Genomic DNA, 120,000 nt, shown 5'->3' with positions numbered 1-120,000 from the left:
CATTCTATTGCAAGCAAAAAAAATAACCCAGCAAGCATTTTTTGTTTTAAAAGATGTCTAATAGATGTCTAATAGACATCACGACATCTCGACTAAGACATGGCTAAACTTGGGATGTCAGTGAACATCTAATAGACATCTAAGAATAGGCCAAAACTAGACTAGTCATCAAATAAACAGAAATGTATGGCTACAGACATAAAGTCTGTCTATATAGTCTATATAATCTGTCTATTTGAGTCTAGTCTAGTTTTGGGCTATTCTTCTTCTTGATTTTCATTGACAGCACAAGTTTAGCCTTGTTTCAGCCAAGCTGTGTACGTTTAGATGTCTATTAGACGACTATGAAACACAAAATTGTTTGCTGGGAACTATGATTATTTTCAGTGTTTGTCTTTTCATGCAGCACCAACAGCGTCATCGTCCAGAAGTGGCTTTTTAAGATCTGGATCCTCCTGTAAAACCACAAACAAACATAAACACACAGAAACAATCAAGATCACAGTGGATTTAATGGTGTTTGATTCAATACCTCAGCATCCTCAGTATTCTTGCACAAAGTTTTCCCAGTCAGAACACAGAGACTGATGGTCACGCAGAGCTGAAGCACCGACAGCACGATCATCATGATATCCAGACCTCCGCAGATCATCTACAGATGGGAAAAAAACAAGTTATCAGCATTTTAAAAGGAAAAAAACGTACTGACAATATAAGGAAGCACTAACATAAAAAGAAAAGGAACAAATAAACACGTATACAGTGCATCAGGAAAGTATTGATAGCGCTTCACTTTTTCCACATTTTTCATGTTACAGCCTTATTCCAAAATGGATTGAATTTATTGATTTCCTCAAAGTTCTACACACAATACTCCATAATGACAATGTGAAAAAAGATTTTTTGAAATTGTTGCAAATTTATTAAAATTAAAAACCTGAAAAATCACATGTACAGAAGTATTCACAGCCTTTGCTCAATACTTTGTTGATGCATCTTTGGCAGCAATTACAGCCTCAAGTCTTTTTGAATATGATGCCACAAGCTTGGCACACCTGTCTTTGGGAATTTTTGCCCATTCCTCTTTGCAGTACCTCTCAAGCTCTATCAGGTTGGATGGGAAGTGACAGTGCACAGCCATTTTCAGATCTCTCCAGAGATGTTCAATAGGATTTAAGTCTGGGTTCTGGCTGGGCCACTTAAGGGCATTCACAGAGTTGTTGTGAAGCCCCTCTATTGATATTTTGGCGGTGTGCTTTGGGTCATTGTACTGCTGGAAGATGAACCGGCAAGGTCAAGAGCACTCTGAAGCAGGTTTTCATTCAGGATGTCTCTGTACATTACTTCATTCATCTTTCCCTCTATCCTGACTAGTCTTCCAGTTCCTGCTGCTGAAAAACAACCCCACAGCATGATGCTGCCACCACCATGCTTCACTGTAGGGATGGTATTAGCCTAGTGTTGAGCGGTGCCTGGTTTTCTCCAAACGCAACACCTGGCATTCACTCCAAACATTTAAATTTTAGTGTCATCAGACCAGAGAATTTAGTTTCTTATGGTGTGAGAGTCCTTCAGATGCCTTTTGGAACATTCCAGGTGGGGAGTGGCTTCTGTCTGGCCACTCTACCATACAGGCCTAATTGGTGGATTGCTGCACAGATGGTTGTCCTTCTGTAAGGTTCTCCTCTCTACACAGAAGAAGGCTGGAGCTCAGACAGAGTGACCATCGGGTTATTGATCACCACCCTGACTCAGGCCCTTCTCCCCCGATCACTCAGCTTAGATGGCCGGCCACCTCTAGGAAAAGTCCTGGTGGTTCCAAACATCTTCCACTTACAAATGATGGAGGCCACTGTGCTCATTGGAAATTTCAGAGCAGCAGAAATGTATCTGGAACCATCCCCAGCCTTGTGCCTCAAGACAATCCTGTCTCTGAGGTCTACAGACAATTCCTTTGTCTTCATGCTTGGTTTGTGCTTTGACATGCACTGTTAACCCTGCGACCTTCTATAGACAGGTGTATGCCTTTTCAAATCATGTCCAATCAACTGAATTTACCACAGGTGAACTCCAATTAAGCTGCTGAAACATCTCAAGAATGATCAGTGGAAACAGAATGTACCTGAGTTCAATTTACAGCTTCACAGCAAAGCCTGTGAATAAAACTCATGGTATATAGATTGGGGTTTTAACTTATACATTCTTGTATTCAATACAGAACTCCTATTAGTAAAACAAATCGGTTTGAGCTTTCATTTATCCCCTCAGCTGTAAAGCTCTCAAGTTAGGGTGGATTTGTATTGTACAATGTTCAATAAAGAAACACTTGTATGTTGTTATTTTTGGAGATGAATTTTATACAGAAATGTAATCCTTACGCTGAGGAGATTGTTGTAGTACTGACACATCTCCAGTTTCATACTCTCTTCAGGGGTAGGCGTTCTGTAACGGTCGTAGCTTGAATAGTAATAATTACTATCATAGCTCTCACATGTCCAGTGTCGCCAATGTCCAAATGAAAGGTCAAGTGAATACAGCACAATAGCTGTGATGCCCAGTGCAGCGCTGACAACGTTCATTAACATTCCTATCATCAGCTGTAAAACACAAACAGAAATATACATTTATAATTATGTAAATCTAAATATAGTCAATTACGCTGTAAAACAGAATCAACTCTTCAGCTTATACATTGATTAGCCTGACTTAAAGGGCACCTATTATGGCTATTTTACAAGATCTAAAATAAGTCTCTGATTTCCTTAGAGTGTGTATGTGAAGTTTCAGCTCAAAATACCCCACACATATTTATCTGACAGAAGCTTCTCTGTTCGCCTAGGGGAGTTTATGTACTCGTCAGCACCTCTCTCATGTGGATTAGATTAGATTAGATTAGATTCAACTTTATTGTCATTACACATGTACAAGTACAAGGCAACGAAATGCAGTTTAGGTCTAACCAGCAGTGCAATAGCAGCAAGTGCAGGATACAGGTATAAGTTATAAAGTGCAGTTATAGAAAAACTATGGTGATATTTACAGATGGATGTACTATCAACATTATATACAGGTTGTATTAGCTATGAACAGATTTACAATAAATGAATATATGTACAGGATGCTATTAATAATCAGGAGTGGCAGATAGATAACATAATTACAAATGTCCATGTGCAGTGGGTATGTCCAGTTCAAGTAAATGAATCAGTGCAATGAATATGTGCAAACTTTAAATGTGCAAATGTTAAATAGTGCAGTGATTGTGAGGAGTATACGTTAGAGGAGTGTGGGGGGTGTATTGGGGGGGCAAAAGAGTCAGTGAGGGGCAGAGTTCAAAAGGGAGACAGCTCTGGGGAAAAAGCTGTTTCTCAGTCTGCTGGTTTTTGTCCGAATGGAGGAGTACCTCAAGGTTCCATTCTTAGACCTATTCTGTTTTCCTTATATCTGCTTTCGTTAGGATCTGTTTGTAGAAAGCATGGGATTCCATTTTATTTTTATGCAGATGATGCACAGCTTTATTTGCCCTTAAAATGGAAAACGGCTGGGTCCATAAAACAATTGTTGGCAGTGGTGTAAAGTAACAAATTACAAATACTTAAATTACTGTAATTAAGTTTTCTCAGGAATTGTAATTTACTGAGTAGTTTTATGTGTACTTTTACTTCCCCTTGAGTACATTTTCAGTACTTTTACTCCACTATTTTCCTTCAACCTGCAGTCGCAACTTTATTTTATTCTTGTTGTCTGTTGGGATTGGCTAAATGGAAAAATCAGTCCTGTAATTTCCGTTCAATCAAATCGCACATCGAAAGTAACAACCTCAAGACATGGGCATTTTATGAATACAGCAAAGTGTTTGGAAGCATTAAAATCGTCCAACAAGATGTCCAAATTCTTTACACGCATTGACCCAGAGACTGTTTAGACACTGAAGAGAAGATGATGTTAGCTGTTTGATGACTATAACACATGGCTAAAGGGCCTTAAACAATAAATTAAAGCACTACAGAATGTTACGTTTACACATGCCTGCACAAATTGCATGTGAACACATCAGCCATTCACAGCATAATACTCACTACTCACTACTCGAGTACTTTTACTCATACTTTGAGTAATATTTACAACAGATACTTTTACTCTACCTGTACTACATTTTTAGGCAAGTAATAGTACTTTTACTTGAGTATGATTTTTCAGTACACTGATTGTTCGACTGTCTTAAAGACATTAAATCTTGGTTGGCACTAAATATTTTAATGTGCAATGAAGAAAAGACAGACGTGGTAGTATTTGGATCCGGGGGAACTCAGGATTGTCTGGATCTTGGTGTGTTAAATATAAATGTAAAAAACCTGGGTGTTATTATGGATAGTGACTTCAAACTGGATAAACAGATTAATTCAGTAATTAAAGCTATTTTTTTTCCAGTTGAGGCAATTATCCAAATTAAAGAATTTTTGTCTTTTAACGACGTTGAAAGGGTTATACATATTTTTATCTCAACTCGGCTAGATTATTGTAATGCCCTCTATGTGGGTATCAGCATTGCCAGACGTACGATAATTATCATATTTGTCTGATAATTTCGACCTCTGTACGATGTACGATCAATAATGAAAAAAATCCTATAATGTACGATAATGTAAGAATTTTATAGCATTTAAAATTTATTTCATTGTAATCTTATGGGGCTTCTATACTTACTGATCTAGCTGCATCTTTTGTCTACTGTCTGTGAGGAGAATCTCATCTTATGTCACATCTTATCAGCCATTCAACGTGAAGAATCTCTCTCTCTCATGAGTTAAGCCTGGTTTATACTTCTGCGTCAAGTGATCGGCGTGACCTACGGCATAAGCCTTGTGCATAGCCCTGCATTTATACTTCTGCGCGCTGTTTTTGTTGCTCTGCAATACACTTGCACTACACTTGCAACGCTAGCTGGCAGTAGGTGTCCATGTTTCTCTGTGTTGAGTTACTTCGCTGGTGTTTTGTTTTTTCTGAACGCTTCCTTAATGTACAAGTGGCTCAAACTTGTTCGTTTTGAGGCTGGAACCGGCGGACGTGCAACAACTTTAATCATAAGGTAAACACAAAACAACAGTCTCCATCCAGAGCTCCTTCACAGGACTTTACACTTTTAAACATCCGCTGCATCACGCTCGCCTCCTCCCACACTCGTCAGTGCTACAAAGCCGACCAATCACAGAGCTTGCGCTACGCATACGCATAAAATTTTTTGAGAGGTGCGCGTCAGCGAGGGCGAGGGGCTATGCGTCCACGTGTAGGCTGCGCCGTAGCATACCCGTGCACTTGACGCAGAAGTATAAATCAGCCTTTAACATTCCTGCCGCTCACGGCCGTGCTTAGGTCAGTAGTTTTCAGGTTGAATCGTCAAGTCGATCGTTTAAGCAATGAAGTTTTAAAAAGTAGTGCTGAAAAGGGAGGTGAGAAGGACAGGGGAGTTTGTCCTTGATGTTCTCATTTTTCCCCATTCAAATGCATCATGTGAACGAGTTTTTTCCAAAGTTATTCTCATTAAAACAAAGCCACAAAATCGGCTCATTACAGATCCTCTGAATGGGCTCATGCACACCTCAAAGTGTGTTAAAAATTTGGGAGGGTGCGCTGCTTTCAAGCCAAGCAGCACTATGTTACAGTCCAATTTGAACCGCAAAATGAATCCCTCAACACCTGGCAACACGCAGGTATCCAATGACAGTGACTTGGAGGTGGACTTTGAACCTTCTAAAGTACACCTAGGTTATTATTATTTTTTACGTATTGTGGTAATTTGCACGTTGAGTCAGAACGCAATTTGTGTAGAAAATAGCTGTATACTCCCCGTTTGATTTGTGTAGAGGAGCTTCTCTTCATTTTCCTCCAAATACGATCATTTTGAGGTTCTGATATGATACTTTGACATTTGCAATCTGGCAACATGATGCTCAGTGTTGCCAGATTGGGCGGTTTTGCCTCCCCCCTTCCAATGTGTGATGACTGGGTGGGTTTTTTTTTTTTTTTTGGCATGTCGGTGGGTTTTGGACAGTTTTGGGGCAAGAATCAGTCAGCTACATCTGGCAACACTGATGAAGTTAATTGTGGTTATTTGCTGAAGAAGAAACACAAACAGGAGCACATTACACCCATACTGGCTTCTCTTCATCGGCTTCCTGTACAGTTTAGGATACATTTTAAGATTCTAGTTTTGGTGTTTAAATGCCTAAATAGACTAACACCAAGATACTTGTCTTTATTAATTCGATCATACACTCCATCAAGGGCACTTAGATGTGCTGATCAGCTACTTTTAGGCTGTTCCACGCACAAGGTTAAAAACCAGGGGGGACTGTGCCTTAGCAGTCGTGGCCCCTAAACTCTGAAATAATTTGCCACTTCATCGGCTGGCCGCAAGCCTGATAGTGTGATAGTATGCTGATTTACTAACTGCTTTGATATGACTATTAAAACTCAGATCTGACTCCAGAGTCACACCAAGATTCTTGACCTTATTTTTTGTTGTTTGACCCTTAGAGCCACGCATTCACCTTGAGAACCTCATCTCTGTTCCCAAACGCAATCACTTCAGTTTTCTCTTTGTTTAACTGAAGAAAGTTTTGGCACATCCAATTGTTAATTTCATCAATGCATTGGCAGAGGTTGTCAATGGGGCTGTAGTCATTAGGCAGTAAGGCTAGGTAGATCTGAGTGTCATCAGCAAAGCTGTGGTAGGAGATTTGATTTTTTCTCATTATTTGGCTCAGAGGGAGCATATAAAGGTTGAACAGGAGAGGTGCCAGAATCGAGCCTTGTGGGACTCCACATGTCATGGGTGTCCACCTGGACCTATGGTCACCTAAACTGACATAGTAACCTCTTCCTTCAAGGTAAGATCTGATACCATATGATACCATATGAGTTTTAATACCATATGAGAGTCATATGTCTGTTGTTTTTGTCCTTTGGTTTCGATGGTGTATGTGTGTACAGCACTTGTTTTTAAAAATGTGCTTCATAAATAAACATTGACTTGACTTGACTTGATAAATAATGTTGTACAACTCTTTGAAACTGCCACTTTTAGGCTTTGATCCAGATTATGCTGTTTTTGGTGACTGTCGCTATAAATTCAAATGAGATTGTGCTCTTTTCAAAAGAGGGAGGAGCTACAAATGCCTATCTGTCAGCATAGTGGCAGATTAAAAAAACAAGACTAATGAGGGAGAGATCGCTACTAATGGCCGGTGCTTTCACTCTCTGATGACACGTACAAAGGGGGAATGTTAATCAATGTGTTTCTGCAGATTTTTTTTATTAAGTGTGATTATAAAAAAAATCATTAATACATTTTTGCCATTAGAGGATGGTTTTATTCACAGATTGTGGCTGTGTTTAAACCCCTTATAAAAACTGATTTTTGCATAACAGGTCCCCTTTAAATCATCCTTAATACTTGAATCTTAATCAGATTGAAACCTGACCATGTTTATTTTACAGTTCAGAGACAGAAAGACTTGCAAAACTGGAAATGTCAGATTCATTTACCAGAAACTTACCAGACAAGAGGAAGGAAACTTCGCTGCCAGAACACACACAATGCCAACTACAATGACCTAAACAGCAAATACACAAAAACATTTCACATGCTCTTTATTAAATGCAATCTTGTGTTCACTGATTAAACTGAACAATATGGGACCAGAGTCTTACCACACTACCAATCCAAAAGGGTCCGAAGGCTATGAGGTACATGTTAAAATAATATCCAAGGCACATGAACAAAATCCCCATTGCAATATTGATGACGCCAATGATCATCTGCACAATCTATGAAACAAGACAACATGTTAGGTAATAGTTTGACACTGTAAGTCAATCAAATTTTGGCACATTTTTAAAAATGTGGTAAATAAGTATTGTAGCAAGAAAAACCACAGTGTGCGCACATCCTGGAGATTATTGATGGCTCGTGCTCAAACCAAACACAATAGAAAAAGTGAAAAAATAAATAAATATCGGCACAACTTTATCTCTCAAAAACAGATTTAATATCACAACGTTTCAACCTACATGGTCTTCATCAGGTCACACAAGAAAACGCAACAGAACTTAAGATATAGTAAATATAACTATATATAACCAGGCCCGTAGCCAGGGAGAGTTAGGTAGTTCGAAAGGTCCAGTATTAGTTCCATACAGTTTTGACTGCTATGCCATTATAAATTGTGAAAATAACTCATCGAAGAAGGCTTTAAAGATGAGGAGAATCTGAAGTAAAGACATCTTTCACTACTGACCTATTGTATTGTTGTCAAATAGAGGATGTTTTATTTATATTCCTTTATTCTTTATATATATATATATATATATATATATATATATATATATATATTATTATTATTATTATTATTATTATTATTATTATTATTATTACATTTTAGGAGTTTTCACCTTTATTTGATAGGACAGTGGAGTTGAGACAGGAATACATGGGGAGCAGAGAGAAGGGGAAAAGATTGGCAAAGGACCTCAAATCGAACTTGGGTCGCCACGAGCACCTCAGTGCTATATGTCAGCACACTTCACCACTAGGCTATTGGCGCCGACATATTCCTTTATTCTAAATCTTTAGGAAATGTTTTTGGTACATCAAAAATTGTGGTTATTATGACCACTCGACAAGCAGACTAATGCAGAAATAAATAAAATGTCTTAAAATGTCACTAAAATGTATTTAAACTATAAATATTTAACTTTAAATAGATAACGAGTCGAATGACTGCAAAAAGGCCCACTTTTTGAGACAAAAGAACCACCCCTTGCACCTGGCTGGCTATGGGCATGATAACTATATCCCCTGATAACCCCATGTGTTTCCTGTGTGACCTGATGAAGAGCATGTAGATTGAAATGTTGTCATATTAAATCTGTTGTTTGAGAGTAAAATTGGCAGTGTGCTGATTTTTATCTTTTTCTATTGTTAATGAGTATTTTCACAATATTTCTAAAACATATATAGGATGTATAAATATATATGTATATGCAGCAGGAAAAACACATCACAATTTTTCCCTGGTAAATAAATTTGTAAAGGAGCTGCTGATATGAAATTGAAGTAAATTGTGTTTTAAAATACGCCTATGAAAATAGTTAAGAGACTTGCACATTCTTATTTCTCTGGATTTAAAATGTAAAGTCATGTGTTTGATTTAAAAAATATCTTGTTTTATTCTGAAATAAAATTGTGAAGTTAAATATTTTAGTGCCAAATTTGTCATTCAGAACATTTGCTTTGCATAAAATAACAAAAAGTGTACCATGTTTACATTATATTTTAGACAGCACAAGATTTTTAACTTCTGAGAAACAACTGAAGAATAATATGGCCTAATGTTAAATTAATTGATTAATTAATTCATTCATTCATTCATTTTCCTTTCGGCTTAGTCCTTTTTTTCATCAGAGATCACCACAGCAGAATGAACTGCCAAATTATCCAGCATATGTTTTACGCAGCGAATGTCCTTCCAGCTGCAACCCAGTACTGGAAAACATCCATACACACTCATTCACACTCATAGACTGCAGCCAATTTCGTTTATACAATTCACCATTAGCACATGTCTTTGGATTGTGGGGGAACCGGAGCACCCGGAGGAAACCCACGCTAACACGGGGAGAACATGCAAACTCACACCAACTGGTCCAGCTGGGGCTCGAACCAGCGACCTTCTTGCTGTGAGGTGACAGCGCTAACCACTGAGCCACCGTGAAGCCTATTTTATATTAAATATTGCAAATATTAATATTACAATTTTTTATATTTACTCAAACCCATAATTAATAATTCATTAATCTCTTAATTAAAATGTATGAAATAACCTAAATACAACCAAACATTTTTGAGCATCTCAGATGTTTTGCATGTTTCAGATTCTAATAAATCCATCTAAAGTAGCCTTAAAAGCATAAAACTTGATGATAAAAAAATGTGTTTTGCAATTAATGTATTAATAAGAGTCTGACTGACCCCAAGACCAATGTGGACGCTCTCCAGCTTTCCGATCATCATCCGAGACACAGAACACAGTGGAGTGTAGCACAGATAACCCAGAATCTGGCACAGAATGGGCCATTTACTCTTCGGGTTTGAGGTGACGGTGATGACCGCCAAACCCTCACTCTGAGATACGGTCAGAGGCATGTTGTAGACAGATGTGAAAAACTTCCCACAGGTAACAACGGCCAAAACTCCTGTTTGTTTACTGTAAGAAACAATTATAAGGAAAACAAATGATCACTTTTGCAGCAGGACCATCTCTGTATCTTTAATATATCACAATAAGTACAGTAACACTTTAAAAATATATTTTTTAAACTATTATTTAGCATGTAATATTCTACATGTAATATTCTACACAGTCGTACTGACTGACTGAATTGATTATTAAAACAAAATTTACTTAAAGGCATATTCACCCCAAAATTGACTCTCAAGTGGTTCCAGAATATTTTTGGACACACTAAAAACAAAATGATTCATTGGATTTACATTTTTATTTAAGGTAAGTGGTTGCAAACAATTTATATGGGCTGAATTTAAAGAAATTAAGTTAAACATTACTACATTTAATATGTTTGTTTAAACTTGTTTATAAGCCCATATAAATTGTTTGCAACCACTTACCTTAAATAGTGCAAAAGCCAATATTCTTTTTAAATTATTTTATTAAGGATATTTAAATAGTACAAACAACAAAGACAATCAGACAAATAAACAAACAAACCCCAAGCGCTGCCAATTAAATAAAAATATACAAATGTATCTGTTTAACAAAAAAAATAAATAAATAAAATCAAAAATCAATACAAAAGAAGTCAAAACTCTCTTTAATATATATTTTTTTCAGATTTTTGAGGAAACCGATTGCAACAAACTATTTAATTTCAAAAACTAATCCAAGTGAGTACTGTGAACTTACTCCATTTGAGTAAACAAAGCAATTTGAGCACAGTAAAACCCAGTAAATGAAGAGAACTCAAACCAACTGAGTACTGTAAAACTCAATAAGTTTAGGCAACTCAAACCGTTTGAGGAAACCGATTGCAACACACCATTTGAGTTAAAAAAAATAATCTATATGAGTACTGGGACCTTACTCCATTTAAGTTGAAGTAATGAGGTATTTAATTAACTCATTACCCTTAACACTGAGTTTTCAAATGAGCAGAATTAACTTTCATTAAATTTTGAGTTAACTACACTCATTTCATTTGATAAAGTTGACTATTGGGTTTTACAGTGTAGAAAGGATTGGAGAGGTTCCCAAAGTTTCCCCAATTTTTCCAAAGGAAGAAAGACTGGCAACTGAGAAATCCACATGGAAATAGTTGGAATTTAAGAAGTAGACCATTTTAGTAAAATACATTTCTTAGCTAGAAATGTAAGTGTTGTAAACAGAGGTTTGAGGTCTGGGTCAAAAAGGTTTTCAGGAATGTCATTCAACAAAAAAAGTGAGGGGGAGAAAATAAAATGTTTTCCTATTATCTCCTGGATTGCAGAATGAACCCCTCTCCAAAATGGTCGGATGTGAACGCAGGACCAAAATAAATGAGAAAAAAAAGTGCCCTTAGAAGTTTTGCACTTAAAACAGAGGTTGGAAGAAGCTGGGAACATTTTATGTAGACGAACAGGTGTAAAATAAAACATAAAATTTTGTTAACGTATGGAAATTGAGGTATATGTTGGAAAAATACTATCACAGATCTTGGACCAATCTTCAAAATTAAACAGACCTCCTAGACCCCTTTCTTGGTTTCAAAGAATCAGAAACGGAGGAATCAGAGTAAACTAATAAGGAATAGAATTTAGAAATAAGCCCTTTAAAAGAACTGACTGACAACATGGTTTCTTCCAGTTCCGATAATTTAAAATGAAATTTGTTTTGCTTTAATCGGGACTCTATAAAATTCAGAATTTAAAGATATCTTAAAAAGTCTCTGGAGGGAACATCAAACTCTGTTAAAAGCAGATATGCTGAAGAACGTTGGAAACTAGCCGTACACATCCATAGCAGGAAAACAATAATATTGCAATATATACAACAAAAGTCAATGACTATCGGTTTCCAACATTCCTCAAAATATCCTCTTATGTGTCCAACAGAAAGAAATTATAACATTTATTGTCATTTTTGGGTGAACTGTCCCTTTTTGTAACCTTCATAAAAGTTTTATATGAGTTTGTGCAATAGCACTAATGCATTATTCATTGCTTTCTATGAAGAAATTGATGATGCTGAAGTTTAACAACAGTTTCTTCATCACCTTTAACAGTCTTGTCCAATTTTTGTCTAGTTTTTAAGTATTGGAGAGCTTTAAAAAAAAAACATTGGTAACCTAAACTCACCTTTTCTGGCACGTCTGTATGGCACGTCTCAGTCGGTCCACAGTGAATATGAAATCAATCTGCTTCTGTTTTATCTCTTCATTCCTTTTTTCTTTGATGGAGGTGTGGTTTTGTTTTTTTCCCAGCAACAACTTCCTTGTGACTATAAACTGGTATAACAGGACTCAAAAATCCACTTCAGATGCCGTTTTGTATGTATTGTATGTGCGGTTTTGCATAAATACAAAGCGAACAGTAACAGATATCACCACTGAACAACGTTAAAGTCATATTCAAATTCATATCATGTATACTTGATAAATAAGCTAACATACCTGTTGATGATGACTTCAAACCTGTTTGAGTTTCTTTTTTGATGTTAAACACAAAAGAAGATCAGGTAACAAGGTGGTTTAGTGGTTAGCACTGTTGCCTCACAGAAAGAAGGTCACAGATTTGGGCTGGGTCAGTTGGCATTTCTGTGTGGAGTTTGCATGTTCTCCCCATGTTCGTGTGGGTTTCCTCCGGGTGCTCCAGTTTCCCTCACAGTCCAAAGACATGTACGATAGGTGAACTGAATAAACTAAATTGGCTGTAGTGTATGTGTGTGGATGAGAGTGTATGGATGTTTCCCAGTACTGGGTTGCAGCTGCATCCGCAGTATAAAACATATGCTGGATAAGTTCATTCCGATTTGGCGACCTCTAATTAAGGACTAAGCTGAAGGAAAATGAATGAATGAACAGAAGAAGATATTTTAACCACTGACTTCTATAGAATTCGTTTTTTAGTAACCGGTTTCCAACATTCTTCAAAATATCTTCTTTCGTGTTCAACATGGTATTGTTATCAACTTGGACTTTAAATTGGTATTGGGTGAACTTTCCCTTTAAAGTTCAGTTTTAACAATGACAATCTAAATGCAAGGCACACCAGGGAAAAAATAGCTTTTTTGGTTGGAACCAAACCGAGAGAACCAAATACAAGTGTGAACCCCAGAAGACCACATAACTTTGAATCAAGGTTACTGGAAGAAAGTTTATTCATAACTTTGAGAGAACATTTCCAGGACATTAGCTAAACCCTTACAAAAAATAATTGCAGTAACCACCCACATAGCAAAATATCTTTGGCCCAGCTCTGGCCCGCACAATCAGTTTTTGCTTGGCCAACATGCTGGAGTGAATTATGGTACATGACTGGACCAAGTCTGGCTTCCAGACAAGAGCCAAACATGGACCATATCTGGGACAAGTCTCAGCCAAGTTAATATCGAATAACTGAGCCTGAACTGGGCCACATATGTTAGTGTGTTACGACTGCAATGAAATTGATAAAGCCATGAATCAATGCACTTTAGCTGTGCTATGGGCGTGCTTTTTCTCAAAGCGACCTGATTGGTAAATAAAATATAAATTGGTAAATAATAAAATTTCTTTTTCTTTATTTGAAAATAATAAAAATTTATTTTAAATGTAGGTCAAGATAGGCCAAACTTACATGGCCCACATATCAGTTATTAACATCTGGGCCAAATACTACAATTTACATCTGGCCCAAGTATTGTGTGCTGCCTTATAAACGGTGCCACCTCTGCCAAACCAGGGCTTTGTTTGGCCCTCATGCTGTAGGCCAGTGCCAGATAAATGCCTGCTGTGCCAGATTCATATCAAATCTGGGCCAGAATTCTTTGCTACCTGTACATCATTAAACTAAACCGTAAAACCAGTAAAACCACAGTAATCACAAAATACAGAGAGTAAACACAAAATACACCACAAAGTACAGTTTTAATATGGCACATGACCGTGGTTAGCACTGTCACCTCACAGCAAGAAGGTCGCTGGTTCGAGTCCCGGCTGGGCCAGTTGGCATTTCTGTGTGAAGTTTACATGTTCTCCTCATGTTGGCGTGGGTTTCCTCTGGTTTCCCCCCCAATCCAAAGGCATGTGCTATAGGTGAATTTAATAAACTAAATTGGCCGTAGTGTATGAATGTGTATGGGTGTTTCCCAGTACTGGGTTGCGGCTGGAAGGGCATCCTCTGCCTAAAATGATAAGCTGGATAAGTTGGCGATTCATTCCACTGTGGTGACCCCTGATGAATAAAGAGACTAATTTGAAAAGAAAATGAAAAGAACATATCTTGAAAAGAAAATGCCAGCATACTCAACATTTATGCAATACTGTGGAATTCGTCATTGCTAGTAATATTTTAAAAACAATTTCCTTAATGAATAAACATGTGATTTTGTGTTACTATGTTAAACAGGGGCGTAGAGGACATTTTAAAAGTGAGGGGGGCAGCTGAAAGAGATCCAAAGGTTTGCCTTCATATAATTATTAATCACCTGTTTCTAAATGGTCTGTCTCTAAAAGTGAGGGGGATCATTTTGTAAATTTCATTCACAAATGCAAGTTTACAAAAAGCAAACCTTTATGGTGCTTAAAAAGAGATTATAATGAATATAAATGTGATTTCTAAGTCTAAAAATAGAAATAAAAACAGTTAAAAAATGATTAATTTATGTTCCTCCTATAACATTTTTACATAAAATGTTTGTATACATGTATAGTTTTTGTGTTATAATACATTTGCATTAACTGATGTATGTACACTCACTGGCCACTTTATTAGGTACACCTTACTAGTTCCAGGTTGGACTCCCTCTCATTCCACCACATCCCAAAGGTGCTCTATTGGATTGAGATCTGGTAACTGTGGAGGCAATTTGAGTACAATGAACTCATTGTCATGTTCAAGAAACCAGTCTGAGATGATTCACGCTTTATGACATGGTGTGTTATCCTGCCGGAAGTAGCCATCAGAAGATTCAATTCAATTTAATTCATCTTTATGTCTATAGCGCTTTTACAATGTAGATTGTGTCAAAGCAGCTTAAGTTCTAGTAAACTGAAACAGTGTCAGTTCAGTTTTCAGAGTTGAAGTTTAGTTTAGTTCAGTTCAGTGTAGTTTAATTTTTACTGCTGAGAGTTCAAATACTGAAGAGCAAATCCATTGATGTGCAGCTCCACAAGCTCTGAACCATGCAAGCCAGTGACGACAGCAGAGAGGAACATACTTCACCAATTGGTGAAAGTGAAGGGAAAAAAACCTTGAGAGAAGCCAGGCTCAGTTGGGCTCGACCATTTCTCCTCTGAAGAAACGTCTTGTGCAGAGCTGCAGTCTAAGCGGCGGAGGCTGGAGAAAGCTGGACGTCCATCGTGTAAAAGCTGCAGGTGGGAGTGGTCACCGGCTGGTGAACAAACTGACCCTTCAGGATCAATCCGAAGACCCGTATGTTACTGGGGTCTTACAGGGATCAGTCTCATGCTCTCCACTCCTCCATAATCACCACAGCAGCTGCTCAGCATACGGCCTGGTTCAGGATTATGGAAACCTCTGGAATAATAAAAAAAAAGACTAACATAAGCGCAGATGCCGGCTCTGGTTGCCCTAAATAATGCAGACTAACAATCCTTTAGAGGATTTGGATTTCAACAGCATTTGTGTATGCTAATGCAAAGAGATGTGTCTTCCCACATAGCAACATATCGCTGGCCCAGCTCTGGCCCACACAATCAGCTTTTGCTTGGCCCACATGCCGCAGTGAATTACGGTACATGACTGGACCAAGTCTGGCTTCCAGACAAGGGCCAAACATGGACCAAATCTGGGCCAAGACTTAGCCAAGTTAATAACCCATAACTGAGCCTGAACTGGGGCAGATATGTTGGTGTGTCACGACTGCAATAAAATTGATAAACCCATGAATCATTGCACTTTAGGCGTGCTATGGGTGTGCTTTTTCTCGAAGCGGCCTGATTGGTAGAATTTTTAATTTTTATTTGAAAATAATAAAAATGTATTTTAAATGTGGGTCAAGATAGGCCAGACTCACACGGCCCATATATCAATTATTAACATCTGGGCCAAATACTACATTTTACATCTGGCCCAAGTATTGTGTGCCGCCTTAAAGACGGTGCCACCTCTGCCAAACCAGGCCCATGTTTGGTCCACATGCTGTATGCCAGTGCCGGATGAATGCCTGCTGTGCCAGATTTATGCCAAATCTGGGCCAGAATTCTTTGCTACCTGGGTTTAATCTAGTTTTAAACTGACAGAGTGTGTCTGCTTCCGGAACTGCAAAGACGGGTACACTGTGGTCATAAAGGGATGGACATGGTCAGCAACAATACTCAAGTAGGCTGTGACGTTGACACGATGCTCAATTGGTACTAATGGGCACAAAGTGTGCCAAGAAAATATCCCCCACACCATTACACCACCACCAGCAGCCTGAATCATTGATACAAGGCAGGATGGATCCATGCTTTCATGTCGCATCAGAAATCGAGACTCATCAGATTAGGCAACGTTTTTCCAATTTTCTATTGTCCAAATTTAGTTGAGCCTGTGCGGATTGTAGCTTCAGTTTCCTGTTCTTAGTCCTCTGACCTAATAAAGTGGCCGGTAAGTGTTTACACGCTTTTCCTTTCTTCAATATTTTATTGTTATTTTATTTGCCTATTATTTACTCAATTTTTTTATTCTCTTGTTTAATTATTGTTGTTAAATGCGTGCATTTAAAATACTTTTCCTGAATCCTGTATAATGAAACTGCATGTTTGTTCTTGTTAACAAAGTGGAATTCGCTGACACGCCACACCAATAGAGGCCGCTGTGGAACAATCGGCGTTTGCAGCACTTTTCTCCGCTGCTTGTTGGTGCGATGATGTAATGAAGTAAAAGAAGAGTAAAGATGGCGGAGAATAGCGGCACGGATCCTGCCGTGGAGACGAACACTGAAGAAAATGCCGCCGCTAGCGCGACTATCATTAAGGTTACCGTCAAAACACCGAAGGATAAAGAAGAAATAGCCATCGCCGAGGACGCATCTGTCGCACAAGTGAGATTATTCGCGGTTTCTTGTAGTTTGTGTCACCCGGGCGTTCATTACACCAGCGGCTAACAGCTTTAGCCGACGAGCTAGCGGTTGACGACGCACTGTCCCAGCCGAAACCAATCGCGTTGGACATCGAAAACAAATTTACGCTCATGTTATTAGTTAGATGTGGTTATTTTGATTGTATCATGTGTAGTTTTGTGTTTTTAAAAATCAGTGTAAAGTGTGGTTCTCTAACTCGTCGTTGTCGTTAAACAAACGGCCTGCTCATGTATAGAAGCTTCTAGTCTGTCATCTTTGGTCGCGCTCTTTCTGTTTTGATTTCTATTGTTGACTTTAGGATCGTTTGAGCGATTTAAGTAACATGTTAACTGACCTTTTAATCAAAAGGTTGTGTTAATAGTGTTTATGTGCGTTCATTTGACCAGCCGTGGTTATATGTTGAGCTCTACGATATCAGGTTTAATAAAAGGAACTACGTTGTTACACAAAAGTAGAATGTACTGATCTGATTTCATTATAATTCGCATGTTTTTGTGCTCTTAACAGTTTAAAGAGGAAATCTCCAAAAGATTTAAGGCGAAGCAAGACCAGTTGGTTTTGATTTTTGCTGGTAAGATCCTGAAAGATGGAGACACGCTCGGTCAGCATGGCATTAAAGACGGACTTACGGTTCACCTGGTCATCAAAACAGCACAAAAGTAAGAAGGCCTGCGTTTGGGCTCAAAACAGAACTGACCTTTTCATATGCTGAGTCATGTGGTGATGCTAAGCTTTTTGAATGCTTCACTTATATAGGGTGTTTTGTGTTTGTAGGCCTTCAGGTGCTGGTAGTTCGCAGACCTCTGCCTCTTCTGGCCCTGGACCATCACAGGGCAGCCCCTCTGGAACCGATACCCCTAGCCCGGCTAGTAACCTGGGCACACCCCAGGGCAGCGGGCCCTCCCCAACCCCATCACAACCAGCCAATATACTAGGTGAATTTAGTTTTTAAAACATCTTTGAGGGTTATTCCAGAATAAAACTAAACTAACTATTTACTATTTTGTTAATTTAAAAGTAAAATTTAACGTGAAGACATTGCAGTATACACAAATGAATAAAGACAAAAGCACAGAAGCTCTTAAACCTAAAGTTTAAACGAGAATTTAGAAAAAAGTTAATGTAATATGTTATAATAATATAACCTTTTATAACTGGGTAATTTGTTAAGCCTGTTTGCTGTATATTTCGGGGAAATGTAAATTTAAATAATACATAAAGCAATATATAGCAATTCCATGCAAATGTCAACCTTGCCATGAAAAAAGTGTTCACCAAAATAGCAAAACCCTTTCTAAGTTTTCTGGAGTAGGCTTGTATATTACAGTACTGGAAAAAGTAGTCAAAAATGGCTCTTTCAATGTTTTCAAACCATTATATTTGATTTACCAGAGTCACACAAGTGGCAATTTCACATTTGTCACATCCATAACGAAGCTTTTTCCTCAAATGCAAAAAATGTTTTTGTTCTATAGCAGGGGTGCCCAAAATTTTCCTTATGAAAGGCCAAAAACAAACTTCATTACGGGCTATCATCTGAAGGTAAATCTCTCAAGCTGGATTACAAAATTTACAACATTTAATTGAAACAATTAATAATTTTTTTTTTAAATAAATAAAACTAACAAATGAAAGGGTATGTTAAATTAGAAATGACAATGTGTATTAAACCCATTTACCCCACCCCTCCCCAAAATTCTCCATCTCTTCTAAGATTGAATGGCGGGCCTAATCAAAGGTTACAAATGGGCCTAGTTTGGGCATCTCTTCTATAGACAACACTTTACCTTTTGATTAGCATTATTTCTTTTGCGCTGTGCAGTTAAATTCAGAAAGTAGACTGTAAACTCAATTTTTTTTTTGGTCACATCTATAACGCATGTATGTTTTCCTCATTTAAAATATAAATACATGATATACATGTGTATTTTATCCATTTTAAAACTATTATGCTGCGACTAGGCACGGTACAATAACAGTTTAAGGTATTCTGCGGTATGGAAAAGTCAATGTTTTAAAACCGACTAAATGTTCCTACGTTATATGTAAGATTTAAACTTTACTTTTTTTTTTTTTTTTTTTTTTTTTTAGGACAACAGAATCTCCAGCAGAAAATATATTAAAAAAAGTGTTTTAAATTGTAAAGAAATCTGTGTTTTAGAAACTAATGAATGCAGTATAAGTTAATTGTTTCATTTGAGTTATTTAGTCTGACATGATTACTGTTGAAATATTTCGGAAATGTTTCTCAAAATAAAATATATTCTGTTCAAAGGGGAAAAAAGTTTTAGTTTTACCCAGACATTTAAAAAATATATATATTTTAGAGGAGTAATCGCAATACCGTCAAACTGTGATAGCGGCCCATGCCTAACTTTGACCATTGTTAAAAAACTTTGTCTATAAATCAATATTTATAACAACATCTTTGTATATCTTTTAATATTTGTTCCGCTATTAACTTTTGATGTGTGACCATTATATAACGCATTCTTTGTAATCCTTCAAACGTGTTTTTATATACAGTAGTCAACATTTGAAGTGGATCATCAGCTTTCATCAAAATTGTCCTAAAACTATTGAACAACACTCATTTTTGTCCTAGGACACTTTAAAAAATTAAAATAGATATAGCAGCTAACTAAAATGTACTAAATGCTATAATACAATGATTAGTAATGCTGGTTGTGTAACCTGAACAAAAAGAATTGCACAATTTGACTCACTGACTGATCTGTGTTATACGCGGATGCCGTTTCTAAGACTTTCTAGATCAACTTTTTTTGTTTGTTTATTCTTGTGGGTTTTCAGCTGGATTTGGTGACCTCTCGGGTCTGGCTAATCTTGGTATGGGATCTGCCAACTTCATGGAGCTCCAGCAACAGATGCAGCGGCAGCTCATGTCCAACCCCGAGATGCTGTCTCAGATCATGGAGAATCCACTTGTGCAGAGCATGATGTCTAACCCTGACCTGATGCGGCAGATGATCATGGCCAATCCACAGATGCAGCAGCTGATGGAGCGCAACCCCGAGATTTCACACATGCTTAATAACCCCGAGCTCATGAGACAGGTGTGTTACTGGGGTCACGCATTACATCATGGAAAAGCACAAGTTTCATTTCAACTTAACTGAGTAATATTCCTTTAACTTTTTCAGACAATGGAGTTGGCACGGAACCCAGCTATGATGCAAGAGATGATGCGTAACCAGGACAGGGCGCTTAGCAACCTAGAGAGTATTCCCGGAGGATATAATGCTCTCCGGAGGATGTACACAGACATTCAAGAGCCCATGTTTAGTGCTGCACGTGAACAGGTCAGATATTCATTCAATATGTAGCAAAAGCCTTTTGTTTAAAGTGTTGCAATGCTGAATTGGACTAATGATGCTAGTCTTAAAGGGTCAGTTCACCCAAAAATTAAATACTCTCACTTGTTCAAAACCTTTTCGAGTTTTTCTTCAGAAGATATTTTGAAAAAAGATGCTTGGTGTGACCTATTGACTACCATAGTATTTCTATGGAAGTCTGTGTGTAGCAGCAACCAGCATTTTACAGAATATCTTCTTTTGTGTGCAACATGAAATTGATATCCTACTCATAAACCTATATACACAGATGGGTTGAAAAAGGACTGTCATGTTTCTGCAGCAGTAGTAATGGATCAATTACAGTACGGCCTTCATATTCCAGATCAAAGCTCAATTTTACAGCTGAAGCAAAGGCTCTATTTTTAGCTCTGGAACACATTGAAAATGCTAAAGAGCACACTTTTTTTATTATTTTATCTGACTTAAAATCTTGTCTACAAACATTGAATTCTTTTAAACTAGAGCATCCCATTGTTATTGACTTTTTTTTTTTTTTTATCAAAGTGAATGAACTACAGAGAAAATGTTATAATATAGTTTTCTGCTGGATCCCGGGGCTCCATGCTTCGTACGTGGATTACTTAATTAGCTGGATCTAGTTATTGACGATTTGACATGATCCAGGATCGTTTCGCTCTTCAAAACTCATCCGAGAGTTGTTGTCATAGCAACAGGTCTGGTAGCTTAAACCTGCTTGGGAGCAGGTTTATTTCATATAAACAGAATTAGATCAGCTCGTTTCAAACAAAGGTAACACTGAAAGTGTGTACCAAATGCTGATATATTCTTACAGTAGTAACCTATAGATTATATACACTTGGGGGAAAAAAGTTAAATAGTTAAGTTTATATGTACACATTAATAATATAAAATAATTAATATTTATGTTTATATACATGTAAGTTTAAAAAAAAAAATATAAATAAAACGTATTAAATAAAAGTACAAAAACGGGGTGGTTCTCTCCAAGAATCAAAGAGGACATTTATTAATATGGATTTTTTTTTTAGATACAAATGCATACTATTTAAAGGTACCGATCCAGCTTTAGTACAATTTCTGAAATATTATAGGCATAAACAATATTCAACTTTTTTTTTTCTTTTTTTATAAAGGAATAAAAATGTATGCAGTCATGCACGTTTTGACTGCTAATAAGCTGGGGATTTGATGCTTTGCAAAAGTTGCAGGTGCCTTTACCGATTTAAAAATGCTTTTTTGATGAAAAATTAATTAAAATTCCTTACGCTGATTAGTAAATAGGCCTAGGCTACTTTAATAAGGAAAATCCGCTCTAAAATGTAAAGCTAAATAAATTACCAAATACTCTTGACTCATGAAAGTTATTGTGTGTCATATTTAACAAACCGTTTACGAATTTTATGTAATTTTGCTCACATGTATAATTGAATATTAATTGGATGATTGCTGTTCATGATTTGCATTGCTGATCTTGATTTCGAGGGTCGATAGATCTGTCCATTACAACATGCGCAGCGATTCGCGAACTTGTTTGAAAAAACAAATTAGCCAGAGATCAGTTATCAAGATTAAAAGATCCAAGATCTGCCATATCATCTTAGATCATTTAAGCGAGGTACGAAGAACGGACCACAGGACATGCTGGACTATTTGGAAATGAACAAGCTGCCAAAAACAGCCCAAACAGGAAAGATGGAGTGCAAAATCTCACCTTCAGATTTTAAAGCCACTAATAAAAAGCTACATTCTTAACAAATGGCAAACAGAATGACATCAGTGCTCAGAAAATTCTAAACTTTTTCAAATTCAGCCAGAAATCTTTTTTTTTTACACATCAAGACATGATTGCATTGTTTACAGAAGATGCTGTATCAAACACACAAGACTCACACATGAACATTTACTCAGTAGAAGAAGCCTCAAGATGTCAATATTGCAACAGAAACCAAACTGTTAAATATATACTTGAGGAATGCCCTATATTTAGTGTTATCAGACAACATTTTTTTATCTGGAGAGACTTTAAATGAAATATCTTAAATGCTAAAATGGCAATAAACTCAATTTTTTTTCTCATTTGTGTTCAACAGAAAAAATAGACTTCATAGTTTAGGTCATTTTCATTTATGTGTAAACTATCCCTTTAACTTATTTTTGAATTGCAACATTAATGATGGTATTGCATCATTGTCTTTTTGATAGTTTGGAAATAACCCCTTCTCAGCATTGGGTGGAAATGGTGAAAACCCCGGAACGCAGCCCTCCAGGACAGAAAACCGAGAGCCTCTGCCAAACCCCTGGGGGCCTCCTGATGGCACCACTTCCACCACCTCCTCTGGGACGGCCACCACCACCAGCTCCACCACAAGCTCAACCACACCCAGCGTGTCCAATCCTCTGGGAATTAGCTCCTCTAACCTTGGAAACGGTAGCGGCTTTTTATGTCAACATTTGCATTTAATTTTAAAACAAGGTGCATGAGTTGGATTGAGGCTATGTTGGAGAGAAGTTTAAGGTTTAACAACTGTATTAATCCCCCCAGGGACAATTAAATTAGAGCAGTAGCATCATAATACAACAAACACACAAAGAGACTAATCACTCAGAAACAATATAAAAAAATACAATCCAGCATGCTTCATAATAACTTCAGAAATAATACAAATAAAATAACATAGGAAGGACCCTTTTATTAAAAATGTAAAACTTGCTAAAATGGAAGGTTATAAAGCCTTATTGCCTCAGGAACAAAGCTGAATTTATATCTGTTAGAAGAGCATTTAATGCTTCTAAACCTTCTTCCAGAGGGCAACAGAACAAAAAAAGGCGTCAGAGGATGGGAATCATCTCCTATCACACTTTCAATTTTCCTTATCATTATCAAGTTGACTCATTGATCAAGTCTTGACTAAGTTTTGAAAGCGATTTTTGTCTTTTGACGGAAAGTGAGGAGAACCAGCATAAAAAGGAAAAGCTTAATATACTCTTAATATAGGTAGTATAAAAAGTTTATCTTTTTTTATGCAGAAAGAGTTCAGTTTCCTAAGATTTTACAAGCAAATATTATAAATGCACAGATTTTAGTTACTTTGTTTATAATAATATGATGTTAAATGGTAAATTACACATTTTAGAGTTTCAAATGGATTGATTTTCATGTTTATTTTTGTGGTTAGGTATGTTTAACAGTCCTGGCATGCAAAGCCTAATGCAACAGATCTCGGAGAACCCTCAGCTTATGCAGAACATGATTTCTGCTCCTTATATGCGCACCATGATGCAGTCCCTGGCCCAGAATCCTGATGTTGCCTCACAGGTAGCCAAACAATCATTTAAAATGTCCTAAGTGTTTTCAGGTTTCTTTACTATTATGTTCTAAAAGGTCACTTTTTTTCCAGGTATTGATGAACAACCCTCTCTTTGCGGGAAATCCACAGCTGCAAGAGCAAATGAGACAGCAGCTACCTGTATTTCTACAGCAGGTGTGTCCAGCAGGAATTTTAGTGACTTCAAATAGATTTTACTTTCACCTGCTAACTTCTTCTCTCTTACCTGCAGATGCAGAACCCAGAAGCCCTTTCTGTCATGACAAATCCTCGAGCCATGAGAGCCCTAATGCAGATCCAAGAGGGACTGCAAACCCTTCAAACTGAAGCCCCTGGACTCATGCCCAGGTGCAGTTTCTCATTTTATCCTATAGAAATGTAAACTACAGATGTTCAATACTTTTTTAAAGCTTGTTGTACATAAAAACAAAAGATGTATCAAAAGGGGTAAAATTATTTAATTTTTAACCTTATAATTAAACCTTAATTTTAGTCTTATAATTTTCCTTCCAATTTTAAAATAAAGTAATTAGTTATTTATTTTTATTTATATATAGTTTTTCAGAATATGAAAATAGGTCAAGATAACACATTTTTTAGCTTTAAATCTACGTTATTCCACCAAATATTAATTTCTCAACTTTTCAGATGTTTGTATTTAGTTTGTCTGTAATGGTGTTTGCCGTGTTCATGTTCAATTTCATATTCATGTAAAAAAAAAAAAGGTTTTTAATGGCTGTAAAGTTTAGAGGAAATGCCACCCAGTAGTACAGTAGTCAACGTTTAAAGTGGATCTAAAGTCTTTTTCAAAAAAATTTCAAGGCAACAATGGGTGTTCAATAGTTTTAGGATGGCGTTGATGAAAGGTTTTGTTCTGCTGCAAATCAGACTGTATTTCCAAACGGGATATTATAAGCTACAAAAGTAATGCTCTAAATCAGGGCTGTCAAACTCGGAGAGCCGCAACCCTGCAGAGTTTAGTTCCAACTCTGCTTCAACACGCTTACCAGGAGGTTTCTACCAAGCCTGAAGGGCTAAGTTTGACCAGGTGTGTATAATTGAGGTTAAGGCTAAACCGTGCAGAGCTGTGGCCTTCCAGCATCTCGGTGTGACACCTGTGTACTAAATGAATCAGTATTTTAAGTATGTATATTGAAATTGATTGTTGGAAATATTTTGATGCTTTAAGCGTAATACTTTTATCTAGACATTAAATCTAGATCTCATTGCCCTAGTGTTAATCAAGAAATTAAAAGGAACTAGTGTCTTCTTTGAGAGTTATTTCCCTCCTTCCTTTGTTATCCAGTAAATTCTCCTAAGAGCATAAATGCTTGCCTGTGGACTCTTTCATTTCTATGATTTTTCAAAGGAAGAAAAGAAAATTGGGTTACATTGCTAAGAATAGAGGAATTTGCCATCAGTACTTGACTATTGCATTTGAAACTTTTTAAACAATATTGTTAACTAACCTCTAGACATGGGCTGATATAAGATTCTGATGATATGATAAAATTGGATAAAAATATCACAGTATTGAGATTAGTGCTCTAAAATATGTTCTTTTAAAATGTCAGGATTAAAAACAAACCTTTTTCCCTCAAAGAACACAATATAGTTTGTTTTAAGAATTTAATTTAAAGTATTTTGGAACAGTAAACATGACAGGCTAAATAATTAAAATAAATCATTGACTGCTGCTGTCTTCATTAGTTTCAAAAACACAAATTTCTTTACAAATTGAAAGGGCATGTTTGGACATCTTTTTTTTCTGTGGATAGTAAAGTAAGCCACTGCATTGTGGAGGTTTAAAGTAGGTGTTTTTGGGGTGTATTTTTTTTATGTTTGTTGAATCGGGAGCTGTCCTGTAGCTCTTTATGTGGATGGTCCTTAAAAAAAAAAAAGTAAAATAAATTTTGTAATAGTGCTAAAAAAAACAATTTGCATATACTGTTGGAACGGTATAACAGAGAATTTTAGTGGTCTCACAATCTGTGAAAGGATTCAGATAGACTTGTTTTATTTATGTAAACAATCAGTGACCAGATCCACTAATTAGACAGCATGACAATATCCTCAGTTAAATCATACTGTATCTTTCTAGTCTGGGGCCTGGAGGAATGCCTGGTGGGATTCCCGTTGGTATGCCTGGTGCCCCACTGCCCACAGGAGTGACTGTGACACCTGAGAATCCTCCGCCCTCCGGCCAGGGCTCCACCCCAACCCCGACTGCTGGAGCCAGTCCCGCCCAGCAGCAGCTCATGCAGCAGATGCTACAGATGTTTGCTGGAGGGAGTGCATCGGTAATAATGTTTTTATCTTTTTGCTAATAGCAGTCGTCAACCGCATCAACCTTATTTTTATAAAGCTATCCTTTTTTATTTTAATTTTAGTTTTGATTTTAAATGGTTATGTTTGAGGTGCAGGTTATTTTAGTTTAATGAAGCGTATTCTAGTTGTGGAAAATGAATCTCACAAATACTTGAGTCATTTTTGTCTGATTGCTTGCTAAAGCTTATACAGCATGTTCATAGAGCGTTTTGATTCACATTTGAATGGGTTTGAATTCTACATTTCTGACTACCTGCTAGTTTTGGTTTGCTCTAAATAAATGTTAGGTTTGTCGAGTTATTTCCAGTGAATAGCAAAACTCTACAACTGTCTTTTTTAAATTACGTGATCAACCGTATCTATTGTAAGGTTGTTAACGATACTGGAATTCAGTACCAATCGATCCTGAAATCTTAATGTCCATTTCCCGATAACATTTGAGCGCTGTTGAGCAAGTTCTTAGACAGCGCTGATTAGCCGTTGTGTTCAGGTGCTCAACAGAAATGACTGTGATTTGCTTTGAAGGTCATTAGTTCACTGAACTCACCGCTGTTTACTGAGTGTAAACCAAGCGGCAACCTCCCGCTCTCCCTTGGGAAGCCAATACGGAAGTAACTGAAACTGCAATTTATCAAAATTGCGCTAGTCCTGGCTCAATAATAGAGCAAATTGCAATTGAGCCCACTGTTAGAATGGCCAACTTTACAGCAGAAAAAAGGTGTTTACAGCCTGGTACAAAGAATGATTTTTGTTCATATAGCTATTATCACCCTCTATGACAACTGTGAGGGGGGTGAATATTTTTATAACTCATCTATTTCCTTTATATTAGGTTATATTAAGTTTGCATAATTAAGGGCGTGGCCACTTGAGTGACAGCTAGGTCTCGCTGGTCGCCGTCACTTCACCTCAGCTGAATCCGGCAGATTAGCCGCTGATCTCGGCATTTTCATCGTATTTTTGTTTTGTTTTATGTGGCTTTACACAGTCAGCTGCCTTTTGGACTTATTTCTTACAATTATCAGATGATATGGGATGCTGTGTGCATTTAATTGTTCTCACAAACCATTCACGTGGCTTCGTTTCCCATGTGAGTAAAGTTATATACTTATACACCATCTCTATAAATGTGTGTGTTTTATTTAAGATCATTTATAATGTTCTTTAGACCCGTAAAGCACTCCAGAATGTGACAGATTGATTAGCTGTAGGCTCTAGAACAGTCATCTGAAGCGTTATCATAGTGTTATGCTGGATTTCATCAATAGTTTTGCATTTACTAACACACACTATATCTGAAGTGTTTGGAAGTAATTCGCGTTTTCCTCCTGTAGAATAATGTCATAAGAACAATGCTCAGTGGCTCAATGTATTACAGCAGTGTTTTTAAAAGTCTAAACACTTTATTGATATAGTGTACAGCCAAGCACATGTGGTCAGAATACAAATGAGTCGCAGGTAATGAAGTATCAAGCGTTTCTCCCAAAGTAAAGTCTGTCTGCCAGGTCTAAGCAAAGTGCCAGCAGGTGTCTGTAGCTCCGCTCACTCTCCGCCTCTTTGCCCTTGTTTGGTATCCCACCGTGGGTGCGATGACTCATGAACAAAATGGCAATGGTTGGCTGCGCCTACTTGTAGCTTCTTTTGCAGTGTTCAGAAACCTATGGGTGACGTCACGGATACTACGTCCATATATTGTACAGTCTATGGTGTAAACACAGACACATGGACACTGAAGCGCTTTAAAGCCGAGATTCATTTTTATTATTTTTAAAGTTCCAGTATCGATTGGTACCAAATTCCAGTATTGTGACAACCCTAATCAATTGTGTAGATAGACCATACCTGTCAACATTAGGATGTGAAAATAGAGAAATACCCCCCTCCCAAATCCCCAAAATACTAAATCTGTTCATCTGAAGCCATTTCATTGTAAATAAACAGTTAAACGGTCAGTAATCGGTTTTATTATTAGTAGTAGTATTTACAGAAGAAAAAAATAAATATTATACATTGGCAGCAAATATATTAGCAAACATTTGAGCTTAATAAAATGAATAGCTATTATAAAGAAATAGAATCAGGTTATCAAATCTCAATCTTTTCTTCACTATATGACTTGCACATTCTGATAAAAGAGCAACAAGTGAATCTCATTTATTAGGATTTTTCATTTGATTACATTAAGTAACAGAGGTGTCTCTAAAAATGCACACATCTAATGCGATAATGAAAGCATTCGACTGCTTTCCTAACATTTTATGCTCATTTAGGACAAAATTAGCGTGGAAAAAAAACCTCACCAAGTTCGACATCTTTAGATGTTGTTATTATTATTACTTTCTATGTTATTAATTTCTATTATTAATCTGTATGTCTGCATCTCACTATAGTTGTTAAATGTGATATTTAAGTAATCTTGTCAATCTAACGACTTCGAAAGACTTCAATCTTTCGCTTTCACTCTTGTACTTAGTCATTTTAGTGAAAACCTCAGACACTGTTGGTTGTGCACCTTTACCAACCAAGTTTGTGGACGCCATTATAACAAAACATCACTCTGTCTATTCATGCCAGAGTCCTGCGGAGAGTGATTGACAGGTGGTAATTTGTGTGTAACTTATTTTTATTTATTTATGATTGGTTATGGGTAAAACAGACCATGTGGGTCAGCTAGTTAAAACGGTAGGCTACAAATAATGAATTCATTATGAATTTATTTATTATTCATAAATAATTCATGCCGCCTACAACGACAATGCCATCGTTCATCGCGATGTTTAACATTAGACATTGCCCAACCCTTGTATCAAGGCCTTTACTGTATATACTTGTCTATACGCTATCTATACTTCTTCTTCGTGCATATGGTCTGGCGCAGCCTTTACGCAGCTGTATAGCCTTCGCCGTGGCTGACGATGATGCGCACCTCGCACCAACGCGTTGTGCAGGCTCCGTGATTGATCGGCTGCGTAGCTGTGACGAGTGTGGGCAGTGCTGAGAGCCGCGAGCCCGTTGAAGCTAGTGTTTACTAGTGTTGAGTTCCGTGAAGCAGCTCCAGATTGAAACTTTTGGATTGTGTTTACCTTATGATTAAATTTGTTGCATATCCGCCAGTTCCTGCCTGTGAATGAGCGAGTTTGAGCTACTTTTACATTAAGGTTGCATTTAGGATAAAACTAAAGAAGAAACTCTGCACAGAGGAACTTAAAAGCCTACTGCCAGCTAAAGTTTCGGAAATGTTATTGCAGTGCAACAAACAGTGAGCAGAAGTATAAATGCACGGTTATGCGCAAGGCAAGTCTGGAATTTATTAACATAATGGTTTTAAAAAGGTCTTAAATTTGACTGTGAAATCTGCCGAAACCCCGTGTATGTCAAATGCAATGTATTTTCTGTAAAATACAGCATATTTGATCATTTCTGTTTGTCTTTACAGACTCAGACTCCAGAAGTGCGTTTCCAGCAACAGCTGGAGCAGCTGAGTGCCATGGGCTTCATCAACAGGGAAGCCAACCTTCAGGCCCTCATCGCCACCGGGGGCGACATCAACGCCGCTATCGAAAGACTGCTCGGCTCCCAGCCTTCCTAATTCCATCAGCTGAGAGCGTGTGAAGGGAGACAACAAGCAAACATAGTCCTCATCACATAAAATCTGACAAGCCCTACATAGACAGAATTCCAATTACTCCAATCTTGTTTTGTTTTTTTCTTCTTTTTTTGTCGCTTCGATCATTTGATCTCTAAATCAAAGTAAAGAAGGTTTCAAATTTGTTTCCTGGATCACAAAAAAAAAAACGAATCGCAGTGGAATGACGTCACACTAACCCCTCATCACTAGTAAGATGGGACAGAGCTTACATGTGCTGAACCAAGTTTAAGTTACCATTCCTTACAATTAGAACACACCGGCAGTACTCGGTGGTGATTAGGGGAATAAAAACATCCATACGCTTGAATTCCGAGGCCAGAGGGATTCTTGTCTTCTGTGAGAATGCTTGGTTTTTCTTCATTTCTCTCTGTTTCTCCTAATTCATGCCTGATCAAACCAGTATTTATTGCAGAAATGTAGAGCTTACCCCCTTTACTCCCTTTCCGCCCTCCTCAGTTGACGATTTTTTGTTTTTGTTTTCCTCCCTCAGCGTTCCTTGACATTTTGATGTGTTAATCGAAATCTAATAGACATGGCCGTGTTGGAGCACTATAACACCTTGACTCTGATCGCTTTACACTTCAGCTATTTTAGAGAGGAATGAGTTTTTCAGACATGCGATTTGGAGAAAAAAAAAAGATATCTGGTCATCTCTTTAGTGGTTTGCCTTTGAGGAGTGTACATGAATTGAGCGTAAAGGCTTGTCACCGCGGGGAAGGTTGTAACGAAGCATCAATAAAATATTTCTCAGCTTAACAAACAGTGGCGAACGCAGACACCGTTGTTTGTTTTGATCATATCTTCATGCTTTGACATAGAAGTTTTCTAGTGCCTGGATGCATCATCCACAAGTTGCTCTGGCATACACAAAAACAAATGGGTTTGAGCATGAAAGTGATGCTATAGCTTCTCTTAGCGCTAACCAACAACCATCTAATGGATCTAACAAAGTTTTGATGTGAATTAAAACGTTCAGCCTTCTTAATTTTGCATTCTGCACATCCATAATACGCTCTTTACTTGAATTAGATTATGGAAACTGAGATTCGCTGGGGTTTGTAGTTTATTTTAAACAAACATCTGATTTTTGTCTTAAATCCTATGTGTTGCTGTTTGTATGTCGGTGTTCATAACACCACGCGGGTTTACTTTTATCATAGTTCAAGAAGTACTGCATGATCATATCTTCCTCTTAATTTACCAGAGGGTTACCTATATTGTTAATTTAGTGTGGAGGTCACACAAGTGATTTGTTCTCTTTGATGCATTGTATAGGCCTTTAATTTTGCCAAGCTTTAACCATTAAAAGCTTTAAACATTAACATTGCTTTAGATAGATAATTTGAATGAGCTTAATGTATCTTGGGATTGTACATAAAGCGGTCGTAAATCAGGATTCCTGCACTAAAAACATGGTAAATCTTACAGTGAATTCATGTCTTGTATACAGTTGTGTTGTTAAATTAATTTTAAGACATTACTTTTAAAAAATGTAGCATTATTGGTCATAATATGAACAAAAGAGTTTAAACCAAACCTGTCAAAGGCTACGTTAATTAAGAGCATTCGTTATGACAATTTGTTTCCTTTTTAATATTAATTGATTTTCTTTGAAATCTAAATGTAATGAAAGCGCATCAGCACAAAGGAAAAATCAGGCGCTCAAGACGTAATTATTCAAATGATGACATATTAAAAGTTGTAAATGTATGACAGAGGATTGTGGTAGTGAAGCGTTAATTAAATCCTTACTTTCCACTGACCGAAATAAATCACAGTTGAGGAATGGACGAGCTCATATCAAAATATAATTCGTATGTTTTTCTTGGAAATATCTTTTTAAAACTAATTTATATACATGTATACACGTATAGTTTGTCTCTTAGTTTTAATATATATTTTTGTTGTTCAGTTGTTTACTAGAAAAAATAGAAGAACGAATAACATTTGAGGTGAAGTGCTTTAAAACAAGTCAACTATATTCTTCAGCGCCAAAACACTAACTTGTCAAATAAAATAATAAGCTAGCCTAAATAAAATTAAAATAGTTTAAAACACCTTGAATGGTATTGGTTTCATGCGAGGAGGTTGCGCAGCTGACGGATCTGTATTGTCCGATGAAAGATAACACCTGGAGGTTCGCGGGCTCAGGTGCTGATGAGACTGTGATTTCCACCCTTTACAGGGGATCAATATTTGTCTCATTGGTTTTAGGCCTTTTGACAAATGTCTCAATTAATTTGAGCCGTTTTAAAGAGTGTTCACTCATTTTGAACCTTGTTTTAAACAATAGCTGAATTGTAAGTTTTATTGTGCGGAAAAACCGCCACTAAAACTAAAGCTAATAGATTTCTTTACCCATCTCCCACCATGCAAGTACATACACATTTTAAGCACACAGCTTTATTTATTCTCATTCTTTCTTGCTTTGTCAATATATCGTAGTGTACACTGTTTAATAATCAATTTAAATTATGTAACAAGTTGCATTAATTCGCGCCCTCTCATGGTAGGTACGCACAGTGCAGTCGTACGGCTGCAGGTGCCACTGGGTTAAATTGAGTAAACTCAGTGTGGACAACATACTGCTTGACTATCTCAATGATCATAGAATCACCAAGAGGCGACACTCTAGTGCGATTTGGGAAACAGCCACTAGAGGGTGTGACAGCCATTTTGGAATTAAGTTCCAATAGAACAACAGCATATTATAAGTCTGTAAGATAAACTATTAAAAGTGCTGATGATTGTGATAGTAAGTGTTATATTGTCGTCTTTCAGGTTGTATCACAGCTTTAATGCGCTTTTTAAGTAAATAAATAACAAACAAAGCAGCAGCTTGCATCGCAACAGCAATAACATCCAATGGACAGCCGATCGCTTTCACTTCAAAATGGCGGAATCCGGGGCTCTTGCTGGGCGCTGCTGTTGCAATGGAACGTTCTGTTGAATGTCGCCTCTTGGTCATTCTAAGCTCTTTGACTATCTGTCACTTAATGTAAATCTTACATTAAAACAAAAAAACTCCTAACGTTTCTCTAAATTATTCTGATAAAAAAATTGAACGAAAAAACATTTCTAATAAATACAAATCTGCTCTATTTTAATGGCTGTAACACTATAAGCTCTTTGGTGGGGAAAAAATGGGCTTTGGGTTGGACTTGGGTCAAAATTTTGATGAGCTGTTGGGCAAGGGCCAGGCTACAGCCTGTGCAACTCGGGCCAGGACTGGGCTAGGGCTTAGATTTAAGGCCCGTGCAGGGCTCTATTCAAGACTACTAGACACTACCCTACTGAAAAAAAACAGCTGAAACGAGCCTAGGCTGGTTGGCTGGTTTTAGCTGGTCAACCAGCCTGGGTTTAGAGGGGTTTTGGCCATTTCCAGCCTGGTCTTAGTTGGTCAGGCTGGGAGATGACCAGGTAAAACCAGCTTGACCAGCCTAGGCAGGCTGGGAGCCCAGCCAAAACCAGCTATGTCCAGCTTAAACCAGGTTGGTTTTAGCTGGATTTAGCTGGTCATTTTCCAGCCTGACGAGCTAAGACCAGGCTGGAAATAGCTGGAAACCCCTCTAAAACAGGCTGGTTTAAGCTGGATTTTTTTGCAGGATAGTAGTCTTGAACACCTTGATTAGTGGGATCTAAAGTGTTTGATTAGGGTTGGAGCAAAACTGTGCAGAGTTGCGGCTCTCCAGGAATCGAGATTGAAAACCGTGGTTTAAACTTTAAGGTTCTTTGTGGATGTTTATTATAATGGCACTCCATTAACCATGCTTGAAATATATGGTCCTTATAGCAACCAGTCTGACACGACAAACTCATCTAAGTTGTTATATTCTTCTCTTGTATACATTCTTCAAAGCAGGAACAATCTTTTTATCTTTATATAACGCTACAGTATGGAACAACGGTCAAAAACCATGTCACAAACGGAGAGATATTTCTCTCTTCAAAACTCAGAAACAATTAATGATAACCATAATATTCGGAAATTTGCATAATAAATAAGGCTCTAACAAGTAGAGTAAAAGTATGTGTTGTTACTCAAAGTATGAGTAAAAAGACATTTTAAATTTACTCGAGTAGTGAGAATTACACTGGGAAAACGTAACATTCTCTAGTGCATGTAGTTATTAAGACTTCATAAGACGTTAATATTAGGTTAGATTTAGGTTGTGATGCCCGGTGACCAAAATTCAATGTCTAGCCAGCGTCTGAGGACAACGTTATTTTGATGTTTAAAAACGTCATCAAATGATGTTGATATTTGGTTAATTTTAGGTTGTGTTGGAAAGTGACCAAAATCCAACGTCGAGCCAACATCATAAACCAATATCATATTTACGTCACATACTGACATTTGTTTGATTGGTTTGGTTGATATATGACAACCAAAATCCAACATCTGATAGACGTCATAGTGGTAACATCCACACAACGTCATACTGTAACATCATTAGTTGTTGATTTTAGGTTGGAAGTTAGACATTGACGTCAGCTTGACGTTGAGTTCTGACATCAACCTGATTTTCGTTTCCAAACAAAATGCAACGTCCCCACGACATTGGACTACAACGTCAATCTGATGTCATGTTAAGGTCTAGTGCCTGCTGGGTGTTTAAGGCCATTTCCTTCATCATACAGTAATTTTCGTCATCAGTGACATGCATCTAAACAGTCTCTGGGTCAATGCGTGTAAAGATTTTGGACATCTTGGACACTTTTACTGCTTCCAAACTGTTTGCTGCTATTATAAATCGCCATGTCTTGAGGCTATTTCATTATGATGTGATTTACCTATTATGTGTGAATTGATTGGACTGATTTTTATAATCCCCATAGACAAGAAATAATATAGTGACTTCAGGTTAAAATAGTGGAATTAAAGTACAGATACTGCACTAAAAATGTACCCAAGGGTAAGTAAAAGTACACGTTTTTAAAACTACTCAGTAATTTACAATTCCTGATTAAAAACTACTCAATTACAGTAATTTAAACATTTGTAATTAGTTACTTTACATCACTGACTAACATTGATTGTTCCACAAAGAACCTTTAATGGAACCATGGGAACTTTTAATACCACAAAATCTTTTTAAATGTTCGTCACACTAAGAAAGGTTTGTTTTAATAACTCCTCACTGACAGTTTCTTTGAAGAACAAAATGATATGCAAAATCCACCTTTTAGATGTTTAATTTCAAGAGTGCAGAACAATCAAATTTAATGATGCTACCGTTAACAGTAAAGGTTCCTCGAAGAATCATCAACATCCATAAAACCTTTTCATGCAGCAAAATGTGAAGGCATTCACGAAGTTCATTCATTTATTTTCCTTCGGCTTAGTACTGTATTTATAAGGAAGCGCCAACTATTCCAGCATATGTTTTAAGCGGTGGATGCCTTTCCAGCTGCAACCCAGTACTAGGAAACACCCATACACACTCTCATACTCACACATGGGCAATTTCATTCATTCATTTTTTTGGCTATGGTCCCTTTATACATTGGGGGGTCCCCACAGCGAAATAAGCCGCCAACTTATCCAGCATGTGTTTTATGCATTGGTTGCCCTCACCCAGACTCATACACTACGGACAATTTAGCTTCCCCAATTCACCTATAGTGCATGTCTTTGGACTTGTGGGGGAAACCGGAACACCCGGAAGAAACCCAAGCAAACACTGGGAGAACATGCAAACTCAATTGACCCAGCTGGGACTCAAACCAGCGACTTTCTTATTGAGAGGCGACAGTGCTACCCACAGAGCCACCGTGCCACCCATTTATGAAGTTTTTTGTACTAATATGTAAATGTTTGCACATAAAAAAGTGATGCATTTCCTAGTTCTTTGTGGAAACTAAATAGCATCAAACTTTTAAAACATACATTTTTTAGATTTTTAATAACCATTTCCTACCAAAAGTAACATGTAGTGCATTGAAGAGTTTAAAAGCATGTTATGGGTTCACAATAGATGCCAAATAAAGAGGCTTTGTATTTAAAAGGACATATAAAGCAAATGAGGCTGGGTGATTTGGCCTAAAATCAAAATCTCGTTTAATTGAACATTTTAACTCTTAATTATTTGTTTAATTTTTTTTGCCCTCTTTGCGCCGCCCACATTCGTCAACGCTACCAAGCTGACCAATCACAGACCTTGGGCTATTTGTTGTTGTGACATGTAGTTACATTTTTTGAGAGGTCAGCCTCAGCGAGGGGTATGCGACCATGTGAAGCCTGTGCTAGACCTGATGCTGTGCTTGACGTTGAAGTGTAAACAGAGCGGGGTCACGTGACTCCCTACGCGATAGGAAAAGTAATTTAAAAAACTGACCTGAAAAAATTTGATCGATTATAGATTCTGAATGTCGATTTCAATTACTTTTCGATTAATCACCCAGCCCAAATAACACGCCATGTCATAAAGTGTGAATCATCTCAGACTGGTTTCTTGAACATGACAATGAGTTCACTGAACTCAAATGGCCTCCACAGTCACCAAAACTCAATCCAACAGAGCACCTCTGGGATGTGGTGGAACGGGAGATCCACATCATGGATGTGCAGCCGACAAATCTGCAGCAACCGCATGATGCTGTCATGTCAATATGGACCAAAATCTCTGAGGAATATTTCCAGTACCTTGTTGAATCTATGCCACTGAGGATTAAGACAGTTCTGAAGGCAAAAGGGGGTCCAATTCGGTAGGTATAGCTAGGCCCACACGGAATCTGCGTGTGCAGAATTCCACAGATTTCCGCAGAATTCTGCAGGTTTTTAGCCTATCATTAATTCTGTTTATTTACTTGAGTAAATGAGTGTAATATCTATATTTATTCATTTTTTAAATTAATTACAGTAATGTTATTGACTAATATAAAAATGTTCATCTGATTTATGTACAATGCAGTTTGTAAAGGAATATTTTCTGTATTTTAGTAGATATATTATATGAGAGACTTGCTTTGTTTACCAAATGAAGTGAATCTAATTGGATTTGCATATTAAGCAATAAATAAAAGTTAAAAAGATATTATTTTTTATTTTACATATTAAGGTTTTAGTTATGATACTCTCAAAATAATTCCGCAAATTTTTACCAAAATTTTCCGCAGAAATAGCAAAAAACTTCCGCAGATTCCGTCTGGCCCTAGGTATACCTAATAAAGTGGCCGGTGAGTATACAAAAGTAGAACAGCAGTCAAAGCAAACTAAAAAGACGATCGAAGATGATAAACATGATACTACCAACTGATTTATGGCAAAATTCGGGCGATTATTACTTATATTATAACGCATTTATTTATATCAACTGTCTATACAACAAACTGTTTGGTTAATATAGCCTAGTACTAGTTTCGGGTTGAATTAATAGAAACATCCTTAAAATATAAACCTTTTGGTCACTTATTCACAACAAATAATGCTGGTTTCGTGTTTAAGTAGCGTTTGAAAAAAACAAAAACCTTTACTCCTGCTTTTATACTCCAAGGCGATCTAGGCCACGTTTTTTTGTAGTTCACACAGTCTACCCTGAAACTACATTTCCCATGAGTCGTCAGCGCGGAAGTTAAAAGTCAGCTGACGTTCATGCTGGGCTGCTGGAAGTTGTTGCTATAATCTCGCGTAGATTTTAACATTTATTACTATTTTTTTACGATTTTCCTTTGAATTATGTTGCGTCCTAAAGCATTAACACAAGTGCTCAGTCAGGCAAACACCAGTGGCGTACAGAGCACACTGTGAGTATATGAAATTCAGTCTTTGTTCATGTTAGTAGCTTTAGCAAGATGAAAAATAGAGAGAAATATGATGTACATATTATGTTTTTCGATACCTTGGTGTTTGTTGTGTGATGTTTTATTGCGTATTGTGTAACTAATGAATGTCATATTCATACAGTAGCTCAAAATGTGATTTAACATTTGACGTCATACATCCAAAATCTAATGTTACTATTATCACAATCTGAGTATATTGAAGAGTATATAATATATATCCGCCATGATTTAAAACAAAACAACATTCAATTCAATTCATGTTTATTTCTAAAGCGCTTTTGCAATGTAGAAAGCAGCTTAACATAAAAGTTCTTGTAGATTTAAACAGTGTCAGTTCAGTTTTCAGAGTTGAAGTTCAGTTTAGCTCAGTTCAGTGTGGTTTAATTTTCACTGCTGAAAGTCCAAACACTGAAGAGCAAATTCATTGACGCGCAGCTCCACAAGTCCCAAACCAAGCAACAAGGACTTTTCTTTAAAGTTTTTACAAGGATACTAAATTAATAATCATTTTACTTTGCATATGTATTTATGTCTATATATACAATTCAGTTCCAAGAGTCTGCGAGATATGGGGTAAAGGTTACACATATTTTTACAAAAAGTGTTTGACACTAATATCATGGCATAGATAGTTTTACAAATATTTTAAACAATGTTCTATACACAGCCTCGTCCAAAATGACCTGCACAACAGTGTAATATATAATTATAAAAATATTTATAAGTATATTGATATATAATAATAAATTCAATGAAAGAAAAATCGTACACTTTGGAAAGATATAGATATAATTGACAAAGTTATTCACACTTTCGTTCATTTTACCGGTCACAATATTAATGTTTACCACGCTACTCTGAATATTCGGCCTGTATCGCGTGTAAGTTTGACTTCAAAACAGTATTAACACTATTTAATTGACCTTGAACAATGTTGTACTTTGATAGTCATTGGCTGCTAATATGATTTTCCTTTTTAGAATTAGTATAATAATATTTTTCTGAAATTATATTATCTAGGACAAAGTCAGAATGTGTGAATATAAAACCAACTTTACTTCAAAAATATATAGAAACTACAAACCACCAAATCACCCCCTGACAAACCATTACTGAACAAAAAGGAAGCATAAAAGTTAAGTGAAGTTTGTTTTGAAATTACAAATGTAGTTTGCACTTTATTTAACCTTTTTTGAAATTGTGCGTGCGTGCATGCGTTTGTGTTTGTGTGTGTGTGTTTGTGTGTGTGTGTTTGTGTGCGTGTGTTTGTGTGCGTGTGTGTGTGTATCAATTTATTTATATTTTTAGAATTTTATTTAATTTATTATTATTATTATTATTATTCATTCATTTATTTTCTTTTCGGCTTAGTCCCTTTGTTAATCACAGTGGAATGAACCACCAACTTATTCAGCATATGTTTCACACAGCGCATGCCCCTCCAGCTGCAATCTAAAGTGCACTGGAAAACATCCATATACTCTTGCATTCACACACATACACTACGGCCAATTTAGCTTCCCTAATTCACATAAAGCAGATGTCTTTGGACTGTGGGGAAAATCAAAGCACCCGGAGCAAACCCACACCAACACGGGAAGAACATGCTAATTCCACACAGAAATGCCAACTGACCCAGCCGAGGGTTGAACCAGTGACCTTCTTGCTGTGAGGCGACAGCGCTACCCACTGCGCCACTGTGCTGCCTTTATTATTATTATTTTTAATTTAATGAATTTTTAATTTAATGATTTTTTAATTTCATTTATTTATTATTTAGTTTAATTAATAAATAAATTTTTATGTAATTACAATTTTTTGGAAATATGCACCTTAATGGTCAAAGTCAATGTGCGATTATAAAGTGTTTTTATGGTGTGTTTTCTTATACTTCAGCTTGTTGAATAACGAAGGCTCTCTGCTGGCGTATTCTGGATATGGAGACACAGATGCCAGAGTCACTGCAGCGATCGCCAGCAATATCTGGGCGGCTTATGACAAAAACGGCCATCAGGCCTTCAATGAGGACAAGCTCAAGTTTATTCTCATGGACTGTATGGTAAGATTGAAAGTAAATGTCTGGGAAAGTCTGTGCTTGTATTCATAAAATATAATATCTTTCCACTTAGAGTTCTCCTAAATAGAAGTAACAGTTTCTAGCTGAGAGAATTTCCTGTTAAAACCTGTTCACAAAGCTGCTGAGACCAACTTTTATTAACTCCTATTTTGTTCAATAATAATAATAATACAAACTCCAAATAATGTAACTCTTTTTTTTTTTAACAACAAAGTAGTAATCAATAATAAAATATAAATAATTAATAGGGGCGACACAGTGGCTCAGTGGTTAGCAAACCAGTTTTATTCTGTGGTTATTCTGACGAATAAAATTGGCCGTTTTGTATGAATGCGTGGGTGAATGCAAGACTGTATGGGCGATTCCCAGTACTGGGTTGTGGCTGGAAGGGCATCTGCTGCGTAAAACATTTGCTGGAATGGTTGGCGGTTCATTTCACTGATAAATAATGGACTAAGCTGAAGGAGAATGAACGAATGAATACACAAAATGCTTTCTGTAATTTAATATAATAAAGATTTCTCAAAACTAAAATTAATTGATTGAACACAATAACTTAAGATAACAGTCTATTCATTCATTCATTCATTCATTTTATTTCGTCTTAGTCCTTTTATTAATCCGGGGTCGCCAAAACCGAATGAACCGCCAACTTATCCAGCACATGTTTTTTATGCAGCGGATGCCCTTCCAGCTGCAACCCATCTCTGGGAAACATTCATACACACTCATTCACACTCATACACTATGGCCAATTTAGCCTACCCAATTCACCTGTACTGCATATATTTGGTCTGTGGGGGTAACTGGAGCACCCAGAGGAAACCCACGCAAATGCAGGGAGAACATGCAAACTCCACACAGAAATGCCAACTGACCCAGCCAAGGCTCGAACCAGCGACCTTCTTGCTGTGAGGCGAGAGCACTACCTACTGCGCCACTGTGTTGCCCTGATAACAGTCCAAACATGAGTAAAACCAAACAATATATAAAAATGCATCAAATTGCTTCACTTTTTTTGTAAATAAAGAAGACCATAAACTGTAAACTACACATGCATAATGAACTAAAAGACTAATACTGAAGGTGTTGTGAGTATGTGCACTATTACATTTCTAGTGTTTATTGCTTTGTCATTCGTTTGTCATTCTTCCTAATATGCTTTATTTCCACTGATATTACAGGAGGGCAGGGTGGCCATAACACGGGTCGCAAACTTGTTGCTCTGCATGTATGCCAAGGAGACCGTAGGCTTCGGGATGCTCAAGGCCAAGGTCAGATAGGCTTATATATATACACATCACGTCACGACATAAAATTTTTGTTGTATGATATATTGCACCAAAGTGTATCAAGATAAATGATTTTAAAATGAAATTATTGACATTTTAGCACCATTTTATGCCACTTAATATATAATGCCAGAATGACAATATAATATCATCATAATTAGTGCTGGGAAAAGATTACTTGCGATTAATTGCATCTAAAATAAAAGTTTGTTTTAAATAAATAAATAAATAAATAAGTACAAAAATATATATAACTTTGTTTTTGCATAGATATATATATATATATGTTTAAATACAGTTTACCAGAGTAAGACATTTTTCACAGTCTTTCCTATAATATTTTTTCTTCTGGAAAAAAAAAGTCAACAGTTACATAAAAGTAACATGTTTAACATGTTTTTGACTTCTAAAGAGTCACACAGAGACACAGGCCATATCTGCTGCCAGATCTATTTTCAGTTGTTAGGCACCAACATGAAAATATACCATAGTAATTTATAGTAAATACTATAATGTTTCCTTTTTAACCATACTGACACTGAGGCTGTGAAATGTTGCTGACATTGGTTTTTATGTAGGGGCGATATACAGCTGAAGTCAGAATTATTAGCCCTCCTGTTTATCCCCCCCCCCCAAAATTTCTGTTTAACGCTGAGAAGATTTCTTCAGCACATTTCTAAACATAATAGTTTTAATAACTCATTTCTAATAACTGATTTATTTTATCTTTGTCATGATGACAGTACATAATATTTTATTACATATTTTTCAAGACACTTCTATACAGCTTAAAGTGACATTTAAAGGCTTAACTAGGTTAATTAGGTTAACTAGGCTAGTTAGAGTAAATAGGCAAATCATTGTATATCCATGGTTTGTTCTGTAGACTATCAAAAGAATATTGCTTAAGAGTGCTAATAGTATAAACCTTAAAATGGTTTGGAAAAATTAAAAACTGCTTTTATTCTAACCGAAATAAAACAAATAAGACTTTTTTTTTAAGAAGAAAAAATATTATATATTATATTATAAGTACTGTGAATAATGGTATGCTCTGTTAAAAATAATTTGAGAATCAAAAATTTACAGGAGGGCTAATAATTTTGACTTCAACTATGTTGCATCACCAAAAATATTAAAGGTCATGTGCGTGTGTTGTACAATAAGTACATAGTACATATCTATCTATATATATATGTATGTATGTATGTATGTATGTATGTATGTATGTATGTATGTATGTATGTATATATATATATATATATATATATATATATATATATATATATATATCCTCAAATAAAAGTTTACATGAATAATCATAATAACTCTTGTCTTCTGTTCACAGGCTGAAGCTTTAGTGCAGTACCTCGAGGAGCCACTAACACAAGTGGCAGCATCATAAAATGTTGTTGTGTTCTCGGAAGCAGAAACTTCACAGAATCTTAGCCTTCATATTATATTCTATTATTTATTTGAATACTCTGTATGATTGCTATATCAAACTGTGCACCCACTAGACCCAAAATATGGCTTCTATTTGAACTGCATCTTCACTTTTCTTGGTTTATCTCTCAGGATTTTTGCAATCATTGATCAGACTATATCTGGTGTCAACAAAAAGAAATAAATGTTTTGTTTTTTTGTTAAAGGTTGTTGTTTTTTCTTATCTAAAACATCAGAATGATTATGCAAGATACAGCAGGTGCTTTTTCTTAAATATTCTTTTTAAAAGTCCAGTGATGTGAGATTTAAAATGTGCATTGTTTTTTCATTCAAAATATGATGTAATCTCAAGTAAAACATGAAGACGGGGTGTGACAGTAGCTCCTCCCCTTTTAAAATCAACCAATAGCGTTTCATTTTCATCACCGCTCTGTCAGTGAGAGGGGTTGAGCTCAAGTGCATCAAATGTAAAGCAAATGAGAAGCATATTGAAGGGGGTGGGGCATGTCAGATACTAGAGAGCATTTGATTGGTCAGAAGTTTTGACGAGAAACTGAAGTATGAGGTGATGTCAAAAAATTTTTGAAAGTGACAAAACTGCAAAATTTGGATGTTTATAGTAAGTTTAGTCACTTTTGGAGCACACTAGCATATAGATATCCTTAACTAAAACACTGATGCTAATGTTTAAAAAGATGGGTTTTAATTATGGGACATTTAAATATGCAAATAATGCATTATTTAATTAAATATGTGCAAATTTACACAACATCATTGGATGAAAATTGTATAAAGTCAGGGTCAGAATACTTGTTTCATTTTTAACTTATTAAAGACTTTAATTTTGTCTTCGTGTAAAGATGCTGTTTTAAAAGTTATACATATATAGGTAAACTAATTTGTGGTTGGATTGTTTAACAGTGCAAATGATTGCCAACTAACTTTAAGAGTTTTTACAGTAAAGGAGCTACAATATCAGCTCATGTTTTGATTTATAGTAATAATGTATTCATAATATTCATTCATTCATTTTCATCCACTTTTCCGGGGCCATGTCCCGGGGCAGCAATCTTAGGAGAGAACCCCTGACAGCTCTTCCGGGGGTATCCTGAGGCGTTCCCAGGCCAGCCGATACATAGTCTCTCCAGCGTGTCCTGGGTCTTCCCTGAGGCCTCCTCCCGGTGGGACATGCCTGGAACACCTCCCTAGGTAGGCGTCCGGGAGGCATCCGAAACAGATGCCCGAGCCACCTCAGCTGACTTCTCTCGATGTGGAGGACAGCGGTTCTACTCCGAGCTCCTCCCGGGGGTCAGAGCTCCTCACCGTATCTATAAGGGTGCGCCCTGCGAAGGAAACACATTGTGGCCACTTGAATCCAAGATCTTGTCCTTTCGGTCATGACTGAGTAGGAACTTGATTGGCCGGTAAATTGAGAGCTTTGCCTTTCGTCTCAGCTTCTTCTTTACCACAGCGGACCGGTACATCGACCGCATTAGTGCTGCCGCTGCACCAATCCGCCTGTCAATCTCACGTTCCAATCCTTTCCTCACTCATGAACAAAACCCTTAGATACTTGAACTCCTCCACCTGGGGTAAGGACTTTCCTCCAACTTGGAGATGGCAAACCACCTTTTTCCAGTGGAGCACAATGGCCTCGGATTTGGAGGTGCTGATTCTCATCCCAACCATGTCACACTCGGCAGCAAACGACCCCAGTGCATGCTGAAGAGGGGAGCCAGGTATTAATAATCCTTAATAATAATACAAATCCCAAATCATCTTATTAGGTTCATATATTAGGTTAACTGGGTAGGTTAGGGTAATAAGGCAAGTTATTGATAATGATGGTTTGTTCTGTAGACTATCAGAAATATATAGATTAAAGGGCCTAATAATTTTGACTTTAAAATGTTTATTAAAAAATTAAAAACTGCTTTTATTCTAGCTGAAATAAAACAAAAAAGATTTTCACCTGAAGAAAAAATATTATCAGACATACTGTGAAAATTTCCTTGCTCTGTTAAACATCATTTGGGAAATATTTAAAAAAAGAACAAAAAACTCAAAGGGGGGCTAATAATTCTGACTTCAACTATATATATTCATTCATATTCTTTTCAGCTTAGTTCCTTTATTAATCTGGGGTCACCACAGCAGAGTGGCATATGTTTCATGCAGCGGATGCCCTTCCCATTCCAACCCATCACTGGGGAAAAAATAAAAAATAAAAATAAAATATATATATATATATATATATATATATATATATATATATATATATATATGTATAGAATAATTCACACACATTGAATAAGATACCCAACTAACCCTAAGCCCAAACTTTCAATAAAAAAAACTAAAGTTTTTGCTATAATTCCAGTAATACACTATATAAAATGATAACTAAATCAACAAAACAAATTAGACTAAAGATTTTAACATATCGTCACCTTGGAATTGTAAGGTTCTATCTGGATTCTGAATGACTTTGACATATTGAGCTTCAAAGTTTTTGCATTCCATAGCAAACAGTATGTGTGTAACATTTGTTTTTTTTTTTTGTTTTTTTATAAAAAGTCCTAAAATGAAAACAACTTATAAAAAAAAGTTTTTTTTAAACATCACATAATGTAAATAAGATGTAATTTAATAAGAATATGTCAATAACTCAATTTTGACAAATATGTCAGATAGAACCTTATAATTCTTAGGTGACAAAATGTTTTTTCCCCATTCAGAAAGTACAGCAGACAGCAAGAAAAAAAGAAATTTTTGTAGAATAAAATGTTATATATAATCAGGCAAATTATGTACGAACAAATGAAAACAAATCCAGAATACAGATATGAAGAAAACGGCAAAAGTGGAGAATTATATTTCAATGCATTCAAATCATTTTTGAGAAATAAAGTGTGTTTTTGGATGCTTTCCTAATTGAAAACTATCTGCAAAAACACTTTATGGCAAGCCAAAAAGTCTGATATCTTAAAACTGAGCAATTAATATAACAATATTATCATTAATATTTATAACAATAAAAATTTATCTTACAATATTATTATACTCATTTAGCCCAACATAAACGAGTACACCCCATTTTGAAACTAAATGTTATTATCTATTTCTCAGTGAATAATATAGGTCATATTTTTTGCTGCATTTGAAACAAAACAGATTTATTAAACATATTTATTTATTAAAATAATATTTTAATGGCAGAACATCTTCAGAAAGATCTTCAGAAACATCTTCAGAAAGATAATGGATTTAAATTCATAGGAAATAGTGGGGGAAAATATTACAAACCACTAAATTTCAATAAAATTTTATAATCTTTGTTTCTCTTGTATTTTGCTCTTTTACAATTTTTTATTTAATATTTTTCCCTAACACAAAATTTGGGTGTACGTATTTTACTGCGGTCACGCCATCTGCGGTTCCGAGAGAGACGGTCGCGCTATCTGTGCTTTAAATTGTAGTGCGCGTCTACTCTGTGTTTTGCGGTAGATTAAAGACGCGTGTGTTTAATGCGCTGCAGTTTTATAATCTTGTTTCACTTTTATTCGCGTAAATGAATTCAAATGAGGGATAATCAAAAATCGTCACTTTTGTTCATATTTGGGTATATAATAATCATGAATTTGCATGTAGGCTATGCTATTATTCATTTGTTTTGCTGTAATTGTGTTTTATTTGCGAGTTTAAAACAAAATTAATAGTATTAAAGTCATTACCCGGCTGTCATGACTATTCACATTCCTTTTCATATTCACAACTTACTATTTAGGTGTTTACTGTGCAATTATGACTGTTTTATTGGATTATTTGTTGGGTTTTTTGTTAATATTTTCCCCTTTTTCATGTGGAATGTTGCTAAATTAATGAAAAAAAGTTTTTTTTTTGTACGAATGTTCATTTTCCCTACTTCAATCACATTTAAATAATAACATACCAAAATCATGTGAAATACTGACTTTTTACTGAAGAGTCATATTAGAAAAATCATAAAAAAATAAAATCAAATTGTTTTCTGCCAACTCCACCAGATTATTATTCTACAAGTCCTGATGTACCACTGTACCCACTTTTCATATCATATTACTGTTGCATATTTTAATAATAGAGTGCTAAAATCATGGAAAATACAGTGTTTTTTACTGAAGAGTCATATTAGAAAAATCATAAAAAAATAAAATCAAATTGTTTTCTGCCAACTCCACCAGATTATTATTCTACAAGTCCTGATGTACCACTGTACCCACTTTTCATATCATATTACTGTTGCATATTTTAATAATAGAGTGCTAAAATCATGGAAAATACAGTGTTTTTTTACTGAAGAGTCATATTAGAAAAATCATAAAAAAATAAAATCAAATTGTTTTCTGCCAACTCCACCAGATTATTATTCTACATGTCCTGATGTACCACTGTACCCACTTTTCATATCATATTACTGTTGCATATTTTAATAATAGCGTGCTAAAATCATGGAAAATACAGTGTTTTTTTACTGAAGAGTCATATTTGAAAAATCATAAAAAAATAAAATCAAATTGTTTTCTGCCAACTCCACCAGATTATTATTCTACATGTCCTGATGTACCACTGTACCCACTTTTCATATCATATTACTGTTGCATATTTTAATAATAGCGTGCTAAAATCATGGAAAATACACTGTTTTTTTACTGAAGAGTCATATTAGAAAAATCATAAAAAAATAAAATCAAATTGTTTTCTGCCAACTCCACCAGATTATTATTCTACAAGTCCTGATGTACCACTGTACCCACTTTTCATATCATATTACTGTTGCATATTTTAATAATAGAGTGCTAAAATCATGGAAAATACAGTGTTTTTTACTGAAGAGTCATATTTGAAAAATCATAAAAAAATAAAATTAAATTGTTTTCTGCCAACTCCACCAGATTATTATTCTACAAGTCCTGATGTACCACTGTACCCACTTTTCATATCATATTACTGTTGCATATTTTAATAATAGAGTGCTAAAATCATGGAAAATACAGTGTTTTTTACTGAAGAGTCATATTAGAAAAATCATAAAAAAATAAAATCAAATTGTTTTCTGCCAACTCCACCAGATTATTATTCTACAAGTCCTGATGTACCACTGTACCCACTTTTCATATCATATTACTGTTGCATATTTTAATAATAGAGTGCTAAAATCATGGAAAATACAGTGTTTTTTACTGAAGAGTCATATTTGAAAAATCATAAAAAAATAAAATCAAATTGTTATTATTCTACACTGTGCTCACTTGTCATATCACTTCTCTGTTTTTTGTAATTAAATAAAAATTTTAGTTCATTAAATAATAGCCAAATTAGATTTGTTTTAATAAAATGAAGCCAATAAGTCATTAAAAATAGTTTAAAGTTCATAAAGTTTATCTAATTATCATATTGCAAATATTGTAATAAACTACAAATTTCAAAATTATGTTGAAGAGATGTTATGTATTTATAAGGACATGGCCCACGCATTTACAGTCCGTGTAAAAGGACTTATTGTATTCATTTCAAATACTTCAGTGATTTAATTTTACCAAACCATTTATTGAATAAATTTAATTATTGAATTCATATAACAATGTAGAATAATTTTTTTAAATAAAATTGTACAATTTGAACCTACACATAATTTAATTTTCACCCGGTCATTAAGGGACCTGTTTCTTTAAGAAACCTGCCTGGTTGATTTGTTATCACCTCCCCCCTTTTTACTTTATAATTGGAGGTTCATGTAGTGCAAAGTAAGTAATAAAGTACAATTTAATACTTATGTAGAATAATAATCTGGTGGAGTTGGCAGAAAACAATTTGATTTTATTTTTTTATGATTTTTCTAATATGACTCTTCAGTAAAAAAACACTGTATTTTCCATGATTTTAGCACTCTATTATTAAAATATGCAACAGTAATATGATATGAAAAGTGGGTACAGTGGTACATCAGGACTTGTAGAATAATAATCTGGTGGAGTTGGCAGAAAACAATTTGATTTTATTTTTTTATGATTTTTCTAATATGACTCTTCAGTAAAAAACACTGTATTTTCCATGATTTTAGCACTCTATTATTAAAATATGCAACAGTAATATGATATGAAAAGTGGGTACAGTGGTACATCAGGACTTGTAGAATAATAATCTGGTGGAGTTGGCAGAAAAACAATTTGATTTTATTTTTTTATGATTTTTCTAATATGACTCTTCAGTAAAAAACACTGTATTTTCCATGATTTTAGCACTCTATTATTAAAATATGCAACAGTAATATGATATGAAAAGTGGGTACAGTGGTACATCAGGACTTGTAGAATAATAATCTGGTGGAGTTGGCAGAAAACAATTTGATTTTATTTTTTTATGATTTTTCTAATATGACTCTTCAGTAAAAAACACTGTATTTTCCATGATTTTAGCACTCTATTATTAAAATATGCAACAGTAATATGATATGAAAAGTGGGTACAGTGGTACATCAGGACTTGTAGAATAATAATCTGGTGGAGTTGGCAGAAAACAATTTGATTTTATTTTTTTATGATTTTTCTAATATGACTCTTCAGTAAAAAACACTGTATTTTCCATGATTTTAGCACTCTATTATTAAAATATGCAACAGTAATATGATATGAAAAGTGGGTACAGTGGTACATCAGGACATGTAGAATAATAATCTGGTGGAGTTGGCAGAAAACAATTTGATTTTATTTTTTTATGATTTTTCTAATATGACTCTTCAGTAAAAAACACTGTATTTTCCATGATTTTAGCACTCTATTATTAAAATATGCAACAGTAATATGATATGAAAAGTGGGTACAGTGGTACATCAGGACTTGTAGAATAATAATCTGGTGGAGTTGGCAGAAAACTATTAGATTTTATTTGTAATGATTTTTCTAATATGACTCTTCAGTGAAAAACACTGTATTGTCCATGATTTTAGCTCACTATTATCAAAATATGAAACAGTAATATGATATGAAAAGTGGGTACAGTGGTACATCAGGACTTGTAGAATAATAATCTGGTGGAGTTGGCAGAAAAACAATTTGATTTTATTTTTTTATGATTTTTCTAATATGACTCTTCAGTAAAAAGTCAGTATTTCACATGATTTTGGTATGTTATTATTTAAATGTGATTGAAGTAGGGAAAATGAACATTCGTACAAAAAAAAAAACTTTTTTTCATTAATTTAGCAACATTCCACATGAAAAAGGGGAAAATATTAACAAAAAACCCAACAAATAATCCAATAAAACAGTCATAATTGCACAGTAAACACCTAAATAGTAAGTTGTGAATATGAAAAGGAATGTGAATAGTCATGACAGCCGGGTAATGACTTTAATACTATTAATTTTGTTTTAAACTCGCAAATAAAACACAATTACAGCAAAACAAATGAATAATAGCATAGCCTACATGCAAATTCATGATTATTATATACCCAAATATGAACAAAAGTGACGATTTTTGATTATCCCTCATTTGAATTCATTTACGCGAATAAAAGTGAAACAAGATTATAAAACTGCAGCGCATTAAACACACGCGTCTTTAATCTACCGCAAAACACAGAGTAGACGCGCACTACAATTTAAAGCACAGATAGCGCGACCGTCTCTCTCGGAACCGCAGATGGCGTGACCGCAGTCTTATACTGGACTGCTATTTGATTAGCTCCAGATTTGGCTTCAGTACTGACTAATCTATTGTATATGCACATATAATATAATATTGTAAAGCTTCCTATAGAAAATATGAATTTAAATGAGAGATTTGTGAGTGGTGTACTCATATATGCTGTGCACTGTAATTCCAAATATGTACAACTGGAGGGGCTTTTCCATAGCGATTGCATTCTTTCCTGGTTGCAGTCGAAACCGCTTGAAAGCCAGCCATTGGCTGTGTGTGGGCTGTATGGCGCTTTGTGATTGGCCGCGCAGGTGCACTAATTCTCCAGTTTCATGTGACTGCACCTGTGCTGCTCTACCTGTCTGACCTGAATCCGGCAGAAAACACAAGTCACGCCTTCAGGTACGCTGCGTCTCATAGCGGAACTTCCAGGCTAAATAACACGGCTAGTTCCTCGTACAAACAAATGACCTGTCCACTACTTATTTTTTGATGTACGTACATAACTCTTATTGCTGTTACAGCATACCGTGAGCTGAGCTGAGCTGAGCATTTCTCTGTTTTTCTTTAGGACTCGAACTCATGCAGAATTAAGTGTAGATTCGAGAAGAAAAATCAGCTTTGGAGTGGAAATATGGGGTCTGATGAGGCCTACAACTTTGTTTTCAAAGGTAAGATTTTTGATATTTGTTAGTAGATTTGATTGGCATCTGTTATGGACAATATGTGTCTGATTGGTTTTAATATTGGATGCTTTTATGCATTAGTTGTTTTCTTTTTGCATTCAGTGGCATTAAAATGGATTTAAATAAATACATAGCAAATCAAATGGTTGTGTGAATAAACACACACACACACACGCACACACACACACACACACATATATATATATATATATATATATATATATATATATATAGAGAGAGAGAGAGAGAGAGAGAGAGAGAGAGAGAGAGAGAGAGAGAGAGAGAGAGAGAGAGAGAGAGAGAGATGGAAGAGACCGACGCCGACCCCCCCCAAATCATGATTGTGAAGTGCTTTGGGTGTATGGCCATACATGATAAATGCACTATATAAATACACATTACATTACTTACTAGTTGAAATTCGTTGTTTTGGCAGTATATAACCTAATATAACCTATATATATATATATATATATTATATAGCTAACCATAACCTATGGCTGAGCAATCACCATATTATGTTTCATATCATTTTATATAGATGATTATTCCATTTTTTTTTATTACGTTTAGGAATATTAGGATTTTTTTTATTTTTATTTAACCACTATAATTTACCAACAATAATAAGGCAAATAGTTTTAATAATTAAAAACTAAAATATTTAAACAAAATACCTGATCTCTTTATAATGAAATAAGTGCTAAAAAGATTCTTAAACTTGATAAATTGTTACAAAGTGTGTGCAGTGGCAAAGGTAGAGCAACATCTGTAAGATGTGAATAATAATGATACAGTAAACCTTAAACTCTGTAAACAAAACAAATTATGATCCTCAAATCTGAGCTTTAAGTAAAGGAACCAGCCATAATAATTCAAATACATACTGCAACATTAATATTGTGAAGTTCGATGACTATATTATTACCCCAGATTGTAGTGGCTGGGATGCACAAGAAAAGAAACCAAAAAGCCACTCTGGTGGCATCCTTGCATCCTTTTTTATTTACAATCTCCTCACTGCTGCTAGCCACCGCACTCATTTTAATGTGTGTTGTTTTTCTGACCTGATGTGACATGCGCGAGTGCGTGCTTTGTGTTTGTCTGAGACAATTGGTCTGCCATTATTACTGAAATGCGTTTACTCCATACAAAGTATAAAGCAGATTGGTTAGTTCTAGTGCTTGTGGCATTCTGAAAAGTTCAGATGTTTTTCAACTAGGTGTACTTGAAAAATGTGCATGCCACTTGCACACCATGTGCACATCGCTCCTGCGCTCAGCAGCCACGTTTTAATAAAACTATAGCGCTTCATACCAAAACTACATACCGAACTTTTTTTATTATCGATATTGACGATGGTGTTCGGTCAATAAATATCGATACCGATTTTATCGCCCAGCCCCACTATAACCTAATTTTTTGGTTAGTTTTATTATTGCATGCTGTTGTTCAACTTTTTTTTTTATGCAGTACTGGTTGTTTTCTTGCAATTAAATGACATTTAAACATAGATATGATTAAATATTTTAACAAAGCAACAAAAAAATGGCTGACTGTATTTAATATACTTGGTAAATTTGGTTTCATTTTAGTGAATACTTGCACAAAAGCATAGTTTCTAAAGTTTAGATGTCCAATGTTGGCCCATTGTAACCTTTGATTTGGCCCACCACCCTATCTGAGAATGATGGAGAGGGTTGGGGCGAATGCCTTCAACAGAGATCGTCATTTCTAATTTGTCGTGACCTTTTTTGTTTGTAAGTTTTATTACTTTGCTACATCAAAGCAAACGGAAATTAAATGCTTCAATTAAATGTAAATGAATCAGACTTTTTAAAATGTAAATACTGTCACTCAACGGATAGAGGGCTATCCAGGAGACATTGGCGAGCAAATCAAGGCAAAAACTAGTGTAACTCCATTCTGTTGAATTAGATTCTGTTTTGTTTTTACTGTAGTAAGATCATTATAACATGTAAAAAATATCTACTGTATTTGCTATAATAAAGCAATGTTTTCTAGTTATTTTTAATATTATTAAATAGATTAGGAAATTACTCATGGCAACCATATTTAGCTTCGGCCCACCAGCCATAATAAAGTTTGGTTTTTGGTCCTTCAGAAGAAAAAGGTTAGGGGTTGAGGGTTGGACTAACAACTCGCCTCATAAAAACCATCGATATTTACATTAGATGTCACCTATGTTGTTGTTGTCTATTGGTAGGAATGTGTCAATAAAGCCACCATTTTAGTACAGGGTAGTGCTCCTTTAAAATAAATGTGAGACCTAAGTGCAGTGGAGGACTGGCCATCCGGAGCAATGATTTATATACAAAAGCCTAGAACCTAGTGTAGGTTGGTGCTACTTTGCCTCATGGCCAATGCAGTAAGAGACTTTATAATCATCAATAATGTTACTTGTTTACAACAAAAGTTCATAACATACAAAAACTTAAAGTCTTATCTATGAAATGTTCTGCCTTTATGCTTTGTTTTCTTTGTTTGCTCGTTACTAGACCCGTATGCAGCTTTAAAGTCCAGCATCTTCAGATTGGCTTTAGTCTTGACTAGTGCAGTTGAATGACTTTTGTCCTGGGAGCACTGTACTAATGTGGCAGTAGTATTGATGCATGCTTAGTGTCCGAATGCAATATCTAGTGCACATATCTATGATTAAAAACTAGATGTTACGAAACACTAATATGGTGCGGCTAAATATCAACTTCGATATAAATAGCCCTGGGAGTAAGTAAGAGTAAGTATACTCAAATATGACTTTCGACTTATTTAAAATGAGTTAAAACAACTCAATTCTTACGTTTTATTTGGGAAAACTTAATTGTTTTATGTTCAGGTGACTTACATTTGTTAAAACGATAAAGTTAACTTAATCGATTTGTGTTGGGAGAACATGGAGTTATGTGGAACCCAGCATTTTTTACAGTGTAAAAGTACATTTTTACTTTTACAAAATAAGAGTACTTTATTTTTAATTTATAAAAATACTTGATTGTTTAATTTTTTACATATTAAAGACTTTAATTTTGTTTTAATGTAAAAAAAAATCTGTGCAAATGATTTCCAACTAACAAAGAGCCACACTATCTGCTCATGTTTTGTTTAATTATAATAATAATAATATTTAATAATCATTTTAGGATCATTTTAAGTCATTACTTTGCACATTTGTATGGTATATAAGGAAGAACAGGAGTCCATTATTGATTTGAAAATGTCTGAATTCTTTCTTTAGTAATGCTCTGAATGTTTGACCACTAAACAAATAGGTTGAAATCAGATTTCCATGACAACAAAGGCTTGTTTACACAAGATTAGTGAGTTCAGTTAGTCAGTGTGGGAGGGGAAATAGCTGCACCCGCATGTTAAAGGCCTTTGTTAAGCAGAGATGTGCTTGAGCAGTTCTCCAACAACAGCAAACACTGACACAGCATCAGATCACCTGTCTTCAATTGAAGAGAGAGAGGAACTGAAGGGGCTTTAATAATCGCATTAGGAACAATATTTGTTCAGATTAAAAATAATCTCTACATGTTATGCAGTTTGTTATCTTGAAAAGTCTGCTAGAACACAAACTGTCTTATAGTATTTCGCTATTTTTATGTTTTATTTTGATTTATATTAATAACAATAAAGTAAGAGTCAACAAGCACCAGTAATAGATTTTTGACATTTGACTCTTGAATTAACAATCACAGAAACAAAAATATACAGAAACTGGAATATATATATATATATATATATATATATATATATATATATATATATATATATATATATATATATATATATATATATATATATATATATATATATTAGTGCCTTCAAATGATTCATCAACTCCAATATGAAAGTTTGTTTTTACATAACATATATGTGTACTATGTATATTTATGTATATACAGTCACTAGCCACTTTATTAGGAGGTACACCTTACTAGTACCGGGTTGGACCTCCATTTGCCTTCAAAACTGCCTTAAACCTTGGTGGCAAAGATTCAGCAAGGTACTGGAAATATTCCTCAGAGATTTTGGTCCATATTGACATGATAACATCACCCAGTTGCTGCAAATTTGTTGAGATCTGGTGACCGTGGGGGCCATTTGAGTACAGTGTACTCATTGTCATGTTCAAGAAATCAGTTTATTGTCTACAGCTTAATGACATGGTGCGTTATCCTGCTGGAAGTAGCCATCAGAAGATGGGTACACGGTGGTCATGAAGGTATGGACATGGTCAGCAACAATACTCAGGTAGGCTGTGGCGTTGGTACTAATGGGCCCAAAGTGTACCAAGAAAATATCTCCCACACCATTACACCACCACCACCAGCCGGAACCGTTGATACAAGGCAGGATAGATCCATGCTTTCATGATTCAGACTCTACCATCCAAATGTCACAGCAGAAATCGAGACTCATTCTGTCATGTCCTGACAGTCAAACTCTTTATTTACACACAAATATTTGTGCATCTGCTAATATAAAGGGATAGTTCACCCCAAAATCATATTCTGTCATTATTTACTCACCCTTTACTTGTTCCAAACCTGCTTGAGTTTCATTCTTCTGTTGAACATAAAGGTTGCTGGATCTCAATTGCGGATTTTTTTTTTTTTTTTACATTCTTCAAAATATCTTGTTTTGTGTTCAACAGAAGAAGAAAAAAATCATGTAAAAAAAAAAAAAACCCATTTCGAACCACTTAAGTGTGATTAATGGGAAGGAAATGTAAATTATTGGGTGAACTGTCCCTTTAAGGCATCTTATATATCTTATATAGGACAGTATATATGAATACTGTCCGCCCTATACCTTATTTTAAGTCATGGTGTCTGCGGGGTCTTAAAGTATTAAACGTTGATAAATTATGAGAAAATAAAGGGCCTTAAAAGGTATTAAAAAGTCTTAATCGCGTTTTTGCGAGGTCTTAAATTTTGTTCAAACGTTGTCCAAAGTGTTTGACTCCAAGAAAAAAACAACTATATTTATTTTCCTCAATCCATGCGATTTTGTTTTTTGCGTAACATTTGGGGGTGAATCCCTTTAATGCTTCTTATATATGTGTATATCTACTGTCCACCCTTTACACATTACAATAACTCTTCTGATTTTGACTAATGTAATAACATGCACCTTTTCAGGGCTCGCAAAATCTGGTAGCCCGAAGTCCCGGGGCTACAAGATTTATCAAAAGCGTGCCTGGCAGGCTATCTAGATCGATTTTGGTAGCCTGACTAAAAAAACAATAGCCCCAGGACTTCGGGCTACCAGATTTTGTGAGCCCTGCTTTTGTAAAGCTGCATTGGAACAATAATTATTGTGAAAAGTTCCATATACATAAACTATAAGCTCTTATACCACCAGAATTACACTTCAAATTTGACACTGAATGGGCATTTAGATGTCTTCACACAGTTTTCTAATCTGTATTCCCTAATATGACCAGAGCTGAGTTTATACAAGCATTTTTCAGTCTGCTTTGTAGCAGCATTGCACCTTTATGCTATGTTCTAATACTTTTTCCCTTTTGTAGTTTGTGTCATCCCATCTAATAATGTGATAAAGATCTCCAATCCCACAAATTTCATAACAGTCCTGCAAGGGTGGAGTGTTGACATCTTTGAGTCATTCTTGTTTGCTCCTGCAATTACACTGGTTTCCATAAGGAGTTTACTGGGCGTTCTGTTCATCAGCGTGGGTTTATTTTGACAGAATGGTACAGGGTTTAAATCTACTTCTGCTCTGTCGCAAGATTTAATGAACTAGTTTGGACAATTTCCAATTAAAGATCCTGATTTGTGATCTTAATGGTTTTAAGATCTTAAAAGTTTTGTATCTTAATGGTAAGCATAATAAATGAATAAGTACAAGATTTAGTTATTGTTTTAAAAAATGATTTAAGATTGCAGCTTAGCCCATCAAAAAGCAAATTAATTGTTGTTTTAAATCATTTGAAACATTTCTAATATCATAACATAGAATAATGATTTAGATTATGGGATTTAATCATGCCAGAATAGGATGTTGGGTTTTTATTTTGTGTGTGTGTTAGCATTTAACAGTTTACTTCCACAATAGTTATTTGAAAAATGAAAATAAAAAAAATAATTTTAAAACATGTTATTCACATTTAATATGCATTCTATGAGTAGAAATTAATTTTTAAAAATGTTTTATTTGATGTAAACTCAAAAATGGGGCATCTTGTTTTTGGTCACTGTACTGTAAAATGCCTAATACTGTACTGTAAAATAACTAATCTAAGTTAGTTAGATTTACTCTTTTTAAAGTGTATTGTAACTTGGAACAGGTAAGTTAGCTTAAATTTTATAATTATCCACATAATACATTTACTTAATAATAATTTTAAGGCAATGGGTTTACTCGCTTTTTATGTAAAGTTAACTAATCACTTTAAAAGCAACAGGTTTTAAAGGAAAGTCAACTAATCGTTTTAAATCGCGTCAACAGAAACAAACTAATTTAAAGATTTTGCAAAATACTTTTCTTAGTTAAACTCAATTTATTAAGTAAAATCAAATAATCACTTTAAAAGCAATAGGTTTACTCACTTTTTTAAAGAAAGCAAACACATTTTTTTGCTTTTTTACAATATGCTTCATCACATTAGGAATGTTTCTTAATTATTTGACATTTATGCATTTCATATATTTATGCAAAGCTCCAAGTTTTCATACATGTTATTTATTTACTCTCTTGGAATCAAACCAATGACCTTTGTGTGTCTCTTGTTCACTAATTTGCATTTTATAGTGTTTTTGAGTTGAGTTCTCTAGCAATTCCCAAACCACAAGCTTGATTTTCAGTAAATGCGTGAACTTAATATATATAGACCTTGATTTTTAATTCCCTTTGCAATATTGTTCATCCACTCATAATGTAAAGTCAAACATACTGTAATGCTTGTGTTGTTTTTTTGGCTTGTTTTGCAGTTTCTCAATTTCTGAAACGTAGTATTATAAAAATCCAAGATAACAAACATGGCATTGTGGTTGATTGCACCATGAGTCTGCAAATAGCTGGTCTGTTAAACCATGACAAATCTTTGATTTTACGCTAAGAATGTTGGTAAAAATACCAGACAGGTCATGGGATCTGTTGCAAATATTGCATGGATGCACTCTTAATTAAGATTTTTTTTTTCTCATTGAAAATGTTTACTGCATAAAAGGTGGGAAAGGGTTCTTTAGATTGTAAAAAAAATGTTTTTCATTCTAAGAAACAAATGGTTCTTTAATATTATTGTTAAAAATATTAGGATCAAACAAACAACACAAAGTATATTTTATTTCTTTCACTGACCTAGATTTCTTCACGAGCATCAGTCTAAAAAATCACCACCAAAATTTATTAATTTAAAGGATTTAATTCTACAAATTGTATTTGTTTACGTTGTTACTTTTGTTGTTTTCAATAATAAAAAATACAATTAAACAAATCTATATTGTACAAAAAAAGATTTTCTTGCAGTCTTTGATATGTCAGTGATCAGATCCAATATTAATTTCAAAGCTAAAAATTTATCAGTAGAGCAAATATTTGTTTGTTGTTTGCATCAACACAGCCAAAATGAAGAAGAAAAAATAATTAAACATGCAAAAATGTCCTTAAGAATGCATAAGGGTTAAAGTACTGTTCACTAAAGGTGATAATTCACCCAAAAATCACCTGAGAAATCTGTGATCATTTACTCGCCTTTCACTTCATCCAAAACCGTTTGACTTTCTTACGCTGAACACAAAAGAAGATATTTTGAAGAAAGCTGGAGAGCTGCAACCATTGACTTCCATAGTATTTGCTTTTCATACTGTGGATATTTCAGTGGTTGCAGGTTTTCTTCAAAATATTTTTTTAAAAGGTTTTAACCACTAGAGGTTGTGTAAAATAGTGAGGAAATGCTCATTTTGGGGTGAACTATCCCCTGTAGGAATCAAAATAGTGCTTTTATGGCATCACTTTCACTCTATTTAGGAGACGAACTGAACATTAGTCCCATATATGATATTAATGAATATTATATTATTTCAATTTTATTTTGTTTCTGTAATTTCAACTCTGATTTTCTCAACTCAGGAGTCTTTGATTTAAAAGAAATCAGGAATTATTACTAAAAAAAACATTAAAATATTTAAAATGACTTGCTAATGTTATATCTGCCTCTTTTTAACGCTTTAATTCATCCTTGCCAAAGAAAAGAAGCAAAAAGAAAAGGCATATTAACCTAAAACATTTGATTGTTTGTACACACCATTTCAAGCCAAATTTGGCTAAAATATGGGCATTAAATTATTATTATTACCTTAATTTATGTTAAACGAACCAAGTATTTTTATAAGAATGTTTACAGAAGACTGAACTATCCGTTTAAAGAACCAAAATGGCGCTTGTGTGTAGGGTGCGAATTACAGGGGGGTTGACTCCCCTAATTAACGATTGATCCCCCCTGAAGGACACCAAAACAAGATGTATGAGGGGTCAGCCCTTTAATAGCGAGAAGTAGCTTGCTCTGATCTGTATTTTAAATAATAACATTAATAATGAAGATAATAGATCATATAAAAATATATTTAACCACCACTATAACGGTTCATACTATTGTAAACGCATAATGGCGCCAATCGGTCTATGGGAGAAAAAAAAAAACATTCAATAGTCTGCAGATCAGAGCACAGATATGTATTCAAAAGACTTTTCTTGTGAAATAGGTGTTTGTTTCTACATACAGCCTAAAAGTAAAGTCAAATTAGATGCTTAGTTTTATAGTATGACCTGAAGTAACGTCTGAAATGGCTAATCAGAGGTGATTGTTGCTCAGAGTACGCTAAATATTCCTTAAAACTATGAAAACTTAAATAAGTTTTCTTAATAAATTAGGTGTAATTTAAACAAATACATATATTTAATTAACTGAATCATGTTCTACACAGACTAACATTACAGAAAAAATTCTGTTGTCAAGGTATATTTCGCACGCTGCTTCTGTGGCTTTGCGGTTTCATTCTATTCAGGAAATGAACCGGACATTCACGGTCATTGTCCCCAGATAAAATCCATGAAGTCAAGTCTTGTTGCATTTCCATAATGTATGACTCATATCCACCTCTGTATTTGTTTGCAGTGGTTCTTATTGGAGAATCCGGTGTCGGCAAAAGCAACTTGCTGTCACGGTTCACCAAGAACGAGTTTAGCCATGACAGCCGGACGACCATCGGTGTGGAGTTCAGCACAAGAACTGTGCAGCTGAACGGACTCACTATTAAAGCTCAGATCTGGGACACCGCTGGATTGGAGCGATACCGTGCCATCACCTCTGCGTGAGTTTGACTCCACTAAAGACCTGTTGAAGGGATGGTACACTCAAAAATGAAAAATTACTCACTACCCAGCAAACACCTTTGTGTTTAATAAACATCTAATAGACATCTAAACGTAGACAGCTTGGCTAAAACAAGGCTAAACTTGGGCTGTCAGTGAAAATCTAATAGATATCTAAGAATAGTCCAAAAATAGACCGATTAGACAGACTTTATATGTGTAGTCATTCATTTCTGTTTATTTGATGACTAGTTTAGTTTTGGCCTATTCTTAGATGTCTATTAGATTTTCACTGACAGCCCTATGTTAGCTAAGACGACTACACGTCTATTAGACCTCTATTAGACATCTTTTAAAAACATAAAATACTTGCTGGGTGTTTACTCTCCCTCATTAGCTTCTTTTTTGCTGTTGAAAACAAAAGAAGGTATTTTGAAGAAAGCTGGAAACCAGTAACCATTGACCCACATAGTAGGCAAAACAATGGAGGTTAATGGTTACCGGTTTTAAATAAGTGGCAAGAGGAGTGGGATGGATTGTAAAATAATAAATTGTATGAAATTCAACCTGAAATATCAAACAAAATTTTAAGACTAGATTTGATCCAGTAATTTTTACCAGATGTCATATTGGACATACAAGATTAACCCACGGCTTTTCACTTAAAGGTGAAGACCTCACTCAATGTTTGTACTGTCAATGTTCGATCTTGCAGATTCGCACTCTATAACATCAGAAAGGTCCGACCCTTCCTATCTGAACATGCAGCTCAACTTATTGTTCAAGCTCTTGTTCTCTCCAAACTGGACTATTGCAACTCTCTACTAGCTGGGCTTCCAGCTAACTCTATCAAACCTCTTCAGATGCTTCAGAACGCAGCAGCACGAGTGGTCTCTGATGAACCCAAAAGAGCACATGTCACTCCGCTACTCACCCGTTTGCACTGGCTGCCAGTTGCTGCTCGCATCAAATTCAAAGCTCTGATGTTTGCTTACAAAGCGACCTCTGGCTTTGCTCCTCATCTGCTCTTACTTCTGCAGATTTATGTGCCCTCCAGAAACTTGCGTTCTGTGAATGAACGTCGCCTCGTGGTTCCATCCCTAAGAGGGAAGAAATCACTTTCCCGAACTCTCGCATTCAATCTGCCCAGTTGGTGGAATGAACTCCCTAACTGCATCAGAATGGCAGAGTCACTTACTGTCTTCAAGAAACGACTAAAAACTCAACTATTTAGTCTCCACTTTCCCTCCTAATCTGCAACTGGCTCTCTGGCTATACCACTAACTGTGCCCTCTCTCTCTCTCCCAAAAAAAAAAAAAAAATATATATATATATATTTTTACTAATGCTTTGCTTCTTAGACTTTACACACCTGAAACTTGTCTATAGCACTTGTTCACTGCTGCTCTTATAGTTGTGTGAATTGCTTCCTTGTCCTCATTTGTAAGTCGCTTTGGATAAAAGCGTCTCCTAAATGACTAAATGTAAATGTACTGCACAATGTTTGTTGGTCTGAGGTTTACTGGACTGTCCTGCTTTTAATGATTCCAGAAGGCTTTTTTTATGAATCAAACTCTCTTTAAGGTCATTTCAAGCAAAACACCTGATAAAAATTCTATATTTTTTATGGTGTCACTAACACTAAAAGTCTTATTTAATGTATGCATGCATTTGTTTGTTGCTTTTAATTGTATGTTTATTATTGAAATGTTCTTGCCCTGGTTGCTGAAATGGCATTAAATAAAACATACATTACATTACTAGTTAATTTTAAAGTATAAGGGGCAGGATGTTGATTCATATTGGCATAAGTGAGAAACTGATTGCTTATATAAATACCAATTTTAGAGCTGTTTTAGAGCATTCTAACCCATTAAATCAAAAAACTATTGACAATAAAATTTTTTATCTTGGAATTTTGCAGATTTTTTTACTTAATAAAAGACATTTCTTCTGCTAACCAAAGGTTTTTTTATGAAATCAAACTTTTTAACAACAAAAGTGAAATGAAATGTATATATTTTACATTATGGCAGCATGGTTCAGAAGGTCTCTGGTTCGAGTCCCGGCAGGATCAGTTGGCATTTCTGTGTGGAGTGTGCATGTTCTCCCTGTGTTGAGTTTCCTCCTGGTGCTCCGGTTTCCCCCACAGTCCAAACACATTAGCTATAGGTGAATTGATTGAGCTAAATTGGCCATAGTGTATGTGTTGTGTATAGTGAATGTGAGTGTGTATGGGTGTTTCCCAATACTGGGTTGCAGCTGAAATGGCATCCACTGCTTAACATATGCTGGATAAATTGGCGGTTCATTCCGCAGTGGCGACCCCTGAGAATAAGTGAGGAAGCCGAAGGAAATAAATGAATATTACATTATTATAAAATGTAATATAGCATTTAACATATATATTTTTTACAATATTACAATTTTAATTTATTTCTGTAATTTTAACCCAGATTTGTTTCAGCATAAAAAAATATATATAGCAATTAAAATGATTTGTTAATGTATTATATACCTCTTTTTAATGCTTTAATTCATCCTTTCCCAAGAAAAGAAACGAAAAGAAACAACAAATATTTTATTGGGTCGCGCAGTAGGTAGGGCTGTCGCCTCACAGCAAGAAGGTCGTTGGTTCGAGCCTCGGCTGGGTCAGCTGGCATTTCTGTGTGGAGTTTGCATGTTCTCCCTGCGTTCGCGTGGGTTTCCTCCGGGTGCTCCGGTTTCCCCCACAGTCCAAATGCATATGGTACAGGTGAATTGGGTAGGCTAAAATTGTCCGTAGTGTGTATGGATGTTTCCCAGAGATGGGTTTCTGCTGGAAGGGCATCCGCTGCGTTAAAAAATATGCTGGATAAGTTGTCGGTTCATTCCACTGTGGCGACCCCAGATTAATAAAGGGACTAAGCCAAAAAGTAAGTAAGTGAATGAATGAATGAATGAATGCGTTCTATTATTACCCTAATTTATGTTGAAAGAACCCAGTATTTGTTTATTAGAATGTTTCCAGATGATTTTATTTATTTATTATTATTTTTTTAAGTAACTGATGACTGTCCCTTTAAGTAGCTCACTCATACTCATGCAGTGAATAATGAATTTGCATATGTGTATGCACTATTCACTTTTCCCAATCGAGAGAAATGTTTGACCACCTGCTGCTGTAGACTCATTTCACCTGGTGGGAAAAGGCTGTGTATGACATTATGCTTTATGACAGTCAGAAAGGGAAGTAAATGCAGTCGCCTGCTGTGCTGTTTTCCTGATCTGCAGATATTATCGAGGAGCAGTCGGAGCTCTGCTGGTTTATGATATTTCCAAGCATCTGACGTATGAAAGTGCTGAGCGCTGGCTGAAGGAGCTCTATGATCACGCAGATCCACACATCGTTGTGATGCTGGTGGGAAATAAATCAGACCTGGCAGCCGTGCGCTCCGTTCCTACAGAGGACGCCAAAGACTTTGCAGGTAATACATTTATAATTGATGAATTACTCATTTTAAATATATGTACATTTAAATAGATGGAATAGATGGGTGGATGAATAGGTGTGTGGATAGATGTTTGTGTGTGTATAAATGTAAATGTACTTTTTTAATACTTTTTATATTTTATAGATTTTGTTTTTTTTCTTTTACATGTCATTAAAGAATGAAATACTTTTCATACAAAATATAATAGGTCTATATATTACTTAATTTATAATATTATATATTATGTGTGTATATATATATATATATATATATATATATATATATATATATATATATATATATATATATATATATATATATATATATATATATATATATATATATATATATATATATATATAACACACACTCACCGGCCACTTTATTAGGTACTGTCAGCCAATCACACAGCAGCAACTCCATGCATTTAGACATGGTCCAGATGATCTGCTGCAGTTCATCCAAGCATCAGAATGGGGAAGAAAGGTGATTTTAAGTTAACGTGGCATCGTTGTTGGTGTCAGATAGGTATTTAAGAAACTGCTGATCTACTGGGATTTTTACGCACAACCATCTCTAGGGTTTACAGAGAATGGTCTGAAAAAGAGAAAATATCCAGTGAGCGGCAGTTTTGTGGGCACAAATGCCTTGTTGATGCCAGAGGAGAGTGGCCAGACTGGTTCCAGCTGATAGAAAGGCAACAATAGCTCAAATAACCACTCGTTACAACCGAGGTCTTCAGAAGAGCATCTCTCAACACACAACGCGTTCAACCTTGAGGCGGATGGGCTACAGCAGCAGAAGACCACACTAGGTGCCACTCCTGTCAGCTACAAACAGGACACTGAGGCTACTATTCGCACAGGCTCACCAAAAGTGGACAATAGAAGATTAGAAAACCGTTGCCTGGTCTGATGAGTCTCGATTTCTGCTGCGATATTAGGATTGTAGGCTCAGAATTTGGCATCAACAACATGAAAGCATGGATCCATCCTGTCTTGTATCAACGGTTCAGGCTGGTGGTGGTGGTGTAATGGTGTTGGGGATATTTTCTTGGCTCACTTTGTGCCCATTAGTACCAATCGAACATCGTGTCAACGACACAGCCTACCTGAGTATTGTTGCTGACCATGTCCATCCCTTTATGACAACAGTGTACTCCTCTTCTAATGGCTACTTCCAGCAGGATAACATTCCATGTCATAAAGCGTGAATCGGCTCAGACTGGTTTCTTGAACATGACAATGAGTTCACTGTACTCAAATGGCCTCCACAATCACCAGATCTCAATCCAATAGAGCAGAGCAGAGCAGAATGTGGTGGAACGGAGATTCGCATCATGAATGTGCAGCCGACAAATCTGCAGCAACTGCGTGATGCTATCAGGTCAATATGGACCAAAATCTCTGAGAATTATTTCCAGTATCTTGTTGTATCTATGCCACCAAGGATTAAGGCAGTTCTTATGGCAAAAGGGGGTCCAACCCGGTACTAGTAAGGTGTACCTAATAAAGTGACCAGCACAAACATATACACGTGTATATATATGTGTGTGTGTGTGTGTGTGTGTGTGTGTGTGTGTGTGTGTGTGTGTGTGTGTGTGTGTCTAAATATTAATAGGTTTTTAACGTGTATTGTACATTTTTATGAAAAAATTTATTAGAGTATTAGGTTTACTGATTTCTTTTACATATTAAAGATTGAAATACATTTTAGTACAAAGTATTGTAGGTTTATATATTAATATATAATCTCTCTTTCTATAGATAGATAGATAGATTGATTGATTGATTTTGGAGTTTGTTCATTTTTTTTTTACCATCAGGATGTAATGCACAAAACTGAATTATTCAAACAATCGCATATCAATCTTTTATTACATAAACTGATACATATCATTAACATAAAATCCTCATTCTTTGCTCTTTATAGAGAAGAATGGTCTTCTGTTCATGGAAACCTCAGCTCTGGAGTCAGTAAATGTGGAAGCAGCGTTCAACACTGTGCTTGCAGGTAAACCTGATGTTTATTCTTAACACATCACACAGTATTTACACTTACATCACACGTCATCCTCGTCCTCTGGGTTTCTCCTTTTCACTCATGCTTGAAATAGTGAACACAAACACTTCATTTTCATAATTACATTCTCAATAATTCATCCGTTCCTCACAGAAATCCACAAGAAGGTGAGCAGCAAAGAAGTGACCCGCGGCTCCATCAGTGCAGTCACGTTGTCTCAACCAAAAACTCCAGCAGAAACCCAGGAGGAGAAGAAAACCTGCTGTAAAAACTTGTGAAAGAGTGATTCAGATAGAATTGAAGTCAGAATTATTAGCCCCCCTGTATATTTCCCCAATTTCTGTTTAACAGAAAGATTTCTTCAGCACATTTCTAAACCTAATAGTTTTAATAACTCATTTCTAATAACTGATTTAGTTTATCTTTGTCATGATGACAGTACATAATATTTGACTAGATATTTTTCAAGATGCTAGTATTCAGCTAAAAGTGACATTTAAAAGCTTAAAGGAGTTGTAGGTTTTTGACTCTTTTAAAGCATAAAAATACCATAATATGTTTGCTGATATTTAAGAAACATGCTGAACATGTTTATCTGAAAAACAATGCTGAAGTCAGATATTCTGCTTTAAATGTGCGTTATGTGCTGGAACGTCTGTCTTTGTTTTGGTTCTTTTAACCCGCCTAATGCCACTTTAACCACTTATTTTTCAGCAGCCTGGGTTGCCTTGGTGGAAAACAATGTATTACATTCATGACCGAAATGCGACCTCCGGTGTACTGTAGCAGACTCCAAAATGAGACGCAGATTCTGAGATCCACATGAGGTGGATATTATTAGCAAATAATGTAAATATTACGGATGTAAACATTAGGCGAGCAGGTTACATTGTAATCGTGTGTCCTAACAACATGCTACATGACAAGATTTGCAGTGATAAGCAGTTTGGCTGTTTGCACCAGACGAAACGTGACAGAAATTTAAATACAGCCATTCAGAAGCACAGAATATGCAGTCACTGTACTCCAACGAAATGGTAAGGCTTACAGTCTAATTAATACATATTAAACCTCTTTAACATTATTAAATGTAGATGCTGAATCACCGATATGTGTTTGTTTTGAGACGGTTCTAAAGTTCACTTTCATACAGTTAATTTTTAAGATCTGAGGTGAACTATCTGCTGCTGCTTTCAGTAATAAGGCAATAAATGTCATGTGAAATGCCCTTCAAACTCACATTATTAGCATTTAACTCTGAATAAAGCACATGAGGTGTATCTGAGGTGTTAGTTTTCTGTTGTTCAGGTGCAAGAAATAGAAACTGTTTCTAATATATCAATTTGCGGTGTTGGTTAAAACAAAACATTCTTTTAATATGGAAAATATTCCTTCTATCTTGTGCCGCTGCTTTTATTTAGAACACAATTTGAACCAGCCTTAAATGCCTTAAAATCCTGTTGATGTTGTCAGTCTGGCAACCTGCGCTTGCGTGTTTTGAACCAGGAGTGGGATATCTAGTTCAACCACTGGGTGTCAAACTTACACACTGCACCTCTAACTAGGATTTTTAGGCAAGTCATTGTATAATGATGGTTTGTTCTGTAGACAATCGCTATTATTACTTAACCGCTAATATTGCTTAAGGGGGCTAATAATATTGACCTTAAAATGTTTTTAATTAAAATTAAAAACTGCTTTTATTCTAGCCGAAATAAAACAAAGATGATTTCTCAAGAAGAAAAAATATTATAGGAAATACTGTGAAAATTTCCTTGCTCTTTTAAACATAATTTGGGAATTTAAAAAAAAAGAGAGAGAAAATTTTCACAGGAATGCAAATAATTCTGACTTCAACTGTATAACGTTGCTATCGTACAGTAGAGATATCACTGAGAAAAACCACAACTTAATCCATTTCACTGACTGACATATAGCCATATCTGTGTTCTTAAATATTATATCATAGTCAAAAGGCATTTTAATGCTTGTAGGTTTTGACAAAAATTATAGAATGCATTTGAATCTGTTTTCCCTTCGTGTTTCCTGTCAGTAGCAGATTTTTGTTTTTATTATTTATGAAATATCATGCCAAACTTCACATTTTTGGTTTGTTTTTACTACTCTTATAGCAGATACTTTATGATAGTCTTCCTCAATGATAGTTGAGAGTCTGGAGAAACTTCATCACTTTAATTAAAATGTAAGATGGAGAAAAGAGGATCTTTATTTCATTCACTTGACTGATTGATTCAGCATGCTTGATGTCGTTAATTGAATAAAACACAGATTTACTTTATTATTTAAGGATAATCAGCACTGAATCAGTATTTTTGAGCTATCGAAAATCTATAAATTATGTACATACGCAAAGTTTTATTTAAAAAAAAAATCACAATGTCATTATAATCATTTCAATATGATCACTGATGCTGGAATTATTATTATTATTATTATTATTATCAGTTGCGGTTGTTAATGCAATATGATGAATATGCATCCTGTTTGTCATGCAATAAGAATTAAAGCAGGAGTATGAAATGTTTCTGATTTTATTTTCCACAATGAGTTGTAAGTGCAGATTCTGAAATGTTTAACATCAGTAACCAAATAATGAAATAAACTGTATTTATGAATGTTTGTGAATGCGCATTTATTAATTAATATTCTCTGATGTAACAGAAAGTTAATGGAGAATGAAGTTAGATCACCAGAAGTTCATATATATATATATATATATATATATATATATATATATATATATATATATATATATATATATATATATATATATATATATATATATATATATATATATATATATATATATATATATATATATATATATATATATATATATATATATATATATATATATATATATTATAAATGTATATTATAAATGTATGGATTATGCATCTAGGAATATGAATTGAGCAGATTGATTGATTTTTAAATGGCCATTTGCAATAATAATAATTGTTGAGGTTACACACTTATTTATATCATTATAGAAATTATAGGTGTTTAAAGTTTTAAGATATCTTTATAAAATGTTTAGTAAAAATGATCTCACATGCTAAGTTCTATTTAAATTGTAACAACTATAAAATAGTAATACTGTGAAATACCATTTAATAACTACTGTTATTATACCATTGTTATTATAATCACTGTCATTGTCAGTCTTCTGCATGATCATGAGAATGGTCATATTTACAACTTATTATCTCAAAAACTAAAGAGATGCTTATTGATTTCCACTGTAACTCTGTTTACAATGCTGCTACTACTACAACTCGTTTATATTATGTGATGTTTTTTTTTACAAGTTGTTCACATTTTAAAACTTTTTATTTAAAAAAAAAAACAAAAATGGTTTTATCTACAAAGTTAAACTCTAGCTTGGCTCTATAAGGTTCTTCCTGTGCCAATCAATACAATTACATTCAATTCACCTATATTTGTATAGCGCTTTTGTAATGTTGATTGTGTCAAAGCAGCTTCAAACAGAAGGTTTTCAGTGTTTAAGTTCAGTTTAGCTCAGTTCAGTGTGGTTTAATAATCACTACTGAGAGTCCAAACACAATCAGCATTTTTAATGCATACACGAGGACCAATCAGGATCAGCTTTCTTTGTCATTTCGCCGGACTGCTCCATGGACAGCGGGAAAGGCCAGAAAGACAAAATCACACAAAATCAGAGTCGACTAAATAATGCCGCACCACACAAAATTGAGATGTTTGTAAATGTGATAATTTAGAAGCATTTTTTGACAAATGTTAAATTGTACATTGTTGAAAAGGAAACTGATATTAAAAAATGTATATATTAAATGTGAAATATTTTTATTTGTGTATATATGGACAGTGAAACATTTTTACTGTTTATTTTTATTATATATATAAATATAAATTATATATATTATAATTATATATATAAATATTTATAATATTTTTAATTTATATATAAATATATATAAATATTTTTATTTGTGTATATATGGACAGTGAAACATTTTTACTGTTTATTAAACTCTGCTCATTGTCTGTTTTCTTTTAAAGTCTTTAAATTTAATATCAATCCTTAAATGGCAAATACTTAATTTTATTCATGGGGCATATAATTCAATAAATTTAATTCAATAATTCATATAAAGCATAAAATGTAATAAACATTAACAGTAATCAGATCAAATTAACATTGCACTGGATGAATTATTTAGCACAGCCTTGTATGCTTAATTTGAACAAGAAAAATATTCATCCTAAAACATGAAATAAATGTTATAGAAAGCAAAAATGTTACTTTCTCAAGCATCAACATATTGTTACAACACCAATTTATTTATTTTGATTGTATTTCTTGAAAAGTAATGCTTGAATGGATGGTCTGCCAGATATAACCTTACAATTCCAAGTGTAAAATTAATTTTCAGAATTAGAAAGCATTTCTGCATTTACCATGTTTTTTTTTTTTTACTCCAATTTGCAAATGTAAGAGAACTTAATTTACATGTAGAGTACATTTAGGGTCTCTGTCATGTTAATGTATGAAAGAGAATTGTTACACACATTGTTTGCTGTATGGAAGGCAAAAACATTGAAGCTCAATATCTCAAAATCATTCAGAACGCAGACAGAACCTTATAATTCGAAGGTGATGAAATATTATGATTTCTCAATGATCACGTGACACTAGTGTAAATTGCATTTTAATGTGAACTATATTAATACAGTTTAAATGAAGTTAGATGGATAATTCGCACTTATACAAATAAACTGCTTCCTAAATAAACTTACAATTCTGAATATTTTACAAATTCCTGGTTTAAGCCCTGACTGTTTTACAGCCCTGCCTCTTCATCCCCTCCAACGTGGCATTTCCAGCCGCAACGTTTACTGAGAGCCAGAGGAATGTGGAAGATTTCATCTAACACACACCTTTTGGACTACTTGTCTAATGAATTGACATGCTACATTGTGTTTCATTATACCTTACGTTTAATTAACATCTATTATATTTTAAAAAGCATTATACTTGATGTTTAGTATAAATGACAACTGAAAGACACACCTGTGACGTTACACACCTGTACGGAAACCCAGTACAGCTCAATTCATTGGATGACTGAGGCGCACTCGTGTGATTGACAGATCTGATGGCCAATGGGATACTCAGAAAGGCGGAGCTACATCAGCACAATGACGTAAGTGTTTGCCTAAAGATGAGAAGGCAGTGCGAAACTTGGTTGACGTAGCTCAGCAACTACTAGCAGTAGTTTAGACTAATTTATGACTTATTTTACTTGAGGACTGCATTATATATTGCTGTCAAAAGAAGGTGATATATAATATATTTTATTTTTTGGTTCAGAAGTTGTTTAACGCACTAAACGCGCGCGTAATGAAGCGCTCGTGATCAACCGACGCGTCTTGTAAACGAAGTTTTGCGACTATATAACGTTAGTAGATATATATTACCACAAGCATCTCGTGGTTCTCCAGGAGACATTGCTGTCTTTACATTTGAAAACACGGAGTTCGTATTAGCCGGTAAGAAGATTAGAGTCATGACTGGTAGAGAGGACGAGTATGACTATCTCTTTAAAGGTAAGTCCACGTTACTGAACTTCACTGAGGTAAAGTTAGTTTTATATTCGCACATTCGCACTCTCTCCTTAATAATATAATTTCATAAAATTATTCATTCATTTTCTTTTCAGCTTAGTCCCTTTATTAATCAGGGGTCGCCACAGCGGAATGAACCGCTATAAAAATATTCAAAATAGTGAAACCATTTTAGCAGCCAGTGACTGGAAGTACAACATCGTTCACAGTCAAATACATAATGCTAATGTTGTTATCAAGTCGTGCTTAGATGTGATTTCATACCGAATATTCAAAGTACCATGGGAAACCATATAGAGAACGTGTCACAAGTTGTCACTGAACGAATGGGCGACTATAAAACAAACCTTACCTCAATACTGAACTTCCACAACCACTGACTTTCAGAAATGTCACTTTCTTCTTAAAATATGTATTTTTATTCTAAAACAGACATTATTATATTAAAATTGTGGTTTGTAAACTGCTAACTGTTCCTAATTCAACTTGTAGTCAGTAGCAGGTTGACCTCCTTGAACCAGTTGGTCAAACCAAGGTGGACAAGCTGGTTTTTTGGACATGGTGGCAGGTTAACCTGCTAATGATCTTCTTTGAGGAAGAAGCCAGTTAATTCTTTCTTACACAGAAAAAAAGCATGGACTTATCACGATAAGGTTCTGATGATATGATAACCTTGGATAAAAATATCACGATTTAACGGCATCACGGTATTGTGATTATTTTTTTCCCCCTTTAACACTATTTTTTAGGAAATATTTATGATATTTTGGAACAGTAAACATGTCAGGCTAAATAATTTAAGTAAATCTGTCTTCTGCTGTCTTCATTAGTTTCAATTAGGCATGGGCCGATATATGATTCTGATGGTATGATAACCTTGCATAAAAATATGTTTCATGGTATCACAGTATAGTGATCACTGCTCTAAAATAAACTCTTTTCACATGTCTGGGTAAAAAACAAATCCCTTTTTCCATTTGAAAACAGTATATTTTATTTTTTGAAACATTTAAAATATTTTGGAGCAGTAAACATGTCAGGCTGAATAATTAAAATGAATCATTGACTTCTGCTGTCTTCATTTGTTTCAAAAACACAGATTTCTTTACAATTTAAAACGACATCTTTGGATATTTTTTCTGCTGGAGATACTGTTGTCCTAAAAAACAAATAAAAAAGTAAATAAAAATGATTATAGATACCTTAGGAATGGTATTACAGAAAATTTTGGCGGTTTAAAACCTTGACTTTTCCAAACCGCGGTATACCTTGAAAACGTTATCGCCCCATTCCTAGTTTCAATAACACAGATTTCATTACAACACATAAAATAAACCCTTACATACAGGGGTGGATTTAACCAATAAGCAAGGTAAGCGACCTCTTAGGGCCCCAGGAAATCTGAGGGCTTGAAATAAATACCTAGAAGTATAAATTATACCTATAAATTATATATAACATAATTTTCTATCGTATTTTGTATGACAAGTGTCTAAAAAAAATAAAAGTTTAATGATCATTATGTAAATGTGTCCCCCACTCGTAATCATGGAGCAGTCCAGCAGACAAATTAGGTAAAGATTTAGTTTTAAAATGAAATGTAATAATTTATAGTTTATATATTATATTAGTTGTGAATTCATTTTAAGAAAACAAATTTAAAAAGTTTTACAAGATGCTTTACATGTTGTTATTATTATTTAGCATTAAGACAAAATATAGAAAAGGAGATTAAGTGATGTATAAGAACAAAACAAACAAACAAACAAACAAAAAAACAGCAAAATAAACCAATTAAGAATAAATTAAAATACAAACTTTTGGGCCTTATGGCTGGAATTGCTTAAGGCCCCCAACTCACTAAATCCGCCCCTGCTTACATATACCTTAGGAACGAAACAACAGAAAATTCTTGCAGTTTTAAAACCTTGATTTTTCCAAACCATGGTAAACCTTGAGACCAGTTATCATCCCATGCCTACACAGAAATGACAAAGGTTTGGAAACAATTATAAATGATTCACGATTACAAAGAAAAGGCAGGTAACATATTGAAATGAACCTGATTGGCAGAAGTAAAAATGTTCTCAGAGAACGTACAGTAGTCTTAAAGGGATAGTTCACCCAATAATGAAAATTATGCTATCATTTACTCACAATTGACTTGTTTTTTTAACACAAGTTTGAATTCGTTGTTCTGTTGAACACAAAAGAATATGTTTTGAATAATGTTGAAAACTGGTAACCATTAACATCCATAGTAGAATTGTTATAGGTTTCCAACATTTTTCAAAATATCTTCTGTGTTCAACTGAACCAAAAACTCAAACTGGTGGTATGGAACAAGTCAAGGGTGACTAAATATCACAGTCGTATCATATCACTAAATAATGGCAGAATTTTATAATCAGAATATAATTCAAATATATATTATGCAATAGACATAATTTCTTGTACTTTCAATAAATAATTTTTAAGTGTAAAATTTTATCCTTATTAAATGATACACAACACGATTGACTTCTTTTAATGTCTGTCTTTATAACTGTCGACCACATTTTGATCATATGATATGTAAACAAACAGTTTGAACATTAAATGAATGCTCTTGTCTCATAGAAACGGAAAGAAACATTTCGTGCTTTGTGTGGAAACTGATTTTGAGGTTTCCTTCAGTAGCGTGAGTAATACAAGCAGAGTTAAACCGGTAAGACCTGTATAAATCAGGCCTTTAGGACGGGTTTGCGCTCAGGAGGCTTTTAAAACCGAGTTCATAAGACAGTTGATGCAAGGAAATTTATCTGATTACTCGACTTAAATTCTCTAATGTAAACATTAGTTCATTAGAGGTCGCCACAGGGGAATGAACCGCCAACTTATCCAGCATGTTTTACACAGCAAATGCCCTTCCAGCTGCAACCCAGTACTGATAAATGTAAATATTGATGATGAGTAAATACGATCTCACTAATCTGACCTCTGTGGTGTGTTTGATATGTCTGTAAGTTATAGTTTTAGCCTCAAACTCCATGCTCTCTGTTCACCTTTTGCTGTTTGATCATGAATCAATCAGTGCTCTTCAATCTCCGCTCTGCTCTTCAAACAAGCCTGTCCGGCAGCTTTAAAACAAGCAGAAGTCTTTGTCAAAGTGCATGCCTGTGTTCCTAACTTGTATCATTTATTATTAGACCAGACAATATTAGCTGGGAAGTATACTAGTGGATTTTTTCCTTTCATGTCTATATGATGGCAATAATAACTATGATTTTGAAAACTTGGATGACAGGATGAAAATAAAAATGGTCTTTTGGTGTCAATAAAAAATGTTGTCTGACGAACCGGCTGAAATGTAAGTCGTTATTAATTGATAATCTTTTCCTCCTTTGAAATCGTACTCACTTCCACATTCTGTGATGTTTAAACCCAGTTAATAAACAGGTTCTCCGGTGTCCAAAGTGTGTGACATGGTGGTGAATATACAAACTTGTTTCTTTTTTGCATGACTAACTTTTTTTGTGCACAAGAATGTGTAAAAAAAAAAAAAAAAGCAGTGATAGCTCATTTTGTGTAAAAAAAAAAAAAAAAAGACATACAGGTTTAGAACATACAGAGGCATATGACCATGAAGGTCAAAATGGGAGTGAACTATCCACACTGAAAAAAAGGATTTCTGCAAAATTGTTGCAAACAAGGGCTCAGTGGTTAGCACTATCGCCTCAAAGCAAGAAGGTTGCTGGTTCGAGTCCCGGCTGGGCCAGTTGGCATTTCTGTGTGGAGTTTGCATGTTCTCCCCGGGAACATTCGCGTGGGTTTCCTCCAGCTGCTCCGTTTCCCTCACAGTCCAAAGACATGTGCTATAGATGAATTTAACAGAGTAAATTGGCCGTAGTGTATGAGTGTGAATGTGAGTGTTTCCCTGTACTGGGTTGCAGCTGGAAGAGCATCTGCTGCGTAAAACATATGCTGGATAAGTTGACGGTTCATTTCCCCTGATAAATAAAGGGACTAAGCCAAAGGAAAATGAATGAATGTTGCAAACAATTTATTTGAGTTGAATTTAAACAAACAAATTAAATTTCGTAATGTTCAACTTAATTTGTTTGTTTAAATTCAGCCCAAATAAATTGTTTACAAGCATTAACCCTAAAAAAATCTAATAAGTTTGATAAATCATCTTTGAGTAATTTTCTTTCAGTATTTAAACTCAGAACAGGCATGTATATATGTATGTATGTATATATGTGTATATATATATATATATATATATATATATATATATATATATATATATATATATATATATATATATATATATATATATATATATATATATATATATATATATATATATATACATATATATATATATATATATATATATATATATATATATATATATATATATAAATTACAATTTAATAGTTAGGACTTGGGGGTCTGTACTTTTTAATTATTTTTGGGTGTATTTGTAAAATAATGTTTCTAATGCACACCAAGAATAGTTTTATTGGTTTAAAAATACAGTAAAATAAGTGATTTTGTTAAATATTATTATTCATTCATTCATTTTCCTTCGGATTAGTCCCTTTATTCATCAGGGGTCACCACAGCGGAATGAACCACCAACTTGTCCAGCATATGTTTTACACAACGGATGTCCTTCCAGCTGCAACCCAGTACTGGGATTCACCCATTCACATACATAGACTACAGCCAATTTAGCTTACCCAATTCACCTGTAGCGCATGCTTTGGAGTGTGGGGGAAACCCACGCCAACACGGGTAGAACATGCAAACTCCACACAGAAATACCAACTGGCCCAGCTACCTTCTTGTTGTGAGGCGACAGTGCTAACCACTAAGCCAACGTGCCCTGTGAAATATTACATCAGAACTCAAATTAAGGCTTTCTTTAATGTTAAGTAAATTTATTTCTTTAATTATTTAATGCAAGAATCATTGCTCCAGTCATTCACGTCATATATGATCTTTAAAAAATCTAACTCATATGCTGATATACAGTGCTTAGCATAATTGAGAACGTTTCACCTTGAATATAGGAAATATATTTTAGTGCATTTGAACCAAACAGATTTATTTATTTTAAAAAATTTTTAGTCACCGATGAGACATCTTTAGAAATAGATAGATAATGCAATTTTTAATAAATACATTGCAAAAAAAAACGACAAACTACAAATTTTCAACAAAATGTATATATATTTTTATTTTTTGATTTATCCATTTTTATTTTTTTGCTCTCTTTATTTTTTTGATTTAATATTTTTCTCTAACAAATATTTGAGCTACTCATTTTTGGACCGTTATCGTGAAGCTGCCTTTCCATTGCACACAACATTTGGGCACGACTGTCGGAATACGCCCAGTTGTTGCAGTTGCACAAAATTTTCAAAGTTGTCGTGCACCATGGGAGAGAAGCAAAATTCTCGTGGTGTCCGAAATAAAGTGCAAAAAGAGCCTTTATTCTCCGTGCGTTAACCATGATTGAATGGATGAATGAATGAATACTATAAACTCATAGACCGCTAAACATTTTGGAGGGAATGTGGAGACAACAGTAAAAAAATCATATTTTTTATTACTCATTTATGAATAGAAATGTTTTTTTTAATGTAGACCTTTTTCTTATTAACAAAATAACGAAAAAACTCCTGTTTCTCATCCCGTACTCACAGACCTGCTTCGGCAACACTGGAATACATCACATCCGGTCGGCCAGTCGTATACGGTCTAGGAGCAGGAGTTGAAATATTTCAACAGATCCGCTGCTGAATTCGGATCCGAATTTTCCGTATACAGTGATGATCATAACTCCACGCAGCTCCCCGACTACTCTCCATTGAAAATGAATGACTTCCGGTCTGTCGCTTGTCGTGTACAGTGGAAAGTAGGCTTTAGGCCACCTTTCCACTGCACACGACATTTGGACACGACTTTCGAAATACGCCCCCTTGTTGCAGAGTCGGTCAGAATTTTCAGTTATGTCGTCCAATAATTCATAGAAATGAGTAGACCACTGAAAATTTTGGAGGGCATGTGTAGACAGCATTAAAAAAATATATATTATTACTAATTTTTGAATAGAAATGTTCTTTTAATATAGACTTTCAGATTAAAAATTTTTTAAAAATCTACTCATTCTCATCTTGCGCACACGGACTGGTTTGGACACCACTGTAATACATCACATCCGGTCGGCCGGTTGCATATGGTCTAGTTGCAGAAGTTCGAATATTTTAACAGATCTGCAGCTCAAATCGAATCCAAATTTTCCAGACACCGAGATGATCCACGCAGCTCCCGGACTGCACTCCATTGGAAATGGATGACTTCTGGTCTGTTGCTTGTTATTTGTCGAGTGTATGGGTGTTTTTCAATACTGGATCGCGGCTGGAAGGGCATCCACTGCGTAAAACATATGCCAGAATAGTTGGCGGTTCATTCTTCTGTGGTGATCCCTGATAAAATACTGACTGGGCCGAAGGAAAATAAATGAAGGAATAAATCCCATATAAAACATTAATATAAATGAGAGATTTGTGAGGGGTGTACTCGTGTATGCTGAGTATTGTATATACATTTATATATGCATATATTTATTACTCCAGTCGTTCAAGTAAAGTCATATGATCTTTCAAAAATTGAACTAATATGCTCATATACATGAATTTATCACTATTTAAAACAGTTGTGTTGCTTAATACTTTTGTGGCAATTGAAAATTTCCCTCATGATTATTTGATGAATAGTAAATTCTGAAAAACATCTGACTTCAAGTCTAACATGACTTGTGATCAGTTTAATTCATCCTTGCTTAATCAAAATAATAAGATTTTATTCCATTTAACCTTATATACTTAATACAAAAAACGTATTATTTATTTTTGGAAGTAATTAAGCCTACTGACCCTAAGCAATTTGTTTTCACAGTAGCCTAATTTTAAATATAATTTCTAGTCAGTATCTCTTCCATCATTGTGTCTCTGTCAGCTGCAGAAAGTATTTCACCTTCCCAGTATTTCACAAGTCTACCTGTGTGGGTGAAAAAGGGAGTTGCTCTTCGGTCTTGCCCTTTTTCGCTCATTGTAAAAAGCTTTGTAGAAACACACCCTCTGTGTGTGAAATATTCGACTCTAATTGCTGTTGTGCGGTGAAGGGAGGCAGTGTTGTACAAATGGAATCTGCTTTGAAGAGCTTTTACGGTGTCATTACAATAGCGCACACACAATAGCATTTAAAAGCTGGTTGATCTGACTTACTCGTGTCATCTACAGTCAGAGTTATTAGCCTTCTTGAATTATTAGCCCCCCTGTATATTTTTTCCCCCGATTTCTGTTTAAGGGAAAGAAGATTTGTTTTCAACACATTTTGTAAGCATAATAGTTTTAATAACTCATTTCTAATAACTAATTTCTTTTATTTTTTGTGCCATGATGACAGGACATAATATTTGACTAGATATTTTTCAAGATGCTAGTATTCAGCTTTAAGTGACATTTAAATGCTTAACTAGGTTAATTGGGTTAATTAGGCAATCATTGTATAACAGTGGTTTATTCTGTAGACTGTCGAAAAAAATATTGCTTAATGGGGCTAATAATATTGACCTTAAAATATATATTTTAATTAAAAACTGCTTTAATTCTAGCCGATATAAAAACAGATAAGACTTTCTTCAGATGAAAAAATATTATAGGAAATACTGTGAAAATTCTGTGCTCTGTTAAACATCATTTGGGAAATAATTGGAAAATTTCACTGGAGGGCTAATCATTTTGACTCCAACTGTATATTTGCAGTGGTTCTGATTGGTGACTCGGGTGTGGGCAAGAGTAACTTGCTCTCTCGCTTCACCCGCAATGAGTTCAACCTGGAGAGCAAGAGCACCATCGGAGTGGAGTTTGCCACACGCAGTATCCACGTGGAGGGCAAGACGGTCAAAGCTCAGATCTGGGATACGGCTGGACAGGAGAGATACAGAGCCATCACATCAGCGTAAGTGTCTGTGAACACATCACTTTTAAAGCCTGTTTGTTTTGTGGACGTAAACGCTTAAAATAACTGGGGCTGTTAAAGAGCACAAAAATGATAGTGAAGCTTAATTAAAGTAAGATAAAGAGTAAATTAAGCCACATTGTAAAAAATGCAGGGTTCTATACAATTCATTCATGCTGTCCCTATACAAATCGACTAAGTTAGCATAACAAATTTAAGTGGATTAAACTTAAAACAGTTAAGTTGTCCCAAAAAAAATCTCAAGAATTTTGTTGTTTCAGCTCATTTTAACCTCCTAAACTCTGCGTACTTGGTCCGTGACATCATTTATTTCCGCATTCTTTAAAATTTAAAGGTCCGAAATGTCCCAATACCCCATAAGTGGTTCCATTCTCTAATCTGTTGGAATAGAATAACTTTTGCATGGATTATGATGACCATACAACCATAGAAAAATTGTCACTGAATAGGTTTTCAGAAATGATGACCTACAATGAACCATGAAGTTTTATGTGTGAATTGTTAAATCATTAATTGAAAATAAATATGATATGCTGTACAAGAGGTTAGATTTCCGTATTTAGCATTATCAGCAACAGTAGCAAAGCTCATTTTTTATATTGAATATTTTCCTCTTGTTCAGCTGGTTCTTCTTGAATTTTATTTTTATTAAGATTACAAGTTCTGTTTGTAAAAACCAATGGTTTTTAGCAGTAATATTTTTGTATAAATGAAAAAAAAACAAATGACATTTGTCCCCTCCCTTTTTTGCTGATCTGAAAAATGGTCTGATCCGTGACTTAAAAACCATAGTGGGATCCGAACCGTGAGATTTGCGATTCGTTACACCACTAATGCTTGTACATTTCAGGGCTCTTTTGTAGTGTTCATCATTGAGTTTGTTTATGCTGCATGGTGGCGCAGTGGGTAGCACGTTCGCCTCACAGCAAGAAGGTCGCTGGTTCGAGCCTTGGCTGGGTCAGTTGGCGTTTTTGTTGGCATGTTCTTCCCGTGCTTATGTGGGTTTCCTCCGGGTGCTCCGGTTTCCCCCACAAGTCCAAAGACATGCAGTACAGGTTAATTTGTGTAGTCTGAATTGTCCGTAGTGTATGTGTGTGAATAAGTGTGTATGAATGTTTCCCAGTCAAGGGTTGCAGCTGGAAGGGCATCCGCTGCGTAAAACAAATGCTGGATAAGTTGGCGGTTCATTCTGCTGTGGTGACCCCATATTAATAAAGGGACTAAGCCGAAAAGAGAATGAATGAATGAGTTTGTGTATGCTAAATTCCTTGCTATTGTTTATATTTTTAAAAATCGTATTTTATGTGAAAAAGTGCTTTGTGTCACGCATAATTTTCCTAAATTAGGAAGCATTTGTCAAATGACAATTGAACCCTCAAACATTTATGTATGTGAATAATTTTACTATTTGAAATCGTTTGGACTTTCATCTTAATTTTAAACATTTTAATTTAAAGCTAAAAGGGGACATGGTTGCTCACTGGGTAGCACTGTCGTTTCACAGCTAGAAGGTTGCTGGTTCAAGCCCTGCCAGCGTCAGTTGCCATTTCTGTGTGGAGTTTGCATGTTATCCCCGTGTTCATGTGGGTTTCCTCTGGGTGCTCTGGCTTCTCCCACAGCCAAAGACATGCGCTATAGGTGAATTGAATAAGCTAAATTGACCAAAGTGTACGTGTGGGAATGCCGTGTATGGGTGTTTCCCACTACTGGGTTGCAGCTGGAAAGGTATCCGCTATGTAAAACATATGCTGGATAAATTGGTGGTTCATTCTGCTGTGGCGACCCCTGATGAATAAAGGGACTAAGCCAAAAAGAAAACGAATGAATGAATTTAAAGCTAATATTTAACTCTATGTGATGATGTACTCTAGGATAAGATTACACTAATTACTAACAAATAAGCTGTTTTATTTCCCGTAACAGTGATCACATGACAACCCAAGACTCTCCTTGATAGCCATATTATTATTGAGCGATAAAAATGAATCATTTGTGCATTCTTATATTGGTTTACTGATGAATGGATCGTTTAAATGTGTGATTTTTGTGTTGGCAGGTATTACAGAGGTGCTGTAGGAGCCCTGCTGGTGTATGACATCGCCAAGCATCTGACCTATGAGAACGCAGAGCGCTGGCTAAAGGAGCTGCAGGATCATGCTGACAGCAATATTGTCATCATGTTAGTAGGAAACAAAAGCGACTTGCGTCATCTGAGGGCTGTTCCTATGGATGAAGCCAAAGCATTTGCAGGTTAGTTCTGTGACGTGTTCATTAGTGTTGAGGAAGACATTTGTCAAGCTACTCATTATTACACACTCGTATTGAGTTTCTGGTTGGTTGTTTCTCCTGGCAATTCAAAGGTATAAGATTACAGTAATTAACTCTGGTTTTTAATTATATATTTCGCTGTTTAAATAATAAAAAAATCCCACATAAGGACTCAAGCACAGGGACTTCAATGTTTTTCTCTTTTTTTTAATTTCATGCTGTTATTAAGCACAGATGAAACTGACCAAGGGTGCGTTTCCGAAAACCATGGTTAGCAAGGTCGCAAGTTGCGTCGTTACAAACATAGTTCGTTGATTTGGCTTTCCCAAATCCGTCGTTTCAACGAACATTTGCAAACTGTGTGGCAAACTTGTTCGTCCCCAACTACACCTCTGGAGCTGTAGTTAGAAACATAGTTCCTGCTTGTGTTCTATTCCCAGTTATCCCCCCTATACCCTATTCCTTAAGAACATTCTAAATTTAAACTTAAAGAGGTGACTAATGCTTTTTTTAAAAAATCATTCAAAGCTGTAATTTGCTTTAAGTAATTTTTACAGTTCAGTTTTAGCGATCTTCATATTGACAATTGCGCTCCCTTCACAGTGCACTTTGAAAGTCATTACGCCCTTTTGAACACAGCCTTGGCTCATAACGAAAGCTATAGATGACCTATTATTTAAAAGCGGAATTTACAATACATCTCCAAAGCTTGTGAAAACAAAAATATATAGCATATAGCATACGTTAATGCTTTTAATTTATAGTAGGCTATTTATTAGAAATGTATCTGTACTGTATATGACATGGGCCTCTTGGCTAGAACATTTCTGCTGTGGTTTGAATGTGCCAAATTCTAAAAGTAGACTTTTACAATAAGTAAAATAAAAAATAAATAAACAAGATCCTACTTAAAAATAGTAACAATAAAATTATATTAATAATAATAATAATAGTTATTATTATTATTATTAAGTAGTATTTTTCTTTATTTCTTAATAAATAGCCTGCTGTAAATTACAACCATTCATTATTTATATGATTTATATATGAGATTAAAATTTGTGTTAGGTAAGTGGTTTTATGTTTTAGAATAGAATATGGAATGTTCCCAATATTTTAAAGGAAGCATTGGCCCTATATGTGCTGTTTGCACACTGTATATTTAACTTAATATGGAAAACGAGTGCATGTTTTATCAAAACTTATATTGGATTTTTTTTTTTCAAATGCGTGAGTGTACGTGTTAAACAATATCATTTGCACAAAAAGTATGGGATATTTCTCAATAGAAGTTGTATACCCACTCAGATTAGAGCATCATTATGGACGTTTTACGTTAACTAATGTAGTTCAAATGATGGATCTGCGACAGAGAAACTACGGTTTTGGGAAACACCCGTCACTACATCAATCTTTTCCCAAACGATGCATATCGTACTATGATAGTTCAGCCACGAGTTTGTCATTGTTTGGGAAACGCACCCCAACTGTATTTATACAGTTAAATATCTATGTAACAGAATAATTTCTATAGGTTTTTTTTTTTTATGTATGTGTATGTATCACAAATACATAATAAATATATATAATACACACAAATATATTGTCAAAACAAACTGTTATTTTAGATGTGAATAATCGCAATTCATCTTTGCCCAGCATATACATGTACAGTATACATATATACCCACACACACACAGGTATAATGTATTTTAAACTGTAAAAAACGCTCATTATATGGTGCTACCCCTAAACCCAACTCTCACAGGTAACTTGTGGCTGAATTTGAATTCTAAAAGACCCAGTTAAGTATGATTTAAGCATTTTGAATTACACAATTACATCATTGTTAATTGAAGGACACAAGGGATGTCCTCATACACCACCTTATGTCATGCCCATGTCATTTATACAAAAGGCCCAGTAAATCAAATAAACAAGTACACACATACATGCATGCATACATAAATGTGGTTAAGATGTGATTTTAATTTTGAGTGTGTGTGTCTTTTACAGAGAAACATGGGCTGTCTTTCCTGGAGACATCAGCGCTGGACTCTTCTAATGTTGAACTTGCCTTTCAGACTATTCTCACAGGTCAGTCCTCAGCAAATCATACAGGAGGGTGAATCTCACAAAGCTTTTGAAAAGTGAATCTCATGAATCTCCTGTCAAGAACACACACCAGTCATGTTTTAGCATTAAATGGTCTCTTTTTGAAATTCAGTTGATTGTAAGACATTTTGCAAGTGCACATTACAGAAAAGCAGTCTTTGGAGTATAAGGAGACTGTCTGCTTAATTTCTACTAACACGTTATTTTGATGCTCCACCAACAGACGTTCTGTTGACCATAGACAACTTTGCAAGTACATGTCAGCTTTCGCTAACCCTAACAGTCTACTAATTCTCTAATGACAGCTAGTTAACAAATAGTTGAAGTGTTATTTATAGTCAACAGGGGATCTAAAGGAGACCAGCAATTAAATGATTACCCAGTAATTGTTTCCTCTATCACAGAGGCTTTAAGAGAAACACTGTGAATGGGTATTGAAAGAAACTGAAATGTGAGCATTCACACAATTAAAAAAGACATTTGCAGACAAATGGCGTACATTTATTTATTTAGTTGTTATTATTATTAATATTATTGTCAATACTATTTGTTCATACCTGTCAACCCTCCCATTTTTGCAGGGTTTCACTGGGTTTTACCATTCTATCCTGCCATCAACCAGTTGAAGTAATTTCCCATATTTCTCCCATATTGTTAGGGCTCTATTTTAACGATCCATGCGCAAAGTACAGGGCGCAAATGCATTAAGGGCGTGTCAGAATCCACTTTTGCTATTTTAAGGATGGAAAAATCTGCTTTGCGTCGTGGCGCATGGTCTTACAGGGTTGAGCTTATTCTCTTAATGAATTATTGGTGTGTTTTGAGAATAAACCAATCAGAGTCTCATCTCCCATTCGCTTTAAGAGTCAGTTGCGTCGCGCCATAGCGTATTTGCCATTTACATGGCGGACTTTGTAAGTGGAAAAACTGAACCCTTCACTCAGAGAAAACAGTTAAACGGAGCATCTGCAGCGCGAGAATGAGAGATGAGCCTCCTCAATATTTACTTTCACTTTCACTCTCGTGAATAAGGAAACGTGTTGTACGCACAGACATCTATTAATTTTGTTTGTAAAGTGCAAAGATTTGTTTCAAAACTATTTCTATTCAGTTCTAATTTCCAGCAAACGAATAAATGAACAATAATAACGAAATGTGTTCAAAAACTGAGTTAAATCCAAACACACAAGCTATGCCCCATATGGTCCAAAACCTGACAGGTGGACAAATCTAAGCTTGTTTTTAATAAAACAAATATAAATATGCATATAATAAATAATACTGATAATAATAAAATTATACAAAAGCAAATTGTTATGAATAAACTAAAAAAGCCTCCCGAGATGAAGAAGGCATGGAGGCTGTGGTTTTTATATTTATGTAGAAAGTAATAATTTTTGTAATATTTTAATCCTTTAATTCTTTTTCATTTGTAAAGATATTTGCATATTGGTGTACATTCTGTGGGTATTAAGCAATGTGTAAGCGAAGTGCACAACTAATGTGCTCTGCGCTTTAGGACTTTTGGACTTTAGACCTGCTTTCAACTGGTCTATTGAGCAGTCTTTTTTAGTTTCTCAAAATAGCAACGCGCCAATAATACGCCTTAACACGCCTCCTTTTCTAGACCAGAACGCCTATGGGTGCACATATGAGTTCAAATGCATTTGCTACTTAAACAGAATGGTGCAAAACGTCAAATTTATACTTGCGTCGAGCTGAAACCAGCAAATAACATTTGTGTTGCGCCTTTTGCCACATTGTGCTGAGGGCCCATAATTGCAAGAGCTGTTCAAGTGAATTATGCTTTTGCTTTATTTTGGCTTGAAAGCACATTGAAATTAATTTTACCACGGCAACATTAACTTTATTTTCATTAAAGCTATGCGTTGACCTTTCTGTGCAACCTCTGAAAGAGTCCAGACTAGCCATGGTGCTGACTGACGGACGCGCTCAGTAAGACACTGTTCTCTGATCAGCTTCTGTACATGTGATTTAAAGAAGAGCGAACGTAGACACTTTCAGATTTGGGTGTGTTTTTAAACGGACAAATCTACTTAATAATATGTAAACATGTCCGTCCTGGCATGTTTTATTTTAAACGCAAATAATTTTGTTTTAAATGAGCATAAACAGTTACGCAAGTAATCCAATGCTTTCATTATAAATCTGTGCTCAACAGTGGCTCAAAATGAGAGATTCACTGCTCTTCACTAAATAACTATAGTAACTTTAATCAATGTTAAATACAGTAAATAAAAAGTGAACGAGATTTTATGACTTGATTTAATTTCTCTATGCGGGGGTATAATACGGGGGTATATTTATATCCCAATGTTTACAGGTATTTATTATTATTATTATTATTATTATTATTATTATTAGTGAATTTCAAATAGCTAAAATATAGAAGTATTTATTTATACACCCATAGTTTATGCTTGATTTTTTTTTATTTATTAATTTTTTTTTTTGTGGTGCCTTTTTTTTTTTTCTTTAATTTAGCATGAATTAAAATTTGCAGTAATTTTTATAACAAGAACAATAATAATAATACATTTTATTTATGATGCACTTTTTTTTCACACTTAGTGCTACGACATATACAAACAAAATAAGACTGCAACCAAAGACAAAATTACAAACTTGGATAATAAAATCCCAGCAATAAATCATACTGCAGTAATCTATAAAAACAATGAGCAAAATTAAAAATTGCATAATAAAAAGGATAGTGATAAGTCACAAATTACACTATTGATGCTGTATTACTGAAATCCTAATAGAAAGATGAGAGCTACATAAAACTACAAAGCGAGCAGTGCCAATGTAGACACATTGACGTGACAATTTGCAGTGTTTTTTAATGTTTTTACTTATCATTATGCCTCTTATTCATTTTTTCGAAAAACAATCTAATTTACATTGCTACATACAGAATCCAGAAGAGCGTTTTTAGTCATAAATTATCATATTTCTTGGCAGTTTTTGTGAGATTCAGTTTCAGTTAATGCAATCCATAACCAGACGTCGCTTGTATGTTATCAAATATTACCTCTAGGTGGCGTTAAACTCCATGCTACCGCACACCTCTGCTTTTTTGCCTGTAAATGATAACTTGAAAAGTTTGCCACACAGAATTTGTGTTTTTGTTTTATTTTCTTTATTTTGGAGCTTTGCTGTGCTTTTCCTCTTTTTTTTTTTATTATTATTATTTTTTTTTATTGATTTTCTTTTGTTTGGTGTGGGGAAAATCCCTCTCTTCAGCCACACAGTTACACTGTTCATTTCTATGTGTCTCAATGAACAGCAGCTGAAGTTGTTCCACTGTCAGACTGTCATACCTGAAAAGATCACGTTTAACAATCAACCCACGGTAACGGCGATCTCTGCCCGACTCTCTCTCATACAGAAATCTACCGTATCGTGTCCCAGAGGCAGATGTCGGGGCGTGGAGATGACGGCTTCTCCCCCAGCTCCAAAGTGGTTCCCATTACGGTGCAGCCCACACAAAATTCTGGCAAGCAGAGCGCCTGCTGTCAGAATAACTGAGCTGCCACAGCGCCACCAGGGGACCCGGGGAATAACAGCAACTTTGTTTGGGCTGGGCTGCAAGGTTGATCGTGTCCGACTGCGCTGTATTTCCAGTCGGAAAATGATGATGATGATAATGATGATGATGATGAGAAATTGAAGCGATGAATGGATTTGCTCAGAACTGACTTGTTTCAGGCTAATTAGAAATGAGCAGTTAGCTGGAGCACTCAAGACGTGGCTGCTCTCTTTTATTTTCTGGCACTTTTTGTCAAAAAACAATGGGCTGGAAGAACCTGGAAAGTGCTTGGATTGCGTAATGCTACTTTTATTATTAAAGGTTTAGCTCACCCAAAAATGTAAATTTAACATTTAAGCACCCTTAAGTTGTTTGAAACCTTTAGGAGTTTCTTTTTGTTTCTGTTGAGCACAAAAGAAGATGATTTGAAAAATGTCAGAAACCATTGTCGGTAGCCATTGACATCCATAGTAAAAATATTAATAAATAAAATACTGTGGAAGTGAATGGCTGCCAGATTTCAACAATCTTCAAAATGTTTTTAGAAGAAAGAAACTCAAAACGGGCTTTGAAGAGAGGAACTAAATATCTTTCAAACCTTTACGAGTTTCTTTTTGGTTTCTGGTGAACACAAAAGAAGATGATTTGAAAAATGTGGGAAACTGGTTGCCATTGACTTCCATAGTAAAAATGAATTGAAACAATACACCTGGAAGTGAATGGCTACCAGATTCCTGCAATCTTCAAAATGTTTTCAGAAGAAAGAAACTTAAAATAGATTTTAAAGACAGGAAATAAATGTCTTTCAAAGGTTTAAGTTTATTTTTGTTTTTGTTGAACAAAAGAAGATGATTTGAAAAATGTGGGAAACTGGTAGCCATTGACATACTTAGTTAAAAAAAACATAAATACTGTGAAAGTGAATGGCTACCAGATTTCAACAGTCTTGAAAATGTTTTTAGAAGAAACCAATTCTGTTGAACCCAAAAGATGATTTGAAAAATGTTGGTAACTGGTAGCCATTGACATCCTTAAAAATACATAAGTAAAATACTGGGGAAGTGAATGGCTACCAGTTTTCAACAATCTTTAAAATGTTTTCAGATGAAAGAAACTCAAGACAAGTTTTAAAGGGAGAGACTAAATGTCTTTCAAAGGTTTATGAGTTTCTTTTGGTTTCTGTTGAACACAAAAGAGGATGATTTGAAAAATGTTGGAAACTGGTAGCCATTGATATCCATAGTAAAAATACCTATATAAAATACTGTGAAAGTTTATGGCTATTAGATTTCAACAGTCTTGAAAACGTTTTTAGAAGAAACCAATTCTGTTGAACACAATGGAAGATGATTTGAAAAATGTCTGAAACTGGTAGCCATTGACATCCATTGTAAAAATATAAATAAAATACTGTGAAGGTGAATGACTACCAGTTTTCAACAATATTCAAAATGTTTTCAGAAGAAAGAAACTCAAAACAGGCTTTGAAGAGAGGGACTAAATGTCTTTCAAACCTTTATTAGTTTCTTTTTGTTTCTGTTGAACACAAAAGATAATTTGAAAAATGCTGGAAACTGGTAGCCATTGACATTCTTAGTAAGAAAATACATAAATAAAATACTGTGGAAGTGAATGGCTACCAGATTTCAACAATCTTCAAAATATTTTCAGAACAAAGAAACTCAAAAGAGCTTTTAAAGAGAGGGACTGAATGTCTTTCAAACCTTTATTAGTTTCTTTATGTCTCCGTTGACCACAAAAGAAGATGATTTGAAAAATGTTGGAAACTGGTAGTCATTGACATCTGAGGGAAAAATTATGAATAAAATACTGTGGAAGTGAATGACTACCAGATTTCAACAGTTTTCAAAATGTTTTCAGAAAAATGAAACTGTTTCTGTTGAACACAAAAGAAGATGATTTGAAAAATGTCAGAAACTGGTAGCCATTGATATCCAGAGTAAAAAATATAAATAAAATAGTGGAAGCAAATGGCTACCAGATTTTAACAATCTTCAAAATGTATTTAAATAGAATGGAACTCAAAACTTTGAAGAGAGAGACTAAATGTATTTCATAACTTCATGAGGTTTTTTTCTTTCTGTTGAACACAAAAGAAGATGATTTGAAAAATGTTGGAAACTGGTAGCTATTGACATTCATAGTAAAAAATATAAATTAATAAAATACTGTGGAAGTGAAATGTTTTCAGAGAAAATAAACTGAAAACAAGCATTGAAGAGAGGGACTAAATGTCTTTCAAACCTTTATTAATTTCTTTTTGCTTCTGTTGAACAAAAGATGATGATTTGAAAAATGTCAGAAATTGGTAGCCATTGACATCCATAGTAAAAAAAAAAAAAATGAAATGCTGTGGAAGTGAATGGCTACCCAAGCAATCTTCAAAATGTTTTCAAAAGAAACAAACTCAAAATGGGTTTTGAAGAGAGGGACTAAATGTCTTTCAAACCTTTTGAGTTTCTTTTTGTTTCTGTTGAACACAAAAGAGGATGATTTGGAAAAATGTTGGAAACTGGTAGCCATTGACTTCCATAGTAAAAATATTATTGAATAAAATACTGTGGAAATGAATGGCTACCAGATTTACATCAATCTTCAAGATATTTTCAGAATGAAACTGTTTCTGTTGAACACAAAAGAAGATGATTTGAAAAATGTCTGAAGCCGGTAGCCATTGACATCCATAGTAAAAATAAAAATAAAGAAAATAGTGGAAGCGAATGGCTACCAGATTTCAACAATCTTCAAAATGTTTTTAAGAAGAACAGAACTCAAAACAGGCTTTAAAAAGAGGGACTAAATGTCTTTTAAACCTTTATTATTTTCTTTTTGCTTCTGTTGAACAAAAGTAGATGATTTGAAAAATGTCAGAAACTGGTAGCCACTTAAAAAAAAACACCTGGAAGTGAATGGCTACCAGATTCCTACAACCTTCAAAATGTTTTCAGAAGAAAGAAACTCAAAATAGGTTTTAAAGAGAAGGACGAAATGGTGGAATTTTCATTTTTGGGTGAATTATCCATCTTTTGATCACAAATGGGATTAACTAGTGATATTCTACATGTAATATTTTTGTTTTCTTTAGTGTGTCAGCGCAGAAGTAATCTGCCAGCTTTTCCATGCATCTGTATACCTGAGAAATTCACACTGTGGTCATCATAGCCGATGGTTTTGGTCAATTTTATACACAGTTGCTGCTGTGACAGCTTTTATTGTGGTATTTATTGCAAATATGGTCTTGTTCTGGTTATGTGGTATTTTTGCTTTTTTTGTTTATCATGCTTATTTTTTTTCCCATCACTAGATTATTGATCGGCATTTCTAAAGGGTTTCTCCTTCCAGTCATGGCACTCATTTGTATGAGCGCTCGGAGTGTTGTCTGTGGATCAGAGTAATGTTAATAGGTTAAGTTAATAGATGCACATGTTTCTTGTGTTTGATAATGGCATAGTACGTTCAGAATTAAGGTTGGGAATTGTTCTCTTATTTTCAAATGGTTTTTTATTATATTTTCATGGCATCCATTATAGCTGTTTTTAAATTGTTATGCATTCTTTTGCATAACCATCATCACTTATGTATAGTAAATAAGGATAATACAGCGTTAAATAGTTTTTTTCCATAGGTTTGAATGTCTTGTTATTACTTTTTTCTGTGCACAAAAATATATATATTTATGCCTATGCCTGTCACAATAAGCAGTATATCGACTTATCATGCAATACTGACCTCAATAGTTTTCTCCATTGCAATATATATTTACAAATTCACCAATATTGTTGAAGCTATTTTACAATGACATTTACATTCTACCTTACAGATGTCAACGTTTATAATTGGACATTTACTTAATAGGACGTTTAATAATGTATATAATAGGATATTTACCTTTTCTAACATCCAGTTATAGAATCTAAATAACCTTAAGAATAAGTATTTTAAAGTGCTTATTTGCATTATTATGCTGTTATATAATCATTATATAGTCAGTGGCATGAAATGATCTCAAATTGGCAGTAGTATCGCTTATCGCAATAATTTATCTGACAATATATCGCACAACTAAAATTCCTTACCGTGACAGGCCTATTTATGCCATGATTTACAGAATACATTCACAACAATCTCATTCTGTGCATCAACAGTTTATATACCAAAAACACTTGAGGCATGTTTAGAGCTAGAATAATTTATTGTTATACTAAAAGATGCTTAAAGGATTAGAGTTAAGCCCCAAGATACTAATTGTCATTTGTGAATCTTTATACTTTGCTACTATCCTTCAAACCACTACTTTTTACTGATTTGTCAAGAAAATATTAATAAAATTTTATATGATCACTTGTTCAGAAAATCTGTTTTTTTATTATTTAAGAAATCTGTTATGTTGAGTTATAATGCATTAGTCAGGGTTTCAACAGGTTTCATCAAGTCAATTTTAAGACCTTTTTAAGACCACTATGAATGAAATTTTAAACCTACACAAGGCTAAGTGTGAAGTATTTTTTTAATGGCCCAGTTAAAATATTTTAAAAAACATCAAAAACAAATATTATTGTAAGGAAGATAATTAACCCATATTGGTGAATCCAGTTTCCACATTTTTTTAATGCTTTTATTGAAATGGAATATTAGTGTGAGTAAGCCTTTCGTGATTGGATGGGTGTTGTCTGATTGGGTAGCTTTACATGGACAAAGGAAAATTAAAACCTGTTTAAAATGATTTAAGACCTACAACACAATTTTTTCAGTGAATTTTAATGTAAATGTAACACAGATACCCTGTTAGTACACCCCCTTATTGCAATGTTTTGTTTTTACCTTAAAATATGATTCACTTGCATATCAAATGGTTTCTATGCATTTGAAATCACTTTTGTCAATTTGATTTTATGCAGATAAAAATGAGAGCCATGAGAAAAAAAATGAGAGCCATTTATCATTTATGTAAAAGAGCCTTTTAGCCATTTATGTAAAAAAAACACTTTCTGTAACAGGATTTAAAAAGTTTGGAAACTCAGATTTTGCTGTACACTGTAAAAGTATCTGTTAATTAGGTCCCATTATGCAATTAAAAAAAAACGTGGAGAAATAAAAACAGTAATAACAAAATTTGGAAAACTGCTAATTTATGGATATTCTTACAGAGTATACACTACCGGTCAAAGATTTAGGACTGTTTTTTTTTTTTTTTTTTCATGTTTTGTTTTTTAAAGAAAATTATTCAGTTCATCAAGTTTTAAATTTATTAAATGTAAAAAATGTTAAATAGTTAAATACTTGTTTATTAAATATTTATTTATGACTTATTGTATGTAGTTTCACTCTGGGTGCTCCGGTTTCCCCCACAAGTCCAAAGACATGTGGTATAGGTGAATTGGGTAAGCTAAAATTGTCCATATGAGTGTGTAGGGTGGGTTGCGGCTGGAAGGGCATCTGCTGCGTAAAATATATGCCGGATAAGTTGGTGGTTCATTCTGCTGTGGCGACCCCAGATTAATAAAGAGACTAAGAAAATGAATGAATAAATGCATGTAGTTTCAAATTAAATGATTACTCCGGTCATTATTGCTTTTATTACTATTACCAGTAGTAGTAATAATAATAATAATAATAATAAATAATATCTACTCTGAAATCTGGACTTTACTAGAACTAGGTTAAGCTGCTTTGACACAATCTACATTTTTAAAAAGCTCTATGTTAATAAACATGAACTGAATTGATTTGAATTGAATATTAGAGTGATTTCTGAAAGATCGTGTGAGTCTGAAGACTGGAGTAATGAAACTGAGAATTCATCATTAAAATCACTGGAATAAATTATTAAACTGAATTATAAACTACTTTTATTACAGTTATTATATAGTGCAATATTCACAATTTGTACTGTATTGATGAAATAAATGCAGCCTTGGTGAGCAGGAGAAGCTTATTTTAAAACATTTAAAAATCCTACTGACCCCAAACTTTTGACCGCTAGTGTGTATATATATTTTATTGACTCCTTTTTTTCTCCCATCCTCAAATTGCATAATAACATATTACAATAATGAAGTTGTTGCTGTACTTTACAATAAGATTCCATTAGTTAATTTTAATTAATTTACTAAGAATAGACAATACTTGTACATGCATCATAGTTCAACATTTACTAATTCATTATTTAAATCTTAAATAGTTAATGCACTGTGAGTTTACAAGAACTAACAGAACGACTTTAACGTTAACAAAGTCTAATAACTACTGTAATGTATTGTTCACCATTTGCTCCTGTTAGTAAATAAATTAATACAACCTTATTCTAAAGTATTACCATTTTTATTCTTTGTTATTCCTAGAATTTCTCAATTTCACACCAGAAAATCAATGCTTCATTGCAAATTGTTTACTTCAAACACGATTTACTTCTGCTAAGCTGAATTTAAATAAAGTTGAACATTACTAAATTTAATTAGTTTAAATTCAGCCCATATTAATTGTTTACACTCACCTTTAAAAAAGACCTTCAGTGTAAAGAGTAGAATATTAATTTCCAAACATTATTCATTGAACACTGAAAAACAATCAAGGAACCAGAATCACGAAATGACTAATTTACTTCATGAATTAAAATAATCGTCTTTCATTTTCAAGTAAACATGTTTTTTTTTAATTCCCATTCCTACTCCCAAGTTCAGATGTGGGTCAGATGTTTGTTTTTTCTTTCTTTCTGTCTATATTTGACTTTCTGTGGCATGCGCATGATTGGGATTGCTTTGGCTGCTCTCTGGTTGTTGTCTTTGACTAATAGTCTTTTTTTTTCCTGCTTGGAAAAACGAGCAGCAGGTGGGATTTGGTTAAGAGGATCTTGACCATATTATATTGCGAGGCGGGTGAAGTGATGGCCTGTGATGTACTGCTGGGGTTTTCTTCCTGGAAGTCAATTCCTCGCTGGCTACCCTTGTTATATCTGCGCATGTAACCTGAAGAGCGGCGGGTCTCTTGAGATCTCACTCACTGTCCCGTCTTTTCTCTCCTCAACGCTTTCGGTGTGGTTTTTATTAGTTATCTTTCCATATGTTTGCTGTGGTGTTAAGATCCTCCCTGCCTCAGGACGGGACCGCCGGCGTGTTTATTTTTGGCTTAATAGTAGCATTGCAATTTGTGTTTAAAGACACGAGGTGCTTCCCTAAATGCCCTGCCTGTAAGATTTATGCTAATGCCGTCAATCTGTTATGCTGAATATCAGCCGTTTAGCTGGAGTCGTTGATAATTACTGCTTTGGGAAGATTCTGTCATCGTGCCTGTTCTTCTCCCAGTGGGACTTCTGAACAAAGGAGAATGAATGCTGCAAATACATTTAATACATTTTCAGTGAACATGCATGATTATCAGCTGTAATTGTTGTGTGTGTTTTTTTTAATCCCTGGTGGATTTATTTTACACAGACACTTGGAAACTTGACGTCTTTTAACCAATGACTTCCACATGACCTTTCCAGTCGCTCTTGAATACTGGATAAGGAAACTCGTGGTATAGAAAGATTGCACTCACAAAGAGCAATTTCTAGTTGATGAAATATTCATGAGCTTTTTGAAATGTTATTAATTTCCGTGACTTTTTTTTTCCAGGTGATTTTACAATTCTCTCATGACTGTGGGAATGCGTCTGGTTTTTGGACGCTGTTTGGTAACACTTTACTTGAAGAGGGTGTTCAGGAAGTCCTTTATAATGTGAATGAGATTTTATGCATGCTTATGACAACTGTTATTAAGGGTGTGCTCACACTAGGCTATCCGAACCGTGACCAGGCACGTTTGACCCCCATTTCCCAGTTCGTTTGACATGTGTGAGTGCTCTGAATCAGGCCCAGGTGCGGTTCAGTTGGGCAGCCAGGTGTGCGTTTCCCAAACAAGGACGTAACTCGTGGCTGAACTATCATAGTTCGATGCATCAATGGGGAAAAGAACGATGTAGTGACGAGTGTTTCCCAACACCCGTAGTTTCTCTGTTGCAGATCCATCATTTGAACCATGTTAGTTATAATGTAAACACCCATAATGATGCTCTAAATGGGGTGGTAACAACTTCTTTAGAGAAAAAACACCATAATTTCTTTGTGCAAATTATATTGTTTTACACACACATGCATTTCAAATAAAATCCAATATTAGTTTTGGTAAAAACATGCACTCATTATCCATACTAATTTAAATAGGGCCTGTGTTTCCTTTACAAATATTATTGAGAACACTACATATTCTATTCTAAATTAACATAAAATCACTTATAAAAGCTAACACATATTCTAATCATATATAAATCATACAAATATATTTAATATATTTTATATATTTAATTTAAGGTGATTTATTAAGAAAGGAAATTTAATATTCATTATTTATTAGGAAATGAAAAAATCCTACTTTATTATTATTATTATTATTATTATTATCATCATCATCAAGTAGGATATTGATTATTTATTTTTTTGAAAAGTCTACTTCTACAATTTGACACATTCAAACCACTGCAGAAATGTTCAAACCAACAGGTCCATGTCAAATACAGAACAGATACTTAATAAATTCCCTACTATAAATTAAAATCATCAAGCTATGGAGATGTAACATAAATTCTGCTTTTAAATAATAGGTCACCTAAAGCTTTCGTCATGAGCCATGGCTGTGTTCAAAATGACAGCAATGTTTTTAAAGTGCACTGTAAAGGAAGCGCAATTGTAAGCATGAAGATCGCTAAAACTGAACTGTTAAAATACTGAAAGCAAATTACAGCTAAGAGAGATGACTGTAATGCTTTTTTTTAATAATTCCAAGTTTTAATGTTAGAATGTTCTAAAGGAATAGGGCATGGGGGGGTGTGTGTGTGTGTGTGTGGGGGGGGAGGGGGGGTTAACGGGGAATAGAACACAGCCAGGAACTATGTTTCTAACTACAGCTCCAGAGGTGTGGTTGTAAGCATACAAGTTTGCGACGCAGCTTGCGAATGTTCATTGGAACGACGAATTTGGGAAATGCCAAATCAACAAACTATAATTGTAACAACGGAACTTGCGACCTTAGTTGGCTAACGCATCCATGCAGGCCCTGCAGCTAGGCCCAGGTGTGCCAGAGCATGGTTGGGTTGGGTTGGGCTTTGGTGTGGTACGCTTGTAGTATGAGTGCAAAGTGCGCCAGACCCCAAAACTGAAGAACCAAAGTCACTTTTAAGGGACTATTTCATATGGATTTATTAATCATTCTTACTTTTCAATGAATGCAAACTGTCATAATTTATTAAAGATACAAACCCCACACTGCACGTCAGCTGCACCTTCAGCAAACCTCCTAATACGTGCAGTACGATGACTTTCATGGACATTTATGAGCATCAAAAGTAATGGATCTTATCAAAAGACTTCAAATACAGTGGTCCCTCGCTATAGGTTCACCTTTTGTGGTCTCGCAGTTTCGGGTTTTTTTTGTGCATTTTGACAGGTTTTTTTTCCTTAACAGAGCTTTGTGTTCTGCGTTCTGATTGACTGCAGACTATTGTCAATCAATCTCCTCCGTGTCTCCTGTACAGTACAGAATGTGTTTAGCTTGCCAAATTAACATAAATCTTCGATCGCTAACAGTGTGAGTTTGAACAAGGATGCAAAAAAGGGTTGTAACCGTCCGCAGCAAGACCATCATAAAGGGAGTTGCACACTGTATATGCAGCGCCATGCAAATTTAGGTTTCTATCAAGTTACACACACCGGCGCCGCAAGTCAACGGCTGTCTATGGTGCCCAGCTACAACTCATATTTCTTGCCGTGTCACAGAGCATTGAATATTTTTATTTTAAATAACGTGTGAATGTGCGCGTCCGGTGTGTGTTACTTCCAACTGCCATGTGCACGGCGCATCGTCTGTGCGACCCCCTTAAGGAGGGAGTTTGCTTTCGCCTTGTGGATCAGTGTCTGTAGGAAAATGAACATTACGCTGGATGCCAACATTATCTGCACAAAAGCTAAAAAGCTTTATGAACCTTTTGCTAACAGCGATGAATGCTTGCGTCTGACAACAGGATTTGATCTTTGGTTTCATTCTACTGGACTTATTTTTCTACGAAAGTGTGAAAATGTTAAGGCATGTCTGAGAAAAGTGTATAAAGTGTGTAGTGAGGAGTTTTGCAGCCTTATAATATCTATAATAATTGTAAAAAATAAAGCTGACTACTTTTCGGATTTAGCCTATATAGGACAAAACTCCAGTGATAAATGAGCGACCACTGAAATACAAAACAATATAACTAAAGCAATCTCTGTTATACTGAGTGAGAGCGCTTCTCTTCTGTTTAACTGAACAGTCACATCTTCAATGATGTGAGCGTGCTCAGGCTTGGAAGGCAAAAATGCAATGTGAGTGCAGGCCGAGCGGGAGAGGGGAGGGGGGACAATCCCGCCTGGGCACGGTTCAAGACAACAGTGCCTAGTGTGAGTACACTGTAAGTGTCATTTGCTCAGTTATGTCATTTTAAATGCAAATGACACTGTTTGTTATGACAACTTGACATAACCAAGAGAACAAAATGTGTCATAAATCTGTCATAAACATGATCCCCATTATAATTGTGTCATGAATATTTTTTTATCACATTTACATTGGAACAAACTGTATTTGTCATTAAAATGTATCATTAAAAGTGTCATTACTCTGTCAAATAATTTTTAAGTGCATTTAATAACATTTAATCATATTTAATAACATTTAAAAATTCAGCTTGTACCACTGTAGTTGTGAAAAAAAAAAAAGAATGACGTTGTTATAAAATTCACAGCATATTAATAATGGCTTCATGACAATCATGTTTATGACAGGTTTTGTTGTCTTGGTAATGTCACGTTGTCACGACAAAGACAAAAACAGGTTTCGATGTATTTGTTTATGTCAAGTTGTCATAACAAACAATGTCATCTTTGCATTTTAAATGTCATGACTGAGTGAATGACACTTTTTTACAATTGTTATAAGCATGCATATTCACATTCACGTCACATGTCATGATTATAAAGTTTTCACGAAAGTCTTATTAAAATAAATTGTTTCCCACTACATTTTCAATGTATTTCATCAACGCTTCAATGAATAACATCATAAATAAAATCGGTTTTGTTTTAGATCACCAGGCGTCTGATTTATACCATTTCCATAGAAACCTCCCTAAATGTGAACTTACACCAGAATTAATGAAAATGTATTTATTAAGGATTATGGCTCATATGCTGATTTAAAGTTGTTTAATTAATTCAATATTTAAGTTAAATATGTTTACTAATAAATTACTTATATCTGCGCACATTCTCCAGTCAGGTTTTTATTTTTATTTTTTAAATAAATCAGACCTTTTGCTGGGGAAGTTGGGTATGCACATTTCCGTCGCTGTTTTGTGTGTACGAAATTGGTTCATATTTATTAGATTAAATTACTCGTCATCATATAATTCTTGAGCAGAATTAAATATATCAGGATCAGAAATATATATATATATATAGATAGATAGATAGATAGATAGATAGATAGATAGATAGATAGATAGATAGATAGATAGATAGATAGATAGATAGATAGATAGATAGATAGATAGATAGATAGATAGATAGATAGATAAACATATATATCTATGTGTGTGTGTATATATATTATCATGAAAATAGTGAATTTGTTTATTAAAATTGCCTTTGTTGACTCAAATTATAACACCCTTGCTGATTTTGAGTGAAATTTTTCTTGAAAAACCTTGTGGTTCAAACTTCTACTCAAAATACAGATTCAGGTCATTTTTTTAGGTGACTTTTATGTTATTTATTTATATATATGATTTTATAATTTTATTTAGTTTTAGGGTTTTAGCTCTGGTTTACCCCATAGTCCAAACACATGCACTATAGGTGAATTGGATGAACTACATTGGCCATAGTATATGAGTGTGAATGTGAGAGTGTATGGGTGTTTCCCAGTACTGGGTTGCGGCTGGAAAGTCATCCACTGTGTAAAACATATGCCTGAATAGTTGTCAATTCATTCCGCTGTGACGATCCCTGATAAATAAGCCGAAAGAAAATTAATGATTGACTGTTTTACAGTCTAATTAGTGTTTTAAATCATCAGATGTGCAGTAAACATAATTCAGCGTAGCATTAAGAGGATCATAAAGAAATTCGTCATTTACACATTCAATTTTCATGATTTTGATTTATAGGATTTTATGAGTACATTTTTTGATTTTTACAAGTTATTTTGTAAATATCCAAGGACTCCCATTACTACTCGGAGCACAGATTCAGGTCAGATTTGAATTTATTTGCATGTTCATTTAGCCATTAGTCATTAAAATGTCTCATTAAAAGTGTCATTACTCTGTCAAATCATTTTAACAGCATCATTGATATATTTAATGACATTTTAATGATAAATTGAGCTTGTGCTGGTTTTTAGATGCTGTTTTAACCCATTTCGGATTTGATTTTGTTTTAAGTCATCGGGTGTGCGACCACAAGAATTTAGGGTTGTTTAACAGGACAATAAAGGTTTTTAATCAATCATTTTAAATTTCTTAAATTGCCATTTGTGACCCTGGACTACAAGTTTTATACTAATAATACTAGTCTTGTGTAACATGGGTATGGTTTTGGCAGTAGCCAAAAAATATTGTATGGGTGAAATCTTATTTATTTTCTTTTATACCAAAAATAATGAGTATATTTCATATAATATAATATAATATAATATAATATAATATAATATAATATAATATAATATAATATAATATATAAATATTTTGTAAACTTACTACTTTTAATATATAAAACCTTAATTTTGGTTAATAAAATGCATTGCTAAGAATGAAATTTGGACAAATTTAAATGTGATTTTTCTCTGTATTTCATTCATTCATTCCTTCATTTTCCTTCAGCTTAGTCCCTTTATTCATCAAAGGTCGCCACAGCGGAATGAACCACCAACTTATCCAGCATATGTATTACACAACGGATGCCCTTCCAGCTGCAACCCAGTACTGGGAAACACCCATACACACTCATGCACACACATACATTACGACCAATTTAGTTTATTCAGTTCACCTATAGCGCCTGTCTTTGGAATGTGGGGGAAACCCAAGCACTTGGAGGAAACCCATGCCAACACGGGGAGAACATGCAAACACCACACAGAAATGCTAACTGGCCCAGCCGGGACTCGAACCAGTGACTTTCTTGCTGTGAAGTGTCAGTGCCAACCACTGTCCCACCCTCTTATTTGTTTATTTATATTTATTTATAAATAAACATTCATAATTTAATTTAGTTTTAGTGTTTCACAGTGTAATTAGTGTTAACTCATCGGATGTGCAATGAACATAATTCAGGGTAGCATTAAGAGGATTGTAAAGAAACAGTTCATTCATACATTAACATTTCATACATAACAATTTCATACAAAAAAAATGCTTTAAACTGAGTTTCTTTGTAAATATCCTAAGATTGCATTTTCTACTCAGAGAACAGATTCTGGTCAGATTTGTGTTTTATTTTTTATTTTTTGCATGTTTATTTAGCATTTTTCTAACATTTCAGGTTAGATCAAGATTTATTTTAAATCATCAGGTGTGTTACCACCAGAATTTACCTGAATTAAAGCCTGAATTAACAGGACAGTGAGGTTTTTAATTATTGATGTGTGACACTGTACTACAAAACCTTTTGTTACATGTTAATATTTTTGACAATAGCCAAACATACATTGTATAGGTGAAAAGTGTGTTAATTTTAGTATATTAAGTAGAGATTATAAAAATATTTTTGTGAATTTCCTTCTCTTAATATATAAAAACTTCATTTTTGGTTAGTAAAATGCATTGCTAATAATACAATTTGGACAAATTTAAAGGTGATTTTCTCAGTATTTCATTCATTTTCCTTCAGCTTAGTCCCTTTATTCATCAGGGGTCACCACAGCGAAATGAACCGCCAACTTATCCAGCATGTTTTACACAGCAGATACCCTCTCAGCTGCGACCCACTACTGTGAAACACCCATACACACTTATTCACTCATTCACTACGGCCAATTTAGTTTATTCAATTCATCTATTGCGCATGTCTTTGGATTGTGGGGGAAACTGGAGCACCTGGAGGAAACCCACGCCAAAACCCACTCCACACACAAATGCCAACTGATCCAGCCAGGACTTGAACCAGCGACCTTCTTGCTGTGAGGCGACAGTGCTAACCACTGAGCCACCGTGTCACCCGTTTCACAGTATTTATTATTATTTTTTTTAATTAATTAACCCTCAGATTTCAAATAGTTGCATCTCGCCCAAATATTGTCTTATCCAAACAAACCGTACATCATTAGAAAGCTTATTCATCTTTAATGTATCGCATGATGACGGGTTCTGTGGTCCAGGGTTGCATTTTTGATGTTATATTAATCATTTCTTTAGGATTCCCATCCCTACTCGGAGCAGAAATTCAGTTTTCCTTTTCTCCTTTACCATTTCAACAACATTTTTGCTTTAAATCATCAAATTTACAACCAACAGAATCCAGCATAGCGGGGACAGATTATTCAGTTTGTTTTATTAGAAACATTTACAATACAATTTCTTGAAAATAACCCAGAAAACAAAAATAAAATCAAAACTAGTATGGCATAGATACATTGATCAAATATCAAAAAATGAAAGTCACAAAGAACATGTCCTAAGGAATAAACCTGCAGTTTGCGCGCCCCGTGTTGGACGCGATACTGAATTATGAACTCAAAACGACTCGTGGAGTATCGGCTAGCCTCGTCTATGATATGGCAAACCCCTCGCTTATCAACAATAAATTGAACACTAGTACCAGGAGATGCTTGACCAAAACTAATGCACTAAGACCACTATGAGAGCTGTATGAAACACTTCTACTGTGCTGGAAGCTACCAAATACAGACTGTCGGACCGGAGTAACTCATCCCGAATGCGAGGTCACGTCAATGACCGTCCTAATCCCCCCTCCCCACATGTTCCTGTCTGACTGAAATTGAAACCACTACACAACTATCATTGCCACCACAGAGCCAAAACAAAAAGTCGAGATGCGTGTTCACCATGAAGTACTGAGACTATGCTTTTTCTGTAAACAATAGTTCACCGCTTTGACATGTTCGAGACACTCTCGGCGTTAATGAAAGGCAATCATCAGCCCTTGAGTGTGGTTTGTACATAAGTCTCATTTTTATGTGACAAAACGAGTTGCCAGTCAAGAGATGATACAAGTTACATGCAAATAACGGTATTAACGTGAGTGTGCTCCAAATCTGCATTCTGTTCATGTATATGACAATTGATTTAAAACAAAAAATAAACAAGTGTGATTTGTTTAGTTTTAGCTTTCTTTTTTTTTTTTGAGTTTTGTCATGCATTTTTTTTTAAAACCATCAGAACATGTAGTTGATTTTTGCTTATTTTCCTACAGTATGTATGTGTGTGTGTGTGTGTGTACTATGCACAATCATTTTTCTGTTTCACCCTGTTATACTTAAGCCTGTTATCGCTTCATAACAATTGCATTTAAAAACAAAGCAATTTATTGAAGAAAAATAAATAAGAAAAGGTACGGTGGCCGAGAGAGCTTAATGTGCTGCAATTTAAGAAAACACAAGCATTAACAGAAAATGCCAGCAAATTGAGTAAGATCTTCATCCGTTTGACAGCACACCGCATACATATTTGTACAAAACGAGCTGCATTTTCTCACAACGCAAACAAATTAGTAAAGCATGCTGTATTTTCTCATAAGACAAATTAATAAAACGCGTTGCATTTTCTCACAACGCAAACTAATGAATAAAACGTGCTGCATTTTCTCACAACACAAACAATTAACGAAAACACGCTGCATTTTTTCACAACACTTTCATCACAATGTAAATGTTTCAAGGGGGCCCTTAAACACGACGGACCCGGCTGTTTAGGTTATTTAGGCTAATAAAATACAAAAGACAAGGGAATCAGGATGTTAAAATAAACAAACAAAAATCTTTCATTTCAAAGATCGCCTACAACTTCACTGATCAACAGTCACAACACTGCGGCATCTGTCACGTTTTAGACTCCCCTTGAAACATTTTCATTGTTTTTGCACATGTTGTGAGAAAATGCAGCATGTTTTCATAAATTATTTGCGTAGTGAAAAAATGCAGCGTGTTTTTTTTATTTGTTTGTGTTGTAAGAAAATGCAGTGTGTTTTATTTATTCGTTTGCATAGTGGGAAATTGCAGTGCGTTTTAATAATTTGCTTGCACTGTAAGAAAATGCAGCACGTTTTATTCATTTGTTTGCATTGAGAGAAAATACAGTGCATGTTACTAATGTGTTTGCGCTGTGTAAAAATGCAGCGTGTTTTATTAATTTGTTTGTGTTGTGAGAAAATGCAGTGCATTTTATTAATATGTTTGCGTTGTGAGAAAATGCAGTGCATTTTATTAATATGTTTGCGCCGTGTAAAAATGCAGCTCGTTTTATTAAATTGTTTGTGTTGTGAGAAAATGCAGCGTGTTTTATTCATTTGTTTGTGTTGTGAGAAAATGCAGCGTGTTTTATTCATTTGTTTGCGTTGTGAGAAATGCAGCATGTTTTATTAATTTGTTTGCGATATGAGAAAATGCAGCACATTTTATTAATGTGTTTGCATTGTGGGAAAATGAAGTGCGTTTTCGTGAAATGTTTGTGTTGTTGAAAAATGCAGCGTGGTTTATCAATGTGTTTGCATTGTGGGAAAATACAGCGCGTTTTAATAATTTGTTTGCGTTGTGGGAAAATGCAGCGCGTTTTATCAATTTGTTTGCGTTGTGTGAAAATGTAGCACGTTTTATTAATTTGTTTGCGTTGTGGGAAAATGCAGCGCGCATTCGTAAATTGTTTGCGTTGTGAGAAAATGCAGTGAGTTGTATTCATTTGTTTGCGTTGCAAGAATATGCAGCGCGTTTTATAAATTTGTTTGCGTTGTGCGAAAATGTAGTACGTTTTATTTATTTGTTTGCATTGTGGGAAAATGCAGTGTGCATTCAAACTGATGAAGATCGTTTCTTAATTTGCCAGTTTTTTTTGTAATTGCATGTGTTTTCTTAAATTGAAGCACTTTTAAGCTCTCTTGGCTTCCGTAAAAAGTACAAAAAGGGAACCTTTATTCACTCGGCTACTGTATGAGGTGTTAAAGGACAAGCACACAACACTTCTGAGCGCTTCTAGTATGCAAAAAACGCGGTATTGAGGCACAAAGTTGAAGTGACTAAAATACCCCCAAATGCTATAAAATATTTCTGCCATTTAATGCACGCGTCAAAACGGCACGCTTTAAAATATACGCCTTTGAAACCCCCACCCCACTCGTTTTCTGCTATCAGAAGTGTGGATTTTTCTAACTTTCATAAATAAAAATTCTATAGTTTTAATCATTTTAGTAGAAATCAACTTCATGCGCTTTTTTAGAAATATATTAACTTTTTTTATTTTAATTTATTAATTAAAAAACAAAAGTCTCGAAGTTACTTATAAATATGTTTGCTTCATTAAAGATATTCATAAATAACATCCAGATACTGACCTCTTCCTCTGTCTATGAAATAATAATGCGTGTTAGCAAAATAGAATCTTACGAAACAGCTATAAGACATTTTTTCCCTTATTAAGTTGCTTTGTATAAATGCTGTGAGGAAGAACGTAAACAGATACGGTGGTATTTCTCTAGTCATGAATTATTCTTTTTCTAAAAACTTAAAGCTCACTTTTGATGAAAGAAAAAAAGGCAAAACAATTAGACATTGGTTGGGTGGCCATTTTTACATTCAAATACATCATTTGCCCTTTTTTTTACTATACTGAAAGGCATTATAATTGCTTAAGTGCATCATGTATATGTTCTCTGGTGATTCTATGAAACGGACGCTGCAGTGGTTATAGATAAATACATGCAGCTTCGCTATCTGCTATGTAAGAACATATAAGGGTATATACTGTTCGCATAAAAAAGAAAACATATTAACAAGGCTTAAAAAAATGCAAATATATCCATAATTCGGCTCATAAGTTTGCAAACCCCTTTCAAGAATTTCTAAATGCATTTGATTCTTTTTAGTACATCCCTGAAGAATAATCCACAAGACAAAACTGCTCGCATGGCCTTGTTTAGTATCGTGCGTATGTGTATGTGTGTGTGCGTTTCCTCCTCGAGCATCAATGACTGCGATATTTCGAGTGCAGAAGCAGCTCACAGTTCTTGACAAACATCCTCCGAGTTCTTTGGTTTCCCAGCATGCTCTGCACATTTGAGCTCTTCCTTACAATGTTGCTCCCCGGCTTTGACACTCGGGACAATCGAAGAGACTCGTGCAGCTTTCACAAAAAGGCTGCAAACAATCGCAGACGCTCGAGGACAAAACTCAGCGTATATAACTAGGCTATGCAAACTGGACGGAGTCATAATGTACATTTGAATGCTTAAATCATCACATATTCAGGTCAGTACTAAAAATAAATATCTTTTTTAGCACCTTCTAAAGAAAAGACTCTGCTAGGGGCGTGTAAACATATGAGCGCAACTGTATCGGGCCGGTTTGTGCATTAGATAACTTTATGTTGGGTATAACGCGTGGAAAAATAAACTGGTGTCGTTGTACGACATTACATTAAACACCAGCTGTAATCCTCACTAAAGATCTCTGTAGTAGTACAAGTGGCTCTGTTATATTTTATCTACACAGGCTGTTCAAAGGTTAATAATGCTCTGTAAAATAATTTCCCAGCATGCACAACCCAAAAAGGAAGCTGTTGAATAACTATTTAACAACACCACCACGTAATTACTGCAACCAAAAAAATCAAATAAGATTCACAGTGGTTCTTAATATTACGCTTCACGTTACGACACATTCTTGTTAAACCTGTTAAGACTCTAAACTAGAGCACTTCTGCTTGAGAGTCTATGGCCATGTGTTGTGACCACTCCCCCTTCTCTGTCAGAATGGCTCTTTTTCTTTTGCACGGGCAGTTATTATTTTGGATTAGGCATAACAATAGTGCCCTTGAAATGAACGACGAAGGAATTTACCAGTCAAAATGAGGACGATTGGACGGATGTGCATTTTATATAAACGTCGTATTCGATTCTTTGTGCATTCAATAGGGTGTGTAGATTTATTTAATCTTATAATATATCATCATAACCGTTTGCATTTAGTATATCAAAGCAAATCCTGTACAAAACAACTAAACTACATGAATTCCTTCCCATATTGATTGTGATATCCCTAATTTTTTTTGGTTATGTATTTCTTCTGAAGCGCTTTCAGATTTGGGGGCGTTCCGCTTTATTTGATTTCTATTGGGATGAAGCCTTATTACGCAATATTACAAGTAGGCTATTAGACACTAGTACTATATTTGCAGAATTGCTTCATATATAGCGAAATAGATTTACCGATATGCCTATGGTAGTCAGTCTTTACTATACATCTCCCTAAATGTCAATAAATATAGTCTTATTCCTATCAAATAAATAATACTCAAAAAAGGTTTTGCTGTGTAAAGTCTTTAACAGGTAAAACAGCTCTCCGTTTCATAGCCTGCATTGAATAATATCTCACTCTAAATACACTGCACCATTGATTCAGGCTACATTCTTTGAAGTATATCATCATCATCATCACTCTATTTATGAGTTATGAACAAAAATAATAATGAAATAAGATGAAGTGCTGCATTTTGAGATTGGGATTACTGCAGGGGGTTTTATCATGTAATTGTGCATGGCTTTAAAGATTTCTTAGGGTTAGCAACCACTGCGAAGCATTTTTTGTAACAGTGCATTTTTTGGGATAAAGATAAACTTGTGTTATTAAGACGTTTATTGCCGTTTCCTGCATACGCTGACCTGGTGACCTTAAAAAGAGGCAGGAAAACAAAAGTGGTTTATTGACTGACAGATATTCTGAATCGGATTGTAAAATTCGAGCGGTTACATTTTTGCATAATTCAGTTTTTAAAAACAGATTTGGTTTATTTATTTACTTATTTTATTTATTTTTTTTACAAATGACCGAAATGCATTAGCATGCATTCCTTCAGTGGACGAGCGTCTGTCCCTGATCAGTGCTGGGGATTTGAAGAATCAGAAATGACGGAAAGAAAAACCACTGTTCAATACCATCGTATTGTAAAAGAAATCCAAAATGAACGTCTAAAGGCTGCGACATTTAGAAGGCTGTTTCAACCGTGCAAAAACAACCATCTAACTCAAAATATAACCCAAGTGCAACAATAACCATAATATTTGCCATTTGAGATATAGCTGTCGACAAATGCACATGCTTTTCGATTGCAAATGCTGCTGTGTTCTTCAAAATAAGGTGCTTTTTTAGGAGCTTTAATTTGTTAAGCCTTTTCAGTTTCATCTCTCTCAACCGAGAGTCACTTAAAGGGAAAATATACTTCAATTAAAGTAAGTACCTTATTAAACTGATGCTTAAACAAAGTACTTGCTCTCTTAAACAACAAAAAAAAACACTATCAGACGCTAATGCGCCCTTAACACATAAATTCAGGCAAACAACTATTTGAACAGTCAACTCAGCGTCAAAAAGTTTTTCAGAACTAATATTAAAAGAGACTAATGGCTCAAAGGTAAATACAATCACAAGCTTACCCTAGCATCTCTTCTAACACCGCGCACATGTGGCAATGGCGCTGAGAGGCTCGATGGGGGAAAAACTGACCCATTTCAAACACTACATTTTCTCCAGTCTTTTGTAGCGAGGGGGTTAATAAAAAAAAGACAGTTTGCCAAACTTCGAATGCTTTAATCCCCTATTCCGAAATCCCCTAGCCTGCAATGAGACAGGCAGTGGGTGTGTAATTTGATTCAGCTTGAGCGGCCACCAAATTGGGCGTTTCCCCCCCTTTCTTTCTTGTCAATTACAATTGTCTGATTTCATTGTGGAGTTCAAGGTTGTTCTGCGATTGGCTGCTTGTGACCGTGCACTGGCAGGGCCGTCTCGAGGGGGTCACGGCAGGATGTCCCGCTCGTGAAGGAAGACTCCATGGAAACTTGCCTCTCGTTGCACATTAAATTTCTAGCTTTTCCAGCTATGCTGAATAAAAATGCATGGGGTCTATCTAGTCAGCCTTCACTCTCTACCCAGCTTCTTTCTGAAATAAAATCTCCTCTAAGATTTTTTTTTTTCCACCCCGATGGCAGGACAAAAGAGGCCCCTTTTCTTCCCATTGGGAATAGCAGAACGGGAGCGAGCGATCAACAGGAGGGGCCCCAGCTGCACCTAGTTTAGCCCCCTGCGCCGCATCTCCTCCGTCCTCATTCACGCCACTGTACGCCACCCCTCCTCACTCCTACAGCAGTTGCTTTGCACCTGGACTCTGATGTATGGCTAATTATCAGCTCCTCCTAGGGCAGGCCATGTTGGGGCGCTCCAGGGATTGTACCACCACTGCGACAAAACAATATACTCGCTGGGAGGAGCTCCGGAGCTCGCTAGTCATTACAGCATATGCACAGAGCCGTTGGTAGAATTGGAGCACAAGTCCCCCCTCTGACATTCTGACCCTCAAAAGAGAGAGAGAGAGGAAAAAAAACTTAATGGAAAGTACGATAAGCAACACCTGCCTCAGTGCTGACGCTTTGCAACTCAAATGCAGGGCACTTCAGGAGCGGGTGATTTACATTGTACTGTAGCTCGGAGTCTTGCTTGCTTTTGTCTATTTGGTCTATTCAGGATCAGATTACAGACCCCCTCCCCTCAACCACCCCCTTTTATCGCCCCCTCCTCATGCCTTATGCTCGTAATCGATGTTTTGCAAAATAAAGGAGTGGAAATTAAAAATTATAAACGTGAATAGTGCAGAATTAAGAATTAAAAAATCTGGGAAAGACCTCTTGAACGTCAGAACGCTGGATGAATTCCAAGTTTAGTTTTTTTGTTGAGCTGACCAATCAGTTGGCTGTTTTTTTTATCGGGTTGTATCATATAAGACCTCTTTATACATCATATAATAGGCTCACTGGTGCAGAAACAAACAAAAATATATATATAAAAAAAGAGAATCTCCCTGTTTTACTCGTCAATTACCCGTTCGAATATTGATCAGCAAAGCAGATACTACATCGGTAATTGTGTTGTTTAGAATATGATCCAAATCTAAAGCCACACCGACATCTGGTTGTATATATCAGCCCCATATCTATACCATCTATTTCGCATAGACTTTTTTTTTGACAATCACTTCACATCAGTTTTAAGGTGCAAAGATTTAAGATTCTAGTTTGCCATTTAAAAAAAGAATACTCGCTCATTTGCAGAAGATGCTGGGATGTAAAACTATACTCCAATCTTAGGAAATAAACTTGTATTGGTATTTTTCATATAGTAATAATAACAACATACTTCCCCAGCAAAGGAAAAGTGTCAAATGTTCACATTATTTCTCCTGTCACTGTCCACACACAGCATGTGGAAAAAAACAGCACCAGTAAAAAATTAAATAAAAGGAAAAACGAAAACAAACATGCTAAGAACTACGTTCTTTCCATTTTAAAAAAACCTTTATAAAATATATATGTATATATGTGTACATATAAAAGAAAAATCTGAAAATACTTCTTCCTCTTTTTTTTTGTAAAGCAAGCAGTGTGTTCTAAAATATCTGCTTGTTTTGGTTTTGTGTTTTCTGAAAAATAAAAAAGTGAATACTGACCAAATAAAAAAAAAGGTAAACTGATTCTACAGAGTAAAAACAAAGCACAGGAAACAAAACGAGACAAAAAAAGAAAAGAAATGACTCTTTAAGAGAATATTCGAATAGCCTGTGTGACCAGGGTGTGGCAAACAGGGCACTCTGGATGGTTTAGCTCACAAATTCGGATGGCACACTCCATGCAGAAGAGGTTATGACCACACGGGACCAAAGCAGCCGTCACCTTGCTCTCGAAACAGGTCATGCAGTCCCGAGACATGGCAGGCGGAGAATCCGGCACAGGGAGACGTCCGGTGAATGCCCCGGTGGCAGCGGTGGGCTCACTGTGGGCACGCCGAGCCTGGGCGTGAGGAGACCCAACAGCGTTGGAGTTGCCGGTTCCGCATGGTTCGGGCAAACCCGGTGACAGTCTGGTCAGAGGAAGAGGCAGGCCTCCAAAGCTTTTGGAGCGCTGCTGGGCATAGTAAGCCACCTGTTTGGGATAGTCGGGATCGCCCCAGCTTTGAGTGCCCTCAGAGCCGAAGTAGGAGGACGGCTTGTCCCCGCTGCTTCCATGGTTGCTAAAGTCACCTTTACTGTAAATCCCTCCTCCACCGCTACTTCCGACCACGCTGTCTGAGAAATTCTGGCGGTAGCTGCTGGCAAGCGGCTTCCGCGGGGCCCCCTGTAGCCCCCACACCTGCTGCAGGCGGCTCTCCAGACCCCCGTTGCCACTTTCAGGCCCCAAGCAGTCATTCTCATTGTTGTGATCGTGCAGGCCACCTGTGCGGAAGGCGATGTGCGCCTCGATTTCTTCCCGAGCCCGTTCTGCGTTCCCAGGGGAGCCTGTGATCTCAAAGACAGGGTCACGGTCGCGGCTGGGAGTGACGATGTAAGTGCACGTTTGCTGCTGGATGCGTTTTATAGTCGAGCCTTTGGGTCCGACCACCAAACCCACAACCCGGTAAGGAACCCGCACCTGTATGGTGGTCTGGCCAGGTAGAGGTGCAGGAGGTGAGCCGCTGAACTTGTTCCTAGAGGCCCGCAGCATGGAGAAGTGCTCCGCAGCCGAGATGATTTCACGTCTGGCCAGGGCCACGTCCTCTTTGCGGCCGGTGATGAGGAAGACTGGTTCTTCGCCTCTGACGGGGGTCTTGATGTAGGTGTTTGTCTTTGCACGCAAAGCTTTGATTTTGCAACCTGTTGGGCGGAGAAGGAGCATTATAGTAGTAGAAGTACTAATATCTGATAGATAGTATTAATGTTGCTTGTTTGCTTTAGGGTCAAAAGGTCAGCCCTGCTCAGAATCTGTTCATTCACAAAGTTCTGCACGTTCTTCATCTCCCGAGTGGAGTTTCTTTAGATGTTTTGGATCATTTCTTCTAAAGAAATGTGTAGTATTTAAAGATAGTTCACCCAAAAATAATTTCCTCATTGTTTATTCTCCCACATGTGGTTTTAAACTTTTATGTGTTTCTGTCTTCAACACAAAAGTAGATATTTTGAAGAATGCTTGGACCCGTCAACTTCCATTGTAGGAAATAAAATTACTATTGAAATCAGTGGATCCCAGCAACAAGCATTTTTCAAAATATCTTCCTTTGTGTTCGACAGAAGAATCTCCAATAGAGTGAATGGTGAGTAAATGATGACAATTTTCATTTTTTGGGCTGAACTATTCCTTTAACACTAATTCTTATGCTCAAAATGACAATGTTTTATTTTATCATGCTTGAATATAAGAATTAGGGCTGGGCGATTTGGCCTAAAATCAAAATCTCGATTAATTGAACATTTTAACACAATTACGAGTAATGAACGATAATTTTATTTAAATTTAATTTTTCTGCTCTGATAGTCACTGACAAGTTTTATATGCTGTCAAAAGGCATCTCAGGCGCAGCTAACAATCCTCGTCAATGTAGTGCAAAGTAAGACTCAAGAATGAGCCCATCGTCCTACTTGACCAGAGATCAGATGTGGCTGCAGAAGTAGAAATTAGCCTTTAAAAGAGCGGGGTCATGTGACATGTAGGGAAAGTAATTGTAAAAATAGTCCTGGAAAAATTAGATCAATAGGTTCTGAATGTCGATTTCGATCACTTTTCGATTAATCGCCCAGTCCTAATAAGACTATTGTGAGTCTGGGCCTGCCCATACATGCTTTTATAGTACTATAAATATGAATGTGCCAAGATACAAATCATTAATGATAAAATAAACATCACCTTGCCATTTTTGTGCGCAATTTACTAAAATATAATTTAGTATCTTGACTTTTTTTGATAAGGATACATAGCAACATGTTTAATTTGACAACATCTGCTGGACTTCATTCATAAACTAGACTGATACAGTTTCAATTTACTAGAACTTCAATGTTAAGCTGCTTTGACTCAATCTACATTGCGCTATAGAAATAAACTTGAATTAAATTCAATAAACAAAATACTATCTGCGTTAATTGTTCAATCTGTCTCAAATGTTCGTAAAACTGTTGACTGAATAGTGTGCATTGAAATACCTTCCGCTCGTGTTTTATGAATGAGGCTCAAAGTGAATTTGGAAATTGCTGTTCACTCTTCTCCATTGTGGGTACAAATCGATTAAAACAATGGCTGTTTTTTTAATGCTGCATTACACCTTCTTGCTAATATATTATTATTCATAAACAGAAAGAAACGAGTCTGCTTTTAAAATGTTTAGCATAATAAATCCCATTTAGCGTATTAAAAAATATCCAGTCTGTGCTGACGTGTCCTATTAGGATGCAGTAAAAGTAAACAATAACAGTGATTGTAATAGATTTTAAATGCAATGTTGTCTGCATGACGTCTTCTCAACAAGAGTAGTGCCATGTGCTAACTTACAGTTACAAGTACGTAAATATCTCAGCTATTCAGTCGCATCTACAGACTCGAGTTGATTTGAGGACAAAGCGAGCTAAATCCTTCATAAAGTTAATGTGGAAATATGAAATCACCAAGGTGTGGTGCTCCACATCATCTGCCTCGTGTTCAGCAGCAGAGTATTTATTAGCACCTCAGTGGTGTCTTATCAAAAGCAGGGTGGCTCTCTCCGCCCAGGGGCCTGTTCAGTGGATAGATTTCTGCACACTGGTTTCATGCCTCATTGTGTACAGCAGAAGCTAAAAAAATAACCTGGATGGACCGTCTAGCACTGACAGCGGGGAGCACAGATTCCCTCCCGCCGCTGAACCGTCCCTCTCGCCGCAGGAGCACATCTCCTAACAGGCATGGCAGACACTGCAGGTGAACAAAGCATGAGACCTTACAGCTCAGATTCTCAACTAATGATGATAGCAGGCGTACATAAGTGCTGCTTTTTTGTGCCATCACTCTTGAGTGTTGTTATCAGGCGCCTACCTATTCATAGAAAAAAATGCAATTAAATTAAGTTAATAAAGGACAAACAAATGTCCAGTTATCCAACACAGGATGTGGCCGTGCTATCAGTAACTAATGAGGTAAAGACCCCATTTCAAATCCTCTTAATCAGCAATTTCCAGACCACGCGCTCACAGCATCCTAAGTTGGATTCAAGCAGAGGCGCGCAGGCCACTTTTCAACTCAACAAAGTCCTCATATGCAGGGAAGAGACTTGCTGGGACGTTTATTAGAGTGTATTTCATCTAGGTGAGATATTGGACTCTTAATGAACGCTTGATGGAAGCTTCCTGACCCCCTGCTTTGAGTGCAGGGCTGTTGTGCTGGTAGACGGGGCGTGACTCTTGCACAGTCTTTATAGTCTGTCTCTCCTGGACCAAATGCAAAGCACAGCTTTCCAGGACACTGCATATTAAGTGACTTTTCAGAGTCAACAACATGCGCTTGCTTAACTTATTCCAAGCGTTCAGACATGTAACTTTTGTGTCAAGTCATGTTAATATTGCTTTTCCCATTTTCCACCACACGAGCCTTGCCCTCAAAACACTCAAGGACTTTCACTTCTTTGTCTCACAGCGCTGAGCACTTTCAGGTGCAGCTCACGAGACCCACTTTTACGTGCTTCCCCCTCAACCGATGTTATGACGGAGTAAAAGTTGCCCGACAAGTCCTCTTTGTCTGAGGGAGCCTGACAAAAACAACGTGGTGTTGCTGCATATGAAAGCCCCCAGGAACCACAGAGGCGCGCGAACCAGCGAATGACACAATGTATCCAGTCAACAAAGACCGTTGACTGTTACATTGTATCCAGCGAGCGCACACGCGTTCCATTTTCTGTTTCAAAAAAACAGAATTACGCGCGCTCAGACGACAAAGAGAAAGCAGCATGCTGACATTGAAGGCGTGGATGTGGAATAATGCCTTTGTTCTCGTACCCGCTCGTAACTTTGCCTAACGCTAAGAGGAAACGCACATGCACATGCCATCTGCGAGCTGAAATAGTGTGTGCTAAAACGGACACGTTAAAAAACATCACCACCACTCCCTTTTTCTTTGTCAAGACAGCTCCACACTTAGTTTGAGCCGCGCGCGCGCCCTGGAGAACGAGTTCGAAAGCATGTGAAAGTGCGCATTGTTGTATTTACCTTGTCTCCCCACTATTTCGGCCACATGTTCGGAGCTTGGCACGGGGACGCACTCCGTTATGTTGCAGCCCCGTCCTTTGGTTTCGGTCGGCGAGCTCTCGTACAGGGCGCACAACTTATTCTTCCCTTGTAACATCCCCGACTCGGCTTGGATGTGGTTGTGGTGGTTATTATTACTCCTGTCTTGAACTCCTCCACCACCACCACCTCCACCCGCAGGAGCCCCGTCCTCGCCCTCTCCAAGACCCAGCAGCGACAGTTGGCCCAGCGCAACTCTAAGGGCACGGGAATCGTCCTCCTCCTCCTCGGGCGGCACTAGGAGACCTTCGCTGCCGAAGCCGGAGCCGGCTAAATCTCCGCCGTAGCCCCCATTTTTCTCCATGATCCCTGCTAGAACCAGCAAGCTAGGCATGGCTAACAAAAGAGTGTGAGACAAAGACACTGGTAAGAGACTGGAGAAACAGCACCCTCGCCGCCACCCCGCCCCCTCCTGGTCCTCGTCCCCCGTTTGCGCTAGTCCCTCCCTTAGACCAGCCCCCTCTCCGGTTCCGAAGCGCGCAAGGCGAACGGGACACAAGGATGTCTGCGCCGAGCGGGGCCGGGCCTACCGGTGCTCCGCCCCGTCTGGTTCGCTCAGGCCCCGCCTATGGCAAGCCGCCGCTGCGTCTATTCCTTTAAAAACATCTACGTTTGTGTCACTTGTCCTGAGATTTGAGCGATTCATTCACTATTTTGTTTGATGCTGTTTTATATTTTATGATACATAGATAATAACAAAATACTTTTAATAAGTTTGATATTTTTATAAGTTTAATATATTTAACAAATAAAAACACTTACAATAAATGCATAATAATATAGTTATAACATAGCTATTTTTCCTTAGTATTAATATTTAAAGTTATTTATAGAAGCAAGATTCAATCAATTATATTTCTGTTAACAAAAGGTGATTTGTATTTTGTACATTACATTTAATTATACGAACAGTACTATTTAAATTGTGTGTTTTTTTTCGTAGAATTTTTTGTAACAATGTTGTAATAACATTTAAATTTTTCAAAATGTTAATATTATTTAGTAATTGTTAATATTAATATTGTTTATTTATATAGTATTTTATTAATATTATATTAGCAAAAAGCCAAATGCAGATCTTGTTTATATAACGTGATGTGCAATAACATACTGATTAATTAATATGTGACTATATATATATATATATATATATATATATATATATATATATATATATATATATATATATATATATATATATAACATTTTACTAGATATTTTACTAGATATTTTTCAAGACACTTCTATACAGCTTAAAGTGACATTTAATGGCTTAACTAGGTTAATTAGGTTAACAAGGCAGGATAGGGTAATTAGGCAAGTTATTGTATAACGAGGGTTTGTTCTGCTGACTATCGAAAAAATATAGCCTTTTTCCAGAGTAAAAAATATTATCAGAAATACTATGAAAATTTCCTTGCTCTGTTGAATACCATTTGAAAAATATATAAAAAAGAAAAAAAATTCAAAGGGGGTTTATTAATTCTGATTTCAACTGTATGTATATATATATATATATATATATATATATATATATATATATATATATATATATTATTCCAGTGAGAAAAATGCATCACTACAACTGTAACTTTCTGAACAACCATGTTTTACTGTTAGATGAAACATACACTACCTGATAAAAATCTTCTCACCTATCCAAGTTTTAGGAACAACAAATAATAACTTGACTTCTAGTTGATCATTTTGGTATCAGAAGTGGCTTATATGAAAGGCAAAGGCCTCTAGATTACGCTTATTTGACCAAAATAAAATATGATCATGTTATGATTTTTAATGATTTAATTAGGACAGTAAGGTCTGACTGTGCTTAGACTAAAGTCTTGTCATTTAACAGAAATAACGTACAGAATATAAAGTCATGGTGCAGTGGAAAAAAGTTAATATTGTGTTTGACTCCCATGAGCTTGGAGGACTGCATCCATACATCTCTGCAATGACTCAAATCACTTATTAATAAAGTCATCTGGAATGACAAAGAAAGCATTTTTGAAGGACTCCCAGAGTTCATCAAGATTCTTTGAATTCATCTTCAATGCCTCCTCCCTCACCTTACTCCAGACATGCTCAATAGTGTTCATGTCTGATGACTGGGCTGGCCAATCCTGGAGCATCTTGACCTTCTTAGCTTTCGAGAACTTTGATGTGGAGGCTGAAGTATGAGGAGCGCTATCCTGCTGAAGATTTTGCCCTCTCCTGTGGTTTGTAATGTAATGGGCAGCACAAATGTCTTGATACCTCAGGCTGTTGATGTTGCCATCCACTCTGCAGATCTCTCACACACCCCCACTGAATGTAACCCCAAACCATGACTTTTCCATCACCAAACTTGACTAATTTCTTTGAGAATCTTGGGTTCAAGTAGGTCTTCTGCAGTATTTGTGATGATTGGGATACAGTTTAAGAGAGGATTCATCAAAAAATCGACCTTCTGCCACTTTTCCAAATGATCAACTAGAAGTCAAGTTATTATTTATTGCTCATAAAACTGGAATCGATGACAAGACTTTTGCCAGGCAGTGCATAAGGCATTCTAACAGTGTAAACAAACCAAAATAAATAAACATCACCACCAACCTGCTCCACTGATATAGTTTTATCAACCAAAAAAATATCAAGAATAACCAGCAAAACAAAAACACTTGAAAAAGTCGAGTTACTTCTTTGCTGTATTATTACGGCTTGCTTGCATGATTGCATGAAAATTGTTACAGATTCTTGCACAAAAAAAACAGCATGTCCTCTTCTCTTTTTTCCAGAGATGCACTTTGACATGTACTACACTAACCGATGTGGTGAAAACTGTTTTAGAGTGTGTGATAATGACAGACATAGACAAATATATGTGTATTACATCACTCATTTATTGCATTTATATGTTTGTACAGTATATATTTATAATGCATATCAATGCATATGCAAAAACATATTAAATGCACATAACAACCAGTGGAGGAATGCTTTATTTTTGTACTATGTTAGAGATATTTTTTAAAACAGTGTTAAAATGTACTAGGCATTTTGATTCTGTCTATTGGGAAGAATAGTGATCTTAAAGGTAAATTAATAAAGTTGATCATCATCATCATCAATATTATTATTATTTTTATTGTTATTTAGTTTGATTTGAAACTGTAAAATAGCTTAAATGTTCAAACAGCTTGCCATGTCTTTGCCTCCCTAAGACAGAGTCACCATCCGTCCATCCATCTATCCATCCATCCACCCATCCATCCCGTTTGCATTTCAGACTTCTTTGTAGCAACCCACACCGTCCTGTCCTAATGCATAACCCAAAGCATCTATTTCCATCCAGTAAAATACCAGTCAACAGCATCACAGCTCATTGTCTCGTGCAGTGAGAAGAGGCGTGCCGGAATAATCGCACATGTGCGCCTGCAAACAACACCATCATCCAGCTGCCTTTCTCCACACTCTCAACAACAGCGCTTCTGTTGTGATTCCCGATCATAACAAGAGCGAGAAATGCGCTGCGTTCATCACTGCTGTTTCACACAGAGGAAGGGAAACATCTGTGCCCAATATCTGGCCACAGTGAAAGAGTTAATGTGACAGAATTTGGGGGTTCCGCCCACCGTGTTTGCCGTTGGTTGCAGCGGGTCACTGAGTTGTTGTTGACGGAGAGGAAGAGCAGCGCGTGCGGGCGATCAGGAGGAGACACGCGGGGAGTTTCAGACAGACGATGCGGGATCTGCACTGAAGAGAGGGAGAGAGAGGGAGTGTGTGTGTGTGTGTGTGTGTGTGTGTGTGTGTGTGTGTGTGTGTGTGTGAGAGAGAGAGAGAGAGAGAGAGAGAGAGAGCACGTGTCTAGCAACATCGCAGGCAAACCTTGAACAAAGAGCGTTCGTGTTTCCACCTCAGACGCCGCTGATCCTCATGATGCCACGCCTGGCGGCAAAGATGAATCTCCAACAACAACAACACCACCATCAGCAACAGCAGCAGCAATAATAATAATAATAGTAAAAATAATAATAATAATAATAATAATAATAATAATAATAATAATAACAACAATCCTATAAAACTATAATAATAATAATAATAATAATAATAATAATAATAATAATAATAATAATAACAACAATGCTATAAAACTATAACAATAATAATAATAATAATAACAACAATGCTATAAAACTATAATAATAATAATAATAATAATAATAATAATAATAATGATAATGATAATAATAACAACAACAATGCTATAGAACTATAATAATAATAATAATAATAATAATAATAACAATAATAATGTTATAAAACTATAATAATAATGATAATATTAATGTTATAAAACTATAATAATAATATAATAATAATAATAATAATGTTAAAAAAACTATAATAATAATATTGTTATAAAACTATAATAATAATAATAATAATAATAATAATAATAATAATAATGTTATAAAACTATAATAATAATATAATAATAATAATAAAATGTTATAAAACTATAATAATAATAATATAATAATAATAATAATAAAATGTTATAAAACTATAACAATAATAATAATAATAATAATAATAATAATAATAATAATAATGTTATAAAACTATAATAATAATAATAATAATATAATAATAATAATGTTATAAAACTATAATAATAATAATAATAATAATAATAATGTTATAAAACTATAATAATAATATAATAATAATAATAATAATGTTATAAAACTATAATAATAATAATAATAATAATAACAATAATAATAATGTTATAAAATTATAATAATAATATAATAATAATAATAATGTTATAAAACTATAATAATATAATAATAATAATAATGTTATAAAACTATAATAATAATATAATAATAATAATAATAATAATAATGTTATAAAACTATAATAATAATAATAATAATAAAATAATAATAATGTTATAAAACTATAATAATAATATAATAATAATAATAATAATAATGTTATAAAACTATAATAATAATAATAATAATAATAATAATAATGTTATAAAACTATAATAATAATATAATAATAATAATAATAACAATAATAATAATAATAATGTTATAAAACTATAATAATAATAATAATAATAATAATATAATAATAATAATAATGTTATAAAACTA

At 35.2% G+C, this 120,000-nt stretch overlaps 6 protein-coding genes across 7 annotated transcripts in view; 4 read left to right on the top strand and 2 right to left on the bottom strand.

Annotated features, from left to right (window-relative positions):
- tmem176l.4 (transmembrane protein 176l.4) overlaps nucleotides 1-12,509 on the bottom strand; it is a 12,704-nt gene extending 195 nt beyond the window's left edge. Inside the window, exons 1-7 of the mRNA XM_056476304.1 lie at nucleotides 12,413-12,509; nucleotides 10,034-10,268; nucleotides 7,714-7,830; nucleotides 7,560-7,616; nucleotides 2,379-2,597; nucleotides 533-652; nucleotides 1-455 (exon numbers count right to left, since the gene is read on the bottom strand). The exon at nucleotides 1-455 is cut by the window's left edge and continues 195 nt beyond it. Coding sequence (XP_056332279.1) covers nucleotides 399-455; nucleotides 533-652; nucleotides 2,379-2,597; nucleotides 7,560-7,616; nucleotides 7,714-7,830; nucleotides 10,034-10,207 — 744 coding nt within the window. The 5' untranslated portion in view covers nucleotides 10,208-10,268; nucleotides 12,413-12,509 and the 3' untranslated portion in view covers nucleotides 1-398. The remainder of the gene's footprint in view (nucleotides 456-532; nucleotides 653-2,378; nucleotides 2,598-7,559; nucleotides 7,617-7,713; nucleotides 7,831-10,033; nucleotides 10,269-12,412) is intronic.
- A 4,637-nt stretch (nucleotides 12,510-17,146) lies between these two features.
- ubqln4 (ubiquilin 4) lies at nucleotides 17,147-30,761 on the top strand. The gene is made up of 11 exons (XM_056476288.1): nucleotides 17,147-17,303; nucleotides 17,850-18,001; nucleotides 18,117-18,277; nucleotides 20,154-20,416; nucleotides 20,504-20,662; nucleotides 22,901-23,126; nucleotides 23,875-24,014; nucleotides 24,097-24,180; nucleotides 24,257-24,372; nucleotides 26,126-26,324; nucleotides 29,789-30,761. Exons 1-11 carry the CDS (start codon nucleotides 17,157-17,159, stop codon nucleotides 29,939-29,941), a joined length of 1,800 nt encoding a protein of 599 aa, XP_056332263.1. The 5' UTR covers nucleotides 17,147-17,156; the 3' UTR covers nucleotides 29,942-30,761.
- A 6,819-nt stretch (nucleotides 30,762-37,580) lies between these two features.
- Nucleotides 37,581-42,806, top strand: lamtor2 (late endosomal/lysosomal adaptor, MAPK and MTOR activator 2). The gene is made up of 4 exons (XM_056476319.1): nucleotides 37,581-37,747; nucleotides 39,683-39,845; nucleotides 41,048-41,137; nucleotides 42,504-42,806. The coding sequence occupies exons 1-4, from the start codon at nucleotides 37,680-37,682 to the stop codon at nucleotides 42,558-42,560; spliced, it is 378 nt and encodes a 125-aa protein (XP_056332294.1). The 5' UTR covers nucleotides 37,581-37,679; the 3' UTR covers nucleotides 42,561-42,806.
- A 7,746-nt stretch (nucleotides 42,807-50,552) lies between these two features.
- Nucleotides 50,553-68,461, top strand: rab25b (RAB25, member RAS oncogene family b). Of its 2 annotated transcripts, none has more exons than XM_056476316.1 (6): nucleotides 50,553-50,686; nucleotides 50,856-50,955; nucleotides 60,134-60,329; nucleotides 63,604-63,797; nucleotides 65,736-65,816; nucleotides 65,979-68,461. In XM_056476316.1, the coding sequence occupies exons 2-6, from the start codon at nucleotides 50,919-50,921 to the stop codon at nucleotides 66,101-66,103; spliced, it is 633 nt and encodes a 210-aa protein (XP_056332291.1). In that variant the 5' UTR covers nucleotides 50,553-50,686; nucleotides 50,856-50,918; the 3' UTR covers nucleotides 66,104-68,461. The 2 variants fall into 2 exon arrangements, with proteins under 2 accessions (XP_056332291.1, XP_056332290.1); XM_056476315.1 differs by having other exon boundaries at nucleotides 50,553-50,778.
- Nucleotides 68,462-71,050: 2,589 nt separating this feature from the next.
- Nucleotides 71,051-88,462, top strand: rab11al (RAB11a, member RAS oncogene family, like). Its single transcript, XM_056476313.1, has 5 exons — nucleotides 71,051-71,438; nucleotides 79,277-79,472; nucleotides 81,550-81,743; nucleotides 83,779-83,859; nucleotides 87,290-88,462. The coding sequence occupies exons 1-5, from the start codon at nucleotides 71,399-71,401 to the stop codon at nucleotides 87,427-87,429; spliced, it is 651 nt and encodes a 216-aa protein (XP_056332288.1). The 5' UTR covers nucleotides 71,051-71,398; the 3' UTR covers nucleotides 87,430-88,462.
- A 20,834-nt stretch (nucleotides 88,463-109,296) lies between these two features.
- On the bottom strand, nucleotides 109,297-115,256 carry mex3a (mex-3 RNA binding family member A). Its single transcript, XM_056476289.1, has 2 exons — nucleotides 114,764-115,256; nucleotides 109,297-111,412 (listed from the first exon to the last, which is right to left on the bottom strand). Exons 1-2 carry the CDS (start codon nucleotides 115,173-115,175, stop codon nucleotides 110,322-110,324), a joined length of 1,503 nt encoding a protein of 500 aa, XP_056332264.1. The 5' UTR covers nucleotides 115,176-115,256; the 3' UTR covers nucleotides 109,297-110,321.
- Nucleotides 115,257-120,000: the final 4,744 nt, after the last annotated feature.

The sequence above is a fragment of the Danio aesculapii genome, chromosome 16 (genome assembly GCF_903798145.1).
Source record: "Danio aesculapii chromosome 16, fDanAes4.1, whole genome shotgun sequence".
Lineage (NCBI taxonomy): Eukaryota > Metazoa > Chordata > Actinopteri > Cypriniformes > Danionidae > Danio > Danio aesculapii.
This window is presented reverse-complemented; position numbering and strand designations above follow the sequence as displayed.

Excerpts from the sequence above, each read along its gene's own strand:
- ubqln4 (XM_056476288.1), top strand. The coding sequence starts at position 17,157 with ATGGCGGAGAATAGCGGCACGGATCCTGCCGTGGAGACGAACACTGAA. Across the intron at positions 24,373-26,125 it reads GCCCCTGGACTCATGCCCAG|TCTGGGGCCTGGAGGAATGC; the intron begins GTGCAGTTTCTC and ends GTATCTTTCTAG. Across the intron at positions 26,325-29,788 it reads TTGCTGGAGGGAGTGCATCG|ACTCAGACTCCAGAAGTGCG; the intron begins GTAATAATGTTT and ends TTGTCTTTACAG.
- rab25b (XM_056476316.1), top strand. The coding sequence starts at position 50,919 with ATGGGGTCTGATGAGGCCTACAACTTTGTTTTCAAAG. Across the intron at positions 50,956-60,133 it reads CTACAACTTTGTTTTCAAAG|TGGTTCTTATTGGAGAATCC; the intron begins GTAAGATTTTTG and ends ATTTGTTTGCAG. Across the intron at positions 60,330-63,603 it reads TACCGTGCCATCACCTCTGC|ATATTATCGAGGAGCAGTCG; the intron begins GTGAGTTTGACT and ends CCTGATCTGCAG.
- lamtor2 (XM_056476319.1), top strand. The coding sequence starts at position 37,680 with ATGTTGCGTCCTAAAGCATTAACACAAGTGCTCAGTCAGGCAAACACC. Across the intron at positions 39,846-41,047 it reads TTATTCTCATGGACTGTATG|GAGGGCAGGGTGGCCATAAC; the intron begins GTAAGATTGAAA and ends CTGATATTACAG. Across the intron at positions 41,138-42,503 it reads TCGGGATGCTCAAGGCCAAG|GCTGAAGCTTTAGTGCAGTA; the intron begins GTCAGATAGGCT and ends TTCTGTTCACAG.
- rab11al (XM_056476313.1), top strand. The coding sequence starts at position 71,399 with ATGACTGGTAGAGAGGACGAGTATGACTATCTCTTTAAAG. Across the intron at positions 79,473-81,549 it reads TACAGAGCCATCACATCAGC|GTATTACAGAGGTGCTGTAG; the intron begins GTAAGTGTCTGT and ends TTGTGTTGGCAG. Across the intron at positions 81,744-83,778 it reads TGAAGCCAAAGCATTTGCAG|AGAAACATGGGCTGTCTTTC; the intron begins GTTAGTTCTGTG and ends TGTCTTTTACAG.
- mex3a (XM_056476289.1), bottom strand. The coding sequence starts at position 115,175 with ATGCCTAGCTTGCTGGTTCTAGCAGGGATCATGGAGAAAAATGGGGGC. Across the intron at positions 111,413-114,763 it reads CGAAATAGTGGGGAGACAAG|GTTGCAAAATCAAAGCTTTG; the intron begins GTAAATACAACA and ends TCCGCCCAACAG.